The sequence below is a fragment of the Sinohyriopsis cumingii genome, chromosome 4, assembly GCF_028554795.1.
Source record: "Sinohyriopsis cumingii isolate HCF-2022 chromosome 4, ASM2855479v2, whole genome shotgun sequence".
Taxonomy (NCBI): domain Eukaryota; kingdom Metazoa; phylum Mollusca; class Bivalvia; order Unionida; family Unionidae; genus Sinohyriopsis; species Sinohyriopsis cumingii.
Window position 1 is genome coordinate 70,264,864 of NC_142964.1, and position 126,351 is coordinate 70,391,214.

General features: G+C 36.4%; 1 protein-coding gene across 1 annotated transcript; it reads right to left on the minus strand.

Annotated features, from left to right (window-relative positions):
• Positions 1-17,399: 17,399 nt before the first annotated feature.
• LOC149801418 (RNA polymerase II elongation factor ELL-like) lies at positions 17,400-121,382 on the minus strand. The gene is made up of 12 exons (XM_089955516.1): positions 121,251-121,382; positions 100,631-100,678; positions 78,002-78,117; positions 73,721-73,846; positions 69,100-69,435; positions 68,348-68,418; positions 43,746-43,908; positions 41,102-41,189; positions 39,148-39,325; positions 35,760-35,811; positions 31,670-31,841; positions 17,400-27,988 (listed from the first exon to the last, which is right to left on the minus strand). Exons 1-12 carry the CDS (start codon positions 121,380-121,382, stop codon positions 27,833-27,835), a joined length of 1,638 nt encoding a protein of 545 aa, XP_089811642.1. The 3' UTR covers positions 17,400-27,832.
• Positions 121,383-126,351: the final 4,969 nt, after the last annotated feature.

Sequence of the window (126,351 nt, forward strand, 5' to 3'; positions counted from 1 at the left end):
GTAATCTTCGGGCTGTCCTTTGATTTCAAACTCGATGGGAGCGGAATCGATCAGTGAGGAGATGGGATTAAATTCCACCCATTGGGATTCTTGCATGGTCATCATGGTGGGGGGCATGGCAAACAGATCCAGTTCCGTCTTGGAACAGGCGCAAGACTCTCGGTGCATCATTTTGTTTTGTGTTTCAATAATCGAAAACGTCTAAGTCTCGAACGGTTCTTCTTTTCTTGGCCTTTCTCGCTTGAAGTCTGGTGAAAGGGTGTTTTCTTCGTCGTCTCTTTCTGCCTTGTCCTTGCTGAATGCTTGACTCGGTAGCGTGCAGGGCATTTATAGGTGTGTCTCGTCGGCCTAAAATGTCTTTGCCCGTTTGCAGCAAGACATTTTTGCCAGCCCTCATGAAGGCTTCTTTAGGGTTTTGTTTGTCGATGATGACATTTTGGAGAAATTCTTTGCCTTGTGTCAGTGCCGCATCTTTCAAGGCGTGCAATCCTCGTGTCACCATCGGTTTCAACACCGGGGCCACCGAACGAAAGGCCGATTTTAACATGTCTCCTAAACCGTGTCCTCGCTGTCGAGCCACCCCTCGGTACACTGGATACATGACTTACGAGTCGTGAGAGAACCGTTTTCGAAAATGGAGTTTCACCGTGACTTTTCCTTTGGTGAATGAAATATTTTGTCCCAAATCTCCTTTTATAGTAATGTTGACCGTGTCCAAATACGACTTGCTGACCGGCAAATAGTGAGGATGGACAAATTCGCGGTGGACGTGATAAGTGTTTCCACCTTCCTCGTCAGCGTTTGTGGCAGAATCCACTTTGAAAGGAATGACACGCAGTAACGGCACGGAGGTGTGTCCCACCACGTTATATTCCACCACATCGGAGTACACGAAGATCAAATTCAGTCCCTGGTTCAGTTCTACCGGGAAACGAAAATACCTCGCAAAAGAGTCGTTGTCATGAATGACTGGTAATTCGGGGCTTTTTTTTTGTTCTCCCATCTTCCTCAGCTCCGTGTCACCGCCCAATATGTCAAACAATTCAGGACAAAATATGAAAGATATGAATTTTTTGGACCCCTCAGAAAATTTCATCAGAAAGCGACGAGCTATTTTGTGGTATTCCAGGGTGACACTTTTTAGGACATTACTCAAAGCTTTATGGAACACGCCATTAAACCTGGAGGCTATGGCGCTGACCAAATGATGACCACTGAAATAATAGCCTGGGAGAATGGACAAGTTGTAGGTCCACGTTTTAAGTTTGTCATCATAGGTTCTATTGGTAGATGTGCCAATTTTATCCAACTCCACTTGCAATTGTTGGTCATGAACTTCTACCTTAAACCAATTTTGCTGGGCAATGATATTTTGGACTTGGGTTGGGTGAATCATTTCCACTAAAGCCACTTCCCAATGGGCTTCGTGATCTAAGGGGATGGCTTGAGGTAATTTGGCCGTGTAACAGCACAACGTGTTGTTGGGAAACACCTCCATGGAACTGTCACTGGGTAAGGTTAAGTAAAATTGGTTTTGGTGACTCATAATTCTAGAGTTCTGTGGCTGTCCGAGGGGATATTACTGGACGTCAGAGGCGTGTCTCCGCCCAAAATGGGGTTCTGGTTGTGGTTGTTGTTGGAGTGGTGACTGGCACTGGCACTGGACACAACGTTCCCGTTCGAGGAGAATTTCAGGGAGGGATTGGGAAGTAGGTAACCGATGCAACTGCTCAATAAAATGGTCCACAATTGTTTGTCTCCTTGTTGCAAACTCAAATTGGCAATGGCTGCCCCGATGACACAATACACCACGAAGATTTGGCAGAAAAAGACGATTTGCGTTTTAGGCACACGTTCTCCACACCACACCCACAAGGGTTGTTTTTGTAAATCTTGCACAGAAGAACTAGGGGAAGAAGGACTGGTCGACGTAGCTGCGTCTGATGTGTGAAAGGGCATGATGGTCACTTCTTCTTTTTATAGTCGATGACTTGCGAAGCGTCGATCCAAGAATCGAAACTGGGTGGATATCCTTTCCAACGTACTTTGACTTCTTTGACACGTCGTTTGCCCACTTTACGGGTTCTGCGTTCGAGAATGCTTTCGATGTCGTACACGTCGTCTTCTTTTTTGGTGACACGTTGTAACTCGGGCAAATAAAACGTTCCTTTGAGTACTTCTCCGTTCATGTCTTCCAATTTATAGACGGCAGGATGACGGCCATGTACTCGTCCAGTGACGCGAAACAGTTCGGTCGTCCAGTTAGGTAAGTAACCTTTGTCGAAAGTGCGTTTGGTTTTGCCAATGCGCACCCAATCTCCTACGGTCAACTCTCCACTTTTCTTGGGGACAGCCCTCGTCGGGGACGTACCGAACAGGCGCTCGAACACCAGCACTTCGTTGTCGGGAGTCACGTCTTGCGGGGCACGTCCGATGCTTCGATGGTAAGATTGGTTGTACGCTTGCACCAGGTGCGGTAAGATGTCGATGTACTTCAGAGTGTGGTGATGCGTAAAATATTTCCACATGCGTTCTTTCAAAGTGCGTTGAAAACGTTCCACGATGCTGGCTTTGGTTTCGGGATTCTCAGTGGTAAAAAAATGAATGTCACGTTTCTTTAATTCTTTTTGGAAAGCTTGGTTCAGAAATTCGGTGCCTTTGTCCGTTTGCCATCGAAGAGGGCGACGACCGCTTTGTTTCAACACCCGTTGCAGGGCTCGCACTAACTCGCTGCTGGATTTGGAAGTCAAGGGTACGACCCAGGCAAATTTGGAAAAGACGTCGATGACACAAAACAAATATTTGTAACCACGATTGTAGCTGGCCAAATGAGAGACATCGGCTAAATCGGCTTGCCATTGATGATCGATGCCTTCCACTCGGGTGCGACTTCTGGCAAACTTGCGTCGAATGGGTTTGTGTAAAGTGTAGGTAGCTTGTTCTTGTAACCATCGTTGCACTTGAGGTAAACGGAGACTTTTCAGTCGCGTTTTGGCAGCACGATACAATTTTTGAACTCCTGCGTAACCTGCAGGATGGGAGGGATCGTAGTAAATGCTAGCTAAGACTTTTTCCATTTTTTTTGTGTTGATTGGTGTCTTAATAAGGCACCCACTCTTGGAAGAGGCTACTCTTTTTCTCTTGGGATATTTTCTTGGATTGCAAGGCTTTGCGTGTGCGGCCAGCAATAGGTGTCGAAGAGGAGGAGGATGTCTGAGCAGGGGATATCGGTTCTTGTTTCACTTCTGTCTTCACTTCTGTCTTCACTTTCTTTTTCTCTTGTGAGGAAGAAGGGGTGGCCATCATCTTTTTAATCCATCCAATTCTGGAGGTAGGTGGTGTTGTTAACTTGCGTACTTTTTCTGGTGGAGTTTGAAACCCTTCTTCTTCTTCTTCTTTTCCTTTTTCTGTCTTGGTCACGGGTACTGGTGATGGTGCTGGACTTTTCATCAAGGTCTTAAAATCTTTCAAAGTGGGTAGAGCTGTTTCGTCTAAAGCTTTCTGGTGAAAGAGTTGCAGTCGTTGCAAGAGTTGACCGTACTTTTGCGATTTTTCTGTTTCGGACAAATCTTGGCGATCCAGCAAGGATTGCAATTCGTGTTGTAACTGGGACATCTCGCTCAAATTGGGATTGGGAGGTAAATGCGGGGTGCGTTGTTCTTGCCACCGATGGTATTCCATCCATCGTTTGTAAGGCACTAAAGCTAGTTTTCGTCCTTCCATGGGGTTGTCAGGGGTGAATTCTGAGATCTTGGGACTTCCCAAGGCCTTTTTATCTTGCTCCCATCAGTCCTCCCAACATGGTTCCCAAGACTCCTTTCAGTATGGGGCCTAACAAGAGAGGTAAAATGCCTCCACGTTGGACCAACATCTTCTTTTTTTGACGAATGGGAATTTTCTTTTGAACCATTTTCCGAAGAACGTGACGATGTTTGCCTAAGCATTGTTTCTGGTGTTTGGACAAAGGGATCGTGCCTTTCAAAACGTTCAAACAACATTCGCACACGGTATCGATGACCTCTTTGGAGGCCGTTTGAATGAGTTTTTTTCGTAGGGGTGGAGAAGCTTTGGACAGGACAGATAACAGGTCCCCATGTTTGGCTAAACGTGGTGGTAGTCCTTTTCTTTTCTTTCCTTGGGGTTTTCTGGAGGGTGACATCTTTGAGTCTTTAGGAGCACCTAAAAACACTGATACCCTACTCGGTCACAGGCCTTTTTTATACTGGAACGCGTCGCCACTGATTGTCTTTACGTTTTATCAGTTTGAGGACAGGCATGACACGTCGTGCAGGGGTACGTAACGGACTAAATCGAGCCAGTTCTTGCTTGGACAAATCCAGTAAACTTTGTAACATGCCCGATCTTTCTTGAACTTTGATTTTGGGAGAAGGTACTTTGTGAGCAGCAGCCACTGCCGCTAAATTGGAAGGTCCTGCCACTGGGGAAGTTCTTTTGGGGGTCATCAACGGAGAAGTTCTTGGTGTAATCAACGTCTCCAAGTACTCTTCAGTTCCTGGTGACATCAACGGAGAAGTGGACAAACGTGAGGCTGCCGGAGACGCTGTGGCAGGTCGTGGCTTGCGAGTGTAAGGTTGCGTCCTGGCCGAAGTGCCTCTCTTGCGACTAGTTTTCTTCTTCTGTGGACTTTTCTTTTTCTGGGGACTTTTTCTCTGTTTCTTTTTCTGGGGGCTTCTTTTCTTTTTCCGGGGTGATGGTGGTGGTGTCTGGTAAGAGGAGGGTCCCGCCACTGGAGAAGTTCTTCTTGGGGACTTGGTCTTTTTCTTTTTCTTCCTGGGGCTTCGTTGGACTTTTGTCTTAGGGATAACTTTGGGGGCATTAGGATCCCATCTTAAGAGTGAGCGAATGATGACCCCTCCTAGAGTACCGCTCCCTCCAGGTTTCAAAATGATTTGTTTTTTGGTTTGAGTGTCGATGCGGGGATCGGCCAGTTGGACCAAAGCGACTTTGTTTCGATCGAAAAAGCGTTGGGTTTGATGAGGAATCTGAATGATTCCTTGGAGTAATTGACGTGCCATCACCGTGAACCATCGTAAGACTTCTTTGAGACTAGCTTCTAAGACACGAGCTCGTGTTTGTGGATCTTTTTCTCGGCTGATGCCATACAAGGCACGAATCAATTTGACGGGAAGATGCGACTGAAGGGACGTCATGTTCACACTGTGTGAGACAGACGAAAAAGGGTCTGAGGTTTTTATAGATTTTTTCATGGGGAGTGAAATGAAGTCGAGGACGGAGACGTGTACAGGACAGGCCCTCCGTCTTGGCACCAGTGGTGAAACAAGTGGGTACGAAATCGCAAATCCTCGGGGGTCGTAGGTTTCAAATCGACGAGCAAATAGGCGTGTGGAGTTTGAGTGGCATCGTCGTACGCCTGAGTCAGCCAAGGCGTTCCTAACTGTTTGGCTAAGACTTGCACTTGCGATTTATCTCGAGGGCTTTTAAACAAGACCACGTAATGCGCATTGAGACTGATGGTGCGATGGGCTTTACTTTGTTGAAACAAATTTTGGGTGATGTAAACGACACTGGCATTACGGTGATGCCCTTTGCGCGTAAACCACAATTTAATTTCTTCTTCGTCTTCTCCTAACATGTCGTCGAAAATGACCAAATGGGTTAGACGGGAGTCAGAGACGATGCCATCGTCTTCTTTAGGAATGCCTTCCACAAACACGATGGAATCGCCTTGACTTTCACGCAAGAGGTTGTACGCCGATTGCCACTCTTTGTAACACCACACGATCCGTTGAGGGGGCCGATCGATCAAATGATGTTTATGTTCGATCAAACGTTTGACGAATTCGGTTTTGCCAGAACCGCTAGGTCCAGCAATGAGCATGTTAAAGGGATGGCGAAGATACAAAGCCTCCCAACTGGCACGATCTAAGTGTTCGTCGATGACTTTGACAGTAGAGGAAGAGGGAGCAGAGACAGCAGAGGTAGCCATGGTATGAGAAATGTCACTTGTGACACGAAAAACAAACAAGACAAGAGTTTATATACTTTTTCAGAACACGTTTATTGAATGTTTCAAATATGAACACGAAAGACAAAAATACATACAACCCAAATAGTGATGTACAGGAATATAAAACACAGCAAAGCGATCAAAGTGGAATATAAACAAGTGTCTGTACAACATGTTTTGGGTAACCAAGATGTCCTAGGGACAGTGTGTAATGTTCTTACAGTCTCTACATGAGGTATTGTCACACAAGTGTCCTCCCGGAATGACCTTTCAGGAATGTCCATGACAGTCCTGTCCTGAAGCGAGTGGTTGTTCTCGGTGACGGGTTCTTCTGGCACCGTCACTAACACAGGTTGAAAAGTAACTTTTTTCCTTGAACAACTCTTGTGCATACTGGGCCACTTCTTGGGTCCAAGCCTCAAAACCCCACTTTTTCCAGTCACGAACATCTGTCCAATGAGGGTGTAAGTCACAAGCTACACACACATCGTCATACACGTCTTGGGTCGCTAAAAGTTGACGAATCTTTTTTTCCTGTTGAGGTCGAGAAGTATCCAGATGAAAACGCAAGGCTTTGAGCAAAAGGAGTTTTTCGTGACCATTTAAGGCCATGGAGGTGGTAAGTACTGATCGTAAAGAGTCCACAAAGAATCGGCTGGTAAACGAAATCCCAGAAAACAAGTCACTAAGACACACACCACTTGTCGTCCCAAATTGAATGGATACAGTTCTTGTAATAATCGATGGTAATGATCCACGGTTTGAATATGGTCATTGAGTTCCTTCCACGGAATCTGTTGGATGACATACGACATAAGTCGTGGCATAGCAGCCTGTTTTTATAGTCTCTTTGTTTCGAAAAGAATACACGTACTTTCTAGCCAGTGATCTTCGTTCTCCAGTTGGGAATGTAAATCTTGCATACTGTAACCGAAACGTCAGAGTTCGATTAGAAGTTTCCTCTTCCGCTAAGTAGATTCCACGTAAAATATGTTGGTAATCCTTTACCTCGTCTTCCTCAATGGGTTGCTCTAGGTGAATCTCGAAGTAACCAAAATGATCAACACGTGAATCATCGGGGGCCTGGAAGTATTGAACAAGGTCTGACCACTGAAACAATTTCTGACGAATCAGTTCTCTTATACCCTTCAGGTACCAGTGGTTAAAGATCTGGTGACGTAACGGATGCAATTGTTCTTTACGTTTCACTTGTATTTTCACCAGCTCTCGGTAAATGCGTTCTCTCAACTCCACAGGCAAGCCCAAAATGTACTCTTGTAAAGTATCCATAAGTATATACACTGTTTTTGGAATCGTTGGGTGGTAGCCAATAGCCTCGTTTAACTATGTGCCTAATGTAATATCCACTCATAATCAGTCTTCTTGTACTTTGGAACAGAGCATAATTTAAAAACGGATGAATCACTTTGAGTTTACGTTTCACTTGTATTTTGACCAGCTCTCGGTAAATGCGTTCTCTCAACTCCACAGGCAAAGCACGAATGTTCTCTTGTAAAGTATCCATGAATAGGTCATACTAAATCCTCTTTGGTCTGACACAAGAAATGTACTCTTTGCACAAACATGGTTTCACTTCAGTGTCGAATTTAAATCGTTGAGTCACTAATCTACATATTACAATTCGTTCAGAAGTTTCCTCTTTCACCAAGTTGACATTGTGTTCAAGATGTTGGTAATTCGTTAACTCTTCCTCTGGAATTCGATGCAGTACGTTTACATTGATGTAACTACAATCGTCCATACCAAACCAATCCTTTTTAAAACTAGAGGATCGTTGATCAATGTCTGTCCAATGGTACACTTTCAATTGAATCAGTCCTTGTATAGCCTTCAGGTACCAGTGGTTCAAACACCGGTGACGTATCGGATGCAATTGTTCTTTACGTTTCACTTGTATTTTGACCAGTTCTCGATAAATGTGTTCTCTCAACTCCACAGGCAAAGCACGAATGTTCTCTTGTAAAGTATCCATGAACAATTATTATGGTAAGAAGTTACTTCAATGTCTCGGTCCCACTAAAGGTAAGTAATGACAATTCGGTGACCATCGAGCATGTTCTACGTAGGCCGAATCTTGCGGTTCCCAGTGGTGAAGTGACACACCGCAACTGAAGCACTTGACTTTATCTCCTTCGCCCAAGTAGAAAAATCCGGCTCTGGCTAATTCTTCGGGGGTCGGTCCTCCCAGATACTTTGGCCATTTTCCTTTGAACGATTGAAGACGATTTTCAAAGTCGCAGTATTCCGACAAACGCACAGGAAACGAATATTCGTTTTTCACAGGTTCGTTTCGATGAGGGTTGAGTGAAATGGGCAGGAGTTTGCTCAGGGCTGGATGACATCCGTAGGGAGGTAAACGTGAAGGTCGACATTCCCCTTTAAAACGAAACCCAGTAAAATGTCCAAGAGGACGAGCAGTATCGCTTTCGCATCCCACAGGTTTGACACGCACAGCATCACTTTCCATGACAGGGGTAGGGGCACTAAAGTTCCCATGATGCTTTACGGCATCGCTGAGGTCACAAGGTACAGCATCGGTCCCATCGCAAGGCTCACAATCGCACTCGTCTGCAAACTCCGTTACGCAATTACAATGGTAACCACATGGACAATCGCAGTTTCCTTCCGGACATTTTCCGTCGCAATGTCTGGGTCTTATCCATCCAGTATTAGTCACACTAGAGAAAGATACAGCTTTTTTACAATCCCCAAACTGGAACGATGTCTCTTTCAAAGTATTCATCTTGTTCGCTCGGTCTTGGTAGTCACAATGAACTATCGATCTTGCCTAGGGTTCCTTTTTTATATACAGACCAATACCGACGTGACCGTACGGTAAGGTGAAATGATTGGGAAGTCGAACTCGCTTCTGGTACACGATTTGATAGACTTTTTCCAGGGGTCGACTGACGATGTGGTGAGTGGGTAAACGTACAATCTTGTTCGGTTGGTGAGTGGTCACTTTAAAGTTTCCATCCTCTCCCGATTGCAAGGCTTCTTTCAATACCCCAAAGTTGACCACTCGACTGGTACGATAATTCAGAGTCAGTCCTTTCACTTTGCACGTCGTGTGCACTTCTCCTTGTTTGTCCCGGTATTCGTAGCCGTAATTTTTGGGACCGCCACTGACGAAACTTAGAATCTTGTCGTCGGGATGCTCGTCTGTCCAGGCTCCTAAACGGTCTCCTTCGATGTTAGGGTGATGTTGAATCGGGTGATGGATGTAAATGCAACTGTCCGTGTCAAAGTACAGGACGCGTTCCCCTAACAGTTCTAAAGCTTCGTACAATTTTAAGCGAGCATGGGCTGTCACGTAAGCCGCAATGATGACATTTCCAAAAGGGTCGTCTTGTACAAAGTCCAGATCTTCTTCGTAATTGACCAAGATCAAATTCTCTCGAACGACGTCCACGTGTTTCATGTATTTGGTTTTGTCGTGAATCATCTGGAAGTAGCGGGAAGGTTCTGTCAAATATTCCGTCTTGGGTAAACACGGTCGTTGTGCCATTTTACCCCACAAGCAATTTAACATCACTTTGGCAAACGATCGCCTGCCTTCGTTTTTCTCGATGTGGTCTAAAGTGATGCCTTCTTGTTCGTAGTATTTCTCTTTGAATTTTATTCGGTCTTCGGGAGTGTGACACCAGGAAGGATAGCCGCTGGCTTCTTGCTTCAGTTTCAAAAAGGCATCCACGTAGTCTGCGAAAATGCCTTTCTGACTGGGATCACCCTTGCGGTACTGTTGTGTCTTGGGAAAGTGGCAAATTTCGTACACTTCTAACAGTTGGTATCCCATGTCCAGAGCTTTGAACAATTCTACGCTGACCCAGGTTCCCGTCAAGGCCCGTTCTTCCTGGGTGTGCTGACAAGGTTGGTCTTGGTTGCACGTTTCGGCACAAGTACGGCACAAGGGAAACATCAGTTTGCCTTGACAATGGTGAGGTAAGACGGGATGGTATAGGTTCGTGGGAGGCAAAACTTTGCACTTGATCAAGCCTTCGTATTGTCGAATGTTGACCAGGTCGATGTGTTCCGTCAGCAATTGCGGGTGCCCTACAGGAAAGCGACAATATTTGCACACGTAGGGATACAACGAACACACGTCCAAGTATTTGATTTCTTCTCCTTTCTCTTCGTCGGCTTGGTACAGCAAACAGGTGGCATTGGTCCTTCCTCCGTACAAACTATCCCTCGGGTTCAGCGGGTCCATGAACTGGTAACTTTCCACGAGGCGTTTAAACTCGGGATCGGTTCTCATACGGTGATCGTACTCGTGTTCCCACATTTCCACCACTTGGTATCCTTCCTGTTCTAACTTTAGGCGTCGCTGACAAGTGTCCTGGTACAAGTCTTCCATGGTTCGTTGCAAAAACTGATTTTTAGTGCCACGGTCAGGATAACAGACGGGACATCCGTGAAATAAGCAACCGTTAAACTCGTACACGATCTTGGGGTTTTCTAAGTCCCAGCCATCGACCGAATACGTTCCGATGGTCTTTTCGCCCCCTCCGTTGCGGGCATGCTGAATCCACTTGTCTTCCTTGTCGCACAAGTAATGTAACCAACGTAGGGCTTTGACCGAGTATTGACGTTTGACAAAGTGGGTCGTTTGAGGACTGATGACAGCCACGGTCTTTTCAGGCATGAATCGTTGTCGATACACTAAGGAACACGCTTTGGCAATGGTGCAAGCTTCTTTCAAAGGATCGACCCCTCCGTGTTCCATGAACAGTTCTCGAAATTTTCCACAGCAACGCCGTAAAATGTCCACGTCGGAACGACAATACTTGAACATTTCTTCCTGAAAGTCGAAAGGGTCCGAGGCGTGAATCTGGTACCAAGCGTAGAAAGCTTCTCGTTGTTCGGTACGCATGTTGTCGGGGTCGTAATAGTGAGCCTCAGGTAAATGGGGTAGAACGGCGTGTTGATTGGCTTCCGTATTGAAAAAGTGTGGAAAGTACCCTTTAGCCATTTCTGTCATTCCAAACGTTTTAGGCATTCGACTCAAAGGCATGGCCAAATAGCTCATCGAATCTTTAAACTGTACTTGTCCCACTTGCATGAAAATGATTTTGGCTCCGTTCAAGGTCACTTTAGGACGCTCGGTGCCTTGTTCCGTATAGTATCTGAGAAGAAACTGTCCATCGTATCCGGAGAAATTGTGAGCCATCACCGTGGCATGGCGATGACAATCTCCGTAACGTTCGATGTCCTCTTGGCTCCACGTCTTGTCGACGGGGTCTAAGACCCATTGGGCAAAATCGGCTAACGTGTTTGGTCCCCGAAAGATTTTTTCACGCCCTCCGGGAATCTTGCTACAGTGAGGGCAATGACTGAAGATAGGTTCTTGAATGCACTTCTCGCACGCTCGATGAGCCACGCAGAAATTAGGAATGTGAATGCTGGTCTCTTGCATGCATTCGAAATCGAAAAAGATGAAATTGCCTTTCTTCTTGTGACCGTCCTCTTTCTCTGGTGGGGGTTGGTATTTTTGCACGTAACATTCGTGTTCCAAGTCCACGATGTGGTGACAAATGTGACATTTTTTCTTTCCTGAACATACGTGTGCCTTGGTATTATTGGTACGTATGCCTTGTCCACACGTAGGGCACAATCTCAGGAGTTGACAAGCGCATTTCTTCTGTGAACCTTGCGTCTTCAAATGTTGTTGGTAACAGGTAGGGCTGACAAACGTGCGCAGACAAGTGGAACAAGGCACTGGTTCTTCGCTCAGACAGGGTGGAGAGGCCAAACATCCTGAGCATTTCCATCCACAATGTTTGTGTTGCTCTCGATTATTATAACCATAGTCACATTTCTCACAATAATAAGCATATCCCAGGAATCCAGTGATACTGGTAATGGTATCGAAATGGTCATCGTGATGATAAAGGTGAATGTATTTTCCGTCCTTAAAATCTTGGCCTCGAAACAACAGAGGTCCGCGCACTTCTTGAGGGTGCACTTTCAAGGTGTAGCGTGGAGCTAGGGCATCTTGCAATTTTTGCCTCTCAGGAATGCCACAGGGTGTGTCTTTGGGCAGTCCGGCTTGTTGCAACAGGAGTTCTGCTTCGTTTCGTTGTTTGGCTCGGTCGGAACGTTGAATAGTGTCCCAGGTTCTTTTCCATTCTACCGTGTCGTTCTTGTTGGCATAGGTTCGTCCCACCACGATGGCACGGGCTAAACACATCTGGTCATGAGGGTTGTTAATTCGGACGAGACTCTTTTTGGTGTTGCGAAGGTCGTCCACCAATAACATCTTTTTGCGTCCTGTCCCTTGAGGAGGAGAGACGTGGGTCATGTCCAGTGTGGCTTTACCATCGGTGATGTCAAACTGATCATTAGATTGTTGTACGTGTTGAATCTTGTCCATGACTTTGGAAGCAGTTAATTCTGCAGGGGTGCTAAACTCGATCCAAACAGGGGATTTCAAACCGTCGTGTTGTATGGAAAGTCTCAAGCGATCGTCTTCTTTGGGTTGACATTGTCGCTTGAGTGCAGTGAGCAAAGAATCCCACACCTCAGCGATGAACACTTCTGCTTTCTCTAACGGCACTTCAGCCTTGAAATCTTTAAACTTCACCGTGTATTTGTAAGCCGTGGTTCTAAATTTTCTAGAGGAGCGCTTTTCCGTCTCTCGAATGGAATAGTACTTTTCAGGGTTGACTAAGGGTGGTGAACTTGGTTTAGAGGGTTCGGATTCTGGTTCACTCATGTCCTCTTCAAAATCACTGGCATGAATTTGTGCCAAGATTTCAGCCCTGGTACTAGGCGATAGATCACGTTTCTGCCTCTTACTTCTTTCTTCTTCTTTCTTCTCGAATGAATGGGATCGTTTCATCTTGAAAGCAAAAAGTCAAATGACTCAAGTTCAAACACCATAAACTACTTTATAGTCATAGCAGACCAGCGTATATAAAAGGGTGTGTGTCTTGTCCTTTCACTATTCATTTCACTCTCAAGCCGAGCACAACGATGGAAGAGACTAACCAGATGGAACGTTTCGTCAGAGCTTTGCGAGGGGTCATTAGAAAATTCTCTTCAGACCAGCCTACGGACTACTCTCCTTCCTTTAGAGATAAAAGTCAAGATACTTGCTATATCTGTCAGAAGAAAGGGCATTGGTCTTCAGAGTGTCCAGACCGTCAAAAAAAAAAAAAAACAGGGGATAAAAAAGACAAAAGTCAAGATACCTGTTATTATTGTAAAGAAAAAGGACATTGGTCTCCAGATTGCCCAAAAAAGAAACAAGAGGAGTCAGAAGAAAAGAGGAATTCTTCAGAAGAAGAGAGGGATTCTTCAGAGGAAGAGAGGGATTCTTCTGAGGAAGAAAGAAGACAGGTGAAGAAAAAGAAACAGGAGAAAAAAAGAAGAAGGGAAGAAAGCGAGGAGGAAGAAGAAGAGGAAAAGAGTGTGACGGTGAAGAAATTCAAAAAACAGAGAGACTAAACAAGGAGAAAAGAAGAAATCAATGAACTTTTTATTAAAGTGTTGTGTTGTGAATTGTGAATTGGATTGTAAAAAATGGAGAAAAGAATAAATGAATGATATAAGGTAAGAGTCTTTGAGTTTCGATTTTAAAATAAGAAGCTACACTCACGCACTCATACACAGACACGTACTATAAGGGTAAAATGGGTGAGTTTTTTTGAGTTATTGGCAAATTGAAATTGTATTTCTTTTCGAGAAATGTGGGTGGCCCTGAAAAGGGCCTTTTTTTCTTTATGGTGCAGGGGTGAGTTTAAGCAATCAATTTTAACTGCCTTAAGCCTTTGCCACGGCCAAGGCCTACTTCTGGACTGCGTAATGATGATAATGATTGGGTTGAAATCACTAAGGGTGGTACGGTAGGCTTAGTCACAGGGTTGACATGTTTGGCTCGGGAAGGTCGTATTCTCTTCGGTCGTGATAAAGAAGTCTGATACATTTGTTTCAGACTTCTTAACTCCGCTAAAATGTCCAACAGTACCGTGACCGTTTGATTTTCACCCTCTTGTTTCTTTGCTGCTACTTCTTCTTGCTGTTGTTTTTTTCTTACCTCTTCTTCTTGTTGCTGTTGCTGTAGGAGAAAAGCCTGTTCCGCTTCCTTTTGTCGTTGTATAAATTTCTCCAATTCTTCTTTCTGTCTCTGTCTAAAATTCTCCACTTGCGGTAATGAAGAAGGTAACGAAGGTTCCGGAACAAATTCTTGCGAGGAGAGAAAATCCACAAAATCCCAATTCACGTCTTCTGAAAGTAAGTCCGGGTTCCCTTGGGCGGTCTCCCCTGCTGGTGCACCCCACTGGATCGTTTTCTGAGTTTCCGTCATGTTGAATCACTATCGCATAGATTGACTGCACACAAGCGTTAGCGAATCTATATTGACTACGTGACGTCACAGACTGCTCTCTTCGGATTGGATGCGGGCTGACTGAATTCTGTAACGCGTGTTCGGATTGGTGAATGAACTCAATCCGTTTCAATCCTTTCTGTCCCTATAAATAAGCGCAGTTCACTGCATTGATTCACCTATTCTCGGAGCCTCAACATGTGGACCGACGTTGAATCTTCAACCCTTGTGTCAACAATGATGTTCAGGACGGACATGCTCATGTATGTCCGATCCAAGTGGACCGTTGTCTACAGGACCAACAGCAGTCTGTGGATAAGAAGAGTCTATATAGAGAGACAAGGTTGCCTCAAGAGGACTCTGATGTATGGCCCTGCTGTAAGACGAAGTTTGAGGAAAAGAAGATGTCGCAAATGCCCTTTATGTTAAGGGCATATTAACATAAACCAAAGGCCCTTTTCAGGGCCAGCCATATTTCTCGAAAAGAGATAGCCTTTGAATTGCCTACCCCTTTTTTTAAAAAAATTTTTTTTAAAATTAAAAAAAAAAAAAAAATCCCATGTTCCATTCCTCTTGTCCCTAAACAAGCGCAAACTCTATTCCCCATGTTAAATTCCCCTTGTCCGTAAAGTAACCCACGATTTTTTGCCATGTTAATTCCCCTTGTCCGTAATCTGACCCACGATTTTTCGCCATGTTAAATTTCCATTGTCCGTAATCTGACCCAGGGGTCCCTGTAATGCTAATTCCCATTGTCCGTAAAGTGCCCCCTTTCACTACTGATGTCAGGTGTGGTTATATTGTGACATATAGTCGTAACATACTCTTGGAGTTGTATACAGTGAGAGGGCTGAGAAATTATTTCATGCATAATTCGGATTCATTCCTAATTATTGTAAACATCAGTCTGCATATTTATTTAATGTAGTGTATAGATATAATCTGTGGGGAAACATTTATTTGCATTATTCATGGGAATTATAAGGTGACCATTGGACTAATATGTTATCCTGGAATTATTGTCAATTTATTCTAAGGAGTTCTGGACAATGCCATTGTGGTAAATGAAGACTTTTGGATTTAATTAATATTACTGTAAGTTCATCTTAATTTGTATTTTATAATGTATATAAATAAATTATTTAAGTTTTACAAAGCTTGTTCGTTTTGCTTCTTCCTGTTAATTAGTTTACGACCGAAGAGTCTTAACACCAACAAAACATGATAAGAATTATTTTGGTAGAAATCCCATCATGCCGGCCAGATAGAATTCAAGATCATTAGAAGTGTTTTGGTGAAAATTCTGTGTTCATATTACTAACCATTATAAAGTATCGACAATAAAACATTCCAGATGATAAGTAGAGCTAAAAGAAATAACTGCTTTGAAAAAAAGAATCCCTCAAACCTATATCAATTCACCTAAACCTATACAGTAGTTATGGTTTCTAGCAAAATAAAAAGTATCCATACCCAACCTGCTTCTTTCAGTTAAGTTGTTGAAACTGCGTTCAGCAAGCTGTCTTATGGCAAGTAGTCAGTTTATTTCTTTACTGTTTCTAATATAAACAAAGGCACTACATATATCTACACATGTGTACTGATCAAGTTTTCAAATGTGAGCAAGCTAACGTTTTTGTAAATGGTGGTCTTCAGGCTGAATACAGCATGTAAACGTAATATCAGTCTTGTGTACACGCCATCACTAAATTTGACGCAATTGTGAGCTTACTAAATATAATTGTCAATAATGTAAAGATGGCAAGTGTAACATTAAACACCATCCCTACAGATAAATATCTACAGTGACAATTTAGTAGTTGTTTGACATGCAGAGATACACTGACCATCATTGTCCGATGTCATTCCATGTTTTGTCATTACTTTACACACTAACGGCTCTTAAGATGTTAGCACTTGCTAGCGTCTGAGCCGCTGATGCACGTTGAATAAATTTGCAGAAGGAGTTGTACGATGTTGTATTGAAAAAAAGCGTTCAACATTATGAACCCAGCAGCCGAGTTAGTCCTGTGCACAACTATAGACACATAATTCAGTAAATGTCTAAATGAAAATCAGATATGCATGTTGGTTTTGATATGATGATGTATTCTATAAGCTTGAAAAGGAGTGATGGCATGTTAAAGTGGCAGAGGGCAGATGGCGCCTAAAAGACTGTATATGGCATCTAAGAGAAGGCAGATTGCATCTTGGAGTGTTGATGTCATCTTAAAAAGGGCAGATGGCATATTAAAGAGGGCAGATTGCATCTTTTACAAAACAATCAAATGAATTAACAAGCACTTAAAGGATAATTATTTATTTTTGCATATTTGTCCAAAAATGATATGCAGAATATGTATTCTAAAATGACTTGTGATCGGAGGAAAAATGTCCCCAGTCCATCCCCCAACAATGTCAACATAAGTGATCTGATCATCCAAATCAAGGTGGTCCAAAATCTTCAACACCATGGAACACATGAACCAAAAATGTAAAGTTGGTTGGCCATGCATGACATATAGTACAGTAATAATACTATAAAAATATTACTGAACTCTTGTATGAATGCAGGCCACAAAAAAGGACATGTGGGCCAAATGTGGTTTGCGGCCATGTAGTTGAACCACTCTGATCTACAGCATCCTGGTCATTCGGGGGGGGGGGGGGGGGGGGGGGACTTGTACATTATTAATTTGGAAAGATCTGCATAATGGAAAACTCACATGAAAGCCTCAAAAGCAGGCTTTCACAAGTATTGCATGGTTGAAAATAAATTTGTCCCATGTTTCACCCTATGGTAGAGTTGTCCCATTTTCACCCTATAGTGGACTTGTTCCATGTTTCATACCTATAGTGGATTTGTCCTAAATTTCACCTAACGAAGAAAAGTGGATGGATAAAATAAATAACTTTTAAAAAATTTCACCTACAAATTTATCTTCAGTGATAAAAATATAGATATGCATGAGGCGAGTGAGACAAGGATAATGTCAAGTTTGTTGTTAACTAATCAAAGCATCAAAAATAAATGTATGACTAACAAAGCAAACAAAGTAGTGCAGTTGTGCAGTTTTATTCAATGCAATAGGTAGATGCATGCACACGTGTACTGTGTGCAAGCATCAGCATGTTATATACATCACAATCTCAAAGTCCTTAGACGGGTCCTAGGTCGATAGGGGGTGTAACAACTAGCAAAATCTTGCATTCAAGGCATAACTTTTATTTCATTCTTAACAAACTCAAGCATGCAAAGTCAAGCGTTAACACTGATCACAAACATCAAGCATTTCATCCATTCATTCAATTATTTATTAATTATTTCATCAATTCGTTTTTTCATCTATTCATTCCAAAACACTCACACTTTATGAGGAATGGTGCAATGCAACCTACAATATTGTACTGACTTCATGAACAGCATTAACGGGACAAATTCAAATTTCTTAGATATTTTAAATCGCAAAAGTTAACTTTTCTTACTTCTCACATGGCTAAATATGGAAAGTTATTACTATCGCTGTCTACTTTGTGATGTCTCGTTTTTAGAAGAGAGATAACCTAAATAAAGTAATCTGGCAAACATAACCGAACTAGACTAATTTTAAATATCATGAATGGAAAAAATAAAGAGAAAGAGTTAGTTGTGCATTGAAACAAATGACAAATGATGTGAGCTGGTAAGGAACTGGAGATTTTCTTCTGTCTAGAAGTACAAATGGAATTACTCCCATTACTCCCTACATATTTTTCACCACTCAGGATAAAATAATGTTTTTATTTTCATCAACCAATCAATATTTTGTTCAATCAATAATCTAAATCCAGTGTTCAAAAAGTTGTATGACTGATCTTTAGTTCAATAATGTAATTAAAATACTTTACAAAAAAGAAACTAATAGCAAACTGTCAGTTAATCTGCTATTGAATATTCAGGACAAATACCTTCTAATGCTGTTTTTTTATTTATTGGAAAGGTTAACTTTTGCAGACAATATAAAATACAAAACAAACAACAGTTTTGGCTGAAATTAAAGTAATTTTCAGCATAATCTAAGAAATCTTTTGTAGGGATTTCCAATTATTGTTCAATTTCTTGCCAACATTTAAAAGGAAAACTTTTGGAACAGGAAAAAATGATTCTTGCTTGTACATGTACAATTATGTTTACACAGACCTACTGTATTTAAAGCACACAGAAAGGATACATACTGCACAAAAACAACAAATACTGCTGAAAATTAATTTTTCCAAATTTAAGCAGTCAGATCTCACAATGCCTTATTCCTTTTCAATTCCTCACTTTTATACAGGTAATGTGTAACAAAAATAAAGTGCTTTCTTTTAAAGAACACTCTGAAAACCTCTTATTATAAAACCATAAGCACATCTGTATCACATTCGAAACACATAAAAAAACATTCCAGATCACATCTCAAGGCCAATAACTTTCAAGCCACGAACCAATTGTCATGGAGTTATCTCCCCTTATATCCTTTCGGTACACAGCTAATTTCAATCTGGTGAAAATATAAAAATATTTTCCATATCTTGTTGTCTTATCCGCCTATTTCTTAAGTATGGTAATACAGAATTTGTAACATATTTACAAAATAATTTAAGCAGAGAAATTTGATACAAGCTGATGGCACAGTAACATTAGATCTAATTACTTTCAAACAGGCACTTGTGTGGCATCTTAAAAAATTATCTACTTAATGCACAGAAATAGAGCAATAAAAAAAAAAGAGAAAAATTCTTTCTTGACTCAAAATACATACATCCAGACTTGTGAAATAAATATTAAAACTCAAAAGTATTATTTCAAAGAAAAAGCATACTACATGCAGAAGCTGCATTTCTATCTTTGGTGAATATCAATTAATTCTGTATAAACAGTTTACCAACAGGAATGGGGTTTTCCCCCCCCGAGTGTAGCAAAAATTCAATGATAAAATCAATATGGACCGATCATACAGAAATATTCATACTTCTGAATCACTGATATCAAAATAGTTTTTCCCCTCTGACATTCTCTCAACCCATTATTTCATATTTAAGAAAGCAAATTTTTCTAGTAAAATACTTACATGCTCACATTAATGTTTCCGATATAAGCCTCCTACCTTCCAAATCTAGCTCAACTTAAAGTCTAAAATTCTTTTCTGTCTATGTCGTATAGAGAAAAAGAGACATTGCCAAGTACCCTTCCCTGCCACTGCTAAATTTTTCCTGTGGTACCAATTTTTCATGGATATGATTACTCCCTTAACTAAACCATTTATTTTAGTACCTATGCAAATGTAATTTTTCACTTAGACTCCACCACCCAAATTGTACTCTTGAAAATAAATGATTCCACAGTACCCAATGCATATAAACACTAAAGGGAAATAAATCTTTATCCTTGCTCTCCCTCTTTCGTACTGCATGATTCAAAACTTGAAGTCACAAGACACACACACAAAAAACCTCATTTACTGTGACTGTCCTTACAAGGGTATGAATGTTAATCTCTTATTTCATGCAATAATGCAGTTCCATTACTGAACATACAAAGGAACTAAATGCACAACTCAACATACTCATAGAAGAAAAACGTGGGTCATTATGACTTAACTTTGCTAGTAGTTTTCTCAAGATTAATGAATCCTTCAGGTTTAATGAGTTTATATCACAATGTCTCAACAGTGCTAGACAAAAGAAAATTATCAGAACAATGCTGTTGAAAAATGGCTACCTATACCTTTCATATGGTTTGCAGGTGAGACAAAAAGCTTAGTGGCTACAATTTCAACATTAGAAATGCAACTTCTGCATGAAATGTATGATTTCCCGAACCTAAAAAATCACAAAATTTAAATTAATTGACATAATGCCCACATAAGAAACAAAGTAACTGGCTTCCAAATAGCTTGTTCAAAATCAATCAACATATCAAATACATCACTTAAATTGTACAAGATAGGCTCAATTTGAAAATTAACACAAGAGATGCAACATATATGCATATTAGATTGAAAGCCCTTTTCAGAATTGAAACATGTTTCATCACTTAATGTCTAAATACTACTGCATACATGTACATTTCTTACTGAAATCTAAACTTACAAAGTTTAGTTCCAACAAATTTTATTGCCACAATATAATACAATGGGATTGAGCGCAAGTTCTAAAAACTTAAAATGCCATACGTATTTTATTGTCACAATACAATGAGATTAGCGTAAATTCTAAAAACTAAAATTTTTATTTGTGACAATATTACAGATTTTCAAAATTAATATTTTCATTTCATATATACTCACCTGGAAGTCAAGTTCAACATCAAACTGCACAGACCTTAAGATCAGTGCCTATGTTGTATGGTCTACTGATTACTCCTAACAAACTGCAAACACCTAGACCTGTTGGCACAGTTGTGGCGATTCTGGGTCTGTGCTGTCGGACTTATAAACAAGTACACAAAGTAATTATCACAAAACATCTGATAACTGGTTCAATGACTGAATCAATGAAAAAAGGAATGCAATTAAAGGCAATTACAACCTTGTTATACTTTCTCTGGCACATCAGGTTGATTGCAATGATGATGACAAACTTTTGGCTCTAAAAGCCCTTTTATCACCCAAACAAGCTGTGCTATATTGCTTAGTAAAATCAAAATCAAAGTACTATTTTCATGCCCAAGTTTATTGACTGTAATTTTTTCATCTAACTACACCTCTTCCTCGATAACTCACGCACAATGGGGTCCACAAACATAGACCAAACTATAAGCAAGGCGCGAGTTACCGAGAGAACTCCTAAAATTGAAAAAAATCACTTTCACATTGAGGAAAACGGGGGGTGGGGGGTGGTGGCTTGCATTAGGGAACTGGGCTGTTTAATGACAATCCTCATTTTATAATCGTGTTGATAATAATTTTTAATAACGTGCTTTTTCTAATGAAGTTGTTCATTATTCTGTTTAAATAACATTTATTTTCAAAATGTCCAACATATGAAAGCTCGTTCCAACTGGTTTCAACAACCATCACGTGTACGTGAAAAATCTGTATAATACATCTTTGCTTTTTGTTTTCTTGACGAGTCTGGTTCCTGCAATAGTGTTTAATAATATCCTGCCAAATCGGGAGTCCACAAGCAGGGAACTAGACTAACTGTTGATACACCACCAAACAAGATTCTTTTTTTTCTTCAAAAACATGTGACATTTATTTCATGAGACAATTGTCTACGTCGAAACTAAATTTTTGTATTGTTCAGTTAGTACAATATTGATGTTGTGTTTTCATTGGAAGTAATAATGAAATATCTTATCATCCTTGAGGATATGTCTAAGTGCCAGTTCAAGAATTCCCTGAAACTCGCTTGCCTACAATGGTCAGTATCTGTGAAATCAAGCTCTTTATTTTACGAAGTATTCATTTTGCTTGGCTGCCTTGTTATCTTTGATCACACAGTTATGAAAGAGTCGGTTAAGATAAGGTAGTTTATGTTACATACACAATAACATTTATAACAGTATGTGATTGATCAAATGAAGTGAGTTCACCCTACATACAACTGGGGCCACTAGATTTTGAGTTTGTAGGATTTTGGTGCCTTTTAACTTTTCTTTTATTCCACCTCCATTTTTGTATTATTCAAAACACATAATTAACATAATAATACAAAGGAGGGCAGCTTTTAATTCAGTGCAACAATACAACAAATACTTCCACAAGTCAGTTATCAAAACGTGGTCGGCACTTATTTAGGTTCTCAGAGAAACGCTCGCATACATAGCTGTTATGGTAGATTGATGCATTTTACGTTTAATTACAAGAGGACACATTGCAATTATGATTATTACACTTAAAAGGAACTAAAAGATAAAACTAGAACCCAAATTTCCATTGATAAAAAAATTGTTTAATTTGTATTTATTTATTAAAGTACTGCCTCAATTCGGCGTGACATTTTCACTGATCGAAATTTCCTTACATATCGTTAATTGCGGTTTACTAGGAATGTCATTTGGAAAGAAAATGTAAACAATTGTATGACCTATTATTAAATTTGATATTTCATAGTGTTAATTCAAATTTCCAGGTCCTATCTACCGTTTTCGATGAGAAAACGAGCAATACATCAAAATTTTTATTACCAATTTTGATTGCCATTTTCTTAAATTTCAACAAATAGGGATCAATTTTTGGGGTATTTTCTGGTTTAAAAAATGGGATCCATGCCTGACCCTGCATTATAAGCAGGTTCACAAGTTATCAGGGCATGAGTTATCGAAGGAGTGGTGTATGTATATGCATATATACTTGCGTACAATTAAATCTTTACTTACTCATTTCTCAGGTCTTTTATTCCTACTGTGTAAAATCCCAAACTTACCTTCATTCAAGCTAAACTGCAAGGAACAACATGTGCCTTGCAATTCAATCTGAATTTTTAAAAGCCAAGTGGTTCATTATTTTGCCAGTGATAATTGTTGTACCTATATCTTTGACTTGTGACCCATCAACCTTCAATAATTGTGGTGCCCTATATCCACTAGTCAAAAAAAATTGCACAAAGGGCATGCACATATATGACAATCATCCACTGATGCAAACATTTAGCTAATTCCATCAAGTAAATTCATCATACCAGATGCCTAATATTGATGGTTGCTGGATGGGGAAGCAAATTAAAAAAGATAATGGCTTTGTCATTTTTAAAGTTTGCCTCTAACAGAAGGCTGAAGAAAGGGATTCTTGAGTCAAATGTTGTATTTGGCACACAAGCTTGTTTACATTTCTTTGTAAATAACTTCAATGCTGATAATTTACTTTTGATATGAATTAAAACTTTTGATATGAATTATATGCTATGATAATATTGAAAGGATTAATTAACCATACGAAAATCTTTATACTGTAGCTGGAATAGTATAAACGACAATATCCCTGGTACATGGGGGACAACTCCAGAGCAAACATCTTCAAAATAATGATTGCTGGATTCATGGCAAATACAGAAGCATTACTTACCTTAAAGATTAAATAACAACACATTTCTCTTATTATTTCTTTCCACAGTTTTAAATTGCATCAATTTACATTATTATTTTAATTTTTGTATTATTTTTTTTTACTTTTTGCGTTTTACAATTTTTATTTTTATTTTTTTATCTTTTGCTATTTTTATTGAACATTTTGAATGCGACTACATTTATATAGGAAACAAAATGTAAATTTACTAATGATCAAATTCATATTTATTTTTATTACTGAAAATCTTTCCTTCCTATTTTAAAGAAAAGATACACTTTCAATACTTCTGCCATTTTGTGGGTAGTTCACTTTTTATACCCAGGTCATGCTGAATTAAAGAAAATTTTAAACAATAAAACTAACTGTTATATCACAAGATTTGGTACCCACATATTCAAGATTTTGATTGTCAAGTTTAATTGTTTGTAATAATATACTAGCTAATTCCCTACATCTGAGTGTAATCACATGGATTTTGTGTTTGCTACAGACCAAAAATTAAAATAAACAAAAATCCAGCTATTAATAAAAACAGATGCCATTTCCCATCAGTGGCATCTCAAAGAATGTAGGTTAAAAATAAACTCAGCATTGCATACAAGTCATTGTTCACATATGCTAAGTTTAAAATCTGGCTATAAAATGATGATTGGATTAAAGATCAAATGAATGCACCAACTACATTAAGGTGTGAATGGGTTGTTCTTACTCAAGTTATACCATAAACTGCATGGTCAAATTACAAAGCCTTTGTATCTAACTATGACAATTCTTTCCACCTTACAGCCACTCCAAGACACAAAACCAAAGTAAAGTCTAAATCCCATACTTAAACCTGCATCAACCAACCCATACCTAATCTCCAAAATGGCATCTTCTAAACAAAGCTTTGCCCTCATCATCATTTTACAGCCAAAGAGAATGTATGATGTTGGTGTATACATGATGTATCCTTGTCAATAGTTTTATACTTACAAAGACTGATTGTTAATGATTACCCAAGCTAAGTGCTTATGCATATTAATGAGACAACAAAAAGGAATAGATAAAAACCGTATGCAAGCTTTTTTTGGTGTATCTTCTGATATTTTTAAACTCTGAGTGCCTATAAAAGTCTCTACAATAAACTACCTATAGTTATTTCTTGTCATTTATTTGTTCATACAAAGTACTATTTTCTTGTTAAAACTTAGCAACGTTTTGTTTGTCAGAACAAGCAGATTTTTTAAAAAAATATAACAAATAAAAATTCTGTATGAAACATTATACACTTCTGGAAAACTATTTGAATTTGAATGTATACATGAATTTGAAATTATAATTGAATTTGACTTTATAATTGAAACTGACTTTATAATTTGAATTTATAATTGAAATTGACTTTATAATTTGAATTTATTTGAATTTATATTTGAATCTTAATTTGTATTTGAATCTGAACTTATAACTGAAGTTGAATTTAACAATGAATTTGAATTTATAGACACTGCTGAGATCTAGATCACAAATAAAAAGGTGACAATGATGAGAACTTTCTACGTAACACTGTACTGATACGTTAAGAAATTGAAACTTGATAAAAATTATGTAAAAGACAACTAGTTACAAGTTTGTGACACTGGAACACTGTTTTAACTTACAGATAGAGATCACAAAAGATCTACATGCGGAGAAAAAAATGTCAAGTAAGATCTGCAAAATCACTGAGCATTATGTCCAGACATTAAAATGAAAGCATTTATGACATTTTCAAGTAACAGAAATAATAGATCTCTTTGAAAATACCCACTGCAGTATAATGGTATAAACAAAGCTTGTATTTTTAAAAAGGTCCTATTTGGCTGAGTGGTCTTTCGAGCTCACTTTTATAGATCATTTACACAACTCATCTCTGTCTGCACGGGTTTGAGTCTTGGATCTACCAACAAGGGTATATGAAAAAGCTTGCCAGTAGCTTCCCATAAGTCGGTAGTTCTTTGGGGCTTTACCTGGTTTCCATTAAACTCTGCAAACATTAATACTTTTACAATTAGCCTCAGACTGAAATTTTATTCAAAAGTAACACACTGCACTATATATCACATCATGTGCTGCATCTTTATTGAAAATATATGTTAGTATATTGTACTAATCATTATACTTGATATTATCTCAAGCTTTTGACAGCGAGTGGGTGCATGTGAAACAACAACAAAAATATACTGCAAATCATTTCAAGTTGTACCTAAATTTGCAGAAATGACTTTGGGAAGGATTGGTTCCATGACCTGCATATCCTGTAGGTAATTTGGTATCCTACCAATCAAAGTGAGTGGTATAATTTTTATTTATGGAAGATCTTACACCTTAGTTCACTTCACATAAAATTTATTAGCCAACTAGAATCATGACCATCATTCAACTTGTTTCTTTCATTTTAAATGGAAAAAGCACTATTAATGAGATTACATTTATCCAATAATTAAATTTTAAAAAAACACAAATAAATAAATATCTCTTAGTACAATTTGAATTGATGTGTCAAGCACCTTGACTGTCAATCAACTACTGCATAAAAGACATTACAACTGCCTGCTAATCAGTCTAATCATCCAGTATTTAATGTTCACCTTTTGTATCTGGACTCTGCATGTTCGGATTTGTCAGGTAATCTCACAGGACCATCGCCAACTATGAGGCTTTTGCTATATTATAATTTGCTATTTTCAATCATATCCACTTCAACATCTCTTGTCAATTTCAATGAAATTTTCATCACCACAAACAAATATTTGTTGACGACAAATACCATGTTTATTTGGAGGAGACATAACTGAGTTGAATGAAAATATCTATGATTAGTAGGCAGAGTTTATCTTATAGGTAAATTATGTTCTTCCTTTGTATCATGTCACCAATGTGGAATTACAACTCTGTAGCCTTCCTTCTAATGCTAATAATTTTCTACAAGTACACAGTACATATGTAAACTTGGATGTGCATGTGTAGGTGCAAATCCAGTCTGTCTGTCCTCATTTTCTCACTTACATGTAGTACCATATGCACAATAAGTTATTGTAGATTTTCCAAGGAAGTTAACTCTATTGTCCCACCAATATCATATTTGTACATTTTTGCATCCACTATGGTGATACTAAGACACAATTTATGTTGAATAATCCCTAAAATCAATTAATTTCTTCTTTGTATTACTTTCAAAATCTTAACCAACTTTTCATTCCATCAAACAGTCTATCTCTCAAACACAGACAATCAACTGCAATACCTTGCCTCTAAATGTGGGCACTGAATCTTCTTGAACCCTTAAAAATACTTATATTGGATAAAGTACTTTCAGAAAAACCAAAAGGCATTTGAAAATGTTTCACCAGCAAATTGTACAGAAATCTACAATGCCAACGGCTCTGAAAAGCTTTCAAACAAAACTATAACACAGAATCGTAACTTGATGACGCCACCAACGATAAAGTTATATCTATGTCTTGCCCTCAGCTTAATGCAAGCTTAACACAAATCATCTGTTATTAAAGGTAATACAAAATATGACATCAAATTATGAAACATCACATCACCATTGTCACATGAGAAGAAACATTACATCTTTTGAAGATTGCAAGATAAAAGTGTTTTTCTGTTTGAGAAATTATCTGAGCCTCTAAAACTTGTAATATGTGATTCCTCCTCAGTACTTAAATAACAACTCTGATTTTGGTGCTTATATCAAACCTGACACGTGGCCCTCCGTCTGTGATTTCAATAATCTAAAGTGGAAATAAATGCTAAGATTTATCGATGCAATTCAAATAAACTTTGACATCAGCATCTCAAAATTACACTTCTGAGCAAGGACAATGCATGTAACATTATAACATATGAGCCATATGTGCTTTACTGATGTGAAACAATTTGAAATAAATAAGTGAAAAGGAGATCCTGACAAAGTGTATTTTAAGTTTTAAAGCTCCATTCATATGTATAAATATCTATAAAAAGTTAAATAGCATTCCAGCATTAAAAACTCCCATTGTACACGCACCAATACTTAGAAGGCTGACAGAATGTATGAACAAATAAAATACTGTATAATAACAGTAATAATAGTATTGTGCTAATAACATAATATAGAAAATATATGAACTGAAGATATTAAGTGAACAACCTTAACAACCAGTTGGCATCTGACCCTAACCTACTGGTCAGCCATATCTGAATGTCAGTGTGAGCAAGTATGACAGCAGCTTGATATTGTGGCATGTACATGACTGACATTTTGTGCCTCTTAGCTACAACCAAGTCCTTTCAGTAAGCTGACCATCAGTTCCAAACAGCAGTGGTGTCTTTGAGTTCTGTCCATTCAAAATTTGATATCAGCAATAAATACATATGTACCCAGCATCCTAATGATGTCAAAAACCAGTATCACAAATCCATGGAAGGTCAATAGAAATAAAGCCTGTGCTATGAAATCCCCGTCTGCATTTGATCATACTCCAGTATCAACTGCTTGATATGAGCGAGTTTTCCATGCAAAAATTCAAAGCGTTTCTTTTGTTCAACATACTTTGGGTCACTTTTCTGAAGATGGTATTCTTTGCGTATCCTGTCTTTCAAGTTCTGAAATAGAAAAGAGAATCAGCATATTGAGTAACAAAGTTTTGTGTGATTTTCTAGCACGGCTAAAACGCCATCCACCATGAGTAAGAAATTATCAACAACATGAGGCATTAGTCTCACACTGCTAAAATGCCATCCACCATGAGTAAGAAATTATCATCGACACGAGGCATTAGTCTCATACTGCTCACCTGGATTACAAAACTTAACAGCTGACCAATTTACTCAGCAGGATAATGTAGTATTATAAGAAAACACCTTTCGTAAAATCTGTAACCAGCTGTTTATCATGTCCATTTTACCTACTTAAATATATCTTGATAAATAACAAGAAATATTGAAAAGATAATGTCATAAGAAATATTGAAAAGATAATGTCATAATCAATTTGCAAAGTCTCTTGCTCATAATAAAAGTCATTGATGTTTTTGATGATATAAACCCATTTACCAAGCTTTATAGAAATCAAATGAGAAAAACAAACTCTAGGTTGAGCAAGGTTACAAGTTCAACCATTCCTGTGTAAGGTATTTCATTAAATTAAAATATAGCCTATTTCTAAAGTCTAATGAAAATTAGATTTAAAAAATATGGCTTCAAGAGTGGCAACAATAAGACATAAGATCACCTCATTAATTTGCATGGATCCTGTTCACTTTCAACATTTCCATGATCTTGATGATAAAAGCCCTTATTCCAATTTTGATCAAAATCACATCAGCATTGATTCTTCCAGAGAAGTATTAGGCTCAGCCAATCAAATGCAAGATCACCTCATTACTATGTATGGATATTTCTTATTATCAAAATTGTCCAAGATCTTGACAACATAGGCATATGATCAAAGCTTTATCAAAATTGTCGAAGACCTTGACAACATAAGCACATGATCTAAGCTTTTTAAAAATTGTCCAAGATCTTCATAACATAAGCACATGATCCAAGCTTTATCAAAATTGTCCAAGATCTTGACAACATAAGCACCTGATCCAAGCTTTTTAAAAATTGTCCAAGATCTTGATAACATAAGCACATGATCCAAGCTTTTTAAAAATTATCCAAGATCTTGATAACATAAGCACATGATCCAAGCTTGATCAAAATTATCCAAGATCTTGATAATATAAGCACATGATCCAAGCTTGATCAAAATTGTCCAAGATCTTGATAACATAAGCACCTGATCCAAGCTTGATTAAAATTGTCCAAGATCTTGATAACATAAGCACATGATCCAAGCTTTATCCAAATTGTCCAAGATCTTGACAACATAAGCACATGATCCAAGCTTGATCAAAATTGTCCAAGATCTTGACAACATAAGCATATGATCCAAGCTTTAAACAAATTGTCCAAGATCTTGATAACATAAGCACATGATGCAAGCTTTTTAAAAATTATCCAAGATCTTGATAACATAAGCACATGATCCACGCTTGATCAAAATTATCCAAGATCTTGATAATATAAGCACATGATCCAAGCTTGATCAAAATTGTCCAAGATCTTGATAACATAGGCACAAGATCCAAGCTTTATCCAAATTGTCCAAGATCTTGACAACATAAGCATATGATCCAAGCTTTAAACAAATTGTCCAAGATCTTGATAACTAGTCTGAGTTTCCTATGACCCATGTCACCCCATTTTTTATATTTGGGCATTAATGTTGGGGTGTACGGTCAGAGTCCATTCCCTATCGAAAAGGTGGAATTCACCGACACCATCTGTTGTTGGCATGGGGTAGCTGCTTATTAGCCGGACCAGCAAACTTGAACAACCTTTCATTGAGATATACCAGCAAGAAATTGATAGGAATACGATTCATTTTCTCAGAAATTGCAATCATAACATTCGTTATGTCTTTAATCCGCTGACAGACGAGACAAAAGTACATCATTGCTGAAGTTTGACCTGGATCTGGCCATTTGCATTCCTGGTCACATGACTAAACAACTCTTGCAACCTACATGTCAATGACATCAGGGGTCATACAGTCACATCAACAATAAACCATTTCTAGTGTTGCTGTAGGAAAACAAATTGAACATATAAATGAAAGTCAAGTAATTTTCGTAGAAAAAAAAAACAACAAAACTTCTCAAAATACTTATTGTGAAACCAATGACCGAAATACTGTAAATGTTGCAGCAAGTTGAAGAAAACCAGATTCACTAAGCAGAGAGCACAGCAATGTGGTAGTCACATGACACCAACAAAAACATGGCTGACACATGCTCGGAATTTCTTGAAAATGGTTTTCTCCATCCTGCTGTGATACCGACAGGTTTCTGTTCAATGTTCTCAGAATAAATATGCTGGTAATGAAGTGTGCATTATATTTATTTACCAACATTAAGTGACTTCTATATACAGTATGTCCAAATTCTATGTACAACAACTTTGGAAATTTGTTTCCTGTCGATATCATGTGTCTGTATGACTTCTGATGTCATTAATCAAAATTGTCCAAGATTTTGACAACATAAGCATGTTCCAAGCTTTATCAAATTTGTCCAAGATCCTGACAACATAAGCATATGATCCAAGCTTTATCAAATTTGTCCAAGATCGTGATAGCATAACAGATGTTCCAAACTTAATCAAAATTGGACCAGAAATGCAAGCTCCATACTGGTCACAAGTTCAGCCAATCAAATACAAGATGCCCTCATTAAAGCCCCAATGCCACCATTTATCACAAATTTGTCCATTCTTCCAATGTAACTAAAGTTTGGAAGGAAGTAAATGATTTATTGAAAGAGCTATCTGACATTAACTGTTCTCTGAAATAATAAGGATATCATGTTTAAATGATGTTCAAATATACAGTTTAGTTGCAAGAGGTGCCACCCATTAATTCAGTCATCAAAGTTGCTTGTCATTTCGTTCTTTTCAGGAGTGCTCCATATGTAGCAATGTGATACATTCGACAAATGCCATTACAGACTATAATCTAATAACAACAACATTCACATGTGGCACACAAATTGATTCAAGAGGGAATGAAGATATCCAAGCTTGCTTTTTTAAAGCCGAGCTGAGAAGAAAATGTGTGCATTAGATAAAACTAAGACTCATGCGAATACTGGTGATTAACTGGTGTGCTAGAATACTTTGAAGGATGAACTTGGGCTGAAGACAATCGGATATAGCATGGTGTTGGCTTCTTATGATTACAGTGGTTCGAGGGAGAAATTATATGGCTCATAATGATGAAACATCAATATTATCGGGATTTAACTGAACCCAATGACGTTTAAGACCAATATCTTTTTTCTGCAAGAAACTGCAGCATTGGGGCTTTTTTAATACGTGTGGATATGGTTCATAAAGAAAGGCATATGACCTGTATAAGTCCATATTTCAAGTTTGATCAAAAACCCCCGATTCAAAATGTGGCTTCAGCCATTCTGATACAATTTCTCCTAATTAATATGCATGGATCTCACTCTATTTGGGGTAGGTATACTTTCACTCAATTGAAATTCAAGGACTTTTCCAGGGCATCAAAAATAAATGTCAAAGACCTCAAATATGGGTAATAAAAGTGAAAGACTGGATTAGATTACATTAGATTTTCATTATGGATGGACAGAGAGAGACAGATAGAATGACAGACAGACAGACAGGCATATAGACAGAGAGAGATAGATAGATGGCAAGATGTTTACACAATACCTCATAAGCTACTGTCCCCTTGGGGGTATTTCTAATTAAAACTTCCAACTCTGCAAATTTCTTTGACACTTTCTCTACATTGGCATGAAGTTCTCTGTACTCCTCATACTCATCATTAAAGTCAGCCTTGTATACATGTCGCTGCTCTTGGTTCACTATTCTTGTGTATTTGCTGCAAAATACCATATAACATACTATCAACTTTGAATACTTACATCTGCCATATGGATTAATACACTGGCAAATCAGAGCCTCTGCTGTTTGTAAAGCCTGATCTACCAGAATGGCATAAAAGACACAAATTGGAATCTTAGCTTTTTATAAACCCAGATCTACCATAAAGTTTAACAGACTGGGAAATCAGAGTATCTCAAGTTTGTAAACAGAGATCTACCAAATGTCTTAACTCAATGAGAGATGAAAGTCTGTTATTTAAAAACCCAGTTCTATATGGCTTAATAGATCTACCAAATGTCTTAACTCAATGAGAGATGAAAGTCTGTTATTTGAAAACCCAGTTCTATATGGCTTAATAAATCAACCAAATGTCTTAATTCAATGAGAGATGAAAGTCTGTTATTTGAAAACCCAGTTCTATATGGCTTAATAGATCTACCAAATGTCTTAACTCAATGAGAGATGAAAGTCTGTTATTTGAAAACCCAGTTCTATATGGCTTAATAGATCTACCAAATGTCTTAACTCAATGAGAGATGAAAGTCTGTTATTTGAAAACCCAGTTCTATATGGCTTATTGGATGCAGATCAGATCTCTGCTATTGTAGACCCAGATCAACATTATGGCTCAAGACACTGGCAGCTCAGAGTCTCAGCTACCTATTCAATCAATATTTGCAAGCTAACACTATACACCATCACACACACACACACACACACACACACACACACACACAGACAAAACAACATACATCTGTTTCAAGGTTTGCTTGCAAATACTAAATGAACAGCGACATTCAAATGTAAGCGAAAAGAAAAAAGTTTTCTTGTCTGACCAAATCCAATGTAACATTTTTCTTGGTCTGACCTGACTCAAAGTGTGTCTAAGAGATTATTTTTTTGTTTGACATTGATCCGACGTGTACAATTTAACCTATTCTGACCATAACCCAAAGTGTATAACTTTCCTTAATGACCCTGACCCAATGTGTATAACTTTCCTTGATGACCCTGACCTAATATGTAGAAATTTCCTTAATCTGACATGGAAAACAGATTGGGGATAGTTGTCATGTGCCTCCATGGAATAATTAAAGCAATGAACCATTACCTTGACACTTGAGGACAGAACATCCCCACCCCCATCATTATGTGGTATGCAATCCCAAAAGGCTTATTTATAGTTCTAGGGCAGAAAAGAAAGTGTGATGGAAAATAAATACGCAAGTCATATATGTATTTCATGATATCTTAATTTCAAAATATACATCAAGCTATTTCTTATTACTCAGTTATATAAAACTACCTACTAGTCCTGGGGTCTGCCTATGACATAAGTATGCCCATTCATGGGCTATTTGGTAATGACTTGGACAATGGGAGCCCTTGGATCTGTCTCTGACCAAGGTATGCCCATTCTAGGGACATTTGGTAGTGACTTGGACAATGGGAGCCCTTGGGTCTGCCTCTGGCCAAGGTATGCCCATTCTTGGTAGTGACTTGGAACCTGATACACCTGTCCTGGCCCCATTTGGTAGTGACAGTGACATGAGCCCTTGTGTCTATGACCTATATATGCCTGTCCTGGATCCATTTGGTAGTGACTTGGACAATATGAGCTCTTGTGTTTGCCTCTGACATAGGTATGCCTGTAATGGGGTCATCTGGTAGAGGCAGCTGTTAGTACTATTTTTATAAGTCTTTGCTATGACTCGGCCGAGGATCGAACCCACAACCTACTGTATTTGAAGCAGACACTCTAACCACTAGGCCACCGGAGCGGTCAACTGTGTGAACTGAAGTGCATGATTATATGATACTTTTAAATTCAAACTGCTATTAGTGACTGTTAAAATTATTCTTCAAATGATTCATTATTAATCTAATGATATTTATCCCCGTACATGTATACTAATTTATGACAACTTTTAGGATGCTAATGGTCAACAATCGAAGCATGTGATTTTATTATGTACTATTTACAACAGCTGAACTGCCTCAAGTACCATCAACTGCAATGGTGTTGCAGATACATCTCAGGCTTATTTGAATTGCCAAAGCAGAATACTGTCAGCATGAATATATACAAATCAATAGAATCTTGCCTGTTTACCATTCAACTAATAACTCTGAAACTCCCTATTGTCAGAATTCTAATGCATATTATAAATAGTTTAATACCTGTATCAACATACAGTTCTCTTTTCCTACTATTCTGCTTTAACTGAAAAAAATGGTGCCCTAATGTAAAGTATATATTTGATTCCCAAATTTAATTCCACATTCTAGGTTTAAAGCTTGATACAGCGGTTCCTATTCTAGAACTATGTCCTGAGTGGCGGTCCGATTTAACACTATCTTATCTTTTAGTCGCTTATGTCCTGAAGTTGTAGCAGTGGAGCAAGACAGCTGAGAAAAAGTCTAATTGTTCTCATTTCCAAAACAAGGAGATGAAGAAACGCACACAAACTGAACAGCCAATGCATGATGAACACAATAACATAGACAAAGACAGACAACAAGCACATATATCATGAAAAACGGCACAAAAAACGGAACAGCTGCTTCAAGCCAGTTAAGCGACTGTGGCCATTTTGACATATGACAATATCACAACCACCCTTAGGAGTTGCAGAAACCTCACCATTTGGGAGGGGCGTTATTTAAAAGAGGTAACTTTTATATCAATTTTTACATTATAGTCTATGTGTAATATCCACTTGGGGGACAAGCAAAAGACAGCTATTATGAACAGACAGTCTCTGTATGCAGGTAAAGATGGATCAATGTATGTATAAATTGGACTTACGAAACTTGGCCTTTATATCTATAGTAAACGTCACAAGGGTATTTCAAGCGCATTTACTGATATAAATGTAAAACTAATTTTAGTTTTAAAATTTAAAACAATGTTTATTCAATTGTGATTTTTTAGTGATCTGCGCAAGAATTGTCATAAAAAAATTCCAGATGAAAATTATTGATCGCTATCGACTTTTACAATGGTAGTTTGGCATTAGACTGGGTCAAGAAAGTTGATATTGGATTGAACTATTACTAGTGCACATAGAATCAAAGTACAATCGCATGAACATGAAGTAGTGCAAATTTTCATTCATCTCCTGTATGGATTTTCAACTATAAATGGGATAGGAGTAACATACAATAAGTTTTATTCTTAACTTGTACATGACATTTCTTCAAAATGATAATTTAGCATGATGTAAAATTTAACTAAAATACATCTAAATTGACAACCATGTTTCGACTGTTACTTACATGTATGAAGAAACATACTTGTGAGCGAAAAATAGGTATTATGTACAAAATGAAATAAAAGATATGACATACAATACAAAAAATATATACACAGTTATATATTTGTCTTCAAGTTATTGGACTTGTGTGCTGATTTTTTTCTGCCAGTGTTTTCCCAGGCTTTGTTTATTAATGACAATATTGTCGCATCTGTTTATGTTTGTAGTACAACTTCTTTCCATTCACAGGCACATTCGCTGTTACATCAAAGTGCACAACAAAAACCGGTTTAAACATGATAACCCTGCTTGCCTGAGTGTGCCTAAAAATGTCGAAGTACATTATCAATGAATTAGCTGTTAAGCATTTTTAGAATCTATACAATAATCTTCAATGGAATTTTGATGGACCAGGTGCGAAATAAAGAGAATAAATGCCTTTTAAAGGTAAGTGTAACATCCAAAATGATATATATAGTTGCAAAAAGTGACTTGGAGAGGGTACACAAGCTATGGGAGTTGTACTATAGGTGGTCCTCCTATCAAAGTGATTATATAACTAGTACCCCTTGTTCTTGACGTTATGCTGATGTCTACTACAACAAAGTCTGGTTGTATTTTAACATATCTAATTTGAACAAGGAAACATTACTTACGTTATATATTCTGGGGTATCAGATGTAGACGAGGCTTCTATTATGGCTTTCACTGAAACACAAAAGTGGAAACATCTTAATGTGATTTGTGAGTCACTTCATTCAAATATGAATAAGCAACTACATCATTCCTAGCAAAGTCTGTCCTGGTTCTGCCAGAATGTACAAAATGAACATGGGGTGGTTTTACAAGGAATGACAGAGACAGCAAAACTCCTTGCAAGATATCCTTACATGTTGTATCCTAAGATGGGATATCTCTTGGTCCAACAATACCGTAACTACGTGGAAACATCACTTCTGATAAGGTTAACACAACTGAGTTACTGACCCCCTATAAACTTCATAACTGTTCTGTTATATTAGGTATCTAAACAAAACAGATACAAGAGTTTAACAGTATAAACACTACCAACCAATATTTCCACAGTGCATAGTAACTTTATCATAGTAGCATATTTAATATCTAATTCCAGTCATCTGAACCAAAAATATCTCCACAATCAATGACAGGAGACGTTACAGTGATTGTCTTGTACATTTCTTTGATTTATTAACTCAGTGTAAACCTTATCCAGGTCATGATCACGTTCACCCACTTCCACTGTTCCTGACAAATGTACTAAATGACCTGGATGCTCAATAATCATTAAATGCTTCAACTGCAGTTGCTACCATTTTTGTATTCTTCGTATCCATTTTACTGTCTCTTTTTATCACTATATAAAAATTGTAGTTGGACAACTTAATTTTGACCAGGATCTGCCATTTTGTCATGTCAATGGGGTAACAAAATGAATTACATACAATATTATTATAAAAGTTAAGCAGTTGGTTGTTGTTGTTGTTGTTGTTGTTGTTGTAGGGTTTAATGCCATTTTTCAGCACAAGATAGGCTATTCATGGCGGCCAGTATTAATGGTGGAAGAAGAACCCTGGAAAACCTGGAATGAACCACCGACCCACGAAAGCTACTGGCATGCTTTCTCACATACCCATATTGGATCAATCCAAGACTCAAAACCCATGCCGATAGAGGTGAGATGGCAGTGATTCATAACGGTGAGCACTTTAGACCACCTGGCCTAAGCAGTTGGTAGGATATTGTTCTAAAAGTCAAGCAGTTGGTAGGATACTATTCTAAAAGTAAAATCAGTTGGTAGGATATTATTTTAAAAATCAAGCAGTTTGCAGGATATTATTCTAGAAGTTAAATCAGTTGGTAGGATATTATTCTAAAAGTCATGCAGTTGGTAGGATATTATTCACAAAGTTAAATCATTTGGTAGGATATTGTTCTAAAAGTCAAGCAGTTGGAAGGATATTATTCTAGAATTTATGAAGTTGGTAGGATATTATTCTAAAAGTCATGCAGTTGGTAGGATATTATTCTAAAAGTAATGCAGTTGGTAGGATATTGTTCTAAAAGTCCTGCAGTTGGTAGGATATTATTCTAAAAGTAATGCAGTTGGTAGGATATTGTTCTAAAAGTCATGCAGTTGGTAAGATAGTGTTCTAAAAGTCATGCAGTTGGTAGGATCTTATTCTAAAAGTCATGCAGTTGGTAGGATATTGTTCTAAAAATCATGCAGTTGGTAGGATATTATTCTAAACATCAAGCAGTTGGTAGGATATTCTTCTAAAAGTCATGCAGTTGGTAGGATATTCTTCTAAAAGTCATGCAGTTGGTAGGATATTGTTCTAAAAGTCATAGGGTTGGTAGGATATTGTTCTAAAAGTCATTGGGTTGGTAGGATATTATTCTAAAAGTTAAATCAGTTGGTAGTTTATTGTTCTAAAAGTTATGGAGTTGGTAGGATATTATTATAAAAGTCATAGGGTTGGTAGGATATTGTTCTAAAAGTCATGCAGTTGGTAGGGTATTATTCTAAAAGTTAAATCAGCTGGTAGGATATTATTCTAAAAGTTAAATCAGCTGGTAGGATATTATTCTAAAAGTTAAATCAGCTGGTAGGATATTATTCTAAAAGTAAATCAGTTGGTAGGATATTATTCTAAAGTTAAATCAGTTGGTAGGATATTATTCTAAAAGTCATGCAGTTGGTAGGATATTATTGTAGAAGTTAAATCAGAAGAATCCTTATACAATTCACTAAAACTTTCGTTCTATAGTCACAGTAACCAACTTTAAGGTCTACATTATACTACCAATGTGAAAACTAAAAAGGGATTTAAAAAGCCCGGAAAAGAATAAAGAATAAAGTCTATCCTTATCCTCAAGGTTTATATATATATATATATATATATATATATATATATATATATATATATATATATATATATATATATATATATATATATGTACACACATACACACACACATATATACACACATGCACACACACACATGTGTGTGTGTGTATGTATATATATATATATATATATATATATATACACACACACACACACACACATATATATATACACACACACACACACATGTATATATATATATATAATGAATTAAGAAATACCACTGGTGAATTGATCAGTTTGAAGAGACTCTGGAAAGAAAATAAGACCTTAAAATTTTGACATTCGGGCATATGAAAAATGTCAGATCTAGATGACCTTTTCATTGCCTTTTTATTTAAGAGAGTTTCACTAAATTGTGCTTCCAAACAAATTATCATTGGCAGATACAACACATATCTTTAACCAAAAGATAAAAGACAATGGTGTAAAGAACTTAATGACCAGTTTCTATCTGAACATGATGTTTTCATTACATCTACAGTACTTTCCATTTAACCACACAGCTTAATACGATGACTTGGGTTGGAATGATCTACTGAAGTCATCTACACTCAAACACTGTTTCTTTGTGTCCTTGGGGAAGGCACTTAACTACCACTGTCTCAGCTTGACATAGCAATAGTGTGTTGAAAATGCTGATAAAACCAACAAAAAAGCCAACCAACCACTTCTTAAAACCTCCCTATTTGACTACCTCCAAATAAAACCACTACATAATAACATTTGTTTAGTCTCATTTACAAATCAAAAGAGCAAATATATCTCCCAAAATAAGACCACCTCTCAATTAAGACCACTTTTTCACAGTCCAGACAGTGGTCTTCATTTTGAGGTTTTACCATACAAAGGTTCAATAAAATGTAAAGTATTACAAAGGCAAGACATGAGTCCAGGCACATGAGTTACAAACTTATACTATCCAGTAATCCTATCCCCTAAGTTCAGCTGAATACAGCAAGTGCTGTAAACATTCTATGAAGAGGTTAACACAAAATCTTTATTTTGTTTATGCCACTGATGCTGCCAAAGAAGTGATCCCCATGTTTTATCATTCACAGGGCTGAAAATTAGACTTCCATAATAAATACACTGACAAGTATTTCTATGTTACCAGCAATGTTTTCTTTGTGACTCTGACTGTCATGGTTTCCGGTGGTGGAAGTGACGTCCCTCTTATCACTCTCTGTTAAACCATTTATGGGCTTATTTTCCTTCTTCAGTTTCTCAAAGTGTGAGATTCGTGGTTTCTTCACGGCATGTGGTACAACTGGTTCCTCATGCACCCTTTTCTGAAAGTATAGGGACAGAATACTATATATACAACCAAGTCCAGCTGCAAACTGCACAGACCCAGATCTACCATTGCATAATACACCAGCAGATCTGGGCCTATGCAGTTTGTTAGGATTGATCAGTAGAACAAACAACACAGACCTAGATCTACCATTGCATAATACACCAGCAGATCTGGGCCTATGCACTTTGTTAGGATTGATCAGTAGAACAAACAACACAGACCCTGAACTGCATGCACATTATGCCATGGCAGATTAGAATCTTTGTTGTTTGCAGTTTGACTCGACTTAGTTAAAGGTTAAAGTCTTTCCTAGGTCTTCTAATGGCTTACATAGTATTAATATTAACCAAGTTCCTAAGGCATGAAATAAGATTGCAGTGTCCCTTGAAAGGGTTTCAAATCTACTGCATACATGCCAACCTCCCCGGGAGGTATATGCATAATTATTGCTATCATAAGTGGCCAAAAAGTATAATTTGAGTGTAAAAAGTGTAAACTATAATTACAGCATGTATTAAAAAGATACTACTAACCTGGTTCTGCAGCTGGTCAAAATTCTTATCACAAAGGATAAAATCCATATCGATTAGAACCAGAATACAAACACAAATATACTGAAAAATTATTTATATTCAGTACTCGCTTCAACTATTCTACACGTGTAACTTTCGTTGAATGATCATGAACTGGAATTCTGCAATGATCATGGTCAGGTGCTCAGAGTGCTGTATTACATTACTCATATTTTTCTTCTAAAGTTTGTAAAGTGGTGATGATTTGTCACTTATACTGATCTGACATGTTCAGAAGTTTGGAAAGATCCATCTGCTCTAACATTTTCAATCAAAAAACATCCACAACTCACACCATAAAGAATTTTGCTTAATATCTGGCACCATTTTCTTTAAAAATAGAGACTGGTTCACTAACTAACCAGCTTATCAATAAAACAAATCTGTTTGGCAAAGTTTACTTCTGAAAAAAACAGTCTGTTTTTTTTGGTGGGACAATCATTTCTAATGACTGGATTTCAAGTAAACAGTCTGAACAAGAGACCCAAGTGTGCCTGAGATCGCTTGCCTAACTGATATTGGTCATATAGTGGAACAATTATTTCTAATGACTGAGGTTAAGCAAAATGAATGTGTGTGTGTGTGTGAGAGAGAGAGAGAGATTTGGATTCTTACTGTAGCTTTAACAATTTTTTCAGTCATATCACTATGATGTCTGCAGTGTAACAGTTTATAATGATGTCTAGCACTGGGGTATCATGCTGCAGACATATAGCACGATGTCCCACCCAGTCACATTATCCTGACACCAGGTTGACCAGTCCTAACACTAACCTCTTAATGCTTAGCACCAAGTGAGGCAGGTGGTAGTACCATTTTTGCAAGTCTTTGGTATGACTCAGCTGGGTATTGAAACCATGACCTCCCGCATCCAAGGCAGATGCTCTAACCACTAGGCCACCGGAGTGGTGGCAAAAAGTCTGAAACGTTATGAATTCAAGCTCATATCATTCCTGAGCTGTGGTCATAAAGTATTGTGTCTGGAAGCTGCCATGGCTGAAGTTTGCATGCTGGACTTCCAAGCCAAATGTTACTGGTTCTCACCATGCCCAGGCCAGCCTGGATTGATGCCAGCATCATAAATTCTTTATGTATTGATGTTCCACTAAACACCAAAACAACTGACATATAAACTTCTGAGTTCAAGCTTAAGACTGTATTAAATAAATCTGAGAACATAGAGCATAATTTCTGACCTGAGGCTGTGAAGTAGATGAACTAATAGGACTCTCTGGGTTGCTAGTGGCAGGGGAAGATGCAGGTGAACAGGCACTTTGAAGTTTTCTGTAAATAAAAATATATGAATTATATTGAAAAATATATACACACAAAAACATTGGGAGTGTATTCACATAGAATAGGTACACTGGTGAGCATGAAATCTACTTTAAAAAGGTTGGCAACAAAGTTCATGCCAAATTATTCACTCAGTAATCAGTTTTACCCCTCTTATGGCTAGAAAACTCTAGGACACAAACAATCCATTTAATAGTACCAAATATACTCGCCAAGTCAAGTCAAACTGCAAAATTAAAGATCTTGATCTGCAGTAGCATAAAGTACCTGAAGAACAGGGGCTAGGTTGTATATTTGACTGATTACTCCTAACAAACTGCACAAATCCAAATCTGCTGGTGCATTACACGATGGCAGATCTGGATCTGATCAGTTTGCTGTTGGACTCATCTTCTAAGTAAGTATATACAGTAACTGGACCCATCTGAAGCTGGACTGATGGACCTAATTACCGTCTTGAACCATAACATAATCATCCAATGCCAGGGCTAGGAATTATTTTACTTTCCAAAGTGATATGATTAGGTGGATTGTCATACTGACATGGGGTTTTCACCAAAGGACTTCTTGTTATATCTAGCTGAACCTAAATGAAATAGTGCAGGTCTAACAAACAAGTATATATGGTATCTAACCAGGAAGCGTGTGTGTGTGTGTGATTAGGATTTTTAATGTATATTTAACAATTTTTCAGTCATATCGCTATAATGTCTGCTGTGTGACAGTTTATAGTGATGTCTAGCACTGGGGCATCATGCCACACTCATGTAGCATTATCCTGACACCAGGCCGACCAGTCCTAACACTTACTTCTTAATGCTGCACGCCAAGTGAGGCAGCTGTTAGTACCATTTTTGTAAATCTATGGTATGACTTGGCCAGGGATTGAACCCACAACCTCCTGCATCTGAGACAGACACTCTAACTATGAGACACCAGATTGGTCTGAACAGGAAGCACACATTAGGAAATGATTTTTGCATGAAATTTAGTGATAATTTTAATATTTACCCTGAAGCATAATTTCATCAACTCTTGAACCTCATCTTTATGCACATCTTCACTGACACAGGAATGTACCATACATACTTGCTTGCAACTCAAGTCCAACTTTTAAAAAACCACAGACCCTGATCTACTAACACAGTGTGCCTAACAAATTGCATATGCCCAAATCTGTTGGCGCATTATGTGCCAGTAGATCAAGGTCCATGTTGTTTGTTCTACTGATTACTCCTTACAAACTACATGAACCCTTCTGGTGCATTATGCAGTGGCATATCTGGTCTATGCATTCTGCAGTTGGACTAAGCTTATAGGCATGTACAGACAATAACTGTCAAATATCAACTAGGAATGTTGATGGGGAGAACACAAATTTAGATGTATCACTTTGAATCAAGACAGTAACAGTAACTATCAATTCATTAATTTCCATGGGTATCAATTTTCATGGTTTCATGAAAAAGTACAATTCTGATGATACCTGAATTTGTGAAATAGGGAAGGGATCATGTTGTTTGCAAAGAAACAAAGGTCCTTAAATTTGCGGTATATAGCAAACAAGAAATCTCTAAAAATTGGTATCATATAAAAAATATTGGATTCGCAGCATATCACATTCAAATGGAACAGTACATGCTGTAATGGATTCAAAGAATTGACAGTACTTTATAAACTAGTGCCAAATGTGCTTTATAACCACATGCCAAATATACTTTATGACTGTTAGCCAAATGAGCCTTATGACTGCATGCCAAATATGCTTTATGACTGGGTGCCAAATATGCTTTATGATTGTGTGCCAAATATACTTTATGACCACATGAAAATATGCTTTATGACCACGTGCCAAATATGCTGTATGACCCTGTGCCAAATATACCTTATGACTGTGTGCCAAATATGCTTTATGACTACATGCCAAATATGCTTTATGACTACATGCCAAATATGCTGTATGACTGTCTGCCAAATATGCTTTATGACCACATGCCACATGTGCTTCATGACTGCAGGCCAAATCTCCTTTATGACTGCATGCCAAATATGCTTTGTGACCTGGTGTCAAATATGCTTTATGGCTGCATGCCAAATATGCTTTCTGACATGCCAAATATGCTTTTTGACCAATTGCCAAATACACTTTATGACTGAGTGCCAAATAAGCTGTATGATTGAGTGCCAAATAAGCTGTATGATTGAGTGCCAAATAAGCTGTATGACTGCATGCCAAATATGCTGCATGACCACATGCCAAATATGCTGTATGACCGCCTGCTAAATGACTGCATGGCAAATATGCTTTATGACTGCCTGCCAAATATGCTTTATGGCTGCATGCCAAATATGCTTGAGGAGGGCCTGGCAAATATGCTTAACTGAATGCAGCATAACTACTGTAATTGATCTTTTGAATGTGATACAGCACCTACCATCTTCTTAAATGCAATATAGCTTTCATCATCTTGCTCAAATGTGAACATCACAAACTGATAGTTGTTCTAATATGTGGACCTGTCCACTCTCTGTATTATCACTTACTTCTTAAGTAATTGTCTGTCATCTTCTGAGTAGAATGGCCAATCAAGCTTAACTTCATTGTAAATATGTTTGGCCAGGTGGTAGCTATTGTCCTTTGTGTTCAACTGAGCAACTTGGAGAAGTACTGAACTCAAGGAATGCTTGTCTTTTTCTCGGGTACCATCTGAAAAGACATGTAAACATTTCTTTAATGTTTTGAATTCAATGTACTTGTCTCAGGGACAAGGGACCTCTGAAATGTACTTGTCAAGCTCAAAAAGAACTTGTGAAGTGTTTCTTACATACCTGGTAATCAAATGAAAAAGAAAGAAAACAATCTTACAGCCCCATTTTTATAATAAACCTGTTTGATATTTATTGCTTTTATATTCCAATGAATGCTGCAGGTCTTAAGTTCAAAACCATGATCTGGTTCGACACACTGTCACAGGACTGATATGCAAATTTAAAAGTCATGGGACAAGTACATTAGAAAAACAACTTGTCCCTGGATAAAACAGCTTGTGATTGTACACATATGATCTATTCTTGTGGTGAACGAATATTGTTGAGCTCCCTCATGCCATGACAATATATCATTTGAGGCAACACATCTCCTGCTGCTGAAACTGTGGGGACTAAAGTTAGTTTTTTAAAAATATGCACCAGTCATGCAAATTGTCACTCTTTTAACCCCCTTCCTTACCGACAGTCTGTCCAGGAATGAGATAAAAGTACATCAAGTTTCATCGATGTTAATGATCATTTTGTCAGTGAAATTATCATCTTCTCTTCCAAAATTCACAAGTTCATGGAATGATTCTATTTTCTCCTCCAAATTTTCTGAGATATGCTGGCTCATCAATGTCTGTGCATGAAGCACTAGATTGTGTCACTTTAAAATGTGTTCCAATGTTTCAATTTATTTTCAAAATTCCTGTTAATACCCGTAAAAAGAAAGCAATGATGGGTTACCAGTGTCAACTGACTGTGTGTGTGTCTGTGTGTGTGTGTCTGTGTGTGTGTGTGTGTCTGTGTGTGTGTGTGAGAGAGAGAGAGAGAGAGAGAGAGAGAGAGAAAGAGCCATATTTGCCACAGCATAATGCACCTGCATATTTGAGTATGTTGTTTGTTCTACTGATTACTCCTAACTGAACAGGCAGATCTGGGTCTGTGCAGTCCCCAGTTGGACTTGTCTTATAAGCAAGTATATACGGTGGGTTATATTAATTTAAAGTAATTTTTGGGGTGAAAACCTTTTTTATTTTCCTATATAATGAATAAGAAAACTTGACCTGAATCCATGTACATTAAATTGTGGGAGAAATTCATCTAGTGCAAATACAGTATGTCCAAGTCAGGAACCAATCAATCACATCCAACCAGAACTAGGACAATTGAGGCAATAAATAAACCTATTTTTCACTACCCTGTTCCAGTTTTCAGTGTACACTTATTTTTCTATCTGAATTATCAGTTTATCCAAATCTCATTTTGCAAAGACTTGCAGATTTAGTATAACCCACTGGGCGTTTGAATAAATGAGAGAATTCAGTGAGTGTATAATCATTTTTGCTGCTGCACAACATGTATGACAGATGTCAAAAAGTATCCAAAACTAACAATTCCAATAATACAAATTTTTAATAAAAGTTTAGGTCATGTTGGTGCAAATAATTTTTCACCCTTACAATAAAAAATTTTTATACTTCCCATGATTTTCTCTTTTTGTGGAGATCAATTGTTTTTATGTATTGTTTTTAATTGCTACATGATACAAATCCAAAAATCTTATTAAGAAACTGATCAATCTATGGGAAAAATATAGGACCCTTCCACTAACCACAAACTAAAGAATCAATCAAAATTATTTAGTCATAAAAATAGATACCCACATGAAAAATGACTTCAAAGTCTTATTTAATACATTTCTAGCAATATCAAATTCAGTGCTGATTTTAGTCCCTTTTCAATGTAATCATTCCTTTTCCTGTAAAGCTAAATAAAGAGTTATGGAAAACAAATTATGGGAATCCCCAGTAGTCTGTTATAAATAGATTTTGTTGTATTGCCATTATGTCTTAAGACTATACACACAATTCAAACATAAAGATAAGGTCCTTTGTGTTTATATTGTAATGTCTTTACTGTCTTAAACACAATGAAAGTCTTCCCCTGTCAAGTACAGTAATTACAAGGACAGACTGGTTTCATAACATGTCATGGATTAGATGCCAGACTGGTTTAACATGTTATAGATTCTGATGATAGACAGTTATCTTGACAAGCAGATTTCCTGGTATAAATTTTAGCAGGCTGATGAATCTGCCAACATATTTTTTTTTAAATTCTAATGATAATATCAGAATAAAAAATCTTTATGGGGAAAGATTTATCAGCTTAAAATTACAATACACAAACTGTTTTTAAAGCAAAAAACTGAATTCTTTAAGCACTGTTCCACGAATCACAATTAATAAAACAAGCCATAAAGGAAGAGTAATTCCAAATCATCAGAAGCACATTTCTACTGCTAAATACAGATTTTACAGGATTCTGTACTGGCATATAGTAGTGACACTTTGGAGGAGAAAGAATGGCAAAGTGATAAGGAAAGGCACCTTTACATCCTTTAAAAAAAAAGAACAAAAAAGCAACCAACATACTTCGCTAGTGAAAAGATTTCACATATTGGTCTGTATATTTTCCCATAATATACCTGCCATAATGTGGTGTTGTGCTAAAAACAAGAAACAATCAAGATTTTCAGTAATCTTCAAAAACAACAAACAACAATGGGAGAAAACCACTACTAATAGATGCCTGTACATTGTAGCATGTATAAAGTCAATATTGTTGGCTTATACAAAACTATCCTTGGGGCAGTTTATACAGCATACAGTCATAGAGGTAAGGAGGTCAGGTATAAACCACCACCATTTTACATATTAATTAACTGGCTGACATTAGCTATGGTGACGTGTTAAGTAGTTTGAACACTGCCATGGAGAAACACATTGTGCTAATTTGCATTGGTCGAGTTCACAAAGTGGAACAACACAAATCATTTTATGTTATAGGCATATCAAAGAGATTCTAAATGCATGATCAAAAATTATTAAGCACAAATGCCTTAAATGAGAATGTGTAAGCCATCTGTATTAAACATTATTGGAAAGGTTGTGAACAGTGGCAATGTTTCTCTGAAGTCAAGTTTACACCACACATAAAAAACAAAGAATGATCATTTTAATTGTCAGAATAGATTGTGATTCATTTTTTAAGGTGATTCTGGAACACTTGCTCTTGATTCTGTCAGTTGAAATTGGGAAACTAATGATAACACCATCTCCTACTCAGATTGGGAATACCGAAGGATATTATGATTAGTTTCCCCCTTTCAAGTGATAGAATCAAGTACCTGTGCTCGGTAAGCAACATGTTATCAGCAAAGCAAAGCCAAGCAAAAATAAATTTCAGAACTCCTAGTTGACAGAGTTTTAGTTCGTGAAGCACAGCAGCAAGTGGGAGCATTTAATTCTTTGCACAAACTGCACACAACATATTGACATATGTCATTCTAGAGTGTATGACGTCTTTTGAAATAGGAGCACCACCTGTAACATAACTGACATGCTGAACCGAACAATCAGATTGGTTCTCTTTATTATTCGTTATCATCATCTTGTTAATAGACCCAGTGCTTTTCAGGATGTTTTTAGCATGAAACTGAGTGAAAGACAATAATAAGCACATGCTCATGTTTACACAGTTGACTTGTATTGATAAAGCATTAACACTCGAACTGGATAGGAGTTTATACTGCTATACTACCTGTAAAGCAATCATTAAACTAGAAATAATCATGTCCCCTTCCTCCCTCTCCCATTCCCCCCAATGAAATGGTCAGTCCCAAATGTGATGCATTTTCATTTTTCTGCAGAGGCAAGCATATCTTGTGATCAGATGCAGTTCTGACAATGCTAACAGTTCTGATTCACTCAGATAATACAGCAGGGAGATCTCAGCAGCAATATTATTCAGTCTTTAGATAAGGACCCCGAGTGGACAAGTGGTCTAAAGCGCTCTTCGTTATGGATCACTGCCATCTCACCTCTGTCTGTGGCGGTTCGAGTCTCGGATTCAACCAATGTGGGTATGGGAGAAAGCTTGCCAGTAGCTTCTCGTGGGTCGGTGGTTCTTTCCGGGGTTTTCCCCGTCTTTTTCCTCCACCATTAATACTGGCTGCCATGTATAGCTTATCGTGTGCTGAAAAATGGCATTAAACCCCACAACAACAACAGTCTTCAGATAAACACTAATGATATTTGAGAAAAGAAATGACTGCAACCAGTATATATTTTGCCATCCAATAGATTTAAGAATGGAAACTTTTGTTTTTATTTAATGTTAGCCTGGTTGTGATCATGACAGTGCTAGTATACGTGTCCATATAATTATGGTGCTGATACTTGACAAGGCTAAGTCTACCAAATATTCTTTTCATTGTGAATGAAGTACTTTGAAGAAAACAGACAAGATATTCTTTTTAATTCCGATTTGAATTTCCAATCATTTTATATTGGCTTATATCAAAAGATGGATTATTTTCAATTGGATGCTGGGGATTTGGCACGTAAACTATCAACAGATGTACAACCAAGCAAGAAATGTGCCCATGGAACAAAAATGCCCCATTATAAGTGCCTGACAGATGACCTAAATGCAAACCTTAACCAGACAGACCTGGGTTCACATCTTGTGGCCTCTATATGCCCTATCATATTTATTGTGGGGCATAACAGGAATCTCTCTCTCTCTGTCTGTCTGTCTGTCTCTCTCTCTCTCTCAACACAGGTTAACTACTCTCTAATACTGACATGACTGATCCAGTGGTACATTTGAGGTATCACAAATAGATAGGTCTCATAGGTATCACTGTCCACTGTTTGGCATCCCCACAGTTCAAAAGTCACAGACAGTGATGACAGTTATGTCAGGTAAGTTGCCAATAAATGCCAAAAAGCACATTTCAATGTGACTGACTGCATACACAGTCTTTGTATGGTGAGGAGTATACATCTGCATTCAAGACCTCAGTTTTACCCCATGTCCAGACTTTAGACATTTCATTGGTCAAGGTTAAGTCAGATTTCAGTTTCGTCCAGTCAGTTTGCTAAATTGTCCCAAGTGCTGCTGGTGAAATCCAGGGTAGTGTTCTATGTGTTGGTCAAATTCACACCAACAGTCTACAACAATACTGACATGACTCTGCTGACAATACTGTACTGCATTCAATCATTGTAATGAAACTGCACTGTATTGTAGATGATGATGTGATGTGTACTGTTGCTAAATTTGTCTTACACAAATCATAAACAAAAATGGTTGCATATACATCATGAGCTTGACAGCATTAGTAGATTGAATGGGACACTAAAAGATATAAATAGTCAAAGTGAAAGGGGATACAGAGGGGTGGGCATGGGAGGAAAATACATTTGTGAGAGTGTGGGAGTGGAATCAGATAAGGGGATAAGACCATAAAAATGATGATGTAGAAAAGCAGTTGCAATCATTAATTCCTAAAATTATGCCCATTCCCTTAATAGCTGTACCATTATTTGTCATTAGTGGGCAAAGCTCTCCAAGGACATATGTACTCATCACTTGGGTCCAACTGCATGTGTCAGCAGATCTGGCTCTATGCAATTTGTTAGGAATAATCAGTAGAACAAACAATATGAACCCTGGTCTGCTGGCAGATCAAGGTATTGTTTGCAGTTGATTCTGACTTATAAGCAAGTACATATGGTAAGCTGTACATTTTTTTCTGTCAATTTCAACCACACCTTACAGACCCATTACCTCTTGGTATATTATACACTAGAACATCTGAAGCCAACACATTTAAAACTTCGGACAACCCTTGTATAGAATAAAAAGATTCAAGCGATAGCTTATAATGTAGCATATGTACTTGCACATAAGTCGCTTCAAACTGCCAACAACAAAGATCCTGATCTGCTGTAATATGATGCACCTGCAGGTCAGAGTGCATGTTCTTTGTTCTACTGATTACTCCTAAAAAAACTTCACAGAAACAGATCTGCCGGCACATTATGCGACAACAATCTGGGTCTGTACAGTTTGCAGATGGTCTCATCTTATAAGCGAATACAGACAGTATATGTACTGACGTGTACTTTTAAAAGATTGAAACTTCAGAAATTTAATCTTCAAGAACATTTTCAGTAGATTAATCTTTTATTCATGATTGTCGAACAATCTGCAAAGGAAGAGAATAAGTAAAAAATTCCATGTAGACTAGATCCAAACACTAATTCTTTTGAACAGAAGTAAACTACGATGCTATACCAAAGAGACATTAACATTCAAGGGAAGTAACTTATTCAGGTATGAGGTTTCAAGTCGGTATGAAAACATATCACAGACCTTATTCAATAACAGTAAAAGAAAATTAGATTACATGCAAAATAGACTGGTTGTGTTAAAATAGTTAGGTCTAATTTTGAACCCGAACTACTCCCAGTTTCAACTTACACCTCCATATCAGGTGTCATCAGAAACATATGATTTTTTAACCACATCTATACATGTGTTTAGCACATAATCTTTATTAACAGTAAGCATTCCTATGTATACCCCGTATCCTTGAGCAGTTTATACAATGGATTATCACAGAGGCAATTAAAGGTCAGAAGGTCAGAGTTAAGCAACTACCATTCAAACATTAATAAACTGTCCGAGAATAGGTAGATGCTGCCAGTGTTAAAACCCCTGAAAACTGCTGTGGGAGGGCCCAGTAGGCTAATTTGCATAGGTAAAGTAGACAAAGTGATACAACTCAATTCATTTTTATGTTCGGTAAAATAAAAAGATATTGAGGAACAAAGTTATTATACATGACTGCCCTGAATAAGAATGTTTAAGCCATCTTTACTGAAGACTAATGGCAAGTTCATAATCAGAAGCAGTGTTTCTTTCAACTCAGATTTCACTCCATATATAAAATGCAAAACTATTTCAGTAGTCAGAACAGTTCACAAGTGTGATTTATTTCTGAAGGCATAATATCAAAATGTAGCTGTGATTCAGGGAAGGAAGAGCCATCTTCTAAGCCCAGAAAAATTTCAGAACTCCTATGGAGTTCAACTTTGTGAAGTGCAAGAGCAATGGGGGATATTTTATTTTTTTGGGCACACAATGCAAACACCATATCAACTTCTGTATTGCTGGTGTCTAACATGTGTTGACACAGCAACACTATCCAACATGTTTGATATATCCTCTGAGCAATGCAGATGCAAGATGATAATTTTCTTTGCTGGGAAAAATTTAGCAAAAATCTTTGGGAAAAGTCTAAACCACAGTACCACCGTATCTCTAATGAATACAAAGACGACAGCAAATGGAACTGGCATTTCCTTTAATCCCCCCATCCACCACCACCACACATACTGAACTTAAGAAAGCAGCCAAGACTGCATCTATTCAAGACAATATTCCACTGTCCAAAGGATTTTAAAGACAGAAGCTTGGTGTGATTATGCATGTGTGAGGTGACATTACTGGATAATGTTAAGGCTGGCAACTATTTATTCAACACTTTTCAAACAAACATGTTTTCTCAAGATCAAAGTTCTACATCCCCTGTGCACATGAACATGGGCATGTACCTGGCAGCTCACCTTGACTTCCGCAGCCCAGAGTATTTTATAAAATTGTGCAACAAGTCAATATATCAATTTAAAGCTCACTGCTATAAGAAAATTAATCTGATAACTCATCGTTAGTTCAGTCTAATACACCTGAATATTTTGTAAAATTGTAAAGCAGGTCAATATTTCAATTAATAGACCACTGGGCTACTAAAATTCCATTTATGGTAGCCCTGCTCAAGCATTCTGGTATTATATGACTCCAGGCACAAAGTTTGTTGGACTGTGGGACCACAACCATACCATAATGTTCTAAGTCTCTATCACAACAATACATGGCCATGTAAATTAAGTTCTATCAGCAGGTGGTATACAGGAGATATAGCTGGACTCGAGCTGTGTGTTAATGTGCATTGTGAAGTAGTTCAACATGCCAAACAGTGTAATATCCTAAATTTGTATGGGATTAGATAACTATGTTACAAAAGACAATGAATTATATTAATGTTTCAGATGGCTAATGTGGTGATCATAATGGATGTCAAATCAGCACCAATTTCATCTAGGTCTGACTAGATATCATAAGAAGTCTTTTAATGATTCCCCATGTTGATATGGCCATCCATTCAGAAGCAGCACTGTAACAATAAAAAGATTTTCAAGATGGTTGCCATGGTGGCCATATCAGAAATCAGAACAGCACCATTTTAATTTAGGACCAACTAGACAACACAAGTCTTTCAGTGAAAACACCATATTAATACTACCATCCATTCAGCAGGATTAGTGAAAAGATTTGGATGTGTAAACACCATCATTTTCATTTATAACCAAGTAGACCCTGGGATGAATATTTATGTAAAGTTGCATGGCAAACATCTGTTTAGTTTAGAAGAAGTAGCAACAACAAACTTGTTGTAATGGACAGACAGTGGACAAGAGACCATCCCATAACCTCTTCTGGTCTATGACCTGAACAGCTAAAAGCAGCAAATGCTGCATGTAGGAGGAATTTAAGGAAATGTAATAATAATAGCACAATTCAAGAGGGTAACTAAGCTATAAATGTGACTTCTATATGCAGTTGGACTTAAATGGGTTTTTTTAATGTGAAAATTCCACCTTTTCTGTACCAAAAAAAAGGTTATGCTCAAATTTATTCCCAATCACTATCCTTATCAGCTGACATGACCCTGACTCTACACAGATAGATCGTGTTTCATATACACAATAAATGCACTCAAGGGTGAGTGAACTTGGCATCTGAGGTGATTGCAGTGCATGTAATATTATACATTACAGGCACAAATCGGGCTATTTAATTACAGTACATGCTAGAAGTTGGGAAAAAATCAACCTTCGTGTTTCAAGTATACCTTAAAGCACTCATGGAGTGAGTGAACTTGGTAGTGGAGGTTAATACACCGACTGTAATCCTATACATACCAAGTACAGATCAGCTGATACTTAATAACATTACCTGCTAGCCTGTGGGGCTAAATCTAACAGATTTAAAACTGCCATCTCAAGTACATTTCCCTATTTCTGTCAAGCAATCAATAACATTACCTATCAACCTTTTGAGAACAAGAGGACTTTTTTTAGTGCAAGAGTGAAGTATCACAGAAGTGTCAATTGGAAGACAGTGTCACCAATTTCTTTGACAAAAATACATATGCTTTCATTATAGCCTTCAATAACTTTGTTTCAAATTTAACAAAAGAGAACAGCACTTTTTAATAACTACTGTATGTAATTGATTATAAATCTGGTCCAAAATGCAAACAATACATCAGGATCCATGTTTGTTATACTGATTACTCCTTACAAACTGCACAGACCTAGATCTGCCAGTGCACTGCATGATGGCAGATCTGGGTCAATCAATTTCTGCAGTTGGATTTGACTGGTATGCGAGTACAGATATAAATTCTTTCTTTAAACTGTAACGGGATTAAAATGAGGAACTGCAGACTAGCTTGTACAGAATGAATTTGATTACAAAGTATGCCTTTGTCTTGGATTGTAGCCATCACAATCACCAATTCCAAAGTTATGATTGTAAAGGTTTAAAGCATCAGAAAGGTAAACAAAAGTGCAGGTAAGCAGGTTTTTATTTATAAGAATAAAACAAGTTCACAGCATTATGCATCAGACGTCATGCATGATCATGACAGATATCACAATAACTGCTTTTGATACAATACCTATGATTATGCAGCCACATGCAAAAACAAGACAGGCCTTTACATCAGGCCAACAATCAAAGCATTGCTGTGATCATACAGTTTGAGTAAGCATGTCACAAAATGATCATACCTTTATAATAATCTATCCAAGTCTAAACAAAATCCATCAAGGGGATTTGGAAATACAATCAAACTAAAACTTAAACCCATTTTTTTTTTTTATCACTGTGACTTTCATCCATGTTTCACAATGGACTGTCATAGTTTCTTAATGACTCATTCCAAGTATGATAAAATTCTACTGAAAGGCTTAGCATAAATATGCAAATTATACCAAAATCTAATGCAAATTTTCTATCACTGTGACTTTTATCCCAAGGTCAAATAGGCAAGTAAACATTCAGAGATTTAGGATTTATAAGCAAATGAAAAATCTTGAATCAAAACTATAACACAATTCTGAATGACCACAACCTTGACCCCAAGGAGAACAATGCAAGTGCATCAAGGAACTAAAAATAATAAAATATAATATGACCAATTTCAAGGGATCTATAACTATACCCACATTATAAGAAATTAAGTGGTATAATGTGGGGATTTACAATGAGAGACCACTGTATACAGATTGAATGGCCCCACCCACCCACCCCACACACCAGTGGCCACTCTTTATATTGCCAGAATCCCTTAGCACCGATACGTTTGCATTCAAAAGTACCCCTCAAGAACAGTCACCCCTGTAATGCAGCCAGTAGCCAGCACTTAAGTGCAACAACTGTCACATTTACCATTCATAAGCACCCATGTAATGGTTATTTACAGATCAAATCTCACTAAAGTAAAAGCTGTACAGGTCATGTAGGTGTTCAACATCAATTATTTCTGTAATGGGTGTCATCTGATTCTACATACCCTTTAAATGGCAATTATTCCCTTTATTTAGATCCTCCTACAGCCATATTCCTTTGGAATGCCATTATTTACTTTCCCCATTAAGTATGTACCACAAAACCTAAAGTACACTGATATTGTTGGATGAGATGAACCTAAAGGTGTGATCCAGTATGATCCAGATTGAATGTTGCACACTGTGATGTCACAATGAAAGCTATGCATGTTGATTAAAAAATCTGTACGACCTTATACTGTGAATTGAGACTGAGTGCTCTTTACTTGACCCAGTTTAGTACATGGCCACATTTGTAAAAGTCCATAGCAATCAACAATTTTCATCTGAAGTTTCTATCTCTGACAGTTATGGTGCAGAGCATTCAATAATCAGGAATGAATAGACTTCAGTTAAATAAAATTGGTATTGCATTTTAAAACAATTTATATTTAACTTAGGATGACTAAAGGCAATTATGCGACCTGTATGACTTTTACTACAATATTTGTTGATTTCTCAACTCGACACATAGTTATTTGTTCCAATCTGTCAATAAAGTAACTATAATCAATACAAAGAGGCGAGTAATCCGATTATCCTTACTGATGTGTGTTCCTTGGATATTGGGTAAAGTCACATAGATAATTACTGGCATTATTACTGATAACTATCAAGATGACAAATGCCAACTCTTCAGAAGCACAGTATTAAGTCCAGAAAGTAAAGAGTTATGTTACCCTTTGTGACTTCCCTTTCAAAGTTTACCAAATGTACCAAACTGGGTACCAGACTAAAAATAAAAGAAAAAAGTTGATCATATGACAAGGTCACTTTTCTTTGTAAACAACAGGCAACTTGTGTGATAACTACAAATTGCCAATCAAGGAATAAGTTGTTGCAAACAGTGCAAATTTCATCAGAGATTCTCAGTTAAGGAGGAAAAGTGAAAAAGCAATTTGACAAAATGAAAAGTGTCCTTTGATCACTCATGAGAATTTTATGTCAGAAAGATACATTCAACTGCAATGTGTGGGAGAATGGAATTGACAGAAAGATAGCTACAGCCTGATGTTTTTACCCAGATTATACTGACAACTCGGGAGAGACGTCACAGAACTGTATCACAAATACCACCAACCACCGGTGTCCCATGCCCCACCTGCAACCGCCTGTGTGCATCGGAATTTGGACTCGGGAGCCACATGCGCATCCACCGTTGCATGAGATCGCACAACTTGTCTTTCTCGACTCAAGAGACTACCATTATACTGACAATGTAATTGTTTTACCATGGCTCATGATTATTCATAATTTAAGAAAACAAAACACTGATATTAGTTTTATCATATTAAGCCCACAGCCTGGTAACATTGCTCTGCTTTTTAAATGAAAATATTAAATATAACAAAATTAGTTATGCCTTACACAATGAACTTATATGTAGTTACTACTCACATCTGTATGCTCCCCCTCTAGAAAGGCCACCCCTCTTATGAGGCCATAATCCTACTGCATAATGGGTAGCCTTATAGGAGGGGGGGACCACTGTATAGAGAAAAGCAGCCAGGGATCATAACGATTTCTCAAATACTGTATTTACACATGCATATCATTACCCACCACCCACCCCTTTGCAAATAACCAACAGTGTAAACCTTGACATGTCGTCACAAAATCTGCTTGGAGATCCAGGAAGATATTGTTGGTTCTATGTATGATTTTAAGTGACGAATCCTGATCTATCAGCCCATTATGAAATGGTAGATATGGGTGATGAATCCTGATCTATATGACACTTATTAAATAATTGATATGGGTGATGAATCCTGATCTATCAGCCCATTATGAAATGGTAGATATGGGTGATGAATCCTGATCTATCAGCCCATTATGAAATGGTAGATATGGGTGATGAATCCTGATCTATCAGCCCATTATGAAATGGTAGATATGGGTCTAACATGATCAGCTGGATGAGTGTTATATTCATCAGTAAATACTGGATGCATGCTTGATAACGGCTCCCACTCAAAACACAATCAATGATGAGTAGGCACTGATGTCAATGTGAAATCACTCATCATAACAGCTGCCTATGCAGTCTGTAATTGCCAAGCTTGGTACAGGTAAACAAAGATATTACTGGCTACATTTTCATGCTTCCAAGCAACTGTAGTATATTTTCTTTTACGTCAATGTCATCCTGCAGTGCACTACGGATATCGAGTGTCACTGATAACAACAATAGTTATTTTAAACCCTTGCCTGATCTGCAAATCATGCTACAATGTTGTGCTGCACAACTTTCGAAACTTAAAGGCCAAAATTAAAAAAACTGATGGTTGCTGGAAAGAGGTGGCATACGAATTATGACTGATTCAGTAAATGCAGGTCAATAACCTAATTATATGAATTATGACTGGTCTAAAGTGTTGCTTGATAACCTAATTATATGAATTATGACTGGTCTAAAGTGTTGCTTGATAACCTAATTATATGAATTATGACTGGTCTAAAGTGTTGCTTGATAACCTAATTATATGAATTATGATTGGTCTAGTAAGTGTTGCTTAATAACCTTATTACATGAAATAATGTGCACTCTGAAAGCACCAACTAGCTGGTCAATCTTGTATACTGGATGGTAGGTTAATTAACTTCCCTCTACAGCCAATTAACACTAACAAGTAGTCAAAAGAAGAAAAGCTTCAGCTGTCGATCTGTGTCAGGTAGTCTAAGAGACAATCAGATCACAATAAGAAGCAAGCTTCTAAATGACACAGAAGTTGATCTGAATGAAATGGGCAGATGTATATACAACTTTTAAAGTGGGACCTTAACCTCCAATGATAATATCTCAAAAATGAAGAAAAGACATACCTCACCACTAGTAAAGGAATACAGTGAAACCCTTCTACACCACATTTCATTACAACACAAATTCATATGCATGGTTGTGCTATGGTTCCTCAACTTGTATAAGCTCTTAACCAATTTCTCCCAATTAAGTTTTGAATTAGAACAAAGTTTTATTTCCACCTGCATTTATTTGTTACTTTACCAAGATGTACTATATTACTGAAGAAAAAATAGTTGTTTTTCAGCAAATACAGATGTAAGAAGTTTCTACTTGCAAATGTTTATTGTAATCTATCAACAGGACATCACTCGAGTTTGTTGCTAATTTGTCATTTTCTTTTTAAAGATGCCAACCATAAGGTCACTAAATATTGTTGCATAAATTTCAAACCTCTAGAAATTTCTCAGATTCCATTTGAATCCAAATAATTAATTGCTAATGAACTCACACACACACTTAAGAAGTAATATACTCGACCTTCAAAACTTTTAATACATGCCCAACATGTCCAACAAGACTGATCTTTTATTCATCAATAAAATGCCCAAATCGGACATGATAAGTTTCTGATAAGCTCAAAAATAATTGACAACTGAAACTTATATTTACATTGTACTATAGATGAGATTTGTGTTTTAATAGGTTTAAAACAGCCTCAGCGATAATGCATAAACAGGACCACAATACCCAGTTTGGGAGCAACTGATAGATTTCAAAGGTTAAGAGAGATCTAGAGAAATTCTAAAGTGTGTGTGTGAGTTCATTAGCAATTAATTATTTGGATTCAAATGGAATCTGAGAAAATTCTAGAGATTTGAAATTAATACAACAATATTTAGTGACCTTCACATGTATACATGTGCATACTGAAATGGAACTGTACTTTATCTTTCCTTATATTATCCTCGACCTGCCATGGTTCGTGTCCATAACATGATTTGTAAGGCTTATATTTTAATATTGCATGAAACTAGTAAACTTACCATAGAAAGTGTTCAACTCAATCTGCTTAATTTATTCGTAGTTGAAAAATGTTTATAAACTCTTCAAATTATTTGCCAGCTACCATTTTTACAAACTGTGTCAAGATTTGTTTATTTCCTGAAGTACGTCCATGGTTCATGCCCCTGAAAATGCCTTGTGATGTAAGACTGGAATGTGACAATTAGGCCACTATGTATAATTTGATCATTTATGACGTCCTGCATTATTAATATTTGCATCTGTAATGTGTTTCATTTTTATTACATGCACATGAACTGCAATAAAACAATGATGTCAAAAATATCCAAGAAAAAACTAAGATGCATTTTTCTTTTCTTTTCTTTAGAATTTTTGATAAAATTACATGTACCAAATTTAAATATAGGTGACTTTCGTAAGATTTTTTTTTCAATGTTATTAAATAACCGATTTTTTTCCCTTATATTTAAATACTTAAGTGAAAAATTTCTGTATAGTTGTCCAATTCATAACCTGGTATAAGAAGTGCATATTATTGTAACCAAGTTTTTGCATTGCCTTTGTCATCACAAAAAGATGTCTTGGGTTTCCCCACAAATAAAAAGGTACAGTAAACCAACATGTGATCAGTGGCCCTGACTTAACAGCTAACACTCACTAAAGCAGCACACATCTGAGGCAAAAATGGCATTAGTTAAATTGGACATTTCTGTTGTGCTTTCTTTTATCTGAATTGTAGTACATATTTAAATTTTATTTCATCCTCATTTCCTAATCAGTACTTACTGTTGCTGTCAACAAAAAGTACTGACCCAGTAATGACATCTGGATCTCAAAACAAGCGTGTGAGGTTGCCAAGAAACATGATCTACAAACCAAGGGCAAGTACTAATTTAGGATGGTCAACGATATTCCTAGACTATTTTTTGCACTGAATTCTGAAACTTCATTATCTAAGATGGGATAATTAAAAATAATTTATTTCTTCATGCAAATTTTTCTGGGAAGTATTAGGGATTAACTGTAATGAATGTACTCCAATTAGCTGGTGTCTATGCATATACTTAAATACATGCTATTCACGGGATGATTCTAGTTACATATTTATTCACTAATGCAGGACTCTCTGAAAAAATTGAATCATGCAATCACTGTTTACAGGATTTCTAGTTTCATATGCATCACTTTAAGTTCCTAGCTGGATCATGAATCCAGTAGTTGTGTGCCCACCATTACACTTAAGTCTTGTACAACCATTGTATAATAAATACATTTTTCAGTAAATGATAATAATAATAATAATAATAATAATAATAAAAAGGAAATTCATTAACTAAAATATTAGTATCTCCCATAAACATAAGGCCCTCAAGGAATACAATATTCTTTACATGTACATAATATTTACAAAAGAAGAGCGAATGAATGTGATTGGGTTGTATGTACAGTTGAACCTGGTTATGTCGCCGGCCTAGGGGTTTGCCAAAAAGCGTCGAGATAACCGATGATCGAGATAAACGAAAACCAATATGGCGGCAATATATTAACATGTGCTTGAAATTTCTTTACGTACATGATGTGCGTTAATAAATGAGAATGTACATGCACGTGTTTTTGGAGGTTTTTTACACAACAGCGTTGCCGCGATTTGTTTGATGAAGCGATCGGCATGCTATAAAAATGTACATACATGTTTGCTAACAACAAAAGGCATAGGTGCACCAACTAACAGCAGAGATTTACCAGTATACAATACAAACCACCATCGATTCTCAATACAAACCTTTATTATATTCTCCAACATTGCAAACACAAAGATCGCTCACAAAATCACAAAAAACGTGTGGGGTGTAGTTCGTTTCGTGAGACCAGGAACATCCGGATGAGCTCTACAGTTGTCCACGATCAGTGCCACCTTCCTTTTCTCTGCTTGGAACTTCCTGTCCCACTTTTTCACCCATGCACTGAATAGATCTCATGTGATCCAGGCGCTTGGCTGGCCATCGTAATCACATTGGAGAACTTTGGTCTGCTTAAAGCATCTGGGATTCTTGGACTTTCCTATAACGTAGAGCGGGAGTTTTTGGCTTCCACCCATGTTAAAGTGAATATCGACCGCAATAATCGTCCTTCAATATCACACACTGTACCGTTCGTTCGTGTTAAAAAATACTTAGATAAGATGCCCACTAATATAAGACGCATCCTGGGTGAGGGGTACGTAAAACTTTGTATAAGACGCGTCTTATATACACGAAAATACGGTAGTGAGATGGTGAATCGATAACTAACATTTTCAAAAGCCGGCAATTGGTCATGGGGATCGAGATAACCGATGTTAAGTGGCAAATTTGGCCCTCTTTTGTGCTCGAGATATTAGGGTTTGGCGACATAAAAGAATCGACATAACCGATGAGAAAATGCTAAGACAAAGAGAGAATTTGGCGGTTCCACTTTAAAAACATCGACTTAATAGGGTTGGTGAGTTAACCGAGGTCGAGATAGGTGGGTTCGACTGTATATATATATATATATATATATATATATATATATATATATATATATATATATATACACACACACACACGTGTCATTGTATCATGTTTATAACTGATTACTGCATATATATGCAAACAAAGGAAAAACTGACAGAATAATGTAGGAAGCATACCTAGCAACAAAGAATAATAACTTTTGATTCTTTAACACATATCTCTTTCATTTATCTAACTTCTAATTAACTGGATTACTTCACTTGATGTATTTTACCTATGCAAATTGGCCTAGTGAGTTCACCTATAAAGAATGCTTAACACAACACATAAACCTAGCTTATGTTAGTCAACTGTTTCATCTGTGCAAGGATAGTTGTTTATCTCTGAACAACTTACCTTTTAGTCACCTCAATAACAATCACTTGTATAAACTGCCCTGAGCTTTCCACAAGTACTGAGCTTGACTGTTTGTTTATTGTTTATTCAGATTATGTAGGTATACCATGGTGGCAATAAAGGTCAAGCACTGCTGTTCCTTTTTGACCAAGATTACTGTAAATCATGTAATATTTAAAACATGACTGTGAGATTTTGGGAGTTAAAAAATCATGGTTTTGCATGACACATGTTGTGGAATGAATGACACATATAATAATCTTAGGTGTCTGAAACATCCCATTTTAAATATGGTAAGCTTACCAGCTTGCTGTAGATCAAATGATAACTGATTCCAGGTAACAGACCAATATATGTAAATGACTTTTTTCAATATATTGGTCCTTTGATTTTTGGGTAGTTTTAAAGCAATGGCTCAGTGTTGATCTTGTTTAAGAGTGCATAGAGGTACCACTGCTGGTTTGGACAAGCATATAATGATGGTAAAAAAAGGGTGTTAAATTATAAAAGGTTTTATAAACAAAATAAATCCATGAATCATTATTCTGTTAAATGGAAGCTTGTCTGAAGACTCAGTCATGTCGACTGACATCTAATATAATTCCAGCTGCATACTTCGGAAGTTTGATTATGTGATTTTTTCAGGTTGTGTGCATAAACCACAAACAATGTAAATTACCCAGAAATTCATGTTAGGTAACACAGAGGTTCAACAAAATGGTCTAATGGGTATTTATTCTTCAATACAGTTTTGGAAGTTTGTTACAAACATGACGTATTACTTACCGTATGATTCAAAGTTACTTTCATCATCAACATATACTCATAAGAAGTTATGATATTCAACTTTAGATGCATCACACCTGTAAACTCTCACCCTGGGGGAAAAACTCCCCATTTTGGAGGTCCTTCCATGCCAACCTTCTGATTTCATAGCATCTCTCAATTTTTTGCAGAGAACTCCTGATTATTACAATATGTCTGTTGATTTTCATTTCTCCTAAAAATAATTCTACATAAATAGATACATTGTATGCAATCCACAGAATCCATGTTCTATTTTATCACCTGTGAATATTGTTGTGAGGAATACCACAATTTCTTTTTCTTCATTAAATAGAATGTTAAGTTAATTATTCACATAACTTTATGAATTTTCATATCCCCACAACAATACTAAAATCAGAAAATAAACTGGAACAAAAAATAGACCACAACAATACAATTATGAGCAATTAGTTTCAATCCCAAGAATGATCGGTGTGAATGCCGCATATCTCCATTCCCACAAAAGAAACATAATACTTGGCATTACCGTACCATATATGCAAACATTAATTACCAACATTAAATTAAAAAAAAGGAATAAAAAAAACATACTACACAGAATATGTGCCCTTAAAAGCCAATAAGGAAAACTCGTAAATATCTTATTTAGCAAAGAATGTTAAATGCCTTATGGGTTGACAATAAGGAAATAAGGTGGGATATAAAATGTGCGGAAAGAGAGTTGCCACGTGTATGCTTAAGACTGCGCATTTAGGCACCATTAGCTACAACAAAATATGGCATTGTTTATTTGCTGCAGCTTACATAACACACTGTTGAACATGATTTGTTTTTGCAGTGATAAAAATTAACTGTTAATTAGCTACACTGGCTTTATTACTTGTTTAATTAAGACTAATCTTAACTATTGTGCAGTTTGGCCACAGCTATCTGAATATGAAAAAAGGGCATGTCCTGGTGAAAAATGGTGTGTCCTTTTGAGAATTTCATGCATATATTTAGTGAAAACAGGCTTAAAAAGTGCCATGAGAAAACCTTCCAATTTTAGGTCTCAATCTACCTACTTTTGTATTCAATCTCCCTATTTGGCCTTTGAAAAGTTGATAATATATACATGTATATAATATATATTCACCATTTACAGACATCTGAATGGGGTTCTGCATGGATAATCTGTCTCAGATGTTCCTATTTAGCATTTCATATCTTATATACCTTCTACTGTCTTGATATAAATTTACTGATATGACTAAGATCCTGCTGCAGATGTTCTTGGATTGGTTGAGTTCTTGACCTGACCGGTGCATGTGTGATGTCTAGCACTGGGGCATCATGCCGCAGACATGTAACATCATGTTCCACCCAGTCACATTATCCTGACACCAGGCTGACCAGTCCTAACACTAACCTCTTAATGCTGAGCGCCTAGCGAGGCAGATGTTAGTGCCATATTTGTAAGTCTTTGGTAGGACTCAGCCAGGGTTCAAACCCACGACTTCCAGCTTGTGAGGTGGACACTCTAACCATAGGCCACCAGAGCAGTACTTGACCTGACTGGTATACAATGGCATATTATCATTGTCAAAGAGAAATAAGTTGGGTCCTAGGATTGATCCCTGAGGCACACCATATTTTATTCAACCAGGGATTGCTAGAGTACTGTCTGACTTGCACTTGCTGGGTTCTGTCACCAAGATAATACAGTACTCAGAAAATAGGATTTTAAGTACTAAAACAGTATCAAAACATCTTAATAAAAGGTATGTCATGGTCAACGAGGTCAAATGACTTGCTTAACCTAATAAGACTGACCCTATTATGACCCTGTTTCAATGTCTTCAAGCAATTTATCAATTATCTTTATTAGCGCAGCATGACACGAGTGGCTTGATTAAATGTCTGATTGGTGTTGATGTCAGAGATCATTTGTTTGTAAAGAAGTACTGGTCTGTCTTGCATGTTTTTCATTTAAAAAATAACTTGGAGAAGGATCCATATTTTAAAAAAAATATATTCCTAATTGCCTTTATGCAATGGTGTTAGTTTTGCCATCTTTTAGGCAACCGCTCTGGTGGCCTAAATGGTTAGAGCATCTGCCTCGGATGTGGTAGGTCACTGGTTCGAACCCTGGCCAGGTCATACCAAAGACTTATAGAAAGGGTACCAACTGCTACCTCACTAGGCACTCAGCATTAAGAGGTTAGTGTTAGGACTGGTCGACCTGTTGTCATAATAAATTGACCGGATGGGACATGATGCTACATGTCTGCAGCATGATGCCCCAATGCTAGACACAATGCAGACATTGAGAATATTTAGAATGATCATAAATGACTAAGGCATCAGACTGGGGCTTTCTCATTTTTCTTCTAGACCTCTAATTTCTAACTGGTTGGGGGGTGGGGAGTTTTTACCTTCATCTGGAGACTAACACCCAGAAAAAAGATAGGAACACAATACTAGTAGGTAATGTATCACTGCTATTAAAGTTCACTGGTCACATATAACCTTCATGATTCCCAAGTATACGATTCATGTGCCGCCACTTAATGTTAAAATGTAGTAATTATATCTTATATGTTATTAATAACATCATACACATCATTCCCACAGCTAACATTTCACATTGTGTTCCAATGCTCCTGTTCTCATTTTTGAATGAAAAAGCCTAACTTTTCTTCCTCTAACAGTCTGTAATTACGCAGTCTTTATTTATTAGATCTTTTGACTGGGTATGCTTGATAACTATGGTCCTTCTGTACAGATGAGTTGGACAATCAGGTTTTCTCTCATTTGTCTGAGATTTCTGGCACATCTTTATTATCTTGGAAAACTGACCAACTTATTTGACTTGTTTTGATTCTTCATGAAATGTTACATAAAATAACAGCATTCTGTGGACTCGGACCATCCTGTTACGGCTGGGTTTCCCTGTTCTCTTATAATGCAGGCTTGACAAATTTATAATCTTACTTGATTATTTGAACTTTGATCCGACAGCCTATAATGAGAAATCTTTTTAAAACTTTTCTTATAAGTTAAACTCAAAACAATCTGCCTATGTTCACCTGGATAATTGCTTCATGTGTACACATTTGATGTCCATCAATGCCCGAATACCTTCTGTCAAAAATGGCCGAAAAGAATCATGTGAACAAATTTTAAAACTCTTCACACCTTTGTGTTGTCTGTTAAATGTAAAATTTTATATCACTTGACCAGAGTCTACATTATAATATGCAGTTAACTGAATTACCTAACTAAAAGGGGCCCCGAGTGGCCGAGTGGTCTAAAGCGCTCACCGTTACGGATCACTGCCATCTCACCTGTCTGCGTGGGTTCGAGTCTAGGATTCGGCTAATGTGGGTATGTGAGAAAGCTTGCCAGTAGCTTCTCGTGGGTCGGTGGTTCTTCCCGGGTTCCTCCTCCACCATTAATACTGGCTGCCATCCATAGCCTATCATGTGCTGAAAAATGGCGCTAAACCCAACAACAACAACAACAAGCACCAAACTAAAAAGGACAGGTCATATGAAGGTGAGTGTAGTCTCATATTAACTGTCATGGTCTGCAGGCTAACACAAAAAAATCCAACATGCTCATTTATTAATTAATTAAAACATTCATTAGTTTTTCTCATGTACCCACAAAGAGGATTTCACGAAACACTGGGGATCATGCAGTTTTGTTTAAAACAAGAAGGAAAAATCCAGATGTTTGCTGGGTTTATGAAAATCTTGATTCTGGGCAAACAGACCATTTTAGGATATTTCCAGTGCTGACATCAAGGCCAAACAAAAATTACTTTGAAATATCACTGGGAAAATGAATGAGAATCATCAATTGTTTCAAAATTACATGGATTTTATGATATGACCCCTATCATTTAGCAAGGACCTTAATTTTTAAAAAAAAAAGGAATTATATAATAAAATAACCACCAGTTCAAAATGATGACAAATAATGACATTAAACATAAAAATTAAATCTTATGAGTGAGAGCAACCTTTTTAAAAATATTAATTTTCTTGGCAAATTGTCATACTTCTCCCAAAAAATACAAATTATATTGTCATGATTAAATGCTTCTGACAATACAAACAAATTTATCAAATAATCAATGAAACAATCAATGTTAATTAGTCCAACTAATCTTTTCCAATCTAAACTATACTTTGTACCCAACTGACATGCTGTGACCATAGCTGACTAGGTCAAAACTTCATTGGCAACTGATGCCCACATTAGGAAGAGACTTTAGTTTATCCATTTCGGCCAAGTAAACAAAAGCTATATTTCTTGTAATGCAAAAGACACAATTAAAATCTCACTAACTACATTTTTGTTTTGTGATTGTTTTGTGATTATTTGCAAAAAACATTTACATATGGACTCTATGAGCATTAATTTTTTTGGCATTTAGTACTGATCACTCTGAATACTCTAATAATCAGCAGTCGGAGAAAGGGAACCATTAAAAAATATACAAATTTACATGCTAACCCATTTTTTTTCCAAGCCTGTTACAACTGGAACCTTTAAAAAATATACATATTCATTTATTATTTAAAAAATCCCCCCCCCATCAACCCATTTTTTTTTCCAAGCCTGTTACAGGAAATAAAATTCTTTTTACTTAGCCCTTAGCAAAGTAATAAAGATCAATCTATCATCATCCTCACACACCTATAATAAATACAAATTGAAACTGTAAACCCACTTTTATTAGCTATGTAATTTTTGGGTTTCTAAATGTTACATTTTCATGGCTATAAAATCATACACATGTGTAAATTCTTGTACTTTAAATTTTAAAGACAAAAGATTTGTTTGTTTAATTTCTTGTGATCCAAGGGATGCAGGCTCATTATATGCCCAGGTCAACCCCTGTTGACTGTCTCGTTGTGTCACTGGCTCCAATTAACTCTGCATGATACAGCCAGCATTATATTGCATGTGCCATTAACACCAATCAAACCAAAAAGAAATAATGTTGCAGATAGATTCCCCATGCATATTTCATGAAAAGCAACAGCATGCAAACAAACGTTAAGTTTACGGTATTTAATTCACATACCCTTCCATAAAGAAAAATCATGAATCACTTGAAAAAATTTGTTTAAACACCAAGAAACTTCAGTTTCAGTTTCCTGTGACATTTTCACTTTGTGAAAGATATTTAGATGTTTATTTTGGGGTTGGAGGGAATAACTTGAAGCATCTGTCACAGAGTTTCACCGCTTTTCATCAGCTACAGCATCGAAAAGTATGCTATTTTAGGGTGGGAGAAAACAAGAATATTGAAGTATCTGCAGTACCAACCAGTATGCTACTTTAGGGTGATGGTGGTATCTAAATATAGCAATGTTTTATCAAAGAAAAAAGTAGCACTTGAAAATAAAATTTACAAGTTGGTACACTCAATTAATTTTCTGGCACTATAATTTTAAAAATCATTGAGAATCCTGCAACTGCACATCTTAAAATATACCTTATATGTGTGTGTCTGGCTTATCATTAGTTACAGCTTACAAACAAGCTGTTCCATCCTAGCTGCAGTTGCATATGAGACAATGAGGGCCTAACAAGAAGCAGGGACATGACAAGCAGTGGAAGCTTAACAAGCAGCAGAGGACACAAGAAGCAGTGAGCAACAAAAAACAAGCAGCAGGGGCATAACAAGCAGTGGGAGACCAAAACAAGCAGCAGAGGATATAAGAAGCAGTTGGGGAGCAAAACAAGAAGCAGGGGCCTAACAAGCAGCAGGGGCATAACAAGCATTGGGGGGCAAAAACAAGCATCAGGGGCATAAGAAGCAGTGGGGGCCTAACAAGCTGTGTGGGCAAAAAATGCAGCTGGTGCATAACAAGCTGTGTGGGCATCAATAGTAGAAGTATAACAACCACAATGGGGCATAACAAGCTGTGTGGGCATCAGTAGTAGAAGTATAACAACCACAATGGGGCATAACAAGCTGTGTGGGCATAATTAGTAGAAGTATAACAACCACAATGGGGCATACCAAGCTGTGTGGGCATCATTAGTAAAAGAATAACATCCACAATAGGGCATAACAAGCTGTGTGGGCATCATTAGTAGAAGTATAACAACCACAATGGGGCATAACAAGCTGTGTGGGCATAATTAGTACAAGTATAATAACCACAATGGGGCATAACAAGCACTGAGAGCAAACAAAAAGTTAGTTAATTTTGTCCCAATGGTGTACAAAAATCAGAAGGTATGAAAAACGACACAAAATTATTAAGTAGCTCTTTTTAGGTTTTATATTTTTATCAAATTTTTCAAAATAAATCCTGAGAATAATTAAAAGACAAGGGAAGACAATAGTACTACCTTTTTGAAGTCGAAGAATAAGTTCTGGTTTCTTGTAAGGTCTAACAGCTAAAAGATGAATGATTCTGTCTCTGCAAAACAAAATTCAAGGTCATGGTGAATCTTTTGCAAGCATTTGTTCGCACAATTATGACATATGAGAAAGTCTGGTTACATGAAAATCTGACGCAACATTACAACTCCCCAAAAAATCAACAACTGTGATAAATGCAATCTAACTAAGAACAACAATCCTCCCTATTAAATTCTGTTTTTCATATCTCAGAAAAGAATAAAGTCTGATTTGATATTTTAATAACCACTGAAGCTTTACAAGCTTCATTTATGATTTTAAAAAAGTCTCAACAACACCCCTCTATATATCTATGTATATTTCTGTGCTGGAAATCTTTGTAAAAATTTCAGCATTGATGCATTCAAAGAAGATTTTTTTTTTCAAATACAAACATAGCCATTACCACTGTGCCCTTAAGTAGAGGACTTAACCCAGACTGCTCCAGTATGTTGGCAAAACTGTAGACAGGTGCCGAATACACATCCACAAGTTCACCAGCAGTGCATAATCATCCCATTGCAGAAAGTCTTGCACAATGCAACTTCATGCCACTGACACTCTGTTAAGCTCTGCCCTTGTGACACACCAGCTGGCTCAAGAAGATCCATATTCAAAAATTAAAATTTGTCAGAATTCTAATTTCTTACCTTTTTTAAGATAAACCTTGCAAATAGACTCCCACAAATTTGGTACCAACCTATATGGCATTTTCATCACGGCAGCATTGGCTGATGGCTTGGGCTGTGAAGATGTAGTAGCCAATGTCACTGGTGATGCAGATTTGGGGTAGCTCGTTGATGAAACAGGATGCTGCTGTTGCGGAGGAGGATGGGGTGATAATGAATGACCATGACTACTAGAGGGAGATGGACGCTGTGTGATGTTTGTGGAAGGATGGGGATTGGAAGGCTTTGGTTTGCTGGAAGTTGTCTGTGAAACCGGTTGGTGTTTTGATGAATTAAGATGGCCATCTCGAATGACAGTTTTCACTCGTCGGCTGATGTGAGGACCACTTTGTTTGATGAACTGTGTACTGCAAGAGAGTACAGTAACATTAGCTTTAATATGTCATCAACTCTTTTAGACATCATGAAGAATAGATGGAGAGTTGTGCATTAGTTTTATTAAACTCTGACCAAAAAAAATCTGTACACCAACCAGCAAAAAGTCATCACTTGTTTGAATAAGGGTGAGCAGTTAATCATTACAGCAATTATATTTTCTACAATTAGTCATGACTGATTACTTCACATAAAGTCAGTTCAACTTGAAATGTACAAGCCAGTGAACCAGCAGCCAGTCATTACCATATAAGCAATCATAAATATCCTTAATTAAAAAGAAAAATTGGAAAATATAATGCATAAACACTTTTCTCACATAAGTAAATCCTTTTAACTGGAAATTATGATACGCCGGCAGAATTTCCAAAAAAGGGGTGGGAGGTATTTCTTTGGACATAACTGATAATTAGGTCAAATATGGTAAGACAAATACACTGGTCATTTTACTCAGTAAAAATATCCATTATCTTCAACTACATTCAACAAGAGTACCATAAACTGTATGTGTGTGTATGTGTGTGTTTATGTATGTATGTATGTATGTATGAATGAATGTATGTATGTATGTATGTATGTATGTATGCATGCATGCATGCATGCATGCATGTATGTATGTATGTATATATGTATGAATGAATGAATAAAAAATGCTGAAAAACACAACACTTTTGCTAGATAAGCCCTCCAAATAAATGTAAAGTTCAAGTTAAAAGCTCTTGGAAACACATTAAAATCCTTACAAAATATATTTCTAACCCCTGACACATGTGATAACTGGATTCCCAAGAGGTGATGCACAACTCAAAATTATGTAACTGAAAATTTTTGGTTTCACTGCCTTTAATTTTCACTGAAAAATAAGTAATTCAATTATCTTTAATGACATTCATTTTAGCCATTTGCAAATCCTAATTTTTTGGTTTTAGACAGCTAATTTGAATACTTTTTAGTCTTCACATAAAAAATTACCCTAAACAAATATTGAACTATATTAATGTGAATTCAAGTCTACACCCAACATGAAGTGAATAGCATTATTATACTTCTTGTACCGTCTTTAACTGGTTGGACAATCAGATATTAGGATATATACTAACTTGACCTTGACATTTAACTGCCAAATCAATAGGTTTCTTACTTGCCTCATACGTAATCCAGCCAAAAGAGTGGCCAAAACAGCAAGCAACCGATGAGCTCAGAACTAGGTGTGTGACATAGAACTGATTCTACTTGGAGTCAATGTGACCCTGACCTTTGGCCTTCTGAATCTAAAATCAATTTGCCTTATTTGTCTCAAATGCAAGCCACTCACAAAATTTAGTCCAGGCAAAAGGTGTATAACTTGAGTCAAATTGCTGAAGCCAGTTTTCTTTTTGTTCAGTAACCTTGACATTTAATGTACTGACCCAAAATTGATAGGTGTCTTCTTGTTTGAAATGCAAGCCATCCACAAAGTTTTGTCATTATTTGTGGCATAGGACTTCAGTTATTTTCTGACAACTTTTAATTTTTGGTATCCATCTAACCTTGCTCTTTCACCTTTAACCCAAGAAACAATAAATGTCTCAAACACAATCCATCTAAACATATAGTAAATGTATCTGGTACAGAACTTTAATTTTTTTTCTTTTAAGAGCACATTCAGTTTGAAGAAATAAATTTCCTTCTTTCAGTCCATGTGACCTTGACCTTTGACATTTTGACTTGATCATGAATGGGTGCCTTCTCTGCCTCAAACACATGCCATCCAAAAAGTCTGGACCATTAATAGTTTTCAAGGTATATGATATACAAGTTAAGTTACTATGTGGAAACATTTTTTTATGTTGATCTTTTAAGCCCAAAATATACAGGCTTCTTCCTTGCCCCAGATGCAAGCTAATTACATGGTTAAGTAACAACAGAACTCTAGTTATTGTGAGGAAACAAGATAGGGAACACTAGCATGGACATATGGATAGATGGACATCACAACATGATACTCTGACTTATCATCCTCTGACAGGCATTGAAAATTAAGTACTGTTTAACTGACTGACTGATTGGTGTTTAAAAGCACAAGTGCATAAAAGACTTTAGTTCCAGGGCCATGGGAGTAAAGTAACTTTGCCCAGATACACACCACAGCAGCCAACCCAAGTTGACCTTCGTCAGGATTTGAACATAAAACCCACTGATCAAAGTCTGGCACACTAACTTATACATGATAGATAACTAATAAAATCAGGAGACCCAAGTGAACCCAATATGACTCATTGGACTTATCATAACTTAACAGTTAACCATTTCTCTAAGCAGGCTTATGTAGAACTAAACATTTTGGGTGACTCAGACTTGTTCAAAATTCAGGACAATCAAGACAACTTCAGGGCAAGCTAGTGAATGACCATGGCATTTAGGAGCAGTACACATACTGATAATTGTTTGCACTATTTAAACAATGTAATACAAACTGTAATTGTAAACCAAATTCAATTTTGTCAGTATTGTTTTATATATATATATATATATATATATATATATATATATATATATATATATATATATATATATATATAAAAGAAATTCAACAAGAACAAATATAATGGAAAAACATAATTCCAACAGTCAAATGGCAAAAAGAGTACTCTTTCATTTTTTCATATTTGTCTCCCAGAGTGATAAGTTCATCCAGTCTAGTTCAAAAATCACCATATTGCAATGTATGCACTTCTATCATTATGGAAGCTGTCTGAGGTCATATTGATATACTGCGAAAGATTATAAATGCGTTGGGTTCCAATCTTTGTGGTTTTTGAGAGGGAGCTGGACCACAAACTAAAAGTCACAATCAAATATCTACCAAATTAAATATCTACCACGCCGACATTAACCAATCACCCTACCTTCCAAGACCATTATATGCAATGGAAAGGCATCACATGCTTCTTTCTTAATTTTAATACCATCGTTATCTGCAAAGCTGCAAATCTGAAATATATATTACATTAAGTACATTAATGACAATGTACCATGGAATTAATTACAATTTAATTCATTTTATAAGCACTAAAAGTCTTACAAATTTGTATTGACTCCTGATGTGTTGTAATAAATGCCAATTTACTCAATCTCCATGTCCTTTATTTCCTAAAGGACATATTATTCCAATTGTATAACATTTTTGCACATATTAATAAATAATCAGCAGATTAGTCCAGCTTTCTCAAAGTCCATTTCAATCAAGTCTCTCTGAAGTGCTACTTTTGTCATGTAAGCAGAGAAGCCACTTGATGTGAACTGGCTTAACAGAAGATGTTTTCAGGTTAGCCAAGACCTAATTTCAATGTACATCTCAAATGTCAATATGTCTGCAGTTTGTTTAGTGCATTTTGTAACAAATCCTTCAGCACACGCCATCACAATATGTACATTAATACCACCAGCATTCACTGAAATTTTATGAATCCCAATTTCGGCAAAGTCAAGATCACCCAGCTATGAAGGGTTCCCATAGGGCAAATTTGGCAGGATTGTGTTGAATGGCTTACAATCATTAGCATTGTTCAGGCATCTAATCCTGGAATTCTTAAGAATTTTTTTAGTTACGATGGCAGTCTTGAAGAACATATGAGAATATGATTACTTAATATACCAAACAGTGATATGAAATGTGTTAAATCAGACATATGTGGAAAACGAGGTAGGCATTTTCTTTAAAAATCAGCACAGACACCATGTGTTGGCAATGAATAACTTAATTACTCAACCGAATAACTGCAGCATGGACTATATATGTCTGCTTGCAAATACGTGGAAACAAAGGTCAATATAATCATGTACAGTAGTGCTTTTTCTTGGGGGTGGGTGTAAATGATAAATCCTTGAAATTAGGTACTTTTTACCCAAACCACAAACTTTGAAACCCATGAAGAAGAAAAAAATGACAGTCATCAAATATTCCAAATAAGAGTGATTCTCTTATTACTGAATTCATCACAATTCTGCCAGTCCATATTTCATGTCTGATTGACATTGGATCAGAAATATTCGTCTCCAGACAAGGAATGGTTTATGGACTGACAGCAACAGATCATGCACTAAACACGATGGACACATAAAGACATATTACTGTAAAGCCAAGCTAACAACCAAAACCATGAGGGAAATATCTGTATCATCCATATCCACTGCATTGAAATTATACCAGATTAATATCCTGTCAGAAATGACAAAATGGATATAGACATATAATACAAATGTACTCCTAAATACCAGACATCCTTGTATTCCTCTTCAGCTTGTTTCATTTTCTCCTTTGTGACCTCAAACACATCACTTGTGGCATGGACAGACACTTTGTGAGACATGGTGCCCTCCAAACGCAGCTGATGGCCATACCTAGAACAAAATGCAAATTTACTATTATTCTAATTTACAGATATCACTCATTATAAAAGACCCCAGTATCCTGCTGTGATGTCTGTCTTTTTGTTTCTTACATGCATATTTCTTGCTGAAATTCATGCAACCTGCAATTTTATAAGAAAGCCTTTCAATCACAGTCATGCATGTTGTATTGATATTTAAGCTAATGAGAGTCATTGTTAAAAACATAACTCACACAAATAGCCCAAGATTATCACTACTGCATTTCTGTTTGTTATCCACCATCTTGTTCAACCATTAGCATATTGGGAAATCCCAAGATAGATGGAAATTATTGAAAAGTTTTAAAATTCCATGAAAAAAGATTGGCTGGAACCTAATTTATACTGCAACCAGTGTTAATGAAAATGTGAATAGCCCAAAAAACGTGTCAAATAATAATTTTAAACTTCAGCCAGTTCTATGCTTATGAAAATAAACAATAAGTGGTTCACTCGGATAACTGGCCTATGCTAGCTCGCTGGTTGTGAACGCAAATTCATACATGTTGAAATTATGGAGCTGAAACACTGAACTTGAGACCAGAAGTCTCTGGGTTTAGCTGCAACCATTGATCAGCCACCTGTCTGAATCTTTTTTTACAGGGTGGGAGATCTCTTCATAATCCTCACTAGTCTTCATTATACATGTATGTTACCTTCCTTGCTTTAACAAAGAAATTGGCATGTACAGGATGCTTTCCCTCAACTTATGTGTAATTCTAATCAACAGTTTTGGTTTATGATTCATTAAAGGCTTTTCTACTTCAACTAATGACCTCCAAATTTATTCAAATGATGCTAACTCCAGAATGGGGATCATCTGAATAAATCAGGGTTATTAGCATATATTTATCAAAATTTTCAAGGTTTTTCAAGGTCCAAAATCATGTTTTTCATGGAACACTATTACATTAATTTTAATGGATTCATAAATTAAACTGTATGTAAACACAAGTTACTACTTACTGTTACTTCATACGAGAAACATCTCTTGCAATTTAAAAAAAACAAGATGGAGTCAATAGTATGATCATTGATATCATTCCCATTAATAAAAAACATACTACATCTGGGCATTAGAATAATGTACAATCACTGAACAATGTTCATTTGACTCTAATAACATCACACTATTTACTAAGTCCAACATATTTTAGAGTGAATTTTTTAGTTCTTGTAGTTTTTCATCAAACTGTGTTTCAAGAGCTCCAAGTTCGATGATTTTGTCTTTAACACTTTTCTTCAAACTATCTGATGTCATGATAATTTAAATTTTCCTACGGATCTCTGTTTCAATGCATAGTTATCAGCAGCAGCTGCCATTGTCTCAATGTCTTTTTCAGTGCCTGCCTTTCTTCTCTAACTCTGCTATTTCCTCATCCAGTGCTTTCTTTTTTTGTCATCTTCTCTCTTGCTCAAGGTTTTTCCTCTGTTTATCCAAGTACATGCTGTACCTACTATAAGCACTGCCTGCATTTATAAGCATTTTTGGTGTTATATCAATTTGGCAAATTCCACCAGTATTTCTTACACACTCAAAACTCACTCTCTTTGCAACCAGTTCTTTCCTTCATATTTACATCTTCACACTCTTTATTGATAGAAAATCCCCTTTCAGGTAGCTTGTTATGGGAAGATTTTACAGGACCCCCATTCAATAATTCCTATTATGAAAATGAGATCTGAATAACAATATACTTTTTAAAGTGAAACCCTGCTATAAACCCATCTGAAACCCACCTAATCAACAGCCATCTGGCATAATTTGCAAAGCTGTCTGCGAAAGATCTCATAATCCAAACTTTATATTTTTCCTTGTCTAGCCAATGAAGTTGGAATTGACAGCCAGTCATTTAGAAGCTTACAAATGATTCAAATTTAAACCATGGATACATCCAGTAGTTCAAAACATACGACTGTGCAGTGGCCAGTTATGGAAATTTCCATTCTGGGACAAACTTAGTGAGAGATCGTTTTTTTTCCTCCTCTTTTTATGTATATTTAAATCTGCAAAACAAAACTGTTTATTAATTCCTTTTGGTTTCAATAAAATCAAGGCTTTTCAAGGTACCCAGACAGAATTTTGAATTTTCAAGGTGTTTTCAAGGCCTTGAAATCAAGGCTTTTCAAAGTACCCAGACAGAATTTTGAATTTTCAAGGTGTTTTCAAGGCCTTGAAGGACATATTCACTTTTCAGACCCTGATAAAAATTTACCAAGTCTTCATTCAAGCCACTTTCCATCAAATCTGGTCACATTCTGTTGAGTAGTTCTTGAGAAGAAGTTGGATGTTTATATTTACTGCAGGAAATAAGTTATCTTTGCCTCAAGCCAGGGTGCCTTCTGTCAAATTTGCTCAAAAATCTCTTGTGCAGTTATTTTTAAGTCACAAGGGTTTTTTCTATTCTTCTTAATGGTGGCCATACCTGATGGTAGACTGGAATCATTTGAAGAAATATGAATAATTTCATGCAAGGATTCTTTCTTTTAAATTTGGAAAAATTCATTCAAGTGGTCCGGGGAGTGGTTATTAGATTTGTCAACTTTTAATTCTGGTGGCCATATCTGACAGCAAACAAGCATATTTTGAACAAAGTTTTCTGTCAGATTGATCAAATGCGATGAAACAGTTTATGAGAGAAGATATAAATATCAAGTGTGACTGGACAACAGATAAAGCATGATGGACCATACCCTAATCTCACTTTAAGTTTCCCATATGGCCACGTGAGCTCCAGTCTTTAAACTTATTTATTATTGCTGTTTAATTTTACTGTTCTTTATTTTATTTCTTGACTGATGAGAAGTATAATGTGGTTTTGCATGACTAAGTAACCTACTTTTGTCACAACAAAACTCGATTACATCAGCTTTATTGAAGACAACCTCCGAGTCAGATAGTCTCTTTTATGACTTCTATAAACTGTGCTATAAAAGGGAAGCACTACACTATTTCTATACACTTCTGAACATTTCTCCATTTTTTCATCAATATTTCACAATAGGTCAGCACCATTTGTACAAACTTTAATTGCATTTATTCCTAGATAATTTATTTTGAAATTTGGTGAAATTCTACAGAGCAATATTTTAAAAAATAATCCAGTCAAGGTTTTTTCTAATTTTAGTACCAGTTGCCATATTGGATGGCATATCAGCATCTTTTTTGTACAAAACTAAAAGGTCTTCATTCAATGGATGTGTTTTGTCAAATTTGGCTAAATTCTTTTGGCTAGGAAGTCTTTTATAGGTATTACTGATTTTATCAATTTCACTCGTATTTGATGATGGATTGGTACCAATCATCTAAATCTGAAAGGCCTTCGTGCCTCAATATTGTGTCAGATTTAGTTTATTCCTGTTGAACAGTTTCAAATAAGCTTCTTCAAGGGTTTTTTCTATTTTGGTGAGGGTAACCACATATGACAACATACCAATATCATGTGTGCCAAATTGCTGTAAAATTCAGCTATTTGATGGCACATATTAAGATTTTGTAAAAATGTGAAAGACTTTAAAGTCTGATAACTTTTGGCAAGTTTGACATCATACAGCAGGATTTTAAAAAAACAACATAATGCACAGGTTTTTGAATTTGAAAAATTTGGAAGGCCTTCATGCCAAAAATATATGTGCCAAACAAATACTGTTCAGTGGTTTTTGAAAAGTTGAAAATGCTGATGAATGTATGACAAATGATGGATGATGCACAAGGGACAAAACACCATATCACAAGCTCATTTGGCATAATGGCCTGATAAGCTAAAAATGAGAGCTTATTCCACCTGTAGCTAAAGTTACCGATGGAAACATGTCAAAATAATTTTTGTTACACATGATCAAGACTAATGATATTAAAAAAAGTCATAAAGATGTTAGAATGTGTGTAACATCAATCATTTATTCAGTATATTTAAAGTTATGGATAAATGTTATGATACATGTACTTCTGAAATCACAAGTATTTCATTTCCCCCCGAGTTCAATATAAATGAATTATAAAAGAAAGCTTCTTGGATGTTTTATGAGTAGTCACATAAAATGTTGCTATACATTAAAGTGGCTCAGGCAAAGGTTTCCTGGCGTGAACCAATTGCTGTGCATATGTTATAAATGATTTATTTACTTGGTGTCTGGTTGCTGAACACAGTCAAAACTCCCATTTGGATCTCCTTGGATTGCAGACAAGGTGAACTGGAATGTTCGTAACTCTGCCCCATTTTTGGACGGTATCTGTATGACCTGCAACAAAGAAGAATTTATTCATTATAACCATTCATTTATTTCTTAAATTGTATATTTAAAACTCTATAGCTCCAGTAAAGTTATTTCAAAAAGTGAATCCATTTACAGAGTATTGTTTTTATAAATTTCTGTCATTTTGCAAACAATACAATTTTCATCAGTACTTAATTTCATGGATGTTGGAGGGGAGTTTGATTGTCTTCACAGATCAATTTTTATTCTTTGGGTCTTTGAGGATGTCCATGTTTGTAAAATCAATGTTTACTGTAAATCTAAATATGACAGGATCATGTCATCGATATGACATCACTTTTTACCCAGGTATATCACATTACCATGTGGATAATTATTGGCTGGCTCATTGAGGTTGTTCAGTCTTGTAACAGCATTATTTACAGTACAACTCAAAATGGCGCAATGTCATCACCTTTTACCTAAGTCACCTATCCAAAATGGAGGTGTAGTTATATATACCCTTAGCAGTTTTATTTTGTTTACATGCACAAGACCAAATCTGGTTGCATTATGCATGATAGTTTTCGTGCATTTTCAGTGTGATACACATATACAAATGAAAAAGTTTTTTTTAAAAGTTATTAATGTTTTTTCACTTTTGTGAAGTGAGAACGTGTATAAAAACTATCCATACCAAATTCTCAGGTTCATTCCAATATCCTTAAAGGGACTGTATGGAGAAAATCTGAGTGAACCAGTTAACTGTTATTAAAGTTAGCAACTGACAGCTACTTCGTAAAACATTTACTCAGAACACACTATATGAGACAAATAAGCTGGGATTTTCAATGCATTTCAGCCCTAGGGGTCCCATCAAGAGTATTAATGCTACTGATGGCACTTCTCAAACAAGAGGCCAATGTGGACCAAAGATCACTCACAAGGCTGGCATCTGCGTCAGTCAAATGCAAGAACAGTTGGCCAAGAATAGAGTTTCTGATAACTGTTTAACAGTAACAGTAAAACAGCTGGTTTTTTTCTAACTGTTTTACTGTTTCTAATGGACATTAAGACATTGGATTTTGATGCTCTCAAAATTCTTCTGAAGGCAATGGAACCTGTGAAACTTGCTGTTGAGAATCTAAGTCGAGAAGACGCGACGTTGATGAGTGCTGACACAATTTTAGAATTCATGTTCAACATGCTCTCTAACCTGAATAATGACATTAGTACCAAGCTCATGGAAAATTTGAAGTGTCGCGTTGAAGAGAGATTGAACAATGATGTCATGAACCTCCTGCGCAGTCTCAAAGATCCATCTGTCGCCCCGTCAAAAACTACGCTAAATTTCGCAGGAAATCTAGCGTCTCGTCTATTTGAAGTCAACGATGTAGAACATGTCGTCGAACAGTCGTCAAATGATGTTGAAAGTGTGAACTTGTCTCTTCAAGATGAATTGAATTTGTTGCTTCAAAAAGATGGATCATCAATTGCAGTCAGAGGGCAAGACAGTTTCAAATGGCTCAAGTCCGAATTCACGCTCTTCAGGAACTCTGGCCAGCGCACTGAAAATCTCCAGAAATTGTACAATGCAATTCTATCCATTACACCAACATCAATGGACGCTGAAAGAGTTTTTTCGGTCTGTACGAATTTCTGTACAAAATTAAGATCGCGTCTCTCAGACAAGTCGCTTAATGCACTTGTATTCTTGAAATATTATTATAAGAAGTAAAAATGTATTGATTTAGAACTCATCACGAAAGATATATAATAAAACGGTGTTCATCAAAAAAATAAGCTATTGACTGTAAAATTAGTCAAAATATGGAAAAAACGGTAAAAACAGCTGTTAACAGCTGTTTTTTGAAAATTGAAAACAGTAAACAGCTGTTTTTCAAAAATGACTGTTTTTCAGAAACCCTAGCCAAGAAATATGTGTCAGCAGGCTGCTTTCTGTTGATCCAGTGCCTTCATACGTAATTTAAAAAAAATGTTTTATGGTTTCTCTAGAATTGCATCCTCATTCACATTTGATGGCACATCATATCAATTACCTTTCAACATATACTTCTGTGCCAGAGTTGGTCAAATTCTGGTCAGCAGGTTTTTTTAGATAAAGTTTTGTACATGTTTTTCTACTTTTAATAATGGAAGCTATAATTGATGGCAAAACAGTAATATTTGCATAACTCTGATCAAAGTCTATTAGGCATTTTTTAAAATACAAAAAAAAAGTTTTTATAGATTTTATTTTCTTCATTAAGGGCACGTATATTTTCACCAGCATCATTTGTACACATTTTGAAGCCCTTCATGCCAGATTGTTTTCTGTAAAATTGTGGTCATTTTGTTGACTAGTTTTTGAGAAGTTATTTAAAGGATTTGCCATTTTAAGTAGTGTTAGTGAATTGGTGTCATTTGTATTAATCTCATGTCCCTTAATACTGTACTAGAATGCATTCTGTCATTCTTGTTAACTTGTGCAGAGCATTTTCTGAAAATTTATCATATATTTCAGTTATGGTGCCCATATCTGATGATAGATTGGCAACGTTATATAACATCATTATATAAACTCAGGATGCTATGTGCAAAGTTCGGTCAAACTTTGTGTAGCAGTTTTTCAGAACTTGTTTTAAGATTTTTCTATACTTACCAACTGTGACCATATTTGAATGTGGATCAGCATATAATCCATAAAACTGAAAGTTCTCTAAGAAAGTATTATGTCAAAGTTGGTAAATAGTGGTTGAGCAGTGTCATTGAAGAAGTTGTTTAAAAGTTTTCTATTTTTAGTAAAGGTGGCCATATTTGAAACTGGATCAGAATAAGTTCCATAAATTTGAAATGCTATACCAAAATATTTTCTGTAAAAACTGGTCAAATTCTGAACATCAGTTTTTGAGGAGTCATCTAAATGTTTTTGTTTTTAGCAACATCGTCCAAACTTGATAGTAGATCAGCATAATTTCAATAAAAGTTAAATGTCTTCAAGTCAGGATGCTTTCTATCACGTTTTGTCAAATTCAATCCAATCGTTTTGAAAAAGAAGTAATTTAAAGGTTTTTAGTAATTCCAGTCAATATATGATGATGGATCGATACAAAACCTTAAGTGTCTTCAGAGCAGGATGCTTTCTGTTAGATCTGGACTAATTATATTCAATAGTTTTGAAGATGTTTAATTGTACTTCTATGTTTAGTAACTGAAGCCATATTTGATGTTAGATTTGCATCATTTGCAGAAAGGTCTTCATCCCAGGATGTTGTCAAATACTGTACGATGAAATTGTTTTCCGGAATTCTGGATAAGTCATTTGAAGGTTTCTGTGTGGTTAGTAACATCAGCTATTTTAAGGGTCTTCAGATTTTGATGTTTTCTATTAAATTTGATCAAATTATATCCAACAATTCTGGAGGATGGTCATTTAAAAGTTTTTTATATTTTAAATGGTGGCCATACTTGGTGGTCACTCAGTATCTATTGTGCAAAATTTAAAAGTCATCATGTTTTTGTACAATTTGATCAAATTCTGTTCACTGATTATTATTTTTGTCTTTTTTTAAATTTCAGGCATCATTTGTATAAAAAAAATTGTATGAAAGCCCATTATGGCCAGGGTGCTCTGTGATAAAATGTGGTCAAAACTGGACATGTTTTTTTTTTTAACGTTTAAAATGGTAATTGTTGATGGACACAGGACCATATGGTAAGCTCACTTTGCCATACAGCTGAGTTAAAATGGGAATCCCAAGCCCATTTTCAGGCATTTCAGGGGGTCAGATACCTTCCAAATGAACTAAGAGAAAACCCCAAATAAGGATTAAAAAATTTTGACCTTTGTGATTCAGGTGTCCATCGTATAATGGTGTCCCTAAAGACAAGTTGCAAAGTGCTGTATAGCTCCTAAATGACAGAATTTTGACTGCATGCTTATGCCTATTCCACATTTGTTGCTTTACATTATTTTTCAGCACAAGATAGGCTATACATGGTGGCAAGTATATCTGATAGAGGAAGAACCCTGAAAAATCCTATAAGAACCACTGACCTATGAAGAGTAGGCAAACTTTCTTACAAACCCATGCTGGCTGAGCGTGAGACTTGAACTTGTGTGGACAGAGGTAAGCTGTGATCTGTAAAGGTGAGCACTTTCAACCATTCCAACACTGCCCACCCCCTTTGTGGAAAAGGTTAATTTAAACCTTACGTATTACATGTATGTCCTTCCTCTACACAAGGCATTTTCCCCACACATTTTCATAGTATTTCATATATGCTCTGAACTTCAAATCTCCATTTGATAAACTTGGCCCCAAACATGAATAAATACCATCTTCTTTATCAGTAATTGCATTTGATGTTTTTATCTAACAGAACTCGTTAATGTATTTTTTATATTTTTTTTTTAAGAGTAAATGTATAAAGTTGTAATAACTGTCATCAGAACAGCATTTCACTACTCAATGCCTGTGGTTACGTGCCTTATTTTATTAGATGTAAGGTACATTACATTGTTTTCGTGTAAGGTCTATAGTCTCTATATGTTGTGAGTTATTCCAAGTACACTTATTTATTTCTATTTAATGTCCCAGTTTCATATTAATAATGAATCATTTATGATATTAAAAGAAAATATGGTCTGATGCTTTTATGATAATGCTAGACTAGAGTGACTGATCAAACAACTATTACCGAAAACAATTTAGGTGTACAATCTTATGTTGGTTTAGCGATCTGCAGTAGGTTAGATGTTGAGCATTGGATTTTTAATCCAAGGGTTCCAGATTCAATTCCCACCCTGACCAGATTGTATTGGCTGCCTCAGTGTATCCTTGGTAAAGGCACATAGCTCCCATTTCCTTGGCATGATATATATAATGTTTTTAAAATGCCATCAAAATGTGCAAAACATTCCATTGTAGAATTAATGCTTCTCTAAATCCTATGCTTTCATGTGAAAAACGAATTCCATAAAACATGATCTAATTTATAAATGGTTGGAACAAAATTATGTCAAATATATATAACTTTCACAACTTCTGAAACAGAACCCAAGCATGGTGGACAATATTGCCAACTTTGGAAAAGTTATACCTATGTCTTGTAATTTATAGGTCAGACAAAATAATGGCTGACCCTTATAATATCCTCTATAACATACCAAGAAAAATATAATTATTATTCCCCTGCCTTTCCTGCATCCCACACATCCCCCTACGATGCAGAGGAGTCCACTGTCAAACAAGAATACCACAACGGGTTTGACACTATGCTGGCCAAAAAGAACTTCCAAGAATCCATGATAAGATCACATTCATTTTAACTGCTGAGTGTAGAAACCATCTATTCTTCGGCAATATCAAGATTACCAAGATGGCAACTATGAGGCCATATTGGATGTAAAATTTGCATTCAGAACCAACTAGATTTTATGCTCGGTGAAACATCCTTTTGTTATCCTTTTCCTATTGGCAGTGGTACTTAATTCATCTGACTTCATTACAGGTGCAAAACCTGTCCACATTTTCATTGGGCCTATAGTCTCCGATGAATATGTTATCATGACATTTCAAATAAAATGTGTTTTATTTCACACGTGATTTAATGTCCCAGATTCTTGTAAATATTGATATTTTACAAAATTATGGTCTGATGCTTTTAAGTTAGGGCTACATTAAAAGTGATATTAAAAATAATTTCAATTTAATGTATACCTAGGTGTTACTCTGGACAGTACTCTCACATTGCACCAACATGTCATGAACATATGCAAGGCTGCATATCTTGAGCTGAGATGCATCAGCTCAATTCGCAAATATCTTTCAGTTGATGCCTCTAAAACACTTGTGTGTTCATTAGTACTTTCAAGACTGGACTATTGTAACTCAATTCTGTCTGGTTCATCTCAATATCTACTCCAGAAACTTGAAAAAGTTCAAAACACAGCTGCTCGGATCATACTCAGAGTACCCCGATCAGAGCATACCTCCCCGCTGCTCTGTACCCTATACTGGCTATCCATTCGACCCAGAATCAAACACAAACTTTGTTCTCTGTGCTACGTTTCACTGTCGGACTCTAGTCCAACATACCTATCCGATCTCACCCATGTGTACGCACCAGCAAGATACTTACACTCCTCTTCTGACAATTGTATACTCATTATTCCCACTATGAAAAGAAAGTCATATGGACAACATTCTTTTGCATACCAAGGCCCAGCAATGTGGAATGAATTGCCCACTGAACTTAGACACAAAGACACAGTGATCACACTCAAGAGGGCTCTCAAAACTCACTTATTTCGACTGCAAGAACAAACTTCAAGACCTAATAATGTTTCCTACCTGAAATATTCTCATCATGTTTTTTAATTTTTGAATATTTTTCTAATTTCATGGTGTTTGTTTTTGTAATAATATTATTATGTTTTTTTTAATCTTATAGGTGTTGTCTAATGTTGTAAAGTGCTTAGAGCTTCTAAAGATTAGGCGCTATACAAAGTCCTCATTATTATTATTATTATCTAAACCTTTCATGTTTATCGTAACAAAGGGTTCTATATAACATATTTGTTGCTGTTGCTATGGGATTTAAGTCAGATTTAACTGCAAACTGTAGACATAGATATGTTGTTGTTGTTGTTGTTGCTGGGTTTAACACCATTTTTCAGCACACAATAGGCTATACATGGCAACCAGTATTAATGGTGGCAGAAGAACCCGGGAAAACCCCAGAAAGAACCACCACCCCACCAGAAGCTACAGGCAAGCTTTCTCACATACCCACATTAGCCGAATCCGAGACTCAAATCCATGCAGACAGAGGTGAGATGGCATTGATCCGTAATGGAGAGCGCTTTAGACCAATTGGCAACTCAGGGCCCTGACATAGATATGTGACCACATAACGTGCCAGATGGTTTGGGAATATACAGTTTGTTAGAAGGAATCAGCAGAACAAAGAAGAGAGACCCAGGTTTGCTAGTACATTATTCAACTACAATTCAACTGAATGTATGTATTGCATCTAGTCATTTAAAAACAAATTGTATGGTAAAATATATAAATATCTGAATCCTGTGCTACACTGAAAATCTGCAGAAGAGATTCTTTTTTCTGTACAAATTTAAGTATTATTTCTCAAAATAATTTTTTGCAATATTCTGAATATATTGTCAAGTGTAAAATGGCAAGATTTTATTTTAAATATAAAATTTTAAAGTTGTTATTTATGTACCTGTGTGTGTGTGTGACTTGGATCTTTTAATGTAGATTCAAAAAAAATTCAGTCATATTGCTACTGTTAAAGCTACGTTAAAAATCTAAATCACCCACTCACACAGAATGAGCAACAATAACAAGGTTTTCAAGACAGCTATCATGATAGTCATAATGGACATCTGCTTGGCATCAGACCAACCAGACATCTTAAGAGATCTTTTAGTGAAACCCTGATATGAATGTGACCATCCACTACTCAGGAATAGCAATAACAAGATTTTCAAGATGGCCATTCTGGCAGCCATGGCAGCCATACTGGATGTCCAAGATGAACCATTTCCATTCAGGACCAACTACACATCATAAAAAGTCTTTTGGTGAAAACATCATAATGATATGGTTTTCCATACCAATAACGAAGATTTTCTAGATGGCTGCCATGGTTGCATTACTGGATGTTTAATCAGCACTAGTTTCATTTACATGCAGTACAACTAGACACTGTATGAAGTCTTTCAGTGAAAACCCCATGCTGACATAAGCATCCATTCAGAACTAGCAATAACAAAATTTTCAAAATGGCTGCTGTGGTGGCCATATGATATGTCTGAGCAGCACCATCTTCATCCGGAACACTCAAACCCTAGGTTTTTGGTTTTTGTGGGTTTAAAGCCATTTTCAAGCATATGATAGGATAAACTGGTACATAGTTGCCAACATGTTTGGTGGAAAAAAAATCTGGAAAGAACCACTGACCCATGGGAAGCTAGTGGTGAGCTTTCTCATGTACCCATATTTGCTTAGCTGTGACATGAACCCACTATGGACAGAAGTGAGATGTCAATGACCTATAAAGGCAACTACCTTAGACCACTTGTCCACCCATGTGTGTGTAATGGCAATCCTCCAAGTAGTACACTAGACAACAGACCATCTCATGAACTCTTCTGATCGAGGACCAGTAAAGCTAAAAACTAATGCACATTATCTGATGTGTGACACGACATTCTACATTTGGCCCACAACTCTTTACTTCAAAGGTAACATCTCCAGCTGCACGATATACAAGAGATGCCTCATTTACTGTACATTTATGCTACATGAACAACAAATCAGCCCATGATCACTCACTCACTGATAATCAGCCTAATAACCCAATACTAGATCAGCTGGCAAATAAATATGACTAATAGGGTGCTTTCTATATATCTTTCTTCCAATGCTGTTGATGGTATAAGTTAAACAACTATTTCAAGGTTCCTCTACTTTTCTATCCAAATATCTGATGAAACTTGGCATCCTTTATTATGAAATAGTAAACACCTCTAAGCCAGGATGTTTAGCATCAAAGTTAGACAAATTCTGTTTAGTGTTTTCTTTCATTTAATAAATTTGTGTAAACCCTTTTCTATTTTTACTAATGGTGATCACACCTGTGTGAGTCTGAAAGGTCTTCAATCTAGGACACTAAGTCCAATCTTGTCTAATTCCATTCAGCCGTGATTTTGAAGAAGTCATCATAGCATTGTCTACTGTTAGTAACAGCAACCACATCTGATGGCAGATTGGGACAAACTGTACAAATTTTGCATCCTTCAATCCCAGAATACTCTCTTTAAAAATGGATCAAACTCTGTTAAGTACCACAATTAAATGACGTGTCCAACTGCAAACTGCACAAACCAGATCTGCCACAGCATGATGCGCCAGCGATCTGGGTCTGTGCTGTTTGGACTAATCAAAAGATCAAACACAGACCCTGATCTGCAGGCACATTATGCCATGGTTTATCAGGATCTTTGTTGTTTGCAATTTGACTTGAATTATAAGCAAGTACATATGGTTGTTTTTGATAAAAGGTAATTCAAAGGATTTTCCATCAATAGTAATTATAGCCATATTGTAATACAAGTCAGCATCATTTGTAAAAATATGAAGCCCTCAATACCAGAATGCTGTCAGCATTCAATTTTGCCATATCTACTGCAGATATCATTATTTGTACAAATTTGAAAAAGCAGGCATATAATGAAAATTGTGACCATGAGCTAAACATCACAAAATGTCAACACAGACCAGTACAATGTGAAATATGATATATCAGTCACAGTGACCGATTTTGTTATCTGGGTATAGTACATATCAAGTTGTGTTCCCTCAGTATGGTGGTATGTATACAGGGTGAACAACTGTGTCATGGGCTAAATGCAAAAACTATGAATGTGCAAATAATTTACGCGTATAAACAAAGTTAACCCCAAATTCACTCTAAATTAATGTAACAGACTTTGGAAGAAAGAATGGTTGAAATGCTTTGAGACTATATCTAAGTACAGTATACATGCATTCGCATGTTACATGTGCAATTCGAAAACCAATACCAACATCAGGGTACTGCAATAGCTCTAATCTACATTAAGCTAAAAACATATATGGAAATTAGTGTAGTGATGCCCAAGAAGGAAACTACTGTATAGACGTTTATATTATCTATTTCAATATTCTGCTTTGTCATCCCTGCTATATAATTCAGTCTTGCATATACCTGCCATTTATCATATGGCTTAACTAGAATGAGGCACTTAATCATGTCAACAAATATTTCATTATCTATAAATGTGAGCTAAAAAATGGGAGATCACCCCAACTGGATCTCTTAAAAAATGCAAAATTAAGAGAATTATGTAGTGACCTTGACCATTAACTTACTCACTGTGGACTCAATATGAAGCTGCTCTAATTTAATTCAACTAATGAAGTTGATAAAAACTGGATGCAGGATACTTAAGGAAAGTGGAACCTAAAATTACAATTCTGGCTCCTGTAATTTTGATGTCTGACCTATGGTCTTGAGAATCCACAAGTGTCTGTGCCCAACTATAGACTACCAATCAAGTTTCATGAAAACTGGATCAAATAAACTCAACATATCTAGCAAAAAGTGAAAACATTCAAAATCACAATGTTGGATACACTGACCTTGACCTTTTGAGCTCTTGGTCTGAATCAATAGAGAGTAGTCAACAGATGAAAACTGATGACATTTAGAGCAAGAAACTTTGACTTCTTACTGGTCGTGGTTAAACAGTACCAAAATTTATTGGCTTCTGCTTCCACCCATCAATGAGCAATCATATTACCTTTCAGAGGTACACAAAAAAAACCCACCGCAACAATCTAAAGTCACACCAAAAGCCATCTGTTGATGGATGAATGGACACAGACGGACATCAATGCAGTTGTATCCTCTGTACCTTTAGTCAAGGGGTCATGAACTGTATATACTTGCTTATCAGATGAGTCCAAATGCAAACTACACAGACCCATATCTGATGTCAAACAATGTACAATCAGACCTGGGTGAGTGCAGTTTGTTACGAGTAATCAGTAGTGACATACAACACAGACCCTGACTTGCAGGCTCATTATGCTATGGCAGATCAGGATTTTTTTAGTTGTTAGCAGTTTGAGTCACCTCATAAGTGAGTATATATATGGTAGTGAGTTTAGAGCACAATTTAATCAAGCACAATTTAGTCAAGATAATGCCAGCCTAGATGTAATGTACCATATATACCTGCATACAGCCTAGATGTAATGTACCATATATACCTGCATACAAGTCAGATCCAATGGGGATAGAACTGCATCCACATCGCATAATATGCCCGCAGATCTGGCTTGATGCAGTTTGTTAGGAGTAATCAGAAAAACAAAATAGCATAGACACTGAACTGATATACTTGCGCATTATGTGATGACAGATCAGGGGCTATGTTTTCTGCAGTTGAGCCGGGCTTGAAATCAAGTATATACATTACACACATCTAATATGGAGAAGCAAATTCAGAAAATTCCTAAAATGGTCTGCTTGCCCAATACTGCAATTTTCATGAAATTCCAAGAGTATCTGCATAGTTCTTCATAATTTATATAAAATTCTGTGCAACCAAAATTGTTTTTTTTCCTAGCAAGATTTTCAACTTGCCCTAAGGTACCAGACAATGAATCTGTTTGCTCCTGGCAAGCAGTGTTACTCTAATTATCCTATCGTTTTCTGCATCAAGAATAATTGCAGTATTCCATCAATGTAACGCTGTTCAGGAGAGCAATAAAAGTGTGCTGTGTTATAAACACAGCTGCCTTATACTGCAGTAGATTCAATATAATAACTACATGTACACGCCTCCCCAAAAATGCAATCCAAGGTTATATCCATAATATGATAGATCATGCTATGGTGAGGCACTTGATGACGAACCACGATACAAACAGGCTGCTATATATGCAGGACCATGCTCTAGATGGGCACTTTATGAGGAACCCTGATACAGACAGGCTGCTATATATGCAGGACCATGCTCTAGACAGGCACTTTATGAGGAACCATGATACAGACAAGCAGCTATATATGCAGGACCATGCTCTAGACGGGCACTTTACATGGTACCATGCTAAAGAGAAGCACTTTATATGTAGTCCTAACCAAGCTAAAGAGAGGCATTTTATAAGGAACCATGCTTTAAAAAGTCACTTTCGATGTGGAACCATGCTACAGAGATGTACTTTATGAGGACTGCTAAAGAAAGGCATTTTATACGCAGGACCATGCTACAGAGAGGCATTTAATAAGGAACCAGGCTTTAAACAGTCACTTTAGATGTGGAACCATGCTAGTGAGAAGCCCTTTTTACGAGGAACTGGAACTGAGAAACAATTTATACTTATGGGTCTCTCCAACATCAAAAAATGTTTTTTTTTTTTTAAATTTAAATATTTACCTCTGTATCTTTAAGAAAAACACACAAAGTGAATACATTCTGGACTGGGAAACAAGCAAATTGTACTAATAAAATTTCCTCTCCCCAAAATTACTGATCAGGATGGAGTGTGTAGTACACATCCTCCATTTCTGTTTTGTGTTTTGCTGTCAGCAGTTAATAAAATTTTTAACTTGAAGTAAGGATGCATCAAAAACATAAGTGCATAGTCACTGACCTGCATTACAATCAATCACCACCGTCATCTAATCATTCAGATTTTTTAATACTACCTATGATATCATAAATAAATGCACACTGGTGACAAATGAAACATTTCTAGCCATCGGATTATTACAATTATGAAAACTACTAGTCCAACAGGATATTTACTAGCCTCAGACTACTGCAAATTTCGAGCCCTTGTTGTACTATAAATTCCAGAATGAAAAATCTTGATATGGAGTCAGCAGAATGTGCAAAAAGAATACCCATCCACCCTGTTGCTCCACTTCATAAAATCAAACTCCATCAACCACAAGTTCCAGGATTCACTTTTACTGGGTTTTCAAATGGATCAACATTCCCTTATTTATAGTTGCAATTTGACACCTGACTATTCAGGTTAAAGAAAATTAACATGTATTGCATTTTATGTATGGAATAAAATCCAAATATAAAGAAACATTGCTGCTGATTACAAACTTGCCAGTATGTAATCTTTAATAAAAATTACTTAAAATATTTTCATTAAATACAATGATTTGTAATAACTTTTGTATTCAAATCACATATCTTTGAGTTACCAAACTTGAAATAAATACCTAGGGTTTTTCAACTCGGTGTACTTTACCTATGTAAATTAACCTAATAGGCCCTCAACAGAAGTGATCAAAGAACTTGGCATGATATCACCTCAGCTACTGACAGACAATTAACCAATCTATGAAACAGCTCTCTGACCACCATAACCTTTTATTTGCTTCCTGGATCCAATGTATAATCTGCATGTATAATCAGCATTTCCTACCTTATGCTGACAGTTTTACAATAGTACTAAGTAGGACTCTTTATGGTTTTTATAGGCTACAAGGTTTTAGTGAGTTTTCAGGGTGGTGCATTTTTTTCTTCTTTCCATGCCAAGACTAGTGAAAAGCATGTTGTTTTAATGGGAGCCAAACATTATTCAACATAACTGAGCCATCAGCAGGCAATAAACAGACAGATGGACCACAGACACAGACCCATCACACTGATACTTCTTTGTTGTTGTTGTTGTTGTAGGGTTTGCTATCAATGCACACAAGTTATCTTCCTCAGTCATGTGTTCATGCAGAATTTAGCACAGCATTCCTTGAAAATTTTGAACAATTATCTTTTGTTGGATTAAATAAGTTCTTGTTGTAGGGTTTAACGCCATTTTTCAGCACAAGATAGGCTATACATGGCGGCCAGTATAATTGGTGGAGGAAGAACCCTGGAAAACTGCGGGAAGAACCACCGACCCACAAGAAGCTACTGGCAGGCTTTCTCAAGTACCAACCTTAGCAGATCCTGAGACTTGAACTCATACAGACAGGGGTGAGATGGCAGTGATCCGTAATGGTGAGTGCTTTATACCACTCGGCAACACTTCTTTGCTTTCGATGACAAGAGATGATATACTCTGTAGTCTGTTTTTAACTGACAATATGATGGTCGATTACACATACTGGAAAAGCATCATGTTAAGTGTGACATTTACAAGTTTGGTTCCAGCTGTGTCTGTCCACCAATCCAAAACCAACAATACTCTGGTCAAGTCAAGAAATATAAAAAGTAACTGGTCCTTGTGACCTGCTCAAATGTTACAAGCTCATGAAAAGCAAACACTGATGATTGATAAATGTTCTGGGAAATCAGGAGCTATTGCTGGTCACTTAGGCCAGAGAGAAAATTAGGGAAAGGGTGAACACTGAAATTTGCAAATCTTGTAGCAAGATAAAATGAAGTGAGGAAAGGCAGCCAAGCATTAGAGGAATACCATATATACTCATAAATTGAGTCAAACAGCAAAAACTAAGATCCTGATCTGCTGTAACATAATGCGATTGCAGGTCAGGGTCCATGTTGATTGTTGTATTGATTTCTCACAACAAACTGCACAGACCCAGTTATGCTGGCACATAATGCACTGGAAGATCTAGATCTGTGCAGTTACCAAATGGACTTGTCTTATAAGCAAGTATATATGGTACAAGCAGATTCTATAAGTATGTGTTGGACAGGGCATCCTCTGCTTGCTTTAAACATATGCATAAATGCCAAACCTATAAGCAGTTCTGTAATTGATCTAATTAGAGAGTAAATGATAGGTTACCCCTGTAAATGTATACATGTATACAAGAACATGTCTACCTGCTATGTAACAGCCTACTACTCAATACTACATCGAATGTCATCATTTTGATGTACAGGATTAACAATGAATAAAAACATGTGATCACATGACATGTGATGGCGATCTAGGTCTGGAGTGAACATGGTTAGCTTTTCCATTCTAAAAATTACATGGGACAAATATCCATAGGCCATGATAAACACACAACATGTTTACATACAATAGTGATTGGATTATTTACATGACGACTGCAACATCAGAATACTCCATTCTGATGTTGCAGTCATCGTGTAAATAATCAAATCACTATTGGAAAACTCCTATCAAGTGAAGATGATGTCCAATATTTAGTAATGTTAGCCATATGTACAACAAGAAATGTCCATCATTTAAAAGACATTTATAAAAGATAACTTTACACAACATTTCTAATCAGTTATTAAAAAGTACAACTTGATACAACATTTCTAACCAACTTATTCTGAGATGAAACATGAGTAAAACTCCTGTTAAAGGCTGCAGTGGACAAGAAAGACTTGTCACTAACAAGGCCCGTGCATTTTTTTGGTGTAATTCTTTCAACTCCACTGGTTATGCTCTTTCTGTCCTAAAAATGCAATGTAGCACTTTGTAAGGTCACTTCACTGCTACATGTTTCACAACTATAACAGTGAGTTCACTCAACATTGGCATTGCAGTCACAAATGCTAGTGTAAACCTCATCAATGGACAGCATTAAACATTGATATTTCATTCTCTATTGTTTACCAGTTAATAATAATTGTGGACAATGTACATATTTGACTGTTAATTCCGCTAGTTGGGTATAACTTCCTGTTTCTTAAATTTAGCATATCCTTAAGCTTATCAACACACACTCTTCATAGCTAAATGTTCAGCAGCCATTGTGGTTTACTGATTAGAACTGCAGGACCCATGACTGAAAGGGTGCGGGTTCAAATCCTACCAAAGGACTAGCCTGGACAAGCCACTGTGATGTGTCATTGGGAATGGTACTTTACTCCAACTGTCTCTGTACTGAATAACCTACTTGTGTTGCTATGACGTGAAGCATCAAACCAAACAAAAACCAAATGGCTTAAATGTCAATGTTTGTAATGTGAACCAAGAATAAAGCTGTCAACAGGTACTCGGGTACCTACCCATTGATAATAACCCAGGTACTAAAAATAAAACATAAAACAAGTACATATCAGACATCTGGCGTGCATGAGACACAGAATAAGGCATAAAGTTCTAGGCTCGTGTCGTGTGACTATTGTCTGCTGCGCATTCATCTATCATTAGACCTCCATCTAATGTCCTTATTTTCTATTAATAGTAACTGTATCTGAAACAGTTTCAAGAAAAAGGTTTCTTAAATGTGACACCATCATAGATTCCTTATATTTTGATGCACATATGTAGTCAACCTGTCCAGAGTTTTTTTAATAAAAGCACTAGATATTATTTGAAACAGGCTTTATCATTGTGATTCGTGGATATTACATGACTGAAAATGTTCAAGGAGGGCAATTTTGTTACAAATAAAAACATGATACATCAGGAAAAAGACAAATCAAAAGCACTTTACAAATTTTGAAAGAATTCCACAGTTATAAGCATTCATCATTTGTGGACATCGTGACGATTCAGTGGAAGTTAGACATGTGGACTAGTTAAAGTGAGTGTCATGCATAAATGATTTATCAATTTGTTTTGTGTCAATACTCTCCTGCTAACTACTAATCCACATGAATGTAGCCGATTTGTGACAATAATTTTAACTGCAGATCCAGGTAGGCATACAAAATAAATGTATGTTTTTCATACAATTTTCTGTAATCATGGCATGTAATATACTGACCGCCCAATATTTTGTTCAGATTATGCTTTTTTGCCAAATATTAGTAATAATTATACTTGTATCTCTCTTGGGGGTTAGTGTGTATGAACCTAATAAAAAGCATTTCAGGTTCACATTCAATACAATTTCCCTTTCATCGGGTACCCAGGTAACAGATCATTAGGACTGATAGGTACCTGGCAAAAGTTTCCTAAAATTCTCACAGCTTTAATCAAGAATGGGTCTCAGTGACTTTGATCAGTGGAACTCTCTAGATCACAAATTATTTTGGAAAATCCCAATTTCTTTGAGTCACAATGTCCTTGATCTCCGACCTTGTGACTGTAAAATTGGTTTTATTTAACTTAAGTGCAAGGCATCCAGAAACTTTGTGACAGTTTATAGTGACGTCTAGGACTAGGGCATCATGCCACAGACGTATAACATGATGTCCCACCCAGTCATATTATCCTGACACCAGGCTGACCAGTCCTAACACTAACCTCTTAATGCTCAGCGCCTAGCAAGGCAGCTGCTAGTACCATTTTTAAGTCTTTGGTATGACTTGCCCGGGGTTCGAACCTGCAACCTCCTGCAGGAAATGGCCCAACACAGCAATTTAATAAATGCATTAAGGCTGTTTATATTGGAATAAAAGAATTACTTTTTTTGTTTTTTTTAAAGAAGGTCCAGTCATGAGTATCACAACTAATAATCACGTTCAGAAGTTTTAAATATGAGACAAAAAGTTATCTTCAGCACAATAAAAAGGTTTTATTTGTTAAATCAGTTTATGGTTATGAATTTAAGTTTGTTAATGTAAAGTGACTTCTGGTGCAGACTCTCTTATTTAAAACAGTTGCCTGATAAACAATACAATCTGTGCTCATTTTAGGCTGGGTCACTGACACTTATTTTTCATCTTCGGTGCACAAAAAAAAAAGATAAAAGATCATAACAGTTGATTTTAGACTGATTTAAGCGGAGTAAAACCAAAAGGCTAGATTGCTGTTTAGAGCATGCTTATTACTAAAGCAGTATAAGAGGTCAATTTCAATAGCTTTCAGAAATGTCTTTTCATTTTGAACGACTTTGGCACCAATCAATACCAAATGGTCATCATCATGCACAGAAAAAGTAAAGGTGAGGAAATCTTCACCCTAAAAACGGATGCATTTTTTCCCTATAGTATCATACAGAATAAAAATAAGTTCTAAAGGGGAATCATTACTCAAGAGGAATTCAAATGGGCCACTTGTCCATTCTTATTTCTAGAATGAATCCTATACAACCTTCATATATTCTTGAGAAATTCCAAAGTATCAAATCTGTAACAAATCTGTCTGACACACTAACTACTGACCACCATAGCTCTTCCCTCAATTATTCACCTCCTGTGACATGCAGAAAGGCGAATTGGGCCTATTCTATAACTCTAAGACTACGCTTGAAAAACAGTTGTACCCTTTTTATGCCTGTTGACTGCAAATTTGTCCCAATCTTCATAACTCCTTATCTAGGTTTCTAAATACTATTCCATATGGTCCTAGTCATCGTTGTTTATCCTTGAGTTTGCAAATGACCATGACATCACTAACTGGTTTGGTTTTTGTGACCACGTGAATAGCCAATCAAGCCAATTTGTCCCCTGAACTGTCTGAAGCAGAATGCTTAATGACCTGTATGATGCATTCAGCATCCTTGCTGAGGCCACAAAACAGCTATTAGAATGAGGTGAGGCAGTGTTAGTCCTGAACTAAAGGACTAAAGGAACTAGAATGCTGCATATGCTTATCAACATTGCGTGAATTAATTGCCTAATGAGGATGCAGGCCCTCCAACAAAGGGGGGGGGGCATAATCACTGTCCATGATAGGGTGTTTCTCAACCTTTTTGGGGTAAAATCACTATCTCATGCTTGTGAAAGTACTGCTCCTCTCTTGGGGGCAGGCACACGTGTCCCAGCTTTGTGACTTAAAATGCTCTTTCATGAGTGCTGCTGCTCTCTTCCATATGTTTCTGACAGTGGGAAGGTACTGCTCCTCCCTTTCACTTTATCTCAGCTTCACTCCCTCACTCTGGGAAGATTCTGATATTCCCTCGTTATTTGGAGGAAGGGGTGCAGTCATCCCAAGAAAAGTATGCCTACTTTTAAAGAATATAGATGTTCCACTCTGAGACTCAATGAATTCTCTTAAGTGGAGGGTACATGAAGAAGGGATGAAGAATGTATAGTTGGTCCTTCTTTCCTCCATTTATAAGTTCTTCATTTTTTTGGCCAGATCCTAAATAGGATCAGGCTGAAGACAACAAACCAAACATCATTCCTTGCATATACATTTTATGCATGACAATCTGGTTGAGTGCACATCCCATCTAGTCCTGTTTAAATACAGTACATTGTGAGTGGTGTGGTTTTATTAGTACATGTACCATGGGCAAAGATGACATCTAGTCCTGTTTAAATGACAGTAACGAGTGGTGTGGTTACATTATTACCATGGGAAATGATGATATCTAGTCCTTTTTAAATGACAGTCAAGTGGCATGGTTACAATATACCATAGGTTAGATAATTAATGCCATCAGCATTGAAAAGGTCAACAACCGACTGGTCAGTTTATCTGTAGATCCATGTACATATCCCAAATATATCACAAGAGGTCAAATTTATAACCTCCTCACATGGGTTGAAGATTTTTTCTTGACCTTGGGTCCCCTACTTTTGAATCGTAAATTTATGCTGGGTCTTAATATTTCAATGATGCACATCAAGCATACAATCTGTTACAATAGCAAATATATTTTCCTGTTTAATCCCACTTTTTCATTTCTCATTTCTGCCAACATCTTCTTTTATATGGCTTTAATATATCTATCATAATTTAACTGAGTCTGAGCTTAGGACAGCTAAATATTCAGTATATCAATCACTTTTAAAGAATTCCTGGTGGCCAATTAATAGAGACAAATGCCCTTCATTTCCAAACAAAGCTGAAAAGGCAAATCTCAGTATCAGAAAGTTTCAGGAATATTATTATTCACAACTATCTACTAGTCAACCTGAAATCAGTGACATTCAGCAGAACAATCCTAGTTCTTAGCGTACTCAAGCTGGACAAATATTGCAAAATGCCTATGGCTAAACTTAGACTTTTAAGTTAGCAAACCTACAACTGAGAAATTTATTATTTCCAATTTATCAAAACTTGCTTCAAATAGTAAATATTCACATCATCATATATACAGGAGAAAAATTGAAGAACTGATAGATGAAAGAAACTGCACAGTCATGTAATAGAAGACTGTGGTACATATAATTGCTAAATAATGGTACTGATATGTGTACAGTGGGCAGGATTTATTGTTGCATTTCCCATAGGTTTGATGGCATACAAATTCACTTTCCTGACTCAAGGGACACCTCAAATTCAGTTCAGGAAAGCTCAACTTTACAATGCACTTGCCAACAGGCAAGTCCCAAAAAATTGAGACAGGGATACAAGATGTAAGAAATTTCAATTAACGTCAATGGTCTGAGAAAATACATAAAATACTAGCTCTGAATAGCTATTTTCCCACCTTTCACCGAATGTAGATGTCATTTCCATCTTGTCATTGTTAAGGTCCATCTCACATTTTCACATGCAGATGTGATAATGTCAATATATACTATTTAAAACAAGTTTTGACAACTAAGGAATAAATATTTACATTTAACCTATCAGTTAAATTTAATCATAATATTTTGTATGCATCCAGGATTTACAGACTTGCAGGTACTTTGTTAGCCTTGGGCAGTTTATCAGACTGCTCCTCTAAACAATTGGTTTTTCATAAATCGTTTTGATGCATGTCACCAATTTTATGGCCTTTATGTCTCAACTGTTGGTAATACAACTTGTGAGATTTCTTTTGACAGGCACTCCTCCCTATTAATTAACCATCAGGACGATTCATTCAAAGAATGATTGATGTTATGAAAATACAGTACCCTAAGCAGTGTTTATAATCTTTTGTTTACATCATAGTTACAGGAGATTGATACATTCTTACTGATTAAATGAACAAAAATATTAAAAAAAGTTTCCTCAGATCATTGTCAAATATTGTGATGTATGTTGCCAATTTCAAGAATCAAGGTGACTCAATGATAAGTGTTAAGTAAATGGATAAAATAATTGTTAATAAATCCTTCAGTTGTGAGCATATATAAATCATTACAGTCTAGCATTCATTCATTGTCTCTCTCATAAATCTAGCTATTTCCAAGCCTGTTTTGACCTATCCATTTATCTACGTACATGTACGTGTCTGTTGTCATTCTTTTAACTATATCTGTATTCTAACTCTTTCTAATCTAAGTCAGATCGATTTCCCCATTTTTGTGGAAAACAAAGAATCAAACAGTACAAGTTTTGCACAACAAAATACCACATATACTTGCTTATAAGTAAAGTCCAACTGTAAACTGCACCAATCCAGATCTGTCATCGCATATTGTGCCAGTGGACCTGGGTCTGTGTAGTTTAGTAGGAGTTATCAGTAGAAATAACGAGAGAACCTGACCTGCTAGTGCATTATGGTCTATGTTGTTTGCAGCTAAACTCAACTTATACTTGAACATACACAGTAGTATGCACCCTACGCTATAATCTGTTTCATGAAAACATGTGTGCAAAAACACAGAACAAAAAAAAAAAAAACCAAAAAAAACAACCAAACAAACATGAACTGAAATGTATACTATTAACGAGAAATACTTTTTTTAAACCTTATTTTAAAATAAATCAATACTTGAGGTTTCATGTCAACATTGATGTAATATCCCATGATCCCACCAAGGTATAAGTTAGTCTTCATGAATGTGCTATTACAACTGTATGGTCTTCAAATAATAGAAAAGAGTGAGAAGCAACAAGCTTTGTAAAATTCACAAATAATTTATTTCCTTTTAATAGAAACTGAAAAATGTAAAAAGAACTTATGGCATTACAAACTTAATAAAAAATAATCCTCGAATTTCAAACACAAACAGTGGTATTCCAAAATAAAAAATCCAACACTGAAAGGGTTGATGTGCCAGGGGTGGCCTGTGTTGTGGTGATATGCCAAGTCTTTTGTTGAATCACAATAATACAATCCAATTTTAATATATATCCTTATTTGAAATTTCACTATAAATCCTGGTCTTTATTTCCAAGAATGTTATTTTTTGAGAACTTTGTATTTCCAGAAAAGAATAACCTGAATAAAATAATTTGAGTAAATAAAGTATGCATATAAATACTGCACTAGCTAAAAAAACAAGGTAGAAATCAAACCCTCTTTTGTTAAAAATTCACTATCTTACAAAAACATCATATAAGAATGTAAAGCATCAAAACCCATTTAACACATTAACACTGGAGGTTTTTGCCATTTCTGCCTGAAAATCGAGTAGGAAACACATTCTGAAAGCTATTTCTGAACAGACTCGAAAACACCAAATCCCCAGTCATCTTTCAATAACATACTGCCTAGTTGTGTTAGAAACATCATTTTTTGTTGGCTATTTGACTTGCGCATGAGCAGAAGGGTAAATCATACCCGTTTGCCTTAGATCTGAGACCAAAAAGTCTACAATCCGGACACAAAATGGGATTCCGACCACAGGCGAATTTTGCATTAAAAAAAAGTCGGGTCCAAAAAATGAGGTTTTTCTATCTGTATTTTGTAGTACAACTAGATATTCCAGAGTATTTGGTATCATTGTAGAGCTACATCTGTCTACCTTTCTATAATACCATCTACTTTAGTGTATCATGCATGACCATGACGCCAGAGCTCAGCAGTAGGCTACTACCTCCTGCCCCGTAAAGTCGTCACTAGGGGTTAATGTGTTAAAAAGCCACACAAAAGCAATAGCCACAGCAGCAAATCCTTGTCCTATGTTGCACTATATTATCTTCAACTAGCGCCAGGTCTTTAAAATTGTTACTTTTCATTTCCAGAGGCAACCAAATTTTCACACGAACAAGCAAATATATATATATGGATGTAGATGAGCTACTAACACAACAAAATCTAATATTACCAATTAAGTAATTTCCCATATGTATCCGACTGAGAACATTTGTACTAGCAAACCGAATCCCAGAGTACAAGATGGCTGCAGAAGGAGACAAGCTCTCTATCAGAATATTCTCCACCTCTGCTGTTGTAACATACTTGGTGCACTCTGCCGGCGGCAAATCAAAAAATGCATTAAATTAATATCTAATCCTACAATTATTTCCAAGGCTATTTCATGACCATATAGAAATGGCAGAGTGATGTTCTAATGGTCACTTTTACTTACCCCATGGTTCCGCTGGAACTGAATACTTGGCTTCTGTCCGCTAACAGACTGAAAAAGAAAAATATTTGTGGATCATAAAAACTTCAGTAGGTAATAAACACCAATGCAGTCTGGATACAAAACAGTTCTCTGTGTAGGCATTGGTGCAGAGGGCATGGTCGACTGGAGATTACTAACCAATGAATGTTAATGATATCTGGTCAAAATAAGCATTCTTAAAAATGTACCATGCAGATACCTTTATGGTTGTGTTATATTTACCATGACCAAGACTAACGACCTTTAGACCCAAGAAATGTAGGTTTTTTTTAGTTGTGTTTGAGGTGAAAAACTAGAAAAACTAATTTTAATTATGCAATACTTACCCATCACTTTTGAGTAGCTTACTAGCATTCTTTTTCTTGCCAAAAAAAACCCTTGTCTTTTGGATGTGAATACATTCTCCCTCGAAGTGGAGAACTGTAAACAAACCAGTCCACTCAAATACCTCACATGCCCTGGCTAAGAACACTATCTTTTTCATAAGCAATGATTATGTCAGGACATCAGAGTGGGGTGGGAGGAGGGCATTTGGTAACAGAAAACAGGCAAGCATTGTATAATTACAAAAAAAACACCACCCCAAGTATATTTTCATTGCAGCAATACACATCCTGTCGCTATTGCTCAGCTGAATGTGTCAGTTATGTGGGCAGGCTGATGTGTTAAAACTAATCGAAACAGATAAAAATGAAACATGCTCATGATTTGATGGGGAGATCCACATATTCCAAGGGAGACTTGAAAATATGCCCATCAGGCAGTGACAGCTCTAACCTCATGGGCTTTTTGTTTCATACACAAAATGTCTGAAGGAAGTAATATGCACTTTTCATGGTAATAATAATCCACCATGAGATGGTGGAAGCCAAAACATCAATGTAACACTTAAGAGGAAGCAAAAGATATTTCCTACCAATCTTTTTCCCTTTGGACGTACATGTATTATCATCCCCCACACAGATTCGACTGAGACTGAATGTACTATACTGAAACCCTTTTTTGTTATTATTTTAAATTCTAATGCATTAAGAATAATTACATTCAAACTTGTGACCCTCAAAAAAAGCTGCTACATGTATTATCTGCTATTGATATGTAGGAATAAGTGATGTATAAAAAGGCGCCAATCTACAGATTAGAGTTTATGGAATATGTGATCACTTATGAACCAAACAGTAATCATGTGGAAATTTAGGAAATGACTAAAATTACAGTAGTTGTCAATATTGAGAAAAAAAATTAAAACAGACTATAACAAGCAATTACTAAATATAATTAAAAAATAGTGTGCATTCATCAGCAAAGTTATTTCTGTATTTTCTAACTTTTTTAGTATATAAGCCTCAAAGAATTTTTTTTAATACATCAGATTCAGTTGTTAGGTAGTACAAATTTTCAACTCCTCTTCAAAAACAAATCTGCTGCTCTTTGAACTTGTGCAGGAAGAGGCCTCTAATGGAAAGTCTTTATAGCCTAACATAATATTCTTCAATGTACAAACCTTTCTATAACAGCCACTCATGGGAAAAGGCAAAAGTAGCCTTTGTAGACAGGTGACCTCTGAGAGCAGGTACAGTTCAAACTTGGTTTAAGACAAATGTATGTACCATGAACTAAATAGCATAACGTTATTATTAGCACTAGTATCATTATTATTTCATGTTATATTATTAGACGTAGTAGTATGATACCAAGATACTTTCATTTAACTGAACTATTTTGCAATAATCAAGAAAACTACAACTCTGTACATGCACTAATTTATCTCTTTCTCTCTCTCTCTTATTCTACAACAGGGTATATGTTTTCTCTCTCTCTTACACCCACACACTTGCAAGCCCTTTTCTCATTTTCATTAGAAACAGCTTTTAAATAAATTTACTCTCTCTTATTCTACAACAAAGTACATGCTCTCTCTCTCTTTCTCTCTCTCTTATGCACACATCTAAACACATGCATGCACTTTTATCTCATTTACCATAGAAACAGCATCTAAATAATGTTTACAAATTGACAGCTTACCTGTGACTGTGAAACACACAACTGGACTTTTGTTAAGCATGAAAACATACGTTCATATTTAAACAATTGACGGATTAGAAGCTGTTGCTCATACCAAGATCAACAGACAGTCTGCTTTTGATGATGGTAAATGAAATAAAGCTTCCTGGAGCTATGGTTAGTAGCACCTTAAATGCTAATCCGAGTTTCCTCTGACCCTTCTCTCCCCATTCTTTGTATTCTGACTTTTATGTTGGTGTGTACGGTCAGAGTCAAATGCCTATCAAAAATTTTGAATTTGCCACCACAATGCTAGTTTCATCGGGCAGAGAACACAATTCAGTGCAGTAGTCACATGATAAAACACAACCATCTTTGATATGGCTCCATTCATTATGAATCTGACTTTCTCCAAGTTGCTGTGACAGTTACATGTTTCTGGTCATTGTTCTTAGAACAATTATGTTGATTATAATTGTATGTCCTTTCTTTCTTTTATAAACAATATGTGATGTTCATTTAATATTTTAAAATATTTAACATTTGAAAGGGGTTTATTGTTGATATCAAGTAACTACATGGCCAGGTTGGCTGCAAGATATATGTAGTCATGTGACTAGCAATAACAAATGGCGAGTACTGGGTCAAATTTTATCAGTGTAGAAGTTTCATCTTGTCTGTAAGCAGATCCAAGACACTGATTAAAATACAATTTCTCAGAATAAATCAAATCACCTTCCAATCAATTTAGTTCAGATATGACTCCATGTAACATTGTTTATGTTTACTTGGCCTGCTGGTAAGCAGCTGCCCTATGCCGCCAGTGCAAGGTGGTGTTGAATTCCAATTTTTTTAAAAAGGTTACGGACTCTGACCCAACACTCCAATATAAATGTCAAAGTATAACAGATGAGGTGGAAAAGGTCAGAGGATATTCAGATTACATGTCACTAGTGCAGTATATCTCCTGTAAGGTTGAAAACTGCAATGTTTTTGAAACCGATATGCTGACTTCAGAGTTTCACTGGACTATGAAATAAAACTGAATAAGAAACATTTGGACATTGCTACAAGCAATTTACCTTTATATATACCATGCACTGATCATCCAACAAAAGTAGTTTCATTTACATATTTGGTGCAGTACCCTCAAGTGACATTTTTTGGACCCTAAAGACTACAGGTATCTGTAGACAGGGTGAAACCACTGCTTGGTGAGAAAGCACATGGCTGTTGACCGCAGAAACCAAGTAACTGATAATTACATGAAACTGATATAGAAAATTTGCTGGGGGGAAATAGAACGGTGGTGGTGACCAGGTGACCACTCAACTCAGGCAACCATTAAGAGATGTTTAACTGTAATTGTACCATACATGAATAATTGAATGCAACCAGAATTGGTCTAGATCTTCAAGCTACTAAATGCATTTTAAAAGGCATGCCTTGGTGATCAGGACTCAGTCTGGTAACATAAGTTTACATTTTGCTGTTTTCTCTAATTACCACATCAAATTTAAAACAAGTGGTTCAAGTGGGTCTGAGATAGATTACCCATCATCTGCCAAGAAACCTGATTGCATACACTATATTTATTTCAAGGCATTATTTAAGCACATATCAGCATAATTTGTCCAATAAAGAAATGTTTTTTTCTAGTTTGGTAAAAGCACATGTATATGAAGGTGAATCAGCATCATCTGCATAATTCTGAAAGCACTTCAACCAAGGATGCCTTCTGTCAATTTGATCAAATTCTGTTGAGCAGTTTTTGAGAATTCATTAAAAGCCTTTTTTTATATATAAAAAACAGCCAGTAGCTGCATTTTAAGACAGATCATCACAATTTGCCCCCCCCCCCACAAAAAACATGTTTTTGAATGTATTTTGAAAAGTCATTAAAAGGTTTAACTATTTTTTAGTAGTAGTAGTGATCATATCTGGTGCTGAATCGACATTTTGAAAACAATTAATGGGCTTTCATGCCAGAATAATTTCTGTCAAATTCAGATAAATTCTCTTGTGCAGTTTTTGAGAAGTTGTATAATGGTGATTTGATCAGAAGCCAGATCAGCATCCACTAAAGTTACTAAACCAATCTGACGCTCTTTGACACCAGAGCGGTCCCTGTAAATCATCTGCAAACCAGTCAAGTGAATTTTGATAAGAAATTGCAAGTAGCAATTGCGATTTGCACTAGGAATGAAAAACCAGAAGTCAGGACGAACATGGCCAATTACATATAAATAGACCAGTCTTTTTCAGCATGTATCAAATGAATGGTGTTGTGGTGTATCTCAGTGTGAATTAAGTGTAAATCCTTCATGCACAAAACTAATTTTAACTACATTTCAAGATGCTGATGTGAAAATAAAACAAGAGATGCAAATATCATTTGAGATGCTCTCTGTAACAAACTGTAGTATGGTGTTATTAAAAATTTGTGGCAATTATTTGAATTGCACGGATGCATCCATTATACAGTATATGAATGAGCAATATGGGTTTTTTTTCAGTGCAAAAATGCTGCTAGGACTGAACTTGTTTTCTAATAGTCCCCATATATAATAGACCAAATATATTAATTTCTTCTATACACAGGACTCATCTCTCTTATTATCAACTGCGATTAACTGATGCGCCTAGTTTGGTTTTCAAACAAACGTATTAATATAAAGTCTTCTTTTGACGTCAGAAAAGCCACAATTCCTAAGTTATCAATAAATATCAGGACTCAAACTAGAGTAAGAAAAATAGGTGAAATGACTTCCATTCAGGATTTTAAAACACCTGAGAAGTGAGAGAGCCAGAGAGAGAAATAAGATAATGTGTGTGTGTGTGTGTATGATTTGGATTTTTAATGTAGATTTAACAATTTTTCAGTCATATCGCTAACAAGTCTGCAGTGTGGCAGTTTATGGTGATGCCTAGCACTGGGGCATCATGTAACATCCAGTCACATTATCCTGACACCAGGCCGACCAGTCCTAATACTAACCTCTTAATGCTGAGCGCCAACAGAGGCAACTGTTAGTACCATTTTTGAAGTCTTTGGTATGACTTGACTTGGCCCACGACCTCCCACATCTGAGGCAGATGCTTTAACCACTATGCCACCAGAGCAGTAAATTTCAGTTGCAATTGCATATTTATCAATTTAAGAGACCAATAAATATGCTGTCAACATAACAAATATTTTTACATTAACTACAACAGAATTTTCTATCCATTCTTTCAAAAAAATATGAACAGTGTTTCAGATTTAATTATACACTACAAGAAATCAATCTGGAAAAAATCTGTTCTGATAATGGCAAAACAATGATGTAATTGATGCAATACAGAAACAGATTCAGTGACAATTTAAAATAAAACAAGAGTCCCCTGTCGGGATTGATGCTCTACTTGACAAAAAGAATTTCCAAGAAGACAAGATAGATGCAAAATCAGACCATTTACAATCAGTCATCAACAGAAAGCTTCTGGTGAAAACCCTAATGTTAACATGACAATCCATTTAGAATGAACAGTGGTAACATTTTCAAGATAGCTGCCATGGCGACCACACTGGAGGTCAGATCGGCAAGCTGATATAATGACCCATCCAGGAGAATTGCAATAACAGATTTTAAAAACTGATACAATTTTACTTCTGAACCAAGCAAATATCGTAAGTCTTCCAATGAAGATGCCACCTAATCAGGGTCTTATGTCCTTAGTATCACTCTGCTGCCCAATGGGGGGGGGGGGGGAGCGGGCGGGCGCCAAAGTACATTAGGCACATGGTGATGGTGAATAGGATGGTACTGAATAAAGGCCTTTTTTCCACACTGGAATCCTCTCCAAATCAGTGAGTGAAGTGCAAAACTATTCACAGATATAAAAACAGGTGACTTCTCTGCCTAAAAGAACAATTACAGTTGCTATTTCAACCTTTAGAGCTCATGATATACTGACAAATACATGAAAACAATTAGATGTAAAGTTTGAATGTTCAAAGTTCTAGAGATCTATTTTGTTATCTTTTATTTTCAGCTAAGAGAAAAATTTAACCAATGAGGGTCAAGTCAGGTCAAAATCTGAGAAAGAAGCAGCATCTCACCTAGAAGAGGAAATGGTTGATGTTTTGCAAAGCATGGTTCTCTGTTATCTGTTCTACTGATTACTCGCAACGAACTCCCTTGAACTGATGAGCATTCTGAAATGGCTGATCTGGGACTTATGCAGTTTGAAGTTGGAACCGACATATACCGTATATACTCGCGTATAAGCCAAAAAATTAAGGAAAAAAATCAGGCCTGTAAGAAGGGGTGTCGGCTTATCTGCGGGCCAAGGTCCAAGTGTGAAATTTTTAATGCTTTTTCCCCTCGATTTTCAGTATTTATTGTTTCTGTCAATTGCCAAAGATGAGATCACATGCCTAAAGATGCCACATGGCTCATAAGATTTGTGCTGTCATTAAGTGAAACAAATAATTTTTTTCTAACTTAAGTGGTAGGATAATGAATGAAAAACATGTTTTAACGTACTTGAATTCTATCTGACAGATGTCCATCCAACAGAAAATGCAGCCATACGTGTTATTTGAGCCACGGTGGTACGTGTATTTTCCAAAAGAAACGCCATATTAGTAATCTCCAGTCAAGTATTTAACCCTCAGCTAATCAGTAATCATTAAACTCTATGGTATCGTACAAATGCACGCTAGATTATTTCAGTGTAAATATGAAAAGAATCTACGTAAAAAAAATAAAAGAATTATGACATTGAAGGTATATACGACAAAACAATTTGATCGAGAGTAGAAATACATGTACGATAGTCTTAAAGGAACAAGAGCGAGAGGCTCCATAGGGGTTTGTTGAGCGCACGCTTAGGAAGGGTAAATAACAGGGCAAAATATGAGTCAGCGTGAATAATTGTAAAACAATATAATTTGTGGGATTTCTTTGACAGGTGTTTTAGAAGTAATCGGCAGCCACAGTTTATATACTACTGTTGTTTAGCTGTTTGTAAAGCAAAGTTGTTTGTTAGCGGTAGAGTGTTGTACAATAGCTACCATATGCTTAATCTGTGGTAAATGCCTCGGGAATAATAGGTTTGTTTTGTTGCACAATGCCAATGACTTTACTAATACATGCCGACTCTCAGATGTATTGTTTAATGAGATGTGGTAGTGGACATGGTTTCTGCTCAAAGTTATAAACTGTCACAATACTTGAATAATGTCCACGCTGAAACCAATCATATTTTGATCAATTGAATCACACTACCGGTAGTTTAAAAAAAAACACAAATAAACAACAATGATAAATAATTATCAAATACAAATTGATAACCAACCACACATGGAAATAATTCCAGGATAAGGTATAGAAATAGTATACTACCACTATAAGAAATTATTTCAGTTTAATCTCTCTAGAAGTTTATATTCAATCCAATCAGATAAAATGAATAGTGTACGGGAATGGCGGAAAAGCAAAATCATTCAGTAAGTGCTGTATCAGCAATGCCATGGATGGAACAGAGGATGATGCTATATTTCAATCCGACAATGATGAGGAGAGAGAGAATAACGACACATTATCGGATGACCATGATGACAACAGGGTTCGAAACTAATGTACGTCCGTTAGTCCGCGACTAATAATTTTCCTCACTGACTAATAAATATTTTCCAATACAAGTCAGCCTGACTAATAAAAAATGAATGCATGTAATTATTTTAAAGTTTGCTTTCCTGATATTTTTAATGAATTTCATAACAGAAATGCAGGCAAATAACTTGCTATTTTTAGTTATTGAATTTGTTGTAACTCCCGTATGTAAATCCAGATCACCTAGGCGCTTTATATTGAGCATTACAAATGGTGTGCAAAGCGTTATTGTCGCACTGGCCAGGATCATAGTTAAACAAAGAAAGCAAAGAGAACAATGTGGCAATTTGTACAAGGTGTGGGAAATCCGGCCAAATGGCTGACAATAATGAGGACAAAAGGGAACGCGACAAACAGTATGATAAAGAAAGTAGGAACCGAACTTTTCTAGAGAAGTGGAAATGCAGTCGGCTGTAGCTTAACTTTAACCCAAAGTAAATACCATGTTTTGCAGCGTCTGCAGAGAGCATTCAAAAACGGAGGATGAAAAAAAAGCTCATTTGTAGTTGGATGTTCCAATTTACAGTATTTTGAGAACTAATGGATTTTGCTGCGGACTAGTATGTCTTTTGTCCTGTAAATCTGCTCGACTAGTTAATAAAAAAGTTAGTTTCGAAAACTGTGACAATGACGACGTATATGATGAAAGCACGCCCATAACAGAAGCCGAGTTTCGTGAACTGTTTGGCGAGTCTGATACAGAGCCAGATTTTGAAGGATTCTAAAAGTGATAGAACTTTTATAATTCATGATTTTAGAATGAGGATTAATTAAATTTCCATTAAGACTTAACACTTTAGAATTGTTTTTATTTCAACATATAAATTAGCTTTCGTACCTTCATTTTATTTAATAATGTGATTTGCCTAAATAAACATATTCAGAACTCACTTTGTGCATCTTGTGATGTACCGGTAGTCTAGAAATTATGGGTCAGTTTATACGCAGGTCATGCACTTTATAACAGTTTTACCAATTCAGTTTGGGGGGATCGGCTTATACACAACCAGGCTTATACACGAGTATATACGGTAAGCAAGTATATATGGCAATCTACTGTGTGGGCTAAAGCACAGATGTGTGGATGCCAAAATACCTGTATAATAATAATAAAAATAATAAAGACTTTATTTAGAGAAGGTAACTTGTTTAATTACAGAACTAATCTACACTGAGGCCTTCTATCTGTCATATACAGCATATACAAGATGTGAGTATGTGTGTGATTTGGATTTCTAATGTAGCTTTAACAATTTTTCAGTCATATCGCTAATTTTTCAGTCATATCACTACGATGTCTGCAGTGTAACAGTTTATAGTGATATCTAGCACTGGGGCATTATGCTGCAGACATGTAGCACAATGTCCCACCCAGTCACATTATTCTGACATCAGGCGGACCAGTCCTAACACTAACCTCTTAATGCTGAGCGTCAAGCAAGACAGCTGTTAGTACCATTTCTGCAGGTCTTTGCTATCACTCGGCCAGGGATCTAACCCACAACCTCCCACATTCAATGTGGACGCTCTAACCACTAGGGCACCAGAGCGGTACCCACACAAACAACAAGATGTGAAGAATATGGCTCAACACTAGATAATTATTTTAAAAATCAAAGTATCAAGCCTGGAACATAAAAACATATAAAGTATCATCATCCTGCATTGAAAAAATTCAACTCTGAAAATAATGAAAAATTACAAAAAAAGCAGGCGATATTTATTGTGCTAGAACTGTTCAAATGTCTAATGATTTCATCCATTTGAGACAATGATTATGAAAAGAAGTAATATTAGGAACTTGAATTATGTCACTGGGAATAATCTATACCAGTGGACCAGTATAGTGAAAACTTTTTTAAACAATTCCTTCTTTGGCTTATGTTTGAATTAGAGGTATTACCCCAAATCACATTACAATAATCCAGATATGGCTGAATATAACTGTTATATTCTCTTACAAGTCAAATCCAACTGCACAGGCAAAAATCTGCTGTTGCATAATGCACCAGCAGATCTGGATCTGTGCAGTTTGTTAGGAGTAATCAGTAGAAAAAACAAGACAAATACTTTGGTCTGCTGGTGCATTCTGCTATGGCAGATCAGGATCTTTGTTGTTTGCAATTTGATTTGGCTTATAAGCAAGTAAATACAGTAATTTCTATGTAGCGCTTCTATAGCATCCATATGCTGAAAGCATAAAAAAAATACAGCAAGTCAATCTAACAAGCAATGACATTTACATGAATGCCACCATCGACAAGGTATGAAGTGAATCACCTGGCTGTATAAAGTGTTTTTATCATTAGACTGAATATAAAACAATAAATACTTAACTGATGACAAGGAAGAATGATCTTGAAACATGCCTCAATCCACAGACATATTTAAGCATGTTAATTACAAAGACTTCTTAGTGTAAGAGAAGTTATCAGAATTTTTTTAACACTTTCTTTTATAGCCCAATATGCCCTCACATATTTTGTATGTGGTGACTAATTCAGGCAGGAGCTGCAGTGGCTGATTGATTAGTCTTTTGACACAACAGGTAAATATACATGTCCTACACTTGAATCTGTCTGTGGTACATCCTTGGACAAGGCACTGTCATCCATTTGCCTTTGCAATAAATAACCTGTGTTGCTGTTCTGCAAAAAATCATAACCCCTTCTTTTTGTATTACAACTAACCCCAGACATGTACAATAATTGCATTCCAAAAAGAGTTGTTGTATAACTCAAAATTTGGTGCGCTGCCTTTAATTTTCACTGAAAAATATATCATTAAATTAACTTTAATCCAATTCATTTTAGCTGTAAACAAATCCTAATTTTCTGGCTTTAGATAAAATAATTTAATTGATTTAGTCTTCATAAAAAAAAAATAATATTTTTTTTAAGTATGAAATCATGTTAATTCAAAATATGTGCAAGTCAAAATCACCTAAGTTGGTGGATACCTGTAGTCTTTAGGGTCCAAAAAATGTCAAAATCAGACGGTAGCCCTGTATGCTATCAGTAAGAGAACAAGGAAACCAAGGTAAAATTCAGCAGCATTGAGGAACTGGATAGCACAAAGGATGAAGAAAAGAAAACTGCTTGAATTGTTAAAGACGTGTAGATGATCATAATTCTAGTCCTGCAACGCACTGGCAAAATTCATGTCAAATACATTTCACAGAACACATTTGCACTCAGTTAAGTCTGACTATTCTCTTAAAATTTTTAGAACATTACATCATTTTTCAAATACATGTAACTGTATTTATTCAATTAAGTATCATACTTAGCTGTTAAAACTCTCCACATTGGATATCACCTTCCCTGGCATGCACTTCTAAAATGATCAGTTAGGAAATGCACAGTTCAGTGAAATGACAGACATTTCAGGGATCCCATATGGACGAGCAGTCTAAAACACTTGCCTTAACCTATCACTGCCATCTCACCTATGTCCGCATGGGTTTAAGTCTCAGGCTCAGCCAATGTGGGTATGTGAGAAAGCTTGCCAGTGGCTTCCAGAGGGAATATGATTCCTACCAGGGTTTTTCAGGTTCTTAATCCACCAAATATATTGGCTGCCATGTATAGCCTATCATGCACTGGAAAACGGCTGTATACACAAAACAACAACAATATCCAAGTGAAATCTACTTCAAGGAACCAGATCACGTAGTTTAATAAGTCATAGGAAGAAAGACTAAATAAGAAAACAAGGGTTTAAACCTGTTTATGTATAGAGTTCTTGAAATTAAATGCCCAAAACAGTTGCTGTTGTTGTTGTTGTAGGGTTTAAATGCCATTTTTCAGCACAAGATAGGCTATACATGGCAACCAATATAAATGGTGCAGGAATAACACAGGAGAACCCTGGAAAGAACCACCAACACACGAGAAGCTACTGGCAAGCATAACCACATTGGCTGAATCCGAGACTTGAACCCACACAGAGACGAGATGGCAGTGATCCGTAATGATGAGCACTTTAGACCACTCAGAGCCCCCACCCAAAAATAGTCATTATATGATCCATATTTGGAACACCAGTTGTTATTGTTTTACCTAATTTTAGTTATGTTTGGTTTTCATATATTGATTTTCCTAGGAAATAATCTTTTTAAGTTCTTCTGAACAATATTCTTTTTCTCAGAGGAATCCCAGCATATTTGCTATATCTTGTAAAATCTTGTAATTTTCTTGAATATGAGTGAACCACACAACTATGACGATGACTTGGATACAAGTTAACTACACTGCTAAGACTTACTTCAATATGAGTGAACCACACTCCTATGATGACTTGGATACAAGTTCTTGTTGTAGGGTTAATGACATTTTTCAGCACAAGATAGGCTATACATGGCAGCCAGTATAAATCACGGTGGAGGAAGAACCCGGGAAAACCCCTGAAAGAACCACCGACCCACAAGAAGCTACTGGCAGCTTTCTTACATACCCACAATGGCCGAATCCAAGACTGAAACCCATGCAGACAGAGATGAGATGGCAGTGATCCGTAATGGTGAGTGCTTTAGACCACACGGGGTAACCTGAATACAAGTTAACTACACTTCTTTGATGATGTCTTGGATAAGAGTGAACCACACTGCTATGATGATGACTTGGATAAGAGTGAAACACACTGATATGATGATGACTTGGATAAAAGTGAAATACACAGCTATGATGATGACTTGGATAAGAGTGAAACACACTTCTTTGATGATGTCTTGGATAAGAGTGAACCACACTGCTATGATGATGACTTGGATAAGAATGAAACACACTGCTATGATGATGACTTGGATAAGTGTGAACCACAATGCTATGAGCTGGATATGAGTGAACCACATGACTGATGACTTGCATATGAGTGAACCACACTGCTATGCTGATGACTTCTACAATTCATAGTTTAATCTATAAATCCTTCATTGTAGATGATGTCAACATGTGACATGCATTGAGTGGTTTGAAATGTTTCAATCTTTAATTACTAGACATCCTGCTTCAAAATAAACTTTCTTAAACATCTGGCTGAAACAGCTAACCAAAAATGTGTTTGTTCCAAACCATGGATATTTCCCTTCCATTCATTCTAATGGTTTTCAGTAACAAGTACCATATATATACTTGCTTGTAAGTCAAGTCATACTGAAAACAACAAAGATTCTGATCTACCATTACATAATGCACCTGCAGATCAGGGTCACTGTTGTTTGTGCTACTGATTACTCCTAACAAACTGCATAGACCCAGATCTGCTGGTATATTATGCAATGACAATCCCGGGTCTGTGCAGTTTGCAGTTGGACTTGTCTTGTAGGCAAACTTATATAGTATTTCTGCTTACAGTCCAGGTACAGGGAGAACAGAACTTTCATAGCTGTTGACATACGCAGATCTGCCGATGCATTATTTGACAGCAGATCTGGGTCTGTGCAGTTTGCAGCTGGACCCCACTTATAAGCTAGTATATACAGTAAATCTCATAGTTTCACTAGGTAGCAAGTTTTACTGGGCAGCTCATAATAAGAAAAAAACAACAAATGAATTTCAATTGAAAGGTGCACAAGTCCACCTTTTGTGGCTCTTCATACATATTTATTTGTTGTTCTTTTTTGTGGGGTAATACTGTATCAAATTACTCTGCGTGACACTGTGTTCTTTATACCGCAAAACAAAGGCCTTCCCACTGCAGAAAAGAATGGCATAAAAAAAATTCCCATACTACATATTTATGCTTCAATAGAGAGAGTCACTGTGTAATTGTTTATTCTCTGCAGCAACAATGTGTGATACAACATCCTTCTTTTCCATGTAAAACATTTCTCTGAACTAAGAAATCTAGATCATATTCATTGAAAAATCTAATAAGGTGCCCACATACACTGCATGAATAACAATAAATTCGAGCAATTATGCATCACTGAAATATTGAAAATATGCCATAAGTACACTTAATTCCAGCAATGACGCAAGTTCACATATTTAGAGGGCATGATGTCACTTGCTTCCCTATTCTCTCTACTGTAAATCTTTGCAACCAGTAATCAGGCTCATCTAACACAATTGGGATGAATCCTCTCAAATTAAAATTCCATTCTCAAGGATTGCTTATGGCATTAATTCCTGTATTTGGCACATTCTTTCCACACATACATGAGACATGTTTTTCATTTGGCCCACTTGGAAATCCTTTCTCATGTTGCCCTATTAAATGACCTGCAGATATGGGTGATGCAAAGTAGCATTAATTTTGTCCAGTATCCAGAAATTATAACTTTTGCGTTGGGTCACCCATAACCTGTGTCAAATTTTGAACATGTACATCCATCATTGGCCCAAAAAAAAGTATTCCTGTTGCTCTGGTTTTAAAATTAGGGTAGTTATTTTTAAAAATAACACACATACACACACACACACACACATATATATATATATATATATATATATATATATATATATATATATATATATATATATATATTGCTAAGCGCTTCAAGAGCAAAACCAGCTCAATTAGATGCACAAATCAATGTAAGAATTTTTTTAAAACATTTAAAAAAAGATTTTACCTAGGGATACAGGGATAGTCAGCTGACAAGAATCATTTTTTTGATTTATTGCTGACCTTAAAAAGAATCATGACAAACATGTATAATCTGACATACTGACACAATCTTAATGATGTAAATGAAATGTATTTTCAAGATGGTGACCTACCTGCCATAATACGGCACAATCAGATATGAAACAGATCACAACTGTCCTATGTGACATGGAGATTTTAATCCAATTGCAACATGGTGTGTCAAGCTAAAAATATGCTTTTGTAAACGCAAACCCCTTGAAACTGTCATATTTTGAGAAAACACAATTTTCAGTAATCTTCGAAAACTGGGGGAAAAAAAACAAACACCACTTTCAGTATATGCCTGTTCTATGTAGCATGCTTAAATGGTAAAGAGACATGATTGGAGTTGATGCAAAGCTATCCGTTGGGAAGTTTAAACAGTGGCAATTAAAAGCAATATGGTCAGGTATAAATCACTATTTCCTATATTGCTTAATTTGCTGACAATAGCTAGTGAGATGTGTTTGAAGATTGCAAAGGGCGAGTCCATTGTGATAATTTGCATTGGTACGATCAGGACATGGAACAACCCAATATAGGCAAATCAACAAACTGCTAAATACAGGTATAACAAAAAAGTTAGTACATATCACTGCTATGAAAAAGAATGTTTAAGCCATATGTATTATAGATTTTTGACAAGTTTGAGAATAGTGGTAACATTTCTTTGAAGCTGGATTATACTGCATATATAAAATGCAAAGTATTATAAACCCTGAACAGCAAATGCATTATGCTACGCCAGATCAGGATCTTCGTTGTTTGCAGTTTGACTTGACTTATAAGTGAGTATAAACAATAACCGTTTGGTTACAAAAAGTTCCTCAATTCCAGAAAGTGTCTCATTATTTTTCTGTATCTTTATCAATATACATGTATGATGGCACACCAGCATCATTTTTCAAATACTGAAATCCCTTTTACAACGATGTTATCCAATAATATTAGAAGCCCTTATTCCATGATGTTTTCTGACAAAGGTGGTCAAATTCTGTTTAACCACGTTTTTAGATAAAGCTGCTTACATGTTTCATAGTAACAGTGTAGAAGCATCATGGTTTCTAAGAAGCTTTTAAAGGTTTTCCTATTTTTTTCTAACAACTGCAATATTGAATGGCCTATCAGCACAATTTGCCCAAATTTAAAAACCCTTCATACCATGATTCTCTTGTCAAATTTAAAAACCCTTCATACCATGATTCTCTTGTCAAATTTAAAAACCCTTCATACCATGATTCTCTTGTCAAATTTAAAAACCCTTCATACCATGATTCTCTTGTCAAATTTAAAAACCCTTCATACCATGATTCTCTTGTCAAATTTAAAAACCCTTCATACCATGATTCTCTTGTCAAATTTAAAAACCCTTCATACCATGATTCTCTTGTCAAATTTAAAAACCCTTCATACCATGATTCTCTTGTCAAATTTAAAAACCCTTCATACCATGATTCTCTTGTCAAATTTAAAAACCCTTCATACCATGATTCTCTTGTCAAATTTAAAAACCCTTCATACCATGATTCTCTTGTCAAATTTAAAAACCCTTCATACCATGATTCTCTTGTCAAATTTAAAAACCCTTCATACCATAATTCTCTTGTCAAATTTAAAAACCCTTCATACCATGATTCTCTTGTCAAATTTGGTCAAAATCTGTTGAGTGCTTCAGAAGGTCACTGAAAAGCTTTTCATTTTTTTAAAACTCTAACAGTAACAAATTTGAAAGGTCTGTACATGTATTTTCTATTTCTTGTAATGGTGACCATATCTGACAATGGATCAGCATCACAGAACAAAATTTCAAACAACCTGACACCAGGATGCCTTCTATTAAGTTCTGTTAGGCAATCTTCCTGAAGTCATTAACATGGTATTTTATCTACTTTTAGTAATGGTGGATAGGTTTTTTTCCTGCTTTTAGTAATGGTGGACAAATCTGGTGGTGGATTGGCATCATTTGTATAAATGCAAGAAAGATTCACGTTATATCTGAAATTTCACCAAAATTCTGCTGAGCAGTTTTGGTAAAGAATATGAAAGTGTTGAAAGATAATGTTCCTTGAGTGAAAGACAACACCATCAGTAGGCCTAGCCTTACAGCCAGGTTAGGTACTAAAATCTGAATGTCAAGACCTTTGACTCTGAAATCACTAGATTTTAACACATTAACCCCTGCCGACGAGTTTACGAGTTTATGTGGCTGGAGGTAGTACGCTACTGCCATGCTCTATAGTGTCAAGGTCATGTATGATACACTAAAGTAGGTGGTATTATAGAAAGGTAGACAGATGTTGCTCTGCAATGATACCCAATAATCTGGAATTTCTAGTTGTACTAGAAAATACAATGGGAATAACCTCATTTTTTCCACCCAAAATTCACCTGTGCTTGAAATAAGTTTTTGTCTGGAATTTAGACTTTTTGGTCTCAAATCTAAGGCAGACCGGTATGAACTGCAAACCGACAGATGAACCTTTGCAAAAAGTAGGATAAGATGGGCATTTGGAATAAAGAGTGGTCTCAATACGAAAATAAATGGACCGTTAAGCAAAATAAAAAAAATCCAACTTTTACCCTTCTGCTCATGCGCAAGCCAAACAGCCAATGAAAAACGATGTTTCTAACACAACTAGGCATTTTGTTATTGGAAGATCACCTGGAAGTTGATGTATTAGGATGTATTCAAAAACAGCTTTCAAAATGTGTTTCCTACTCAAATTTCAGGCGAAAACAACAAAAACCTCCAGGGGTTAATGTGTTAATATTAATGGAACATAAAGCCTAAGAAGTTGTTGTATGGTTTAATGCTATTTTTCAGCACAAGATAGGCTATACAACGCAGCCAGTATCAATGGTAAAGGAAGAACCCAGGAAAACCACCTAAAAGAATGACAGACCCACAAGAAGTTGCTGGCAAGTTTTCTCACATGTCCACATTGGCCAAACCCATGCAGATAGACGTGAGATGGCAACGATCCATAATAGTGAGTACTTTAGATGAGCCTAAGATGTCAATTTAAGATAATAATGTCATGACAAAAAAAACACAAACATGAGACACAATGAGAGCCTAAGATGTCAATTTAAGTTAATAACCTCATGACAAGAAAAAACACAAGTATGAAACACAGTGAGAGCCTAAGATGTCAATTTAAGTTAATAACCTCATGACAAAAAAAACACAAGTATGAAACACAGTGAGAGCCTAAGATGTCAATTTAAGTTAATAACCTCATGACAAAAAAAACACAAGTATGAAACACAGTGAGAGCCTAAGATGTCAATTTAAGTTAATAACCTCATGACAAAAAAAACACAAGTATGAAACACAGTGAGAGCCTAAGATGTCACAAAACCTCATGACTGAAAAAAAAACACAACAAAAGCATGAGACAGTGAAAGCAACTCAAATTTTAATACTAACTGTTGGGAAGGTGATGGGATAAGAGTCACAATAGCTGATATATCAGAACTATAATACCTTTTGTCTTACGCTAAATTCATATAATGGGGTCTTAAATTAATGGATGTAAGAGCTCAAGATGATTCAAGTTAATAATGCAAGGTCCAACTTCCTTACTACCCAGGGTCCCAGCTTAAGAAGTCAATTAAAGTTTGTAAAGTTGGACTCCATATTTCTATATACTGCCATTTTTGGTAATGAAAGAATAACTCATTTTTTGCAACATATCAAGCTTCCATTTGCCACTTTTCTTGTCATTTCAAGTATCAAGTAATGATATCTACACATTAACCTGTTTTCCTTTTTGACAAGAAATGGGAACTTATCTGCCATGTTAAAAATGCATTCTAAAGTGTGCCCAGGTACACTAAATTGAGGGAGTTATGTAAGTAAATATAGTAGGTACAATGCAATGATACAGACTGTATCCATGATGTACATATATAATGAGACTGATATGATGGTAAGAATCAAAGATCCATAAGTTCAGGTGCTACATTTCACCAACAATTATTTGCTACTTTTTTCCAAAAACTAACAGTACAGACAACATACCATAATCCAAATTCCTTATCATCAACACACCTGTGTGAAATAATGTTCCAAATACTATCCAATTAAATATGATACATGCACCCTGATTGAGATACAATGGGTTGTTTTCACAGACGTCACGACTGAGTACGCAAGTACCCACAATGCAATGTGCACGCACCTTGCGCCGCCATCTTGAGTCTCTAACAAACCTTTATCAACATTGGTCATCATGTATATTCAAGATAATAATCTGATTTAACTGTCGATAAGGACATTTACTTCGTTGAAACAATACGTAGATTAAACTTGAAATTATGTGCCCTATAGAACGAAAATAAAATTAAGGCTGGAAGTTCCCTTGCTTTTATCGAAATACAGAATAGTGAATCTAAACCATAATCATGTATATTGCTATCAAATAGCAATACATCCTTATTTTACAAACAGACAATATTGACATTTTTAAAAAGTGTTGTATCATATCCCTAAGCTTGTCATCTTGAAAGAGTATTTCTGGACTATGATTTTCGGGGTGCAATATCAGTTACGAATTACAATTTCATAGGATGTGCTTCATGCCAGAACTTGTATGTACAAATACTTTTCACGAAATATTGCATTTGTTGTGGAGATGATGGACGTAGGATGATACTGAATGAGAGTGATAACCGTTCAAAAAGACATTTCATCTTCAGTGTATTCAAATAAAACACATGCAGAACGGAACACGACTTTGTGTCGAATGTCAAAACTAAGTATTCCTGAAATGCTTTTAAAAATATGAAACTATATATTAACAATTAGCTTTTTAACTTGAAAGATACCAAATGATTGATTTCAGCCCATGAAAATGAAAATCATTAAATGCTTCTATTTGTTTGTGTATCCATTTGTTTATGCGTTTGTTTATCGATCGAGCTATTTGTTTATGAAAGAATAACAAATATGGTTGAAATTTAATGTTTGACTTGAAGAAAACAAGTAGAAAAGTCAAGCATTTGACATGCACAAAAGAATATGATGTGTTATTATATTATATTATTATATTCTTACGCACAAAATGAGACGTGCCTTCGTAATTATGCAGGAAGAACAATGTTATTAGGTGCCGATTAGAGGGACTAGGGGCTCAAAATGGCGGATATGGAAGTACACACGTTTTGTGACGTTACGTGAAAACAACGGATACTCAAGATGTGTTTATTATATATCCTCAAAAATTTGTTTCTAATAAGTATACAAGTTTTGATGTTTTTGTTCTCTTACTTTGATTCCATCAATAGTCTACTGTACGTTCCATCTAAATAAATTGTGACTGTATTATAAATACCGTTAAGTGAAGTCATACATTACAACCAAGAATCAAACTGCAGATACAATTTTAACTCGCTTTGCGAAACATAATCCTTTCATACACTATATAGTGATGTGTATATAATACATGAATCTCCTCCTAATCTGTGTTGATAGTTTCGACTACAAGGATGACTAACGGGTGTAAGTATGAACGTGGTATAAGCAACTGCAGTATTTTCACAAATGAACTATCATAATTACTTTGTTTTCTACTTCTCTAAATTACACTCATACTTCAACAAGATCAACCGCAGCAATCTTTCTTATCTGCAAATAAAACCATATGGACCATACTGCCATTCACCAGTTGCTTAAGCCATGATCTCTATAGACTTTAGTTATTCAATTTCAAGTGTGTAGTTTCCAGCAGTATGGACAATTTACACCAATATGTCGCAGATCCGAGAAATGCTTGATGAAAACACGTGTGTAACACAAACTTTACAGAAATTACATGCATACTGGGTACAAAGTACATGTCGCGCAAGTTAGTTCCAGTGTTTAAATGTACAAGTAAATTTGTTTGTTTCATATATATATAATTTTCTGTCTAAAGCGGAGAAGGCACAAAGTTATCAATTATTATGAACGATATGTTAATTTCTTTTTCAATCCGTAATTCAGCTGAGAGTAACAGACGATTGACAATCTGTCAGCGATGACGACAGCATATTTTTTCAAAAAAGGAAAACTCTTCTAAAATATTTTTCAATTAAGTATATTTTAAGCATATCCTGTGCCATTAAGCACTGAATAAATCATATCAAACGCTAAAAAAAAGTTAATGCTTGGAGAAAATACGCAGAAAATCCGACACTGCATGATTCGTGGCCTACGAAATGCGGTTTATGCATTTTTACCAGACATGACCAGATTTGGAAGTGAACAGAAGAAAAGAGACGCTGAGAAAATATAATATTACCTTGCTTTTCAAATATTCCTCTATTGCTTTAAGAGATGAGTCCGTTAGTTTGAAGTGGACAACACTCTTATTAGTACAAGAACCAGAATTTGACGAGAGCCCATACTGTTGGCCTTCTTCTAGTGCAGCCATAGTGGGTCTGAGTTTTAACGGGAAACAAGGGAGAATATCAAAATTTAAACTAAATCACGTACTCATTTGTTCTGAAATTTCAAGATCTAAAGATTTCATAGTCAAATAAAATTGTTTATTTTATTATATCAGTAGTAAACCAGTTTCAAAATGAATAATACAACACTGTGTATAATTGAAATTCAAAAGTCTTTTATTTTACTTCTATCACTTTTTAGACGACCCCTATCCATATCTAAATGTTTTGACCAATCAAAATGCAGCTAAAACCGGATGTGTACGGAAAAAACTTAAAGAACTCATGTAGAAGGCTAACAGTTGAAAAAAAACAAATATTTTAAAGCTTTGTTGCCTAAATTGTTGTTTTATTGCTTCTTCTTGTTCTTGTAAGTCTCTGCGAGTTGCAAATAATCATATCTTCGTAATATAGGGACGAATAGAGCTAATGACCATTTTTAACTGTTTTGCTTTATTATTATTGTTTTTCAAATCTTTCTTTAATAAAAATATGTCGACACATATTGACAAGGCTGCAATGGATATGCTATTTACCAAAGCAAATAATATACAGAAAGTATTCTATTATTAAATTGCTAAGAGAATAAACATTTACACAAACATTTAGGCCAAGGCTATTCAAGAGAGAGCGAAGGGAAGTAACTCTCCATTCTGTACATATTTGATCGATCAGATTGCACGCAATGCCTACGTCAAAAATGAGCCGCTTTTACGTCATTGTCTACTCTAAACCGTGATTAAGATGTGTTTATAATGATTCAGGTGTTTTAACAACACTTCGGGTAGGTTTATCTTAATCAGAGATACGAGAAATACTTAGAAACGGCAAGTACTCCAAGAACTTTTGCCAGATATATATATATATATATATATATATATATATATATATATATATATATATATATATATATATATATATATATATATATGTGTGTGTGTGTGTGTGTGTGTGTGTGTGTGCCACAAAAGAATAATGTTGGTGACTTATTGTCCGAAAATACAGTTTTTATATTGGAAAACAAAGTATTGATTTAATATAAACCAAAATGAATTTTGATGTCTTCTTTGAAGCAGGCACCTTCTTAGAGAATAGTTTTCTAAGATGTATAATATAAAATATATCGGGGCCACTCTTTTTTTCCACATCATGAAGAGTTGAGTGAATTTTTAATGTGAACCTTTCCACTGTTAGCATTTTAATTTTGTCGTCTTAGTTGTCGCCATTGTCACCTTCCTTATAATAATAGAAGTAGTAGTAGCAGCAACGGAGGGTGACTGATTCTGCTGAATTTGTTTGCAAATTGTGTAATTTTCAAAGATTGTTATGTCTGCATGTATTTCCACAATTCTGAATTTTTCCAAAATTCTATACACTTTCCGGCAGTTTCAATCTGGTCAACATATACAAAATGCCTGAACTTCGTAGTTAACTTCGAATTTACATGCTGTATGTGATGTTAGAATAGTACTATCGGCTTGGAAGTCTTGCATCAAACTTACTAATATCGGTGAAAGCCTTGTATATCCCATGAATTTATCCGATTGTGACACACGAGTGCATACGGTATTGCTAAATTTCAATGAGTAAAAAAAAATAGCTCTGAAGCTAGTCGATTTTGCTGGGAAAAAATCTTTTAAATCCCTTCTCGATTGTCATCAGGTTTCAACTATCTTTTCAACTACCGCGGTTGTAAGTCCACAGGAACGTCGCTGAGACTAACAACAGGAAGGCGACTTTTTTTTCTCGCCAGCACCAACGCACGGCCACACGGGGCACCAAAACGTACGAATGGTCAAGATCTTTTTCAACTGCAGTAATACTTACGCGACCGCCCGTACATAGGTATTCAGTCTATGCGAGAGCGCCGCCATATCCACGCACTACAACAAAGTATCTACTACGGCAACTTTACGTAAGATATCGCAGACCATTTGCTAGCAGGGCGCTCCGACAGTCTTCGAATCAAACTGCAACCATATCCGAGCTATTTGTCGATCAATTTATACCTGTGGAATCCTCTTTTCGACAGCCATGTATCGCATACAAAAATCAGCAGGAACTGCTCTTTCTGCATACCAGCTGTAGCAAAAGCAGTTGTCTCCAATGGTGACTCGCATGCAGCTAAGATCGGTTTTCTACGCGTTCACCATATTCGTTCGTGTTATTTCTACAAACAGCTTGCCTAGACGCGACGCCATGGTACGACGTCTTTGAAATATACACGGGTTTGCACTTGAGGACACCCACAACGAAGATGAATGAAACCATATTCTGGACACCTGACGCTGTATTGAAAACAATTACCAATCTGTCTACCCCAAAGATTGGCAAATAGGGTGCCAAGAAAGAGGCAAGTTCTACCACAAGTTTGTATGCCAAATGGAGTGTGCCGGTGTGCAAGAAATGGTATCAACAATGTCACGAACGTTTGCAAATGTCCAGACGAGCGACTAGGAGCAACATTCATTAGCCAAGATGGGTAACAACGAGGGATCTGCCGTCTCAAAGTGTCGCTGTATAGCCTTTTGCCAGAACAGGCGATTATGGAAACCGCTCAGAGGCTGTGGAAGAGATGCTTCAGTCTCTCATTTTTCTAGACACAATACGATCTAAATGGCAAGCACAGACAAGATCCGTTCATTGCAATATGGTTCTGCTGTTGAAAGGAGCATTGACGCTGAATGACATTTACTAGGGGAATACCGATACCATACGACTCTGTGCAGTTTCTAGTCCGAGTATTATCTGACCCGTGACACCCAATTATTGATATTTGGACATCTATGTTGTCGTGTAGGGTCAGAGTCTATCGAAAAGTTGTAATTCGAAAAGTTGGATTGTCGATATCACGTGACTATTGGACCTCTGATGTCGTTCATATGTAGGTTGCGAGAGTTATCTAGTCATGTGACAAGGAATGCAAATGGCGAGATCCAGGTCAAATTTCATAAACGCTGTAGTTTTGTATCGTCTGTCAGCGGATTAAAGATATAACGAATGCTATGCTCGCAATTTCTGAGAAAATAACTCATATTCATTTCGATTTCATGCAGGTATATTTCGATGAAAGGTCGCTCAAGTTTGCTGGACCTACTAGTAAAGGGCTACCTTTGCCGATACCAGATGGTGTTGGCGAATTCCAAATTTTCGATAGGTAACGGACTCTGACCCTATACCCCAAACATAAATGTACAAATATCTAAAACAGGATGGTTATGATCAGAGGAAACTCGGACTACGCGATTACAAAGGGCCTCATAGAACAAAATGTGAAAACATTAAGAGTATAAAATACTGAAGTGGTGGGTATCATCATTTGGATTTGTAGGTTTGCCAGTCCACGCTGTTGTACTCGACCAAAACAGCGAAGGTGTGCATGCGAACTTGCAAACATTCCGAAGGACCAGCGACGATTCCACAAAATATATATTCCAAAGCAAAGCACCACACAGTAGACACTCCAATACTGATCTGGAATCCAATAACGTATTAGTACTACGATATTTTTCGGATAAGCATATGTTCGACGGCGGTGAAACCGAAAGATGTCGCATGAATAATGAAGTCTGATACCATTTAAAATATAACAAAATGATAGTAAGTATTGTCTACACGAGAATACAAAGGAGTGTTAGACGAAGATGCTCCTCTACTTCACAAAAACAACTGGCGGGACGAGGTCACCGACGACAAGACGAAGCCGATCGAGACAGAACCAAATATATATCTATACCGTGTTGCACAACAATAAGCCAAAGTGGAACGTATTTTTGCGCAGATGCAGGCCAAACACGTCGGGCTATTGAGATGATCCAGACAATATGTGAATGCCCCTCGTACAAACCATTCAGCAGTTTGGAGTGAAGAAGGAGTCCCAGAAGTTTCGTTCTCTGTGGCCAGACCACCAAATACTATTTGTGCCCGAAAGACTCGCAATTCTAGGATTCCAAATTCACTCGAGAACAAGGAACTGACAATATGATCCGACAATACCAGCAGTACTGGTCTTGATAGAAGACAAATGCATACAACTCGCGTGGCCACTGTGTAGGGCGATGTAATGTTGTGTATCGAAAATGTGCATGGCCTGATAAACACACGACTGCGGCCATCAGCCGAGTATTACGAGTCGCTATCGTTTGCTGTGTGTGGGTTTGGTGAACCGTTTGGTCCCAGCTCCAGTCTTAGAGGACATACAAGCACCTGTCTTGGTGCATTGCAGGCCGACAAAAAGGTTGGAAGACTTGCCGCCAAGGTATAGGCCGAGGTACACGTGCTAGAGTGGCAAATAGAAATGGCAACTGCTAAAATCCGTTCTCTGTTATCATCACATTTCAACTACTTTTTCATGTACTTTGGTTTCAAGGCCACAGGAACCTCGCGGCGACTATCAACTAGGACATCTATTTTTATCTCAACCACAAAGCGGACGACCATAGGCCACCAAAACGTAGGAGTTTTCGAAATATTTTCTGAATAAAGAAAGGACAACGGCCATGTTATTTCTACTAATACACTACTGGAGCGAAACGACAACACACATTCCAACGAACACATACGAGATCGCTCGCATGATATGTTTCCGGTTTGTGGGAGAGCGCACTGATATGCATGTACATGAACAAAACATCTACTATGGCATCCTTGTGTCAAATATATCAGACGTGGACTATTTGCGAACACGACGCCCCGACTAGCTTCGAGCCGAACTTTAGCCGTTATCTGACATATCCCTCGAAGATTTACGCCTGTGAGTCTTCTTTCTGATAGACGCCTATCACATACAAACTAAGCAGGGGCTGATTTTTCTGTCACCCTACCCCAGCAAAAGCAATTATTTCCAATAGTCGTGTCCACACAGCCACCAACATTTTTCCAAAATTAAAGCAAGCAACATTGCTGCTGTGGTTATTCTCGTTTAGATTTGTAGGTCTGCCAATCCACGCTGGC

Coding starts and splice junctions, on each gene's coding strand:
- LOC149801418 (XM_089955516.1), bottom strand. CDS start 121,382: ATGGCTGCACTAGAAGAAGGCCAACAGTATGGGCTCTCGTCAAATTCT. Junction 41,190..43,745: donor GACAGACAATTACTTAAGAA/GTAAGTGATAAT, acceptor TTTTATTTACAG/AAAACTTCAAAGTGCCTGTT. Junction 27,989..31,669: donor AGGGGACAGTAGCTTATGAG/GTATTGTGTAAA, acceptor TTTCTATTTCAG/AACTTGAAAGACAGGATACG.